The sequence below is a fragment of the Palaemon carinicauda genome, chromosome 44 (assembly GCF_036898095.1).
Source record: "Palaemon carinicauda isolate YSFRI2023 chromosome 44, ASM3689809v2, whole genome shotgun sequence".
Lineage (NCBI taxonomy): Eukaryota > Metazoa > Arthropoda > Malacostraca > Decapoda > Palaemonidae > Palaemon > Palaemon carinicauda.
The window spans coordinates 2,648,042-2,792,220 of record NC_090768.1 but is presented as its reverse complement, the minus strand read 5'-3'; the positions used below and the strand labels follow the sequence as shown (position 1 = coordinate 2,792,220).

Below are 144,179 nucleotides of genomic sequence, written 5' to 3'. Positions count from 1 at the left end.
GAAGAATCGCTGGAAGGTTGGGGGTGGTTGCGCCCAGCTCCAGCCCAGACCTTTCTTGATGATGCTGTGTGCCCAGGAGTCGAAGGTCCAGCGATCCTGGAAGTGGCGGAGTCTTCCTCCCACCGGAAGCACTTCATTGCTTCTGGGGTCCCGAGGACTTGCTGCCTCGGCCGCTAGCTCCCTGTCCTCCTCTGCCTCTGGAGGGCCGGCAAGAGGAATCTCTGCCGGAACCCCTGCCTGAGCTTCTACCCTTGGGACGAAAGGTAGTGGAGTGCTGCTCGAAGGCGGGGTTGAAGGCCGGTGATGAGGACAAAACCGGCTGTGGGACCAACTGAAAGGTCTGTGGCGGCTGAGCGGCCACTTGGGGAGTAGCGGGTGCCGGAAACTGACGTCTGTGCTGACGTTGCTGGGGTCTATGCTTCGACTGCTTCCTCTTAGGCTGAGGACCGTCATCCTGAGAGGGCTTTCTCTTCCTAGACATGCCCCATTTGTTGAGAAGGTTCCTGTTCTCAGATGCGGCCTTGTCTGTGATCTCTTTCACTAGATCAGACGGGAAGAGGTACTTGCCCCAGATGTTGGAGGAGATCAGTTTCCGGGGTTCGTGTCTGACAGTGGCACTGGAGAACACGAATTCTCTGCAGGCTCTACGAGCTCGCATGAAGTGGTACAGATCCTTGACTAAGGTTGCCATATGAGATTTGGCAAGGACCATGTAATGGTCAGGGACTCTGGTGTCACCAGCCATTACGTCCATCTGGACCTGGAGAGTGAGAGATGCTGCCAGCCTCTCCTTCGTTTCCTGTTCCCTACGAAGGAGGTGATCGTTTAGCTTGGGGAGGTCCTCATTAAACTGACGTCCAGCAACGTCAGGATCTAGTTTGCCCACCACGAAGGTGTGTTGCACATCCTTCCAGTGTTTGGTGTCGGGCGGGGTGACTGCGGAGAAAGGTCTGCATTCCTCCAATGCAGGGCAGGATTTCCCTTCTTCTACAGCCTTAAGGCAGGTAGCGAAAGCCTTTTCCGTGAAGGGTATCACCACTTCATCGGGCGCAACGTAGGTGGGGTACTTCTTGCTCAGAGCCGGAAGTCCAGAGCAGGTAAAGCCTCTGCTCTTAAGCGCTTTGGCAAGCATAGCCTGGGCCTTCGAGAGATCGAACACTATTTTCTCCTTCGGTTCGGTCTCTTCCTTTGAGGATGGTTCTGAACGTAGACGAACGTAACAGTCCGGATACGCCTCAAAGCGGGGGAAGAACTCCACTTCTTCCAGGGGTATGGAACCGATCTTATCGCTGACGAAGATCTTGTCGTCAGCGATGACCATATGCTCGGCGAATCGCCACGGATTGTCGCTCGAGCATGCGGGGAGGTCCTTGATGGAGATTTTGCGAGATTCCTTGGAACCTCCCATCGACCGAATGATCTTGTGAGTTTCTTGGAGCTTCTGCTCCATCACGGATTCAATGAGCCGAATCATATCCTGTGCCGTAGGTAGAGGAGTCGTGGTGGAGGACGTAGACGGGAGAGACACTTCCGTCGGTGTAGGAGTAGAAGGGGGGATGGAGGGAGGGGCATCCTCCTTATCGGACTCGGTATATACTACCCGGTCCTCTTCTTCATCATCCTCCCCTTCACCCTGGGCCATAAGGGTTTTCTCGGTGTCCTCCGAGATCTCTGACATGTGTTCATCATGTTCTGAATCCAGGTGACAATCATTCATGGACTGAGCCATGACAACATCAGGTTCCACTGTAATCTGGACTACGGGGATCTGTTCGACTGGGACCACTGAGTCTGGTGAGGCCTTTGGGAACAGCAAAGACCTCATTTCTTCTGTGGCTAGGTATGGTCCAGTGGCGTTCTTTTGAAAGCCACGTACCCACTTGCGTAGGTTGTCCCGAGCAGTGTCCCGAATCTCCGCTGAGGGAGGATCATAGAATGCTTTCTGTAAGCATTCTTGGCAGACCGAACAGGTGGTGGGGCCCCAGTACTTGAGATCCCCTCTCTTGTGAGCACAAGGGGCGTGTGTCCTACACGCCGTGTGTCCATAGAAGTGTGGCCGACGGACCGCGCAGAAGTCGTGGTCACACGTGACGTACTCCTCCTGTAAAAGAAAGAGACGATGAGTATTGTAGTCATAATATGGCTCGTATATAAAGTTAATTATTAACAAGTTAATATTAACATAAATTAATTGTGATGCACAGAAGGGTGGGTGAAAGGAGACAGACGCATGCCTCGTGTAACCCGCCCGGCTGGTTGCCGTAGCATCGGACAGTCCCAGGTGGCCGTAGGCCTCCATGGAAGGTGTCTTGATAATGGGAATTCCATCTAGAATAACCATATTATAGACTAGGCTTGAAATCTTATCAAGAAAGTCTGGGGATCATGAGATCCTAGTAAGGTTCCGGCAACCAGACGTGCCAATTACACGTAGCGTGCTGGAAAGATGAAACACGCAAGAAGACAGAGTGAAAACTGAACAAAGTGTACGATTCCGTACCAGTTTGTCTGCGTTAACAAGCCGTCTAGGTGCGGTTTTTAGGAGCTATCGCTAGTAAAGATAGCTGAGAGAAGGGGTGCAAGGCATCTTGCCGCCTCCGGACGGGTCCGGCATACCCCCGGCACGCCGGAAGCCGCTCGAGCAGAGTTTCTGGCATTCAAGAATGATCATTCTATGGTCAAAAGAAGCCAGGGTGGCGGCAACCGGTAGCGGCGGCCGCCGGCAAGGAGCGGCGGTTCCGGCAGCCGGAGGCAGTCAGAGGGTGACAGGGGTAAGGATAAGGGAGCATAGCCGGGGCCGGGGGCCGGCTGCTAGTGCCGGCACTCCGGGAGGGGTCGGCAGTGTGCCGAGGCTATGAGGGAATGGAGAGGCCACGGCGGTAAGCCAGCGGCGATCCCCCGGCACTCGGGGGAAGGCGGCAAGGATAAGGAAGTCACCCGTAGCGGCGGTAATGCCGGGGTAGAGGCGGCAAGGGACAAGCACCAAAGATGGAGGTGGGATGGCAAGGCTGTATTAGCCTAGTCAAGACACCTCTGGAAAAGGTACCACCATGATAGAGGTGAATCTATCATCCTAAGCAGGGGCCGCAAAGGCCGGGGGCTAAGGCAGTCCAAGAGAGGACAGGGTGTACCCAAAGAAGGGGTGGAGACTCTTCATGTCGACCAAATGATAACTGACTCCATAGCACTATTGAGGGTCTATGTATCAGAGCGGACAACACTGGGAGCACCACGGGGTCCAGCACTCCAGCCTAGGGTGGAGTGTAGGACAGGGGACATATGAAGCCTAACCTACTGGTAGGTTAGGCTAGGCAAGAGATAGGTTGGGGGGGAAAAGGGTCTTCTTATAAGAAAGGATGGGTTATGCACCAGAGCGGCCACCTAGGAAGGGAGATGCTCACCCTAACCTATAGTAGGTGGACCAACTGAAAAACGGTGCACGCGTATATTTCAGCAAGGTACATAAACCAGCCCTCCCAACCTAACCTGGATTAGGGTTGTTAGACCCTAATCAAGGAAGGGAGAAGACGTATCGCAAGGAAAAGGTCAAGGACCGATTCAGCTTAAAGGAGGTGATCCTACCTTTAAGGCCCGCAACACTAAGGGAGGGGTCATTCCCTTAGGTGGGGAGGCGATACAGTACTCTGAGGAGTCTTGTCCTATCACATGTAATAGGGTACAAGATTACCAGAGGGAAGCCCTAGGGCTAGGGATGAAGAGAGCATATAGGGGTCCTATCATAAGGTTAGGTTAGCAAGGCACTCAAGCTAACCTACCCCCTATATGGTCCCTGAAGGCGAAAAACACTTGCATCACTGTCAATGGTATTGTAAAATAATGCCAAAATCTTCATAACTAACACTAGGATCACTGAAATATCATGCATTAACACTGGTATAGGCTCACTGGCCTAGGGGCTAATCAAAGCCTACTGGTATGGGGTCAGCGAAGACCCTAACTAATGCGTCAAAAACACGATAAAAGTTCCTAGCTATGAAGACTAAATAACTAATAGCGCTGATTAGTAATTTATATACCGGTAAGGCTGTTGCGGCTAACTAAATAAGGCATGCAAGCAACAGCAGCGTCATAAAATGGCGCTGACCGGTCTGGCAAAGCTCTGCCACAATTATGCAAATATCTCGAAAAGTAAGATTTACTTTACGGTCAGAGCTTATTTAAACAATACTTAAACCTTTGTACTCAACTTTCCAGAAGAAGGTGAAGCTGAAGGTTGAGACATGGCGAGGATGCAAGCAGATAAAGTCGCACAAAGGGAAAAATACGTCCAATCGAGCGAGCTACTAGCAAAAGGAATGAGGACGGACGTGACGTCATCAAAAGCAATGGCGTCCGTCTGTTTACATCGCGAGTACCGATATCGCCACATCTAGATTGGCTGCGGCTCAGCTCCCAGCCGCTCTCTGTCCGCCATATTGAAGCGTTAACTCTATATGGGGTGTAGATAGCTATGTGGCACGTTAATACATGCGTGTCCCCTGTTGATACACGATGTCTTAAGGGGAAACCCTTAGGATACTCGCTCCAGAAGTTAGAATTCTGTGATAACCTGTGGTTTAATTCTCTGGGAAAATCCTAGTAGTGATTACCCAAGGAAGCTACCAAAAAGGATCCTTCCATCAGGACGCCATGGCTTGAGCCCAAAAAAATAGCATAACACTTACCGACGAGAGGGAAAGTCTGGTTGCCTAAAAGCCCAGGAGTGAAGCAAGGAGACGAACTTACAAGTACTCGAATTCGACTGAAGTCTCAGTAATTCACTGCTAAGACCACAAGTGACAAAACACAAGTAAACCAGTCACCAAAAACTTCAAAAAGTGATTAATCACTTTAATTAAGTGAGACATGGGTAACGAGGAACACAGCTAGGACCCCGTCAATGAGGTTTTGAAATTTTATATGAATATTAGTTTAAGTGCCGGTAATCTTAAAAAGATCTTTTTTTTTTATTATGATTTATTTATGGTTTGGACCTCTTCCTAGAAAGCACCTGTGTGTGAATAGATAAAACTCTGATGTTTAGTTTAGCCATACAAAGTAGATACTCCCAGATACATGATGAAATGGAGGCAAGTAAAAAAGAAAAGAACAGTAATTTAACAAAATATGTACAGTATTGGAATCGGCACGGGAGATAAGGGGAAAGGTTACTAAACAAAATCGAGGAAAAAAGACCAGAAAAGACCAAAAAACCTAATAAAGCTAAGATTATCAATAGTGATTGAATACAAGAGATGAAATAGAATTAGCAGAACTATATCCAAAATATTAAACAAAGAAAAAAAACAGAAGGCAACGGGAATGTCTATATAAAACCGCTTTTAAAATTAGAACAAATCTTTTCCCAACATAAACTATAGTAATACCCCCCCCCCCAAAAAAAAAAGGTATGGGTACAGTTTGTGATACATGGGATAGTTGCTTATTGTAAGTTGCTACTCAAATAAAGATATTAATATGAAATTATTCTATAACCTATACGCTACAGCGAGGCTCTTCTCTTGATTATGTAGCGACCTTTTTTCTTTTCTTTTTTATTAAATAACCCATAGTTGGTCACACAAACCCTGGTTCTTTCTGGTCCCTTAAGAAGTTGCCTGGGCTATATTCATATTCCTTCTGTGAGATGTGTTTCATAATAAACGGATTTTGAGCGAAGCGAAAAATCTATTTTTGGGTGAGATAGCCATGGCGTCCTGATGGAAGGTTCCTTTTTGGTAGCTTCCTTGGGTATATAACTACTAAGATATTCCCAGAGAATTTAACCACAGGTTATCACAGAATTCTAACTTCTGGAGCGAGTATCCTAAAGGTTTCCCTTTAAGACATCGTATTTCAACAGGGGACGCATGTATTAACGCGCCACATAGCTATCTGCACCCCATACAGAGTTAACACTTCGATATGGAGGGACAGAGAATAGCTGGGGAGCTGTTCCACAGCTAATCCCGTCCGTGGCTACTTTTGGTACTCGAGACGTAAACAAACGGGCGCCACCGCTAGATGACGCCACGTCCGTCCTCATCCTGAAGCCAGTTGCTTGCCGATCACCATGATACAGCAGCGCAGGGTGGGACCTGACAAACTGAATGAAGTAGCAGGGAGGGTCCATCAGGACGCCATGGCTATCTCACCCAAAAATAGATTTTTCGCTTCGCTCAAAATCCGTTTTTTGGGCTCAAGCCATGGCGTCCTGATGGAAGAGTACCAGAGAATCAATGTATCGTGGTAGATTTTCCCCTTGTAGTGGAAGTGCCTAGGGCTTTGACAGGATAAGCATAGTAACCTCAATAAGAGAACCGATGGGAAGAAACTTCCTGCCCCCCCTGGCAGCGAAGTCCCAACGGACCATGCCGAAGATCAAAGTGGTCATCGAAGGGCTACTCACCTTGCTGGGAGACCATGAAGAACTCGGAGACAAGACTGAATGGTTGGCATTCATATAGGAACATTCACAAAGGCAGACAAGTGGTGGTTAGGCACTGTATGTGAATAGAGTTGTCTGGTCTCTAAGGTATGATGTAAGTAAGTATTCGAGTAGGAATATTACATTGCAGAAGTGAGTATATGATAAGGGTTGAACCCTTAGTCATCTTCATCGACATAAGAGGAAGGGGATAATAAAACTATGACAGTCATGTATTTCATAGTATAAGTAGGAGCGGATTGAGACGCACAAGTAATAAAATAGAAATTTTATTTCACCATTGCAGAACATGTTAAGGAAATGCAATAAAATTGTAAAAGTTATTTACAATAAATTATAATGTACATAGTCATGAAAGACTTGCTCTTGAATCTGAAAAGGAATTTCAAATTATTAGTAGGCACTCATTCCAGAGGAACGTCAGTCTATTAAAATAAAACACATCATGCTCTAGGCATGCGGCACTCATGTGACGACTATGACATTTCACCTGGGAGAAGAACAGTCTATGAAAAAGCACTAAGTGTTTTTGAAATCACTACGTATCACGCGAGGGTCAACATAGGCACCCGAGGAGTTAGAGTCCCAAGTAACTCACTGTTCTATGCAGAGTTAGGTGCAGGTTTCATAACACTACCTGCGGCTACCACAAATGTTTGACTTCGTGCACTTGTTTCGCATAATGTTTGAAGAAAACACGCGAGGATTTCCAGCCTGTGAAACTCTTAAGACTTTCGAAATCCATACTCTGAAAGAAATTCAGAGACGATGCAACTTTTCTAGGATCGTGACCGGCGGGTGAACTGTTAGGATCCGCTCTGCGAATGAAGTAGGTGATTTTCGCTCTTAGTTGTTACAGTGACAGGTCGCTGTCCGAAGTTTCTCCTTTAAAGAGTTGGCCTCCACCAAAGTCCGAAGTTCTATGAAGATAGACCTTGAGGCTCTCTACTAGACATAGAGAGGCATCTTCTTTCAGGGGGCATATTCTCCAAGGGCCCCATCTTTTGGTGGGTAATTCGTTTTTGGCGAGAAACGTCGGATCCGGGAAGAGGGTAAGGTCACCTGAATCTGTAAACAGGATGTGGCCCTCGTCCCTTGATAATGCCACTATTTCGCTGACTCGGGCTCCTGAAGCAAGAGCAAAAAGAAAGATAACTTTCTGAGTCAGATCCTTGAGAGGGCACGAATCATTATCCAAGTTGGAGGCAAAATGGAGTTTATTGAAGATGTCGTTGGACAGATCAATCTGGAAGGCATACATTAGTGGTCTAGTCAAGGCCGATTTTCAAGTATAAATCGTGTTGGCTGCCAAGCCCTCTCCGTGAAGGTGAATAAAGAAGGACATGCAAAAATCAATGGTGATTTCCGTAGGATTTTTGCCTTGACGAATGAGACCCATTTTCTCCAGGATGATTCGTATTGCCGTCGTGTGGATTCGGTCTTGTATTCCTCGAGGAAGTCTAGACTTTTCTTCAAGATCCCAAACCTTTTCTTCGCGGCTAGGGAGAGAAAATCATGAGATGAAGGTCCTTGATTTTCGATGATGAAGCGAAGACAGTCGACTTCTGTACTTGCTGGGAGAGTACTGGGCCCGGGAGAGGGATCAGCGTGGGCTGCAGCTCTAGGACCAGGGGGTACCAATTGCCCCGGGGCCACTTGGGAGCCACTAGGGCCGCTGTCCCTTTGAAGGTTCTCCGCTTGGAGAGGACTTTCAGCAGAAGGTTGGTGGGAGGGAACAGGTAGATCTTGGACCATCTGTTCCAGTCCAGTGACATGGCGTCCACTGCTTCTGCCTTGGGGTCCTCGGACGGGGCTACATATCGAGGAAGTTGATTATTGTCGCTCGTTGCGAAGAGATCGGTCTGAAGTTCTGGGACTTGGTGAGAGATGAAGGAGAATGATCTTGCGTCTAGAGACCATTCCGACTCTATCGGACTTGTCCGGGGTAGAGCGTCCGCCGTCACGTTGCGGGATCCTTGTAGGTGAACTGCAGACAGATGCCATTTCTTCTTCTCTGCCAGACAGAAGATTGTCAGAAGCACCTGATTATCTGGGGCGATCTTGAGCCTTGGCGATTGAGACATCGAACTACCACCAAGTTGTCTAGGGATTGACGAATATGGATCGAGGGAGGCGGGGAGAGTTTCTTCAGCGTTAGAAGGACCGCCATGGCCTCCAAGATGTTGATGTGAAATGTCTTGAATAGGGGAGACCATGTGCCTTGAGCCTATTTTTGGTGGGAGTGACCTCCCCAACCCTCCAGCGAAGCATCCGTGTGGATGTTGAGTGATGGAGGTGGGTGTTAAAGAGGAATGGACCTTTTCAGGGCCTTTGCTTCCGACCACGGCTTGAGGAGCAGCCGAAGTCTGTATGGGAGCCGTCTCTTGAGGTCTCTTCGAGCGATGGATGCGGAACGTCTCCAGACTCCCGCGGCATCCTTTAGCTGTGCACGTAGCACTGGGTTTGTCACTGAGGCGAACTGTAGAGAGCCTAGAACTCGTTCCTGCTGACGTCTTGAGATCCGTTTGGATTTTAGCAGTCGCTTGACAGACCCTGCTATTTCCTTCCTTTTCTTCTGGGGGATGGAAAGGCGGTGTGACTGAAGGTTCCACTGGGTTCTTAGCCATTGGAACCTTTGAGCTGGAGAGAGGCGAGATTTCTTCGCGTTTATCTTGAATCCCAGGTGTTCTAGGAACTGGGTGACTTTGTTGCAGGATTTTAAACAATCCTGGGCGATGGAGCCCAGGCTAGCCAGTCGTTGAGGTAGGCCATCACCTGGACGTCTCGGAGGCGCAGCTGTTGAACGATGGCATCTGCTAGCTTTGTGAAGATCCGAGGGGCCACGTTGAGGCCGAAGGGCATGGCCCTGAAGGCGTAGCTTTTCCTTTTGGAGTCAAAATCCTAGGTAGGAGGAAGCGTGGTGGTTCAGTGGAATGTACCAATAGGCATCCGCCAGGTCTATAGAGACCGTGTAGGAACCTTGAGGCAGAGGGGTCCTTATCTGATGAAGAGTCAGCATCTTGAACTTGTTGTTCGCTATGAACTTGTTGAGGGGGGATAAGTCTAGAATGACTCTGAGCTTGTCGGAGTCCTTCTTGGGGATGCAAAACAGTCTCCCTTGGAACCTGGTTGACTTTACCCTCCTAATCACCTTCTTGTTCAAGAGATCTAGGACATATTCTTCCAGAAGGGGGGGGAGATTGTTGGAAGAATTGCTGGAAGGTTGGGGGTGGTTGAGTCCAACTCCAGCCTAGACCCTTGTCGACGATGCTGTGTGCCCAGGGATCGAAGGTCCGACGATCCTGGAATTGGCGGAGTCTTCCTCCCACCGGAAGCACTTCATTGCTTCTAGTGTCCCGAGGGTGTACCACCTCGGCCGCTAGCTCCCTTTCCTCCTCTGCCTCTGGAGGGACGGCGAGATGCGTCTCTTGCCTGCACCTCTGCTTGAGCCTCAACCTTTGGGACGAAAGGTAGTCGTCTGTTGCTCAAAGGCAGGGGTGAAAACCGGTGATTGGGGCAAGACCGGTTGGGTGACCAGCTGAAAGGTCTGTTGTGGCTGAGCAGCCACTTGGGGAGTAGCGGGTCCCGGAAACTGCCGTCTCTGTCGACGTTGTTGGGGTTTCGGCTTGGAGGATCTCCTCTTAGGTTGAGGGCCGTCGTCCTGAGAGGATTTCCTTTTCTTCGACATGCCCCACTTGTGAAGAAGGTTCCTGTTCTCCGTGGCGGCCTTGTCGGTAATCTCTTTCACCAGATCAGAGGGAAAGAGGTGCTTACCCCAGATGTTGGAGGAAATCAGCCTCCGGGGTTCGTGTCTCACTGTGGCACTTGAGAACACGAATTCACGACAGGCTCTCCGAGCCTTCATGAAGCTGTGTAAGTCCTTGACTACAGTCGCCAGATGCGTCTCGGCGAGCACCATGTAGTGGTTGGGGACTCTAGTGTCACCGGCCATGACGTCAAGCTGGACCTGGAGGGACATGGATGCAGCAAGCCTTTCTTTCGTATCTTGTTCCCGACGAAGGAGGTGGTCATTAAGTTTCGGGAGGTCTCCGTTAAACTGACGTCCAGCAACGTCAGGATCTAGTTTTCCCACCACGAAGGTATGTTGGACATCCTTCCAGTGTCGAGCATCGGGGGGAGTGACCAGGGAGAAGGGTCTGCACTCCTCCAGTGCAGGGCAAGGTTTCCCTTCTTCCACTGCCCTGTGTACCGCTGCGAAGGCCTTTTCCATGAAGGGGAGGATCGCATCATCAGGTGCGACGTAGGTAGGGTGCTTCTTGCTCAACGCCGGAAGCTTTGAGCAGGTAAAACCCCTACTTTTAAGGGTGTTGGCCATCATAGCCTGGGCCTTCGGGAGATCGAACACTATCACCTCCTTAGGTTCGGTCTCTTCTTTAGAGGCAGGTTCGGATCGAAGCCGGACGTAACAGTCCGGGTAAGCCTCAAAACTTGGGAAGAATTCCACTTCTTCCAGGAAAACCGAGCCGACCTTCTCACTGATGAAGATCCTGCCCGTTGCGATCGGCATATGCTCGGCATACCTCCAGGGGTTGGCGTGCGAGCATGCAGGGAGGTCCTTAACCGAATTCCTTTTCGGCTCCTTGGAACTTCCCATGGTCCTGATGTATTCGTGTGTCTCACGGAGTTTCTTGTCCATGATGGCTTCGAGCGTCCGAAACATCTCCTGGGCGCTGGTTGGGATGGGGTCCGGGGTGGCGGAGGTAGACGGGAGTGATACTTCCGTCGGTGTAGGAGTTAGGGTGGTGGTGGAAGGCGGAGCGACCTCTTGCTCCGACCCAGCGTATTCCACTTGGTCCTACTCATAGTCCAATTCTTCGGCCATGAGGTTCCTCTCCGTTGTCTCCGACACTTCCGACATACATTCCGCGTTGTCGGTATCCAGGCGACACTCGTGCATGGACTGAGCCATGACAACATCGGGTTCCACCGTGATCTGGACGGTGGGGATCTGATCCTTGGGGACCACAGAGTCTGGGGATGCCTTTGGGAACAGTAAGGCCCTCAAGTCTTCGGTGGCAAGGTACGGTCCAGTGGCGTTCTTCTGGAAGCCACGCACCCATTTGCGTAGCTTCTCTCGAGAAGCGTCCCTAACCTCCGCTGAGGGAGGGTTATTGAATGCCTCGACCAGGCGTTCCTGGTAGACCGTACAGTTCAGTGGGTCCCAGAACTTCAGATCACCTTTTTTGTTTGCACAAGGGGCGTGAGTCCTACACGCCGTGTGCCCATAAAAGTGCGGGCGCTTCACTCCACAGAAGCCATGGTCGCACTTCACGTACTCCTCCTGTAAGAGAAAGAGGACATGAGTATGGGGGAGTCATAAGGATGACTTCTATTTTAAGGTTAAGTATTAAGTGATTAATCTTTAACCTAATATTCAGTGGTAGAAATACTGTGACATTCAGAGAGTGGGCGGAAAAGAAGGAGATAGACACATCCTCCGTGTAACCCGCCCGGCCGGTTACCGTAACCTTATCCGTAGGCAATTTGTTGTGACCGAGGACACAGGGCAGAATTCAGCATAGCATGCCGTGAAGGCAGTGGGAATTCTAGTGGGGATTGCCAAGGATATAGAACTGGGACTGAGGCCACTCAGACCCAAGGATTGGGAATGTAGAAGATCCCAAAGGGTAACGGTTTCCGGTAATCGGCCGTGCTAAGATACACGTAGCATGCTGGAAATCTGTGATATGCAAGAAGACAGCATGGTTACTAATGGAACGGTAAGGCAATACCTATCCATTATGTAATCAAGTCATCTGGTTACGATGTAGGGCTATCAACATCAGATGAAAGCTAGTAGAAGGGGGTGCAAGTCGCCTTAACGCCTCCGGAAGGCTCCGGCAGACCGCCGGCACGCCGGAGGCCGCTCCAGCAGAGTTTCTGGCATTAGGGAAGACAATATAGAAGTCAAGAGTAATACCAAGGTGGCGGCCGCTGGCACAGCGGCGGGGAGCGGCGGCTCCGGCAGCCGGAGGTTGCCGGATTGGTGACAGGAACAAGGATGGCTATAGCAGAACCGGACTGCCGGCAGCGGATGCCGGCACTCTGGGGGCCGGCCGGTGGACGGACGACTGAAGCTATGAGGAAAGAGGGAAGGCCATCGGCTAGGCGCCGGCGGCACTCCCCCGGCACACGGAGGACTGACGGCCCAGAGGGCAAGGGGTAAGTCACCAAGGTAGGAGGTGGGTATCACCGACAATAGAGGCGGCAAGGGACCGGCACCAGGATAGTGAAAGAGACAGAGGGGGGGGGGATGTAGTGGTCCGGCCACGGACCCCAAGGCATCCCACCTGAGAGGGTGTACCCATGATAGAGGCTAGCCCTATCACCCAGAAGCAGGGGCCGCAGAGGACCGGGAGCTAAGGGGGCCCAAGGGAGGGCAGGGAACACCCAAGAGGGGGGAGAACCACTGTAGACAGAATGCATCCAGTGGTTAACCCCATAGGACACTATGAAGGGTATATGTACCAGAGCGGACTGCACACAGGAGCTCAAGGTAGCCCTATCACTCCACCCTAAGGAGGAGTTGTAGGACAGGGGACAGATGGGTATAGACTAACCTAAGTATAGGCTAGGCCATACAAGAGATAGGTGGGGAGGGGAGAAGAGAAGGGTCTTCTGTGGAGGAGGTTCTGTACCAGAGCGGCCACCAAGGAAGGGAGGACACTCCCTAGCCTAAGGTAAGGCAGCCTGTCTGAAAACGGTGCATGGGTATCGTTTCAGCAAGGTACAGAACTAACCCCTCCAAAACCTAACCTAGAGCAGGGATGTTACACCCTGAACTAGGAAGGATGGAAGACGTATCGCTATTGCAGGGAAGGTCGGAGACCTAGCCCCAGCAATAGAGGAAGGACTAGCCGTTCCTCATTCTCGGACGCAACCCTAAGGGGGGATCATTCCCTTAGGGAGGACAGAGAAGCGATAAAATACTCTGGTATGAGCTTGATCCCCTTACGTGGTAGGGGGAGCAAGGCTACACAGAGGGGATGCCCTAAGGCAGGGGATGAAGGAAGCATATAGGGGTCCTACTTGTAGGTTAGGTTAGAAAGACACACTATCTAACCTGTCCCTTATATGGTCCCTGAAGGCGAAAACACTTGCATCACAGTCAATAGTATTGTAAAATAATGCCACTATCTTCATAAATAAACCTAGGATCACTGATAAATATCATGCATGAACACTGATATAGGCGCTCTGGCCTAGGGCTATACTAGCCAACTGGTATGGGGTCAGATGATGACCGATAATAAAGCGTCAAAACACGATATAAAAGTTCCTAGCTATGAAGACTAAATAACTAATAGTATTGATTAGTTAATGAGGCCGGAAAACGCTGTTGAGGCTATCTAAATAAGGCATGAAAAACAACAGCGACGCCATAAAATGCCCGGTCCGGTCGCGGCACAGCTCTGCCACAAAACATCAAATATCTCGAAAAGTAAAAGTTACTTTACGGTCAGAGCTTATATAAACAATACTGGAACCTTGTACTCAACTTTCCAGAAGAAGGCGAGGCCGAGGGTAGAGACATGGCTAAGATGCAAGTCGATAAAGATCACACAGGGAAAAATCCGACTAGTAAGGCGAGCTACTAAATGAAGGATGGTGACGGACGTGGCGTTATCTAGCAGTGGCGCCCGTTTGTTTACGTCTCGAGTACCAAAAGTAGCCACGGACGGGATTAGCTGTGGAACAGCTCCCCAGCTATTCTCTGTCCCTCCATATCGAAGTGTTAACTCTGTATGGGGTGTAGATAGCTATGTGGCGCGTTAATACATGCGTCCCCTGTTGAAATACGATGTCTTAAAGGGAAACCTTTAGGATACTCGCTCCAGAAGTTAGAATTCTGTGATAACCTGTGGTTAAATTCTCTGGGAATATCTTAGTAGTTATATACCCAAGGAAGCTACCAAAAAGGAACCTTCCATCAGGACGCCATGGCTTGAGCCCAAAAATGAACTCTAGTTTTGACATAGAATTTTATTTCTTAACTGTGCATATGTCACGCCTGTCAATTGAAGTAAATTTAGAATTATCTTAGCTTTGGCAGGATGCCGTAATCCTATTGCTCACTGTTCATCAGGGTTATATATTGCTTGATATGGTGGTTACACAACTTGGTGTAATGATAAAATATTTGATTAGAGAAGATGACGGAGCTTGCTGGATTTTAATTACCCTCAACAGCATACATCTTTATTAGAAATACTCTGGCACTGTCTTTGACTATCAAGCCCTAAAGAACATTGCAGGTACAGCTGCCATTATTTCATTTTATAAACCAAGTCCGCAAGCATCCAGTATCACAGAGATAGCTGCCATTCAGTGAACTTCTGAAGCCAGAGACAATTCTAGTCGGGTGGATCAGAAACATAATAAAAGAAACTGAAGACGTGTATCTTTGACCTTAGAAAATCATCATGCTGGCCAACGATTGGTTCATGAACCGTCTAAGCCTGTAAGGACACTGATCCCTTCGTCGTCCAGAAAATCGACAAACTACTTATTTATTTGAATTCTCTGTTCGCCACACTGTGGTTTCCCATGTATATATATTCCGCTCTACCAGAGCTACATTTTGACATGTGTATCATTTCATTACATGTTTCTGTTAACTCATAATTCGTATATTTGTAAGTGTAAGAAAACACATGTATTTTGGCGGGCACTTCAATCTGATTTGGCGCCAGCGCCATCCTACCTTTCCGTCCGCACCTTGTAATATACTCCCGTGCACATTCGAATAAAGTATCAGTTGATCTTGGTGATGCTTGTCTCACTGTCCTTACAACTGGTGACCCCGGAGTTGAAAGTAGCATCAGCGGTTTTGGCTTTGCCATTAACGGACTTATTACGGCCGTGCTACCTTCTCTATACTCCGTTACCTTAGGCACGAGCCTGCCTTTGGTTCTCCCACACTTCGGTGAACCTAAGGCAGTAGGATGAGCTTAACCGACATATCAACTTCTCACCTCTTCGCCGACTCGTCGTCTGGCCACGATGCAGGAAGCAACACGCCCATCGCACCCAACGGCCTCGCCTCCACGCCCAAAGTCAAACTGCCGCCCTTTTCTCAACACAACACCGCTTCCTGGTTCCTGAGAGCAGACGTACTCTTCCGCGTCGCTAGACTCAGCGACTCCTGCGCCAAGGCTGACATCGTTCTCACCTCCATACCTGAAGAGGTATTCGACAAGATTTCCCCATGGCTCGACGCCCAGGCCGGCCAAGTTTCATACGACGACCTGAGAACGAAACTCATCGGTATCTACTCCCTCTCCGTCTCAGCAAGGGCACAGAAAGTACTGGACCTCGCCGGCAAGCCCATGGGTGACACCTCTCCTGTCGAGGCGTGGGACGAGCTAACCGGCCTGCTTATACTCCCCGAAACAGACAACAACGGCCGACGACGTGAGATTAGCTTATCTCGCGAAATCTTTCTTTGACGCCTACCACAGGACGTACGGGCCCAATTGACAGACGCCGACACGCTCCCGATGAACGAACTCCTGTCGAAGGCTCAGAAGCTCCACGAGGCCTCCAAAGCATCTCGCCTCGGAGCATCATCGTCAACACCGCCTCCGTTCTCCTCCTTCAGCAGCTGTTCTTCCATATACTCCTTGGCAATGGCCCTTGAGGACGACGAGATCAACATTCTATCAAGAAAGAAACCGCCGCAACCGACGCGACCGAAACCTAGGACTAACCCAGCATGGTGCTTCTACCACCAGCAGTTCGGCAGTGACGCCAAGAAATGTAGAGCACCATGCAGTTTCCCTAGAAGATGACGCCAGAAGCATCCACCTGCCACCATCGCAGCCGCAGTTAACCAAAACAAGAATGGTTTCTATATCCTCGATACCATTTCCAACCGTAGACTCATGGTGGACACCGGCGCAATGCAGTCAACGTTCCCACCTTCCAAGTCCGACCTAGACCGTGGTCCCAACGAAAACGCTCCCTCACTCATCGCCGCCAACGGATCTCCCATACGGTGCTATGGGATCAAGACCCTCAAGATATCTATCATGGGCCGTTCGTATTCTTGGCCCTTCGCTATCGCTGACGTCAATCGCCCCCTCCTCGGTGCGGATTTCCTCGCCCACCATGGACTTCTCGTCGATGTCGCTAACAGACATCTCATCGACACGGGAACCTGCCAGTCCCGCGCCCTAGAACACGGCCCTGCAACAATGTCCGTATCCGCCGTAACGACGCACCCCTACGCCGACCTCCTACGAGAATTTCCCGAGGTTTTCAAGCCCGAGCTCCGACACTCGCCAGGTTCCCCGTCCAAGCATGGAATCTACCACCACATCACAACGACAGGACCTCCCACTCACGCCAAATTCCGCCGCCTCCCGGCCCAGAAACTGAAGGATGCCAAACGCGCCTTCGAGGACATGGAACGCATGGGTATCTGTAAGAAAGCATCGAGCCCCTGGGCATCACCCCTGCACATGGTTAAAAAGCCGGACGGGTCCTGGAGACCTTGCGGCGACTACAGGCGCCTCAACCTCATCACAACGCCCGATCATTACCCGCTGCCCAACATGCAGGACCTAACGAACGCGTTGCACGGCGCGAAGTATTTTACCAAGATGGACCTCTTCAAGTCTTATTTCCAGGTCCCCGTATTCCCGGAAGACATCCCGAAAACTGCCATTGTAACGCCGTTTGGATCCTACACCTTCGCATACTCAACCTTCGGTCTACGCAACGCCGGGACGACCTTCCAACGACTAATGGATAGCATTCTGGGTGACCTACCTTTCTGCGTCTGCTACGTCGACGACATCCTGATATTCTCGAAAACCAAGGAGGAACACCGGGGGCACGTCCACACCGTCCTCAAACGCCTACAGGAGAACGGCCTGGTCGTACGCTTCGACAAATGCACGTTCGGTGTGAAGGGAGTGGATTTCCTTGGTCACCGCGTATTCTCATGCGGGGTAAAACCCATGACAACCAAGGTCGACGCCATCAGGAAGTTCCCGATGCCTACGACCATCCGCCAACTTCAGGAGTTCCTGGGAATGGTCAATTACTACAGGCGCTTCATCCCCAACATCGCACAAACCCTGTCACCCCTCGACGACGTCCTGAAAGGAAAAGCAAAAAAACTCGAGTGGGGTTTACCCCAGCAACAGGCATTCGCTCGGTCGAATGATGCCCTTGCGAATGCCACCACCCTGGCTCATTTCGACGACAACGCGCCCCTGCGACTAACGACCGACGCCAGCAACGTCGCCTGTGGGGCTATGCTGGAGCAACTCGTCGATGGTTCTCCTCGACCGCTGGCATTCTTCAGCAAGAAATTAAAACCCTCCGAAACAAGATACAGCACCTTCGATAGGGAACTCCTCGCCGTCCGCCACTTCAGGCACATCTTGGAGGGTACCCCCTTCACAATCGCGACGGACCATCAACCCCTCGTACACGCCTTCACGAAATCGACGGACGCATGGTCCTCCCGACAACAACGTCATCTCGCATCAATCGCCGAATTCGGGTGCACCATATGTTACGTCCCAGGAAAGAAAAACCCAGTCGCGGACGCCCTTTCAAGGATTGAAATTGACGCGATCCACCTGGGAATCGACTACGCCAATCTCGCAACCGAACAACGCATCGACCGAGAAGCACAGGATCACCTGACGGGGCCATCCGCGCTCAAGATAAGTGCGATTCCCCTCGGACCAGCAGGAGTAACTATTCTTTGCGACACCAGCACGGGCCGCCCATGTCCCTGGATACCAGCCTCCTGCAGAAGGAAAATATTCGATATCATCCATGGACTTTCACACCCCTCAGGACGCACCACCGCTCGCCTTCTGTCTGAAAAGTTTGTCTGGCCAGGGATAAAAAAGGACGCCCGGGAATGGGCGAAGTCATGCATCAACTGCCAGTCAAGCAAGGTCAGCCGTCACACCGAATCGGGGGTAGGCGATTTTCCCCAGCCAAAAAGACGTTTCGGCCATATACACATCGACGTCGTGGGACCATTGCCCCCTTCTGGATCTGCTCGCTACCTGCTTACGATCATCGATCGCTCCACGAGGTGGTTGGAGGCATCGCCGATGACCGAAGCTACGACTCAAGCATGCGCCGAACCCCTCCTGTCAAGCTGGGTGAGCAGGTTCGGCGTTCCTGACGACATCACGACAGACAGAGGCCCCGCTTTCCTCTCAGAAATATGGCTCGCTTTGGCGAACCTGATGGGGACGACGCTCCACAGCACCACGGCATACAACCCCGCGGCAAACGGCATGGTCGAAAGAACTCACCGCGCCCTCAAGGCGTCCCTGATGGCGAGCTGCACCGACGGGGACTGGAAATCACGACTTCCTTGGGTACTCCTCGGCCTTCGCACCGCAACTCGCGCAGACGGCGAACCTTCACCCGCCAAAAAGGTTTACGGAGAAGCGCTCGCAGTGCCTGGCGAATTCTTTCCCTCATCAACCGACGACACGAAGCTGGATCACCTAAGGGACATCGCCAGGAAGTTCAGGCCGTGTCTCAAAACTTACCAGGACAGAACCAAGCACTTCAAGCCAAAAAGCCTGGATGAGTGCGGGTACGTTTTCGTCCGTGTCGACGCTCATCGACAACCACTAACTAGACCTTATCGAGGCCCCTACCAGGTAATTAAAAAGACAACGAAAGCCTTCCTTCTCAACGTCCATGGCCAAGAGGACTGGGTCTCAATAGACCGCGTGAAACCAGCGTTTCTCGAAGGAGGCGACACCGCCTCTGCCGGACCTAGCAGATCCAGAGTTCCACCTCAAAACAAGCCTCCCAACGAAAGAAAAATCATCAAACGACGACAAGAGGAAGAGATCCTTACACCGACCACCAGCGCGCCCCTCCGTTCAAAAACAAGAGGAACCCTCCGACGCCCGAAAAGATACGAAGATTGATCATCAGCCCTCTACGCCGCCCGATGTCTTGGGGGGGGGAGTACTTGTAAGGACACCGATCCCTTCGTCGTCCAGAAAATCGACAAACTACTTATTTATTTGAATTCTCTGTTCGCCACACTGTGGTTTCCCATGTATATATATTCCGCTCTACCAGTGCTACATTTTGACATATGTATCATTTCATTACATGTTTCTGTTAACTCATAATTCGTATATTTGTAAGTGTAAGAAAACACATATTTTGGCGGGCACTTCAATCTGATTTGGTGCCAGCGCCATCCTACCTTTCCGTCCGCACCTTGTAATATACTCCCGGGCACATTCGAATAAAGTATCAGTTGATCTTGGTGACGCTTGTCTCACTGTCCCTACAAGCCTTATACCATTCAAGAACCAATTAAATATGTTGATTCGGAGATATGTTTTAGTACTACATTAGTTATAAAAATGTAACACTAGTTGGCAACTGTTTCACATGTACATTAGTTGCAATATGCCCCAATTGATTGTATGACACTCTGTGGTGGTCTTAGACAGGTCTTGGAACTATGAAGGCTACGGGCCTGTGCAGACCTTATCATTGCACATCATCACCAATTCCGCTTGAAAGTACTGTTGGCAGATAATAGATATATAAAATATTATCGTAAACAGCTTTAGAAATACTTTTGGTTATTGATTTTGGAATGTCCATGAACTTTAACACCTCATTGATATTGCTATTATAGGTTCCTTATTTCCAGCTATTGATGTCCTATGTATAGACAACATGAAATACCTGGTAAAATTGTACAAGCACCTGTCTCCTCTCTACTGATGCTTGAATATTGAACATTCTCATGGGACATAAGAAAAGCTACATGCAGGTACAAAGATATATGCAAGACCTAGTCGACATCAGCTTAGTTAGCTGACCTCATAAAGAACAACTATCAATACCATAATCTTTAACATAGTGTAGAGTTCACAAAGATTGTGCTATTATATCACCAGCACTCGGGGACAAAACTCCTATGTACCATATGCAACACGAGCAAGCCAGCAGTGTTTCTGAGTAGCGTAAAGGAGCATAGAAAGCACAAATGAACGTAAAGGAGGTTAATATTTGTAGTTTTCATATTAAGATGTTTTCTAAGCTGTACTCAGAGCTATTATTGCTCATGTGAAAGTAAAAAATATCCCCGAAATAATGACCCACGAAGTTTGCGACCGCAGCTCATTTAAGCCTACCGCTTGCAAGAACACAGAAGCAGTGGTGGAATTCTAATTTTGTGAGTGCAGCAAAAGCCATTAGAACTGTAGCTAAGATTGAGGCCCAATAATGTTTGGTATAGTTCACTCACATTATCACCCACGATTGAAAAAGTCTTTGGCCATCGCAGGTGAATTACCAATCACTATCTGACGAGGCTATTGACAAGTAATATGCTAATTTCATATCTTTACGTTTTTCAATGGCACCCGCAAGCCAGTACCATGGTTTCGGGGGCCAAAACACGACTTCTAGCTTTGAAATAATTCTGAGATCAAAGCACTTTGAGAAAATTGTATTAAAATTAATACAGTAAAATAAAATAATTTGACACAGTTACTCCTGACTATATTTTATGGATGTGTGGTGATATTTATTGAAAATTGCCATTGTCAGGATTTTGTGATCAATCTATTCTGAAGTTTTAATTCTTTCAATTTACCTTGTTTCAAGTCTAGTTCTACCGTCTGGTTTTCAGCTACATACTCACGTCTTAATCTCTTGGACAAAGATATTATGGTCTATTGAATTTCTTATTCCTGATCTTTATATTAATCATCTGTGGCACCCTTGTACAGTTATTTTAGAAATCACTACAACTCGTACCACATTATCTCTAACATAAAAATTGGCCCTCACATCCCAAATGCTGGAGGGGTATTGTTTATACAACTACCAAGTTTAAAGTTTCCTCACAGGACCAATAAGCCAAGTAGCATATGTTTAAACTTTTTAGTAGTGGATACAGGAATAGTATATCCTTGGCATTTGTGAAAAACACTAGTATGCCATGCAACTACTTATCCCCAATCTTTAACCACCACTGAACAGCTCTCCTCACTCAAAGTGTCATGTGGAGGAGGAGAAAAAAAAAAAAAAAAAAAAAAAAAAAAACACAGAACTTTGATCATTGCATCTACGCTTGATGTCACAAATAAGTCTTCAAAAGTTTATGTTCATGGAGGCTAACATGTGGTCAACAGAAATTTTACATGGGATTGCCTTAGGTTGTGCACCTTTGTGTCACAAGTAACTGGGACACTGTCTCACAGGCCATAACAATTGACCACAGGCTGTGGTCACCTGGGTGTCATCAAGACCCCTTTTCTTGCACCTCCTAACTGGCACTACAGCACTTCATGTCAGTATTAGCGGAATCAATAACCAGAAAAAATTCTGCTTACCAACCTGCTCCTTGGGCCTTTCAAGTTGGCCAGTCTAGGTCCGTACGCCAATGACCAAGAAACTGCAAGTGGAGAAAATACATTGGTTGCCTTTCTAAACATGGGATAACAGTACCCAATTTAGAGAGGAGAGCCATGTCTGTAATGACAGGTGAAGAGCACACGAGCAACTCCAACACAGCTGATGGGAGGTATAAATGGCCCTGTATACAGCCAGAGCGCTACTGGGTAAACTAGGGCACTTGGATAATCCCCAAGGGACCGTAGAATAGGGATGCAGTTCTGGCAGATTGAAAATCAGTCCCACAAGGCCATTCATGAGATCTAGAGCGGCATGGACCACATTGAGGACAGTATCATCTGTCTGCCAAGATGCCTGGTGTCGTCAGCCTCCCACCACAAGTAGTAGTTTCAGTATCTTAGTGGAATGAGTGGCTTCAGTTTTCCAAATTACCCATCAGATTCTGCAAAGTTGATGTCTAAGCAAGCACTGACAGGTACCAACTCAAAAAGACACTGCAGCACCCAGAGTTGAGCAGTGTCCAAGTAAGTATGGAGAAGTTAAACATCTTTCATGACAGGCAAAGGGATGGCGGAAATGGGTCAGCTTGGGCTGTACACCTCTGTCCAACCTGACTACTGGGTGGGAAAGTGAACCAGAGCTATGACCCTGTAGGGGCCATGAGACACGGCTGCAGTGATGCCCCGTGGGTTGGCCCAGGCCAGGAATCACCATTGTTGTTGTCCACTCCCTGGGGAAAGGTGGTATTGTTGAGAACCCTATCCTAAGAGTACAGCTAGCGTTCCTGGACTGCTATTAAAACTCCGAAGCAGCATCAGAATCAATCTTAGGAGGAAGGGAAAGGAGTAGAGAGAAATTGGTAGAACAGATCACTAATGCTTTTTAACTTTAAAAATTTGCAATTGAACAAGTTTCTAATATGTCCAAAATACCATTGCCAACAAATATCTCCCAAGGGAAGAAACCACATGGTCACAGAAAAGCTTATAAAACATTGACGGGGTGAAGTCACAAAAACGGAGGGGCAGGCAGTCCCTGGTACCTGACACGGGCAACACCAAGGATCACAGTTAATTACTTGCCATCAGGGTTAAAAGCCTTTGCAACATAACCCCTTTAAAAGACTAAAGGAGCTAGTCAATCTGCAAGTAAAGTTTCCCCGCACAGTGCAGGGATCACCTCATACAGAATACCCCTCAATAAATCCCCGACATAGATCTCTTCTGTTTGGTCCTGAAGACTACTCCTTGGAACCAAGCCCGGGGTGTCACACACATTTACTTAAGTGAACAGCAGACTCAAATAGCACAGAGATTGTAAAGAATTATGCCACAAAGATGTCGTCACTTAAGACCCAAACCAAATTTTTCAAATTAGGTGTAAAGAATAATCAGCCTCAGATAGGATACTACAGTAGGTCACTTCTCATGGGCGAAAAAAAATTTGGAATCCAAGAGATGGCACAGGGGATACCACAGCACATCACCTCATCGTCCTTTGCCGCAGATTTCAACAGCCACTCCAGCTCTGCTGTTGACATAATTCAAGATGAAAGGTTTGTATGCATACTGGAACAATTATTTCAGTCTAAGGTAAAATCATGATTTTAGTAATACCTTCACAATGAAGCCAAAGAAAAATTGCATAAAACAAGTACTGCACCTTTAAACAAGTGTCTGGCATAAAACACGTTCTAACGTGGATCTAACCACTACACAGTATTATTCATAAATTTTCAAAGTAACCATAACTTACAATAGACCTACTTCTAGTATTATAAATCATCTCCTCGTCCGACGCAAAGGGACTCTGATTTCACCAGTCTACCAATACTTGACCGTTCATCATCTACTACACTTAACATTCCTCAGTCATGTAGGACTGGGTCTTCAATCTAGGCCCTTTAGCTCAATTGAATGATTGATGAACTCACGAGTGCGAAGAGGATATCAACTATTTCTGTACATAAAATATATTTTACCAAATTTAGTCATATGCAGTAATCTTGTCTAAATAACTATAATAAATGGCAGAAAGTATAAAAACTTGATAAAACTATAGGGCAGTCTTAGTTAAATGGTAAATCCAACTAGCGGTATGATCACCTTATTGGCCCTCAACTCAAGAGCTTTCAATATGTTCATTACCTTGAAGAGCATGTAGTAAATGGAAACAATCACTTAAAATAGTATATTATGAATAATTTTATAGTAAAAAATCTAATTCTATAGACATTCAGGACTAAGAAAAAAAACCTTGCCATAGAAACAATTTTTATTATAAACCACACATCCTTTCATTCTTGCTTGGAATGGACTTGTGCTTAACACCAAATAAAACTTTGGCAATGTGGTAACCCCTCAGTCATGCTTGATGAAATGGAACAAATGGAAGGAATGAAGATGAATGAATCTCTACCCTTATAACATGAATTATTATTATAAGTTATATTACAATATCGCCTAACAAATACCCTACAATTCATCCTTGTAAGCGTCTTCTTCGTCTTCAGAGCCAGGAGGAGCACCACCTGCACCCTGGTATAACTTAGCAATAATAGGTTGAACAACATCCTCCAATTCCTTCTTTTGTGCCTTGAAGTCTTCGGATTCCGCTTCAGAATTATCTTCAAGCCATTTAATCTTTTCGTCAATAATTTCCTCTATTTTCTCCTTATCTTCGTCGGTGAGTTTAGCACCCAATTTCTCCTTATCATTAATCTGATTCTTAAGACTGTAAGCATATGACTCAAGCTCATTTCTGGATTCTACTCTTTCCTTCAGCTTCTTATCTTCATCTGCAAACATTTCAGCATCTTTGATCATCCTCTCAATATCTTCAGGGGTTAGCCTATTCTGATCATTTGTAATAGTAATCTTTTCCTTATTGCCAGTACCCTTATCTTCAGCAGATACTTGAAGAATACCATTAGCATCAATCTCAAATGTTACTTCAATCTGAGGTACACCTCGAGGTGCAGGAGGAATACCTGTCAAATCAAACTTTCCAAGGATGTGGTTGTCTTTTGTCATGGGACGTTCACCTTCAAAGACCTGGATAGTCACTGTGTGCTGATTATCAGAGGCTGTGGAGAAGATCTGAGATTTCTTAGTAGGAATTACAGTGTTACGGGAAATGAGTTTTGTCATGACTCCTCCAACTGTCTCAATACCCAAGGTAAGAGGGTTGACATCCAATAGCACTAAATCGTTTGTGTCATCTTCACCAGACAACACACCAGCCTGAACAGCAGCACCATAAGCTACAGCTTCATCTGGGTTAATGCCTCGAGATGGCTCCTTTCCATTAAAGAATTCCTTTACCAACTGCTGAATCTTAGGAATACGAGTGGAGCCTCCTACTAGTACAATTTCATCAATTTCTTTCTTCTGGAGGTCTGAATCTTCAAGTACCTTTTGAACTGGTTTCATGGTAGATCTGAAAAGGTCCATATTCAACTCTTCAAACTTGGCACGTGTCAAAGTCTCCGAGAAATCTTCACCCTCAAAGAAGGACTCAATTTCGATCCTAACTTGATGGCTTGCAGACAATGACCTCTTTGCCTTCTCGACTTCACGACGAAGCTTCTGAACAGCGCGGTTGTCTTTCCTGATATCCTTGCCCTTCTTCTTCTTGTACAGCTTGATAAAATGATCCATAACACGCTGATCAAAATCTTCACCTCCCAAGTGAGTATCACCATTTGTGGCAACCACCTCAAATACTCCAGAGTCGATGGTAAGTAGAGAAACATCAAAAGTGCCACCACCAAGATCGAAGACCAAGATATTTTTCTCTCCATCCTTCTTGTCAATACCATAAGCAATAGCAGCAGCTGTAGGTTCATTAATAATCCTCATTACAGTCATGCCTGCGATGATTCCAGCATCCTTTGTAGCCTGACGCTGAGCATCATTGAAGTAAGCAGGAACAGTAACTACAGCGTGAGTAACAGTCTTTCCCAAGTAAGCTTCAGCAACTTCCCTCATCTTACCAAGTACCATGGCAGATACTTCCTCTGCAGCAAATACTTTCTCACCCTGAGCAGTGCTCACCTTTATGTGTGGTTTGTCATTCTTGTTGATCACCTTGAATGGGAAGAACTGAATGTCATGCTGGACAGATTTGTCCCCCCATTCCCTTCCAATCAAACGCTTGGCATCAAAGATGGTATTCTCCGGGTTGGTTGTTAGCTGGTTCTTAGCAGAATCGCCAATCAATCGCTCGCCATCAGCAGTAAAGGCAACGTATGATGGAGTGATGCGATTACCTTGGTCATTGGCAATGATTTCAACTCTGCCATTCTTGAAGACACCAACACTGGAAAAAAAGAAGCATTTTATTACAACCAAAGTGAAAATCTTAAAATGAAATTACTACATAATCTGGTACATAAAGGCATTTACATTCAAGAGATTTCTTACTAACTTCTAAATATCTTAAATTTTGCTGAAGTGTTAGCACCTACATATGCCTGTGCTCAACACAGCAGTTTGGACAATGTTAGAGACCTTCAAGAAATAGTATTTCTCGACTAAAGTCTGAATCAATCTAACTTTTTCAGACCATGATGGTTAACCTAGAAATAAGCCACCTTTACGGGTTAGGAAAGTAATTGCTAAATAGGTTTATAAAACTTCAGCAAAACCTATCTTTAACCATGTAGAGTTTACAGATAACTTACTACTTGCCAATCACTAAATACCAGAAACCAAGGACACACGAACTACCAGTGTAGTTGCATCAATGTAAATGCCACTTAAAAATGGTATATTGAAAACCATTCACTCATTACTTTACCACTGTAATGAACTAGCAGGTACAAGTATAGTTCAATATCTTAGTACAGTTGGGTAGTATTTAATAGTATCTTCCTCATAACAAGACCTTTCAACATTCACAGTATGACAATGTACCAGGTTATTTTTTAGCATTTTTAAAACTAGGAGTCGGCAAAGTCACTAACCAGAGCAAATCAAATACTAGTCTCAAAAATTTTCAAGGGCTAGAGCACCTGCAAAGTGTTTATAGCAGGATAACCAGATAGTTGGGAGAGATTCCACACTAATACACTAACCTAACAAAAAAATCATATGCTTTCAACACAAGAATGATGGTTAGTCGTACAAGATTTTCCTAAATCTCATCCTCACACTTAACTATGGACGAAGATTATGATCTCCGAACACACAACTTTGTTCCACAAATGCCTGTCTTTCCCACCTAAAACATTTGTTTACACTCAAATATAAATTTGTTAACCCTGTACAACCCAGGATGACACTCCACAAAAAAATTACCACCTTACCATCACATGGACACCCACAAAGACAAAAAAACTAATCCTTTGCTACATAGCACATGCTAACTAGACTTTACACAGTACTTACAAAAATTAAACTCTGCAATTTATTCAATATACCAAATCAAATCCTGGATTCTAAAATTCTAATATCTAGCTGTACTATTAAAGTATACAGGTCAGCATCTAAATATCTAACACTTAAAGACCCTTACCATGAGTAAGTAGTGCCCAAATCTATACCGATGACCGTTCCAACTTCGTCTTTCTTGTCTTTGCCATCCTTGGCATATGCTAGGACAGCTACAAAGCCCAACAGGGCTAATGCCTTTGAACACCACATGGTACCCAACACCTAAAATAAAAAATTCAAAATTAGAAGGATCTTCAACATTTATAGTATGCCAATAAGTAAGCCAAAGGGTTTGAATTTTCCCTTTGCACTTTTTTCTTTTTTAAACAAAACCAGAGTAAATACTGTATGTTAACTTTAATAATTTTTATTCTACTCTTTACTTGCTAAGATAGTGTTAGTAGACAAAATTAAAAAAGCATTTTTCAACACCAAAAGCTTACAACTGAAAATTGTATGGAGATTAGATAGAAATCATCTTTTGCTGAAAATTATACAGACAAACAATACAATACTAAAACTAAATAGAAAGTCTACAATACTCTGCTCATGAAGATGATATTCATCCCCTTGGTGCATTTTGGGTAGAGTTTCATTCCTATAAATCTTATGATCCTATAAAATTTCACAAGAATTATTGGACAAATATTGTGCTTCAGCACAGTAATTGTGTGTTCTGAATTCCCTCAAACCTCCAGTTATAACACCAGGAACTACCATAACTAGAGAAGCTACACTTTTAAATTAAGGTTTTTCAGAGTGATGTAAAATCACAGGTTATGCAAAGGAACAAGGGATAGAAGAGTGATACCCTTCCTAGCAAGGACCCACAACCCCAGGTAGTGGCATGTCTATGTTTCAATGCATCACAAACTGTTACTAATCTCTGGCACAGTTTTATTAGTTCTATGAAAGTTGCATAATATATACCATAATTTGGACACTGCTTGAATTTAGATCTTCCCAGTGTACCATCCTGTACACTGCACTAGATATGTAATTACTTTGAACAACCTTTCCTTCATAAGGCTGATATTCCTAAACAGGCAGTTGAATCTGGGGAAATTCAGAACTTCAACCTTGCAATCATGTTATGTTGAACAAGCTAAAGCTTATCACTTCATAGTTAACATGACAGATCTAATATAAGAATCAGTAATCAAAGACATTTCCTATGCTTTATTCTTCACTTCTCAAATTATTTCCTTACTTCCTCTCCGGGCAATTTTTCACTTTTGGCCCCCTTGGGCTTATAGCACCCTGCAATTCCAATTAGGTTGTAGCTTAGCTAGTAGGAATATTATTAATAGCTGTGGTGATAGTAGTAATAATACTGAACAAGGAGAGTTTAGAATGAAGTGGTGACAGTGAGTTATCAGCTAATAGAAGTAGTATAGTGCTTTGGTTAGGACATTCCTCACACTGACCTAATGATGCAAATACACTATGAATTTATTGTCCATGCATTAATAAATTTTAGGAATTATAAATGATTAATGCACTTCAAAGGTCCAAAGAGCTTTTTCAATTTGATAAGCAGTTGCCTAACAAAAACTACTTGAAGAGCAGGGACTTTCCTTAACCCCATTCTGGTGATCTGGGGCAGGGGTCATATGTTGCTAATTGTATTTAGGCAGTAACAATAAGTCTCCTTAATTTGATCAATATCAATTTCAAGGTTTAAATGCGCAACCATTTACTTAAACCTCTGTAGACCAGACTAGAATTAGAATAAGACAACCTGCATCACCAGCAATTAATACTGCATCAGAATAACCACAGCAAATGAGAGATCTCTACAACATACTTCATAACAATGGTTGCTTTTCCTCGGGGGAGGGGGGTTTAGTGAATAACAGTATTTAAACTAGAAATTCCAAGAGTGCCATACTGCATACAGCACTTTTCACTATTCTCAAGTTGATAGGGAAATTACGCATATGCAATGGTAAAGCACTTATAAGGTTTAAAGGCCGCTCATGAATGGCAGAGGCAAGGGACAGTGACACTGCCCCATCAAGCAGGACATGTCCTAGAGACTGACCATATTACATATAAGCGCCCAAGCCCCCTCTCCACCCAAGCTAGGACCAAGTAGGGTCAGGCAATGAGTGCTGATGTTTCAGCCGATAGACCTAAAGGCTCCCACAAACCCCCCCCCCCCTTTTAGCTCACCAGGATGGTGAGGTTACAGAGACCACTATCGAGTTTGAATGGGACTAACCCGAGTCTGGCGTTTACGAGTCAGGGACGTTACCACATCGGCTACCACAATCCCAATTTATCTCCTCTGGTTAACTTGCTACAAAACAATCTAAGGTTCCTATTTTTATTTACCTAAAGCAATACAAAATTTCAGTTATTGACTACTGTAAGTTTGAAGTGCACAAGATTTTATATAAGGAAATTATAATTATAATCAACCACATTTACCAAGTTGCGAGGCATCTGTTTGGAGAAGAGTCCCAAGGTCAACGACCAGGCAACCTAGGTTAGGTGGTTAGGTTGACAAATTTCTGCTTTTACACACCCAATAATCACAGTTCCCAGGGTTACTAAAAGCTATATATTTTTATTATTTTTATATGATTTAAAAGTAGAATTTGCCAGTGCATAGTATGAAGATATACTGTACATCACTAATATTTTGGGTTACCCCTAAACCACCACACCGACTTAACCACTAACATCTCCCATTTGTTTTAACACTAGGGGAAAATGAGAAGTGGATTTCAATATTGGTTAAGAAAACATATGCCTCAGGCATTTGGCAATATATTCCAAGAGTGCATTGTACAGTAGTGTCCACTTCATTAACACATTTGGGAGGTATTACAGGTTTAAGAACAATCCAGAATTTAAGGAATGCCGATAGTAAAATTAAAAGGTCAAACCTTTCGAGGGCCCTTCCCGTTTAAATCCCAGTAACCACCAAACTAAGGTCCAATACGATTCATCTTCCCCCCCAATTGACTCTACGGACACACAAATTAAATCCAATAGATTTACCATTACACTTTCACAATATGACCAGACATTTAGTAATACCATACTACACCAATCTTGTGAAATTCTATGGCCTACCCTTGATTAAACCTAATGGTGCAATTTCTGCACCGTAAAAGAACATTAGTTCTTTGAGTGTATATTTTCAATGTTAACTTAAGTGGCCAATCTTAAAATTACGAGATGGGTCTACCTCAGTCCCTTGGCTAATTGCCAATAATTACATTAAGAAAAGATCACTTAAGCAGTTTATCTTGGTAAAAATCTTACGAATTGATCACTTCATTCAATAAGGTTTCAGCTTTAAAAAAAGGTTCCAACTGATTAACCAACTTAATAAGGAGGGGCTTTACCCTCAACTGCAAAATAGACTCTCATGCATAATCAGTTTCTAGTTAACGGCCAGAGAATAACCAAATTAAAAGACTAACTATTCAAGAGCAGTTTAACTACACAATGTGTATAGCCTAATACCTTTCATTAACATTCTAGTACAATTAACCAATAACCCTAAAAAGAATTAAGCTTTCCATATATTTAAATGCAATCTGAACAGTGCTGAACACTATGGCCGAGCCAATCTACAGAACTTGCCGTAATTTTAACCCAATAACTAATAGTATACCATGGTTCTGATCAAGGAAATATTTCCTTTAAAATAATGTATCCTACATTAAAAGTTTGTCAAAATTAGCATTTATATTTGGGGCTAATAAATAATTTTATCGCTTGTTCACTTGAATAGACACCAAGAAATATGCCAAGGCATTCTCTTTGTTGGCTTGTGCAGCAGATTAAAAATTTAGTTAAAACACTTCGACCTTGAGCTAATTCATCCTTACTAAATCCCCGCCTGTTATACAGTAGGATTTTGCCCAGGTAAAGGCAGAATACATAACATTAACAGTAGCTAGCTCTGGGGGGGGAAGTCAAACCTTATGCAGTTCAGCTTACATTACTCCTAAGCTGCAGTAGCTCGACTATTAGCGGGTGAGTGGAACAAAATATGCACAAACTCTGTTGCTTTCAAACTTATAGCTATTAATACAATGATCTTTCAGTAAAACTTTAAACGATCTTCAACCGTAAGTGTTGTCATCTAGCTTTTAAATTTACCTCGTTACCGGATAGACATTCGTTCTTTAACCCTTCTTAATGCCTTAACCGTGAGCATAATGCATACTTAAAGTTTACTCCTATAACTAAACTTAGTGTTATACGGTCAGATGATCCGCAAAAGGTATGACATAAGCTACGATAGTAATCACATGGATACTTGCAAGACTTATCTGCAAGCAATATGCACCCACCCTCTTCCGGTACGATGCTTCAAGAACGCTCTAGAACTTCGTACATAATGAATGGGTTATTCCCTCCAACATGAAATGACCCCAAATTCCAATCTTTGCATAGAATTTACACTCAACATGAAGTCCTGGCCTCAAATTAGAATTAGTTTAGGAAACTATCTCCACTAAATGACATGAAATACACCCTATAGAAACAGCCCAAAAGCAATGGCGGCTTGTTTTAGATAAAATATTAACTTAATTCAAACCAAGTAAAAATACGACCTATTTAAAATACAGAAATGAATACCGATGCTGTGGATATACTCACTTGAATAATTAATGACACTTCCTATTAGACAACGATAGTTAACACACGAACTTAGAAATGTGTACTTCACTGGAGACTGTCAGTAGGTGAATGACATTAGCCTACCCGGCACGGCAGCAATATGTATCGTCTGCAACGTCTCGTGGATATTTGTGATTGGCTGAACTAAACCACGTGGTACACGTTTCTCTTTCGTGATTGGGGAACGTCACACGACCGGGCTGTTTCCGATTGGTCCACGTCGTTTTACACTCAGTACTGACAATATAGCTTTTTGCTACTTATTGCCTTATAACACCGTGCAAGATCACATGAATAAAACTAAACTATAATATTTATCGAGATGTAACAATTTATATTCATTAGGATGTTACGCACAAAGTCATCTGCCATTCCTGGTACTGTATCGGACCGTATTAGTTTAGCTGTAGTCGTTAGTCACTATAATATGAGAGGCGTAACGTACGTTCGTTTATATTTTATAGATTTAATAAAAGAAAACTAATTTTTGGCTAGGTCAGATCATATAAATTCTTATTAGATATAAAATAGATATTACAAAAACATATCATCAAGTAAACTCATACAACTGTGGTGAAATAAATGTCGATAAATTTGCCCTTAGTGAATGAAGAAAACGTTCCCTGGCTTTCATCCATAAGTATTAGCTAGGAATTTATTTATAACGTTTGATCGAACGACATTTGCTTTCATTTTATAATTAAATTTTATAAATGAAGCAAAAATAACAATAAATTATGTTATATTCTGTTAAACATGGTTTTATTACACAATAAGAGATAAAAAAATAACATTAAATTAACGAATAGACAGTTTTAGGATATTTGACAGGGCAAAAAAACTACATTTTTACTTCATACTATATAAAAAGCAATAAATAAATATTCTGGCTTAGTTATTATAATTTGATAACCCAATAGATTTGTTTTGAAATAAATGAAAACATAATAGCATATATTCCTCTGGAATTTGTATTGACCTTGCATTATTAATTTGTGAAATGTCACCAGTTTAAACCATTGCCGGTAATTTATAATAATGAAAAACACAACGAAAATATCGCAGCATAAAAGGTAAGTAAGAGCACACCCTTTCACCTCATAATCATGTAGGAAGAAACGTCTAGAATGTTCTTGGTTTCTCGATTCATTCATAGATTAAAAGTCAGTATAAAAAATCGGTTAACGTAATACAACCCAAACTTATTCTCCACAGTCCACAAGGAACACAATTTTTTTAATATATTTGATGCGGACAGCCTGAAATAAAAGTATTTGGATGTCAGTATTTTTTTCTTTTCGGTGTAAGTGGCGACAAAGCAACTTCTGGGAAGATGACAAATACAAATGGAATTCTGACTAGAGATCTAGATATACTACTTCCAACTTATATTGATAGAAAATACAACAGATTGGTCGTTTATTGTCTTATTCAAAGAATTACTGTCGACATAAGACCTCCAATTCATCTCAAATTAGTTTAAAGGGAATATACAACTATGTAGCTGTAGATGGGATACAAATCCTTATAATAGACAGTATCCGGCTGTGATAGGAACTTTTGATACTAGTTGATTTAAATACCTCAATGTACCGTTATAGAGGAATTTCACTTTATTTCTAAGATTATTTGAGTACAGTGGGTTTCGTCATGCATTAGCTGTTTATGCATATGACATTACATCTCCTAGATGAGCAGAATTGAATAAAACATAAGAAAAAAAATCGTTTTTCAAGTTAATGGCCCATGGGAGTATCCCAATTATACAAACGAGAAGAAATTTGCTAATGTAGGTGTACATGTGAATTCGTGTGTATGAAAAGATTTGTTTAGGTATATCTGACCACTAATCAACGATGAAAAAGAAACTTGCCGATATACAGGGCATAGAAAAGGTGAAGAACTAATGTAGGTCAAACTTGTCCGAGTATGACGTCACGATCACTCTATAACGGTGTAGTTGTTGCCGACTATAGAATCCTGAATTTCCTGTGATGGCATTTACAAAGTTGCTAAACTTTTTTGTCACTCGACTTTTTGTTGAATTACATGTGTGATTATTAGTAAAATCATCAGCCTGTTCATTCATCTGTACGATTTTGTTCCCTATATCACACAATTTTTATCATTCTATCTATTTGAATAATAAATTCCTGAACATTCGAGTCTACTGTTCATTATAGAATTAGACATTGATTAAAAGGCAGAGAAGCTAAAGTAACATTTTATATTCGGATTTGATATGAAATGGTAGGCTATTATTTCTATTTTGTCTGTTTTTATAGACTCCCTTTCCTAGAGAAACTTTTTTTTTTTGGAAACAAATAGAGGATAGTATGATTTTTTACAATCTAAAACTAACAGAACACTTCATGTAAAATCATGACGATTATTCAATGCAAAATGCACCAGTATAGTAAAATAACCACAGTTTGCGTTGTTCCTATACATACTCTATTTTTATTTTAAATGTGGTTTTGAAGTGATTTTATCAAAGATATTTTTTTTCCGAAATAGGGATTGTATTTGTAAGGAAAAGCTTGAAAATATTTATGATGTAATGTGTTCGTAAATCGTTTTTGAAACATCGATTCAACAATTACCCCCTCCTTCGCATAATGGGTAGGCTACACTTTCTCCAAAAGTTATATTCATATATCTAAAATATCTTTATTTGACTCCTTAACTTTTTTTTTGCGAATTCGCCAACAAATGAATGACACGTCAGACTTAACAGGAGAGGTAATCTGGTCGTTCATGTTCGCCGGACTATGCTTACGTTTCATTAGACCCCAGAAACATAGACTCATAGATGTGACGTCATCGTAGACAGTGAGAGGCAAATGTGTTGATTACCTCGGAAAAGTTAATAGAATGTCAATCTTGTATAGCACTGTAAACTTTGGTAACTTATTCATGTGGGCCAAATCAATTAGACTACATTCAAGAGAGAGAGAGAGAGAGAGAGAGAGAGAGAGAGAGAGAGAGAGAGAGAGAGAGAGAGAGAGAGAGAGAGAGAGAGAGAGAGAATTTAATCATTGGCTGAAATTAGGCAGATCTGTCAAATGAATAAGGGGAAGATAAATGTGATCATCAATTGTCAGTTTCCTTAGGCAGCAGCCGGTAGCCAATCAGCAGCGATAACAAAGATCTTGAGGTCATTAACCCAACGTACTTCAAGTCAATGGCCAACGCAATGCTATTAGGAAACATGAACAAAAACTGTGAAACATTTGTTGATAATATCAATGTTTGGGAAAATTGGTAGTCATAGTCTAGGACAGAGAATTAAATCGGCTGTTTAACCAAGTGTTCTCGTTAACAGGTTAAAAATAATACACCTGCAGATTTAAGTCATGTTCTTGTGCATGCTGACGATATTAAAATTATTTTCTTTGACCTTTGAGACTCAAAAGTATTAGCGAAACCAGTAACATGTGGGTAAAGTTAAAAAACGTTAAGGTAAAACGCACACTTTGGTCTCTCTCTCTCTCTCTCTCTCTCTCTCTCTCTCTCTCTCTCTCTCTCTCTCTCTCTCTCTCTCTCTCTCTCTCTCTCTACACATACACATACACTCACACATGTATATATATATATATATATATATATATATATATATATATATATATATATATATATATATATATATATATATATATATATATATATATATATATATATATATATATATATATATTGTTACTGGTTTTAAGAGAAATATGGAGACTTTTAGCTCAATAAAGAACAGATGTCAAACAGAAAAGAAGCAATAAAATAGATGGAAATTACTGAAGATGTTAGTCAACATTTGATTACCTATTAATTGATTTACAATTCATATATTCATTTCTTAATTGATTAATACATTACTAGCCAGTTTTATTAATTTGTTCATCTATTCCCAACGACATTGTGTATTTTTTTATTTATAAATTCCAAGTAGCTTTATAATACTTGTTCTTGTTATATAAGTATTTAGGGTTTTAGGAACATTGGCACTGGTATAGTAAGAATGAGCCACCTCATAATTTTTATCACGTTTCTAGCAAATTAGAGCCAGTCACTATACCATTTCACCATGGTTAACACTATCATCAATTGAATATAAGTTGAGAATGGAGACATGGCTGTCTTACATACACACCTTATCATAATCTTTTGTATAAATAGCTTTCAACAAAACGTGATTATATAATGAGAAATTCTGTTTTCACAATATTTTCCTTATTGTTTTATAAACCTCTCTATCAACTAGACCCAATTTACTTGTCGCTTACTACTTATGATTTTCTTGAATTCCTTATTATTCAGTACTATAACTTTTTCTTAAGTGTATTTACTCTTCTTTAGGGAGGATAAACTTCCAAATATTTTAGCTTTGGGAATAACTAACAATAAACATATAGCCACTCCAATTATTAATTCACCAATAATTGTCAGAATAAAATGGTATATTTATTCTTCGTTAGAATGAAGCTGATGTAATGTATTTACTATAAGTTAAATTTCACACGTAATTTTTTAGAGAATACTTAACATACATTGCTTCTGGTTTCAACTGTTTAAAGCGGAACTTAATGGATTGACTACACAATGTTACTCTACTAGTGAGCCGTTATATCCTGTTATATCTTGAATTGCTACTACTAGTTTTCTCCTCCCAATAAATCTGACACTTCGATCAATATCTCGGTGCCAAATACCTTATTTTGCGAGGCTGTGGTGTATTAAAATTGAAGAAAACTAATTCAGTCCTTCCATACTTACACTGGTGAGTGTTTTTTATGTTAATCACTTTTACAAGTGTATGGAAATACATCGATACCTAAACGGCTAATACCAGCTTCTAGGTACTGCCATTAAGTCTCCTCCAATTATATATGTATGACAGATTTATTTTTTTTTATTTAAAAAAAATTATCTTAACCAGCACATTTAATTGGAACTTTACTAGTAAATTAGGTATTATTGTACAGTACAGGGCAATGTAACCTAGGGAAAAAACTATTTTTTCCTATAGAAAACAATTTCGCTCTTCGAAAATGACACTCGCTCCCGTCGCAAATGAATAGTTTCAGAAATATATATATATATATATATATATATATATATATATATATATATATATATATATATATATATATATATATATATATCTCAACGATAATGGGGAACCCCTAGTGGGAACTTGGGGTTTTTGGTGGGGAAAACATACTGGGGAATCGGTATATAATGATAAAACAAGCCTTTTCTTCTCTATACAGTACCTTCTTGGATGCATAATAAACTGATGAAAAAATACGGTAATATTAAGCTGCCATTAGCAATGTTAGCGTAACAAGCTAATATTAGCAGTGTTTTTCATTTATTTGTTGACATTCTACGGGTCGGTTGTAGTCGCTCTCGTTCGTTCGTATGTACATAGCAACATTTTACCTTCTGCGCATAAACTCCCCCTCCACCAATAGGATTACTTCTCTTATAACCCCTCCTCATTTTCCCCTGTCATTTTAACCTCATCATTCAACTATTCGACTTCACCCGCTTTATTCAAGTATTTTACTTGATTCTGTACTGCTATAACATTCCTTTTATGTAATACCCTCGTATACATATTACGTTTGACCCAAGAATTACTCTTTTTTATTATCCAATATCTTATAAGATCACTTCATTTTATATTCCCATGAAATATTATTTATCATACACTCCATTTTATCTTGCTATTTTACTTTTATACATTTTGTTATTACCTTGTTATGCCCAGATTTCACATAAATACTTGCTCTGGACAAGTTTCCCATTCTGTTTCATTCATTTTTACTCTCTAGACTCCGTTGCTTTTCTGTTAACCAATCACAAACACATATGTATGGAAAGTTTGCACAAGGGGTGTTTAATATTTCCCAACCCCCTCCTTCCAACAAATCCTTTTCTGTGGAAACATTTGTCCAAGTCAGGTCTTTGATAGTTCAAGTGACGTCTTTTTGTGTATTTTACGGTGGAAGTTTTAGAAACTTGCAACGACTGAAGTAATCCATACTTGAAAGTATTTCGGTGAATTCTAATGTTGATAATTTTCTTGAATCTTGTAATGTAATAGCCCAACGTTTACAGTGTTCAAGTGCAGTACTAAACTAAGACAAAGAAGTTAAGATGCTACAGACTCACAGTCACAACACCCCGGTGACCCACAAGTTTCCTCGTCGCAGTCATAAAAGTAAGTCATTAATTTCTTTAATTTTAATGTGTTAGTTTTACTATTTTGTTGGCGTGCGAAGCTCAACATTACCGCTTGCCAGTGCATACGAGCTTGATGTTTTATCTTCCTGTGAGCATAAGCGAGCCAGTGGCAGAACAAGAACCATTATATTTAGCATTGCTAATGTTATCATAACATTGCATATGTTAGCGTGCGCTGCTCAACATTACCGCTTGCCAGTACATACGAGCTTGTTTTATTTTGCTGCGAGCGTAAGCGAGCCAGTGGCGGAACAAGAACCATTATATATAGTGTTGCTAATGATATGAACTTCTAGGTTAGGTTAGGTGGGTTTGTTAGGTTCTGTACCCTTTTTGTAAATTTTTATATATTGTGTAAATGGTATATGGAAAAATGCTTTAAAATACACATGCTAATATTACCGTAGCATTGCTAACGTTAGCAATGACATCGTAACATTGGTAACACTGTGTAACATTGGTAACGTTGCTAATGTTAGCGTTCGCAGTACATACGTGAGTGAAGTGACACGGAATTTGAACAAGTGTTTATTTTTAAACATTAGACTTAGCCGGTGGATATATATACAGTATAGCTAACGACTCTGACGTACGGCGGAAAATTCAAAACTCGCGGGCAATCGTAGATTGGGGAGCTAGGTGTACTACTAGCGCCACCACTCGCCAGGATACTGGAACCATTCCACAAGTCCTCAGTTCTTCTCTGCCGCTGTGGCGACAACATTGGAACTTTCATGCTCGCGCATAGCCTCCTGTTTTCTACAGCTTTGGTGAAGTACAGTGAACCCTCGTTTATCGCGGTAGATAGGTTCCAGACGCGGGCGCGATAGGTGAAAATCCGCGAAGTAGTGACAGCATATTTACCTATTTATTTAACATGTATATTCGGACTTTTAAAACCTTCCCTTGTACGTAGTACTGTTAACAAACCACCCTTTAATGTACAGAACACTTAATGCATGTACTACAGCACCCTAAACTAAAACAGGCACAAATATTAAAGGCGATTTTATATCATGTGTTTCCTAAACACCTAAAAAGCACGATAAAAAATGGCAACCAATGTTTTGTTTACGTTCATCTCTGATCATAATGAAGAAACAAACTCATTTAGTGTACACATATATGTACGTATGGTTAGTTTTTGCATCGATTATATTGATTATACAGTACTGTATGTTGATTTTTTTATTACCAATGTTTTAGTTTACGTATTTTTCTTAGGACTTCCAAATGAAATCTTTTTCTTTATGACGCCGCCTGAAACGACGGCGTGTACGCTCAGTAAACAACCACGCTCAGAACAAACAAGGCATTTAACACGCATGATGATAGTGATAAATAATGATACAGTACATACAGTATTTACAGTAAAAGCATTTACAAAATATTTTTATGAATAGAACTTACCTGGCAGTTATATATACATAGCTAATTATCTCTATTTCGGCAGAATTTTTCTAAAACTAGGCAACCGCCTTGTGGTGGTTGGGTGGTAACACCCGTTAAAGGGTGGTAGGAGGAATCATTCCCGTTTTCTGTTCTTCAGTTCATCTCTGCCGGCCGGATCGATAACACGTTGGTCCGTCATTAAGAGTTTTTTTTCTTCGCTTTCCCTGCTCGGTGTACCAGTCTGCTTTTTTGGTGAAGTACTCTGATTTGGGGTTTTGGCGATCGTTGTATTTTGTTTTCTCTTAGCTTTTTTTTGCTGTTTTTCATTATGAGTGAAAAGAGTCATTACCGTATCTGTGCGAATGAGGAATGTAAGGTGAGACTACCCAAAATGGCGGTTGATCCTCACACTGTTTGTTCTCATTGTAGGGGTTTTGTTTGTGCCCTTGATAATAGGTGCGGGGAATGTAAGGTTTTGGATGAGAAAGATTGGTTAATTATGAAGCGCTATGTGCGTAAGCTAGAGCTCGATAGAGTTAGGAGAGCTTCTAGGTCTAAGTCTAAGTCTGTTAGTGGTAAGGAAGACGAACTTAGCGTAGATTTATCTATTGATCCTATTATTGATTCCTCTTTGGAAGTTGATCCTTCCCTTGAGGTAGTAACTCCTGCACCTCCTACAGGTTCCGTATCTACGGATGACCCTCGGTACGCTAGCCTGGCGGCCGAGTTGAAGGCCATTAAAGAACAGCTGGAGGCCTTTAAAGGTAAGGAAAGTGAAAGTGCTTGTGTTAGTGCAGTGGAGGTGGCGACCGACCGAATCTGTCATACCCCTAGGCCTAGACCTCTACCAAGCTCCCAGGACCAAGGGAGAAGGTACGTCGATGACCGAAAGGGGGTGAGAGGTACGTACCCTCGGTCAGCCGTCGCCTCAGACAGTCCTGTTGTCTATTCCCAGGCTGCTCTTGACCGTCACGGGAAAGACGAGTCGGATGTGTTGTTTTCTTCTCCGAATTCGTCCAGACGTAAATGGAAGTATGAAGCTTCAAGACCTACTAAGAGGAGATGGAACCGCGACGAACGGTCTCGTTCTTTCTCTCCCGGTTCTAGCAGTTATGAACCTTGTCCGTCGGAGGATGATTTCGACTCCGTGCCTGTGAAAAGGACGAAGCCTGCTGCCGAAGATACGAGTGTTATTCGTCAGCCCCCCCCTTCGGATCCGCAAGACCCAGCTGATGTTGCTAAATCCTTTATGTCTGTCATGCAGGAACAACTTTTGACTTTAGTACAAGCCTTTAGCCGCCCTCACGCCCAGTCTGACAGACGTAAAGACGACTCGTTGCCGATTAAGAAGTCTGCTTCTAAGAGAGAACGGAGTTCTTCTTTAAAGAGAACTTCTCCCTCTCTACGCCAGGATGAGGAATGTGTGCTTGCGCCAGGCGATACTTCTTCGCGATACCAGGGCGATACGTTTTCTCGTTCTCGATACCGGGACGATACCTTATCGAACGAAGCTGCTTCTCGTTCTCGATACCAAGACGATACCGCCTCCCGTTCGCTTCGACACGACGATACCTCCTCTCGTTCGCTTCGCCACGACGATACCTCCTCTCGTTCGCTTCGCCACGACGATACCTCCTCTCGTTCACGACGCCACGACGATACCGACCCTAGTTCTCGACGCCACGACGATACCGCCTCTCGTTCACGACGCCACGACGATACCGCCTCTCATTCTCGCCGCCACGACGATACCGCCTCTCATTCTCGCCGCCATGACGATACCGCCTCTCGCTCTCGACGACAGAACGACTCTGCCTCTCGTTCTCGGTCCCAGGGCGATACCACCCTGCCTCTTCGGGACGATACTGCCTCTCGTTCCAAGGATTCTTCTAGCGCGGGACTCCAGGATGCAACCCGTCTTTTGCAGGATGATGCCTTTGATTTGCCCTTGTCGGGTTCTAAGGATTCTTCTCTTTCGAAGGATATTGCAGATGTGGATCAGGCCCTCGAGGATGTTTCTGATGACGATGATAATCCTGCCGATGCTGTGGGAGATTACAAAGTTCTCTCTCGCTCCCTTCTTGAACTTTTTGGAGAGGAATTCCAACCTGCTGCCCCTCAATCTCCTCAGTCCCAATTTAACAGAAAGAAGGCCAAGAAACAGTCGGCCTTCATCAAGATGAAGCTGTCTATCTCCGCAAAGAAGGCTCTCACGAAGATTGATGACTGGATGATGGAGCGGAGACAAACAGTTAAGACTTCCTTCTCGTTTCCACCAGCTCGTCTTGCTTCAAGAGCGGGTATGTGGTATGCAACTGGAGAACCTTTGGGTCTGGGAGTGCCTTCCTCCTCCAAGGGTGACTTCTCTGGTTTAGTGGACTCTGCTAGAAGGCATGCTCTCAACTCAGCCAAGGTCATGTGGTCAATGTCGGAGCTGGATCATCTCGTCAAAGGTATTTTTAGAGCCTTTGAGGTTTTTAGTTTCCTAGACTGGTCGCTTGGGACTCTCGCAAGGAAAACTGAACAGATGGATGGATCTAGGGACCTTACGAGCATTATGTCCTGTATGGATAAGGCCCTCAGAGATGGGGCGAATGAGTTGGCTGCTCTGTTCTCAGCTGGGGTCCTAAAGAAGAGAGCTCTGCTTTGCTCTTTTGCTTCTAGGTCTGTTACCAATGCTCAAAAGTCTGAGCTTCTTTACGCCCCCCTCTCTCAACATCTTTTTCCCGAGTCTCTGGTTAATGACATTACGCGTTCTCTGGCCCAAAAAGCCACCCAAGACCTTTTATCTCGTTCTGCTCGTAAGCCCTTTGCAGCCCCTCCTTCTTCTTTGAAACGGGAGGAAAGGAGATTCCAGCAGCCCTTTCGGGGCAGGACTACTTCAAGATCAGATTTTAGAGGGAGAAGGCAAGATTCAGGACCAAGATCTACCAGGGGTTCTTTCAGACCTCGCTCCAGGAAATGAAGTTCGTCTCCTCCAGACGGTAGGCGCAAGACTGTCAGGTTTTTGGCAGTCCTGGAAGAGGAGAGGGGCGGACACCTGGTCCCTCTCAGTCATCAAGGAAGGATACAAGATCCCCTTTCTGAAAAAACCTCCTCTCGCAGATGCTCCGCTGGCCTTAGTAGCCCGGTACTCAGATCCTGGGAAACAGAAGGCTCTAGTAGACCTTGTCAACCAAATGCTAGACAAGGGGGCGATAGAACCGGTTCGGGATCTAGTCTCCCCAGGCTTTTACAATCGCCTGTTTCTGGTCCCCAAGAACTCGGGCGGATGGAGACCCGTCCTGGATGTCAGCGCGCTCAACGTATTTGTGGAGAAGACAAAGTTCTCCATGGAGACGACTCAGTCGGTGCTGGCGTCAGTACGTCCAGGGGACTGGATGGTGTCCCTCGACTTGCAGGACGCATATTTCCATGTCCCCATCCATCCGACTTCGAGGAAGTACCTGAGGTTTGTAATGGAGGGCAAGTGCTTCCAATTCAGAGCTCTTTGCTTCGGTCTCAGCACGGCTCCTCAAGTCTTCACCAGGGTAATGGCGAATGTGTCAGGTTGGCTGCATCAGGAAGGGATAAGGATATCCTTCTATCTGGACGATTGGCTGATTCGTTCACGATCGAGGGAGAAATGTCTGGAGGATTTACGGAAGACTTTTATGATGGCTCAGGATCTAGGCCTGGTCATCAACAGGGAGAAGTCTCAGATCAGACCGAATCAGACTATTCTCTATTTGGGGATAGTTCTGAATTCAGTTCTTTTTCGGGCTTCTCCCTCTCAGGAAAGACAGGCCAAGTGTCTCGTAAAAGTCAGAACTTTCCTGGACAAGAAGAGATGCACAGCGAAGGAGTGGATGAGTTTGCTGGGGACTCTGTCCTCCCTCGAACTGTTTGTCTCTCTGGGGAGACTCCACCTAAGGCCTCTTCAGCACTTTCTTTCGAAGACATGGAACAGAAAGATGCAGGAAGACTCCTTTTCCTTCCCCATTCCAATAGAAGTCAAGACTCTTCTGAAGTGGTGGCTGGACCCAACCTTGTTAGGGGAAGGGATCTCCTTACACAAGAAGAACCCAGACCTAGTGTTGTTTTCAGACGCATCAGAGTCAGGCTGGGGGGCAACACTAGGAAGCAAGGAGGTCTCAGGCTATTGGGAAGGAATTCAGCTGGGATGGCACATCAACAACAAGGAGCTGATGGCCATTTTTCTGGGGCTAAAGGCCTTCAAGGACTTGGTGTCTGGGAAGATTGTGGAGGTCAACTCAGACAACACCACAGCTCTTGCTTACATCAGGAAGCAAGGAGGGACTCACTCTCTGTCTCTCTTCGAGACAGCAAGAGAGCTCCTTCTTTGGGCGAAGGAGAACAGGATAAGCCTGCTGACGAGGTTTGTTCAGGGACAGAAGAATGTGAGGGCGGACATGCTCAGCAGGAAAGGGCAGGTCCTTCCCACAGAATGGACCCTCAACCAACAGGTCTGTCAGAGTCTCTGGAGGCTGTGGGGGAGACCCCTCATCGATCTTTTCGCCTCCAATTTATCCAAGAGGATCCCCATCTATTGCTCCCTAGTTCCGGACAGAGAGGCAATAGCAGTAGACGCCTTTTTGATGGATTGGACGGGGATGGACACTTATGCTTTTCCCCCGTTCAAGATCATCAATCTGGTAGTCAGGAAATTCGCCCTCCTCGATTCGGGACGGATGATCCTGATAGCTCCGTTCTGGCCGATGAGGGAATGGTTCACGGAGGTGGTGGACTTGTTGATGGACTTTCCAAGAAGCCTCCCTGCAAGTCCAAATCTGCTCAGACAACCCCACTTCGAGAGATATCATCAAAACCCCCTCGCTCTCAATCTGACTGCCTTCAGACTATCGAGAAGCTCGTCAGATCGAGAGGCTTTTCAGCGCAAGCTGCAAAAGCTATCGCCAGAGCGAGGAGGGTCTCTTCGCAGAGGGTCTACCAGTCCAAGTGGGAGACTTTTAGGGCTTGGTGTAGGAAGCACAAGATTTCCTCATCCACTACCTCTGTGAGCCAGATTGCGGATTTCTTGTTGTACCTCAGACAGGACGCTAAGCTAGCTGTGTCCACTATCAAAGGGTACAAAAGTATGCTCTCTTCCGTCTGTCGGCATAGAGGCTTGGACTTGTCTCGCGACAAGGACTTACATGACCTCTTGAAGTCTTTTGAGACGACCAAGCAGACCCAGTTAAAGCCCCCTTCTTGGAACCTTGATGTAGTTCTTAAATTTCTGTGCACCAAGAGATTTGAGCCCATCTCACAGGCTCCCCTTAGGGAGGTTACCAAGAAGACCCTCTTTCTTTTGGCCTTAGCAACAGCTAAAAGAGTTAGTGAAGTCCATGCAATTGAAAAACAGGTAGGCTTCAATCTGAATGGGGCAGTTTGTGCCTTGAGATTAGACTTTCTCGCTAAGAACGAGAACCCTTCTAAGCCCTGGCCGAGGACCTTTGAGGTTCCTAACTTGACCAACCTAGTGGGTCAAGAGCAAGAGAGGCTGCTCTGTCCAGTACGAGCCCTCAAGACCTACTTGTCTCGCACAAAAAGTGTGAGAGGCTCTTCTAGCTCCCTGTGGTGTTCTGTGAAAGATCCTCAAAAGCCCCTTTCCAAGAACGCTTTATCCTTTTTCCTGAGGGAAGTGATAAGAGAAGCGCATCTCTTGTGTGAGGAGGAACACTTCGGACTTTTAAAAGTGCAAGCCCACGAAGTGAGGGCCATTGCGACCTCGCTTGCTTACCGCAAGAACATGTCGCTCCGTCAAATTATGGATGCGACATTCTGGAGGAGCAACTCTGTGTTCGCCTCTCATTACCTCAGAGAGGTGAGGGTGGATTATGAGAAATGTTATACCTTGGGACCATACGTAGCTACGGCTTCTGTATTAGGCAAAGGAGTTACTACCTCCCCTCAACCTTAGTTTTGTTTACTTGTACATAGGTTGGTGTATTTTTTATTGGTTGTCTGAGGGCTTCGACTTGTGTACAGTCACCTCAGTCTAGTTAGATTATTTTTATCTACTTTGCAAATGTTAGGTGGTGGGTTTGGTAAAGTTGTGGTTTTTTATTTTGGGCAATAGGTAGTCCTGAAGTCTAGTCAGATTGTTGGTCTCACCCCGTTGACAGACTCGATTGAGTGTTTTTCAGCACTGCAGGTCACATCCTGGCTGACACTCCTAAGGGAAAGCGACTCAAGAGGCAGGAACCTTTGAAGTCAGCTACCTTAGCAGGTAAGGAATCAAGGTGTTTATTTATCCTACAACTTTTTTGGTTTTTTCCCCAACGATGTTACTGTCTATCACCCTCCTCCAAGTGTGTTAATCAGCTATGTATATATAACTGCCAGGTAAGTTCTATTCATAAAAATGGAGTTTTTATGATAAAACAAAGTTTTGTGAATACTTACCTGGCAGTTATATATACATTCGAAGGCCCACCCACCTCCCCTCAGGAGACAGGTCGGGCATAGATGAACTGAAGAACAGAAAACGGGAATGATTCCTCCTACCACCCTTTAACGGGTGTTACCACCCAACCACCACAAGGCGGTTGCCTAGTTTTAGAAAAATTCTGCCGAAATAGAGATAATTAGCTATGTATATATAACTGCCAGGTAAGTATTCACAAAACTTTGTTTTATCATAAAAACTCCATGTTACCTTACAAATATAAATTATACAGTACTTGTACGTAGCAAAGCAGGAAAACAATTTGAGAGAGAGAGAGAGAGAGAGAGAGAGAGAGAGAGAGAGAGAGAGAGAGAGAGAGAGAGAGAGAGAGAGAGAGATTGTTTTACGTACGTAAATGTAAATTTTAAACAAAAAAAATATGATAGGTTACAACATGTAGACTTTTAAAACCTTCCCTTTAACTTAATGCATACAGTACGTACATTACTAAACTATAAAACAGGTTAAAGTAAAAAATAAAGATTGTTACTGTACTCACCACGAAAGAATTTCAAGAAAAACTTGAATGACGATGGCGATGAATTTGCTGCACAGTAGAAATGATGATGATGAAGCTGATGATGTGTTCTACTGTGCAGTCAATGATAGTATTTTACGTCTCTTCAGACGGAGGTGTCTTTTCCTGGGACACCTCTTCAACTTCTTCAATTTCTTCCGAAGGCGTACTAGCAGGAGGAACTGGCTCTTTTTTGCGAGGCTGAAAAAACATTGTGATCGGAAGTTGTTGCCGCTGCTTCTTTTTTCGATCCAAGAGCATCCTGTAGGGAGTCGTGATGTCATCAACCTTGTTGCAGAATTCCATCGAGCGAACCATATCCTCGTCCCACTCTTGCAACATTTCTTTCGCCTCCTTCATATGGTTGCAGAACTTGGCGAGCCGTTCTAATGTTAAGCCCGTTTCTTCTACATTTTCTTGGGTCTCTTCCTGGGTACCCTCACTCTCTTCCTCACTTGCCGATTTCGTCAGGTCTTCGAGGTCTGCGTCAGTTAGGGGCTGGGAATGGCAGTCCAACAACTCGTCGACGTCTTCAGTCGTCATGTCGCCAAACCCGTCACCCCCAATTATGGCAGCCAACTGCACAGATTTCCGTATTGCAGAGTGTTGGATTTCCGACGGAGTAAATCCCTTGTCGTCGTAAACAATATCGGGCCACAGCTTCTTCCAGCTCGCATTTACGGTTGCAGGTTTCATCTCTTGAAGTGCCTTTTGAATATTCTGCAGGCACGTGGCTATGGTGTACTGCCGCCAGTACGCCTTCAAGTTGAAGTCTTCATCCTCGTCATCTTGGGCAGCATCCACACACGCAACGAGGTCCGCCAAGGTATTCTTCGTGTAGAGGGCCTTGAACGCCCTGATAACCCCCTGGTCCATTGGTTGAATTAATGACGTGGTGTTGGGTGGCAGGAACTCAACCTGAACGCCCTCACGCGACAGGTCAGTTGCGTGTCCACCAGCGTTATCCATAAGGAGAAGGATCTTGAATGGCAAGCCCTTCTCTAAGAGATATTCATGGACTTGCGGGATGAAACACTGGTGGAACCAGTTGGAGGTCAGCATCTTCGTAATCCATGCTTTTTGATTATGCATCCAGTACACGGGAAGGAGATTCTTATTTTTGTTTTTCAAAGCGCGAGGATTTTTCGACTTATAAATAAGCCCCGGCTTTAACAAAAATCCAGCAGCATTGCCACACATCACGAGGGTAACGCGATCCTTGAATGCCTTAAAGCCAGAGGCTTTGGCTTCCTCTTTGAACAGGAAAGTTCGCGACGGCATTCTCTTCCAAAACAAGCCGGTTTCATCCATATTAAAGACTTGTTCCGGCTTGTATCCACCTTCAGCGATAATGTTCTTGAAAGTCTGGTTCACGTAAGTTTCAGCAGCGGCAGTGTCAGCGGAAGCAGACTCCCCATGCAGGGAAACGCTTTTCAGGGCGAAGCGTTTCTGAAACTTCGCGAACCATCCTTTGCTGGCGGAAAAACGTTGTTTCTGACGCTGGGAATCAGTGGAGGTCCCTGGTTGAGGATCATCTACATCATCATCTTCTTCAGCATGGTCGCCATCGTCGTCATGAGGTTCCTTTGCCGCAAAATTCTCATACAAGCTCAAAGCCTTTGTTCGGATGGTGTTCGTATCCAACGCTATGTTCTTCTTCCGACAGTCGGCAATCCACACAGCTAAAGCACCTTCCATGCGTACGATCGTTTTATTACGCGTTGTAACGACTCGCTTCGCTGATCTGCTAAAGGTGATTGTAGCAGTCTTTCTAATGTTCGCCTCGTCCTTCTTGATGTAGCGAACGGTGGATTCGTTGATGCCAAAATGGCGGCCGGCGGCCGCGTAACTTCTACCATCTTTTAACATGTCGAGAAGCGTAACCTTCTCAGCTATCGTCATCATTCTTCGGTGGCGTTTAGGCTCACTACCAGCCTTACTAGAAGCAGAACGCTTGGGAGCCATTGTAACAGAAAGTTCAACAAAAAGTTCAACTTAAAACAGTCGCACACAGCACAGATTAAACTTCACAAAGTTAAGAACGTCTACTCAGCAATACGCGGAAAGAGAAAGTGAACGATGCAGCCCCGCGAGAACTGTGATGCTGCGGGTAGAAGATGCGGGCAAAACACCAATCACAGGCTAGATAACAAAACTTGAGTTTTGATTCGTCATCTATCAGCGCTTGAACCAATCACAACCCGTCTTACAGTACATGGTGCGTTGGTTACTCATAGAAGATGCCCCGCGCATACTGAACGTACGTAGATTAAGTACAATACCGTAATAATAATAAATAATGATAATAATACTGTACAGTAATAATAATAATAATAATGATTAATAATAATAACAATAATAATTTTATTAACAACAACAACAATAATAATAATAATAACAATAATAATAAAAATTTACGTACGTACGCTATTTTACGCCTCTCTCTCTCTCTCTCTCTCTCTTTCTCTCTCTCTCTCTCTCGTACGCTTACAGTACTTATTCGAAATGTGATTTTTGCAACAAAGAATATTATTGGATGCAGTACTGTACTACGTACGTATACATACAAAAGATTCATGGAAAAGAAGCACATCCATTACAGTACACACCATTCTAATATGGTATGACTGCATCTGATTTGCGTTTCATGTTCGATTTAATTTTACTACGTACTGAATTATCGTATGATCACATTCTCTTTTCGTGTTTTATTTCTTTCTGTGCTGAATTATATATCATATGTAATGCAATGAACAATCAGTAAGAGCAGATATTACTAATTACAGTATTAATGGAATTACAGGTAACAAAATATCGTATTTGGTTATCTTCAGATTTCGCGGTATTTTCGAATTTTCCGGAAAATCCGCGATATGTATATATATATGGGTTATGGGAAAACCCCGCGAAGTGGTGAATCCGCGATTGTCGAACCGCGAAGTAGCGAGGGTTCACTGTACTTGTTTTTTGGTTAATGGCATTCGCTTGGTTGGATTTTCTTACGACTTTTCTTGAAACTCTTTTTGATTTGACTATTTTTGACCCTTGCTTGTTTGATCTCTCTCTGGATATTCCAAAATGGCCGACCCTTCCCCTGTGTATAGGAAATGTGTGAAAGGCTGTAAGACCCGCCTTCCTAAGGCCTCGATTGATCCCCACTCTATTTGTAACAATTGTAGAGGTAAAATATGTCAGTTAGGGGATCGATGTGATGACTGTGTTATTTTATTTGGTACCGAGTGGCTTGAATATGAGAAGTACACTCGTAAGTTAGAGAGAGATACGGTTAGAAGAAGCTCTTCTCACTCTAGAGAATTTTCGTCTCCCCATGTACCTGTACCTATTCCTTCCCTTGTAGTGGTAGTCCATGAACCCCCTACTAGCACTAACGAGCCTTCACTGATGGACAAGATGAAGGCGATTCATGCCCTTGGTGCCAAGGTCAAGTCGCTTGCTACGGACAGGAACCAGCTAATGGGCTCCAAGTATTCAGAAGGATATAGATAGACTGGAAGCAGTACAAGCTAGGGCCACCAAACTAGTTTCATCACTAAGGCAATTTGGATATAAACGAAGGATTGAACGATTGAATTTATTTGATCTACAAACTCGACGACTAAGGGGACAGTCAGTAGAGGCATTCAAAATTTCTAAAAGAATAACAAATGTTGATTACAACAATCTATTCATGCTTAGCACAAATCAGTCCAGATGTAACGGATACAAGCTGGTATTGAAAAGATACAACACCAGAGAGAGAGAGAGAGAGAGAGAGAGAGAGAGAGAGAGAGAGAGAGAGAGAGAGAGAGAGAGAGAGAGAGAGAGTCTCTCTCTCTCTCTCTCTCTCTCTCTCTCTCTCTCTCTCTCTCTCTCTCTGTAAGGGATACCTTTCACATCGTGAAGAAAGTATTAGAAATTTCATAAAATTGCATTTTAGCCATTGTGGCTTGTTTCCATGTAACTATGTATACTTCTTTATCTTTTTTTCTAGTTTTCACATCTCTCAAAAAAGTTCTTTGGGTGTGTTCTTTGGGTTTCAGAGTATACCACTTATTGGTCTGATTAAAAACATTTATAATAATAATATTGATGACAATAATTCATAGGTCTACATTACTTTAAAGTTAAATCACCATCAACAATGAAATTTGCTTAAAGAAAAGCCAAGTGGGTTTTACTTAGAAATACTATTGATAACAATTTTTTGTTTTTAACAGAAAATATGGAAAGCCTTGATACAAGTTTGAAAGAGGAAACATCAACAGAGGGGAATCATTTTCGAACATTAACACCAGCTGAACGGGAAAAACTTGAACTTCAAAGTTCCCGTGGTCTATTGCCTCAGTTCCAGCAAGATAAATTAGAAAGAGAAGCAGCCAAAAACTGGGACAAGTTTTACAAACGAAATGAAACAAGGTAACGTTTAGTTTAGCACTGAAAATCTTTGGAAATGTTAGTCATCCTTTGTTTTGACACTCAATACAAACCTTATGTTATTTATAGGGATTATCTTACGGCAAAGCTGGAAGAATAGTCATAAAGACTTTCAAGCTAGGTGACAACTACCAAATCCACTAGTTAGTGGGGTTATTGAGGAGTAGTGGGGGATGCCAGCTACCCCATTTAATCAATCACACACCAGTGTGTCTAACCACTTTTTCTTTTGGCTTTTCTGAGATCGGACATCTCAGCTCTCTGCCTTCCAATAGACTCTGCCATATTATCAATTCTCAACTTCGTTCTCTTTTCAGGTGTGCGTGTCTTCTTCCAGCCGTCCTAATGCGAGCCTGCCCAGGACCTGAAGGAGTACCTTGCAGTACCTTCATGTCCTCTACCGAGACTGACCCTCATTCCTTGTGTCCGGTATGCCGAGGATGGCGATGTGACTATGGTAACACCTGTGGTGAGTGGTGGGAGGGGTCATCCTCCCAGTGAGAGAGATTTGGGCGATGGTGTAAGAAGAGGTCTAAGAGAGATACCTCTCCTTTGGGGTGTTCTTCGAGGGTGAAGAATCCTCAGACCTCTTCCTTGACCCCCAAGTCTCTTCCCAAAGCTCCTGCTCGCTTGGTCTCTTACATGGATAGGTCAAGTTGACCAAGCGATTGCAGGTGCAGTTCCAGAACCTGCCAAGCAGACAGCAGTTGCATCAACTTCGAGGATTCCATTGGAGAAATCGGTCCCCTTTTCTGCTTCCTCTTGTCCATCGACCCTAGGAGGTGACCTATCTCTTCTTGAGGCCTGGACCCTGCCATAATAGTCTCCCTTTAAGAGACCTCGGGTAGCCAAGAGAATGCCTTCTAACGTCCAACGAGACTTCTCAGCTTCTGCTCACCTCGGTCCTGACAACAAAGCAGAAAAGGAGACAGAAGAATCTTACTTCTCCTCTGATCTCGTCTACCCTTGTACAAGCCGAGGCTTAGACTCCCAGCGGAAAAATTTCCGTGATGCCGAGGTTCAGGCCTTCTTCAATTGAGCTGGTCCCGCTGGAGCTTTGGCTAGTTTCAAGACCACGGGAAGAAGATAAGGAGCCTTCTGCAAGTGAGGCTCAGACCTCTATGGGATGGCAGGAACTCCCCAGACCTCCTCTGCTGGGGGAATTCCTGCTGCCTCACAGAGAGTCTAAGGACGCAAAGACCTTACCTAAGAACTCTATGGTAAGGGTGGCTCTTCTCCAAGAGAGGGCTCACAGGTCTTCCTCTACAACAAGTATGCCGGCAAGTGACACTCCCTCCGTTGATGATTTTGACCCACCCCAGGCTCCTATGAATGCAAGCTTGGAGGTGGATGATGACCTGCATATGGAAGAAGCTAGGGCTGTTATCCCTAAGTTCAACTCTGATGTAGAAAAGAGAGAGTCCGAGTACGCCTTCTGGAATGTCCTAGCTTGCATGAGTTCCATCAAAGGATTGGCTGACCCAAGAAAGGTTCCTCAGGAGAGCAAGGACATGGTTCTAGACCATGTCTATGGCACCCAGAGATCTCCTAAGGCCAGTGCTGCTTTCCTCTGGTCAAAAGGGTTGACAGCAGATTATCTCCTTCACTGATGGTCGTCCTTAGACTTAGCTATCTGTTTTTTTCAGCTAGTTGAGAATTAGGCTCTGATTCCAAGCTTCTGCTTGGAAGAAATTTTCAGCTCTGCCGTTGTTTGTTGACTTTGAGATGAGCACTTATAGTAGAACCTTCATTGTTGGTTCTGCTATGAAAGAAGACACCAGCACTGCCAGAACTTGTGTCACTCTGACCAGAAGGAATACAAGGAATGCAGGCCTACTTTTACCACTGGGAGACCTACTTCATCTCTGCTAGGGCTTTTGCCCTAGCAATGGATATAGAGAACCTATTCTCCATGGGAACAGTACACCCTGGTTTTTTTATAGATGTGACCACTATAACATCTACCACGACCTCCTGTACCGAATTGTCACTGATAGGAACAGGGATCCCCCAATGTACAAAAAAAGCTCTACCGAGGTACAACCTCCCAATTGGTAAACCACTGCCACTCCATTCTCCAGGCACTTTGGAGAAGCTACTGAAGAACCTGAACATCCCTGCCACCTCACAACTTCTACCAGTTGTCCCCTGTTCCTGCACCTTCCAATCCTGCATTGAATCCCGACTATTTTCGTGCTCGTCTACCTAGAGCTTATGACGTTACGGGCATCAGCACATCCCTAGCGTTCAAGAGAAACTACTCTCTGACACAGGTACTGCAAGCTGGTGTATGGTAGCGTCAGATGACCTTCACCGCCCACTACCTGCAAGAATATTATTATTATTATTACTAGCCAAGCTGCAACCCTAGTTGGAAAAGCAATTTGCTATAAGCCCAAGGGCTCCAATAAGGAAAAATAGCCCAGTGAGGAAAGGAAATAAGGAAATAAATAAATGATGAGAACAAGTTAACAATAAATTATTCTAAAACAGTAAAAACATCAAAACAGACATGTCCTCTATAAACTATTTACAATGTCAAAAACAGATATGTCATATATAAACTATAAAAAGACTCATGTCGGCCTGGTCCACATAAAAACATTTGCTCCAACTTTGAACTTTTGAAGTTCTACTGATTCAACTACCCGATTAGGAAGATCATTCCACAACTTGGTAACAGCTGGAATAAAACTTCTAGAATACTGTGTAGTATTGAGCCTCATGATGGAGAAGGCCTGGCTATTAGAATTAACTGCCTTCCTAGTATTACGAACAGGATAAAATTGTCCAGGGAGTTCTGAATGTAAAGGATGGTCAGAGTTATGAAAAATCTTATGCAACATGCATAATGAACTAATTGAATGACAGTGCCAAAGATTAATATCTAGATCAGGAATAAGAAATTGAATAGACCGTAAGTTTCTGTCCAACAAATTAAGATGAGAATCAGCAGCTGCACACCAGACAGGAGAACAATACTCAAAACAAGGTAGAATGAAATAATTAAAACACTTCTTCAGAATAGATTGATCACTGAAAATCTTAAAAGACTTTCTCAATAAGCCAATTTTTTGTGCAATTGAAGAAGACACAGACCTAATGTGTTTCTCAAAAGTAAATTTGCTATCGAGAATCACACCTAAAATTTTAAAAGTCATAAAAATTCAAAGAAACTTTATTAATACTGAGATCCGGATGTTGAGGAGCCACCGTCCTTGACCTACTACAGTCATACTTTGAGTTTTGTTATGATTCAACTTCATACCCCATAATTTGCACCATGCACTAATTTTAGCTAAATCTGTATTAAGGGATTCACCAACCCCAGATCTACATACAGGGGATGGAATTGATGAAAAGAGAGTAGCATCATCTGCATATGCAATAAGCTTGTTTTCTAGGCCAAACCACATGTCATGTGTATATAGTATGAAAAGTAATGGGCCAAGAACACTACCCTGTGGAACACCAGATATCACATTCCTATACTCACTATAGTGCCCATCAACAACAACTCTTTGAGATCTATTACTTAAAAAATCAATAATAATGCTAAGAAACGACCCACCCACTCCCAACTGTTTCAGTTTGAAAATAAGGGCCTCGTGATTAACACGGTCAAAGGCAGCACTAAAATCAAGGCCAATCATACGAACTTCCTGACCACAATCAAGGGATTTCTGTTCACCATTGGAGATTGTAAGAAGGGCATCACATGCTCCAAGGCCTTTACGAAAACTAAATTGCAAACTAAGGAATAGATGATTACCTTCAGCAAACCTATTAAGACGTTTTGTCAGAAGACGCTCAAAAACTTTAGATAATATGGGAGTTATGGAAATTGGGCGGTAATCAGTGGGACTTGAGCTACCACAAACACATTTACATAGAGGAGTAACATTACCAATCCTCCAACAAGTGCTAAAAGCTCCTCTTCTTTCTAACTTGCGCAAAATAACAGATAATAACTTTGGAGCTAAGAAATCTGCTGTCTTTATAAAAAACAAAGGAAAAATACCATTTGGGTCTACACCTCCATAAGCATCAATGTCCATCAACAGAGCTTTAATTTCACGAGATCGAAAGGCTAAACTAGTTATTTTAGCCTCAGGAAAACAGGAATGAGGAAGTTCAAGTTTTTCATTACTCTGTTTACTGTCAAAAACATCAGCCAAAAGGGTTGCCTTTTCCTTTGGACCGTGAGTGACTGAGCCATCTGGTTTAAGTAAAGGAGGAACTGTTGCATCTACACCAAAGAGTGCAGATTTAAGGGTAGACCACCATTTATGTTCCTGAGTTGTACCAGCAAGGGTTTCTTTTATGGTTAAATTGTACTCCTTTTCATTTGAGGCATAAACTCTCTGAGCAAAAGCTCGAAGCTGAGTATAGTTATTCCAGGTCAAATCTGATCTGTTACCCTTCCAAAGATGATAGGCCTCCGGCATCTCCAAATAAGCACGTCTACAGTCATCGTTGAACCACGGTTTGTCCTTCACTCAGTACCTTAGCACACTAGAAGGGATACGCCTATCAATTATGTTGACTATATTCTCATTCAAAGGGACAACAGGATTTACACTACTATATAATTGTGACCAATTCAAGCACAAAAGATCATGCAAAATCCCATTCCAGTGTATGATATATCAGGGACAGGCTGCTCAGTCTTCACTACTAATGAAGTCAAGGCATGATCAGATGTCCCGACTGGAGAACCAACATTACTAGTTATAACGCCAGGGGAGTCAGTGTATACGAGGTCCAAGCAATTACCAGACCTGTGGGTAGGTTCATTTATGGTTTGCTCACAGCCTGATTCAGAGGCAAAGTCTAAAGCTCTTAAGCCATGGCGATCGGTAGGAGAGATAGAACTTAACCACTCCCTATGGCGAGCATTAAAATCACCAACAAAGACAAAAGAAGCCTTTCTATCATCTTCTTGTATGTTAGCCATAATGGTAAGAAGACAATCGAAAATAGAATCATCCATGTCTGGATTCCGTTAGATGGAACACAAATAAAAGTTGTTATGCCTGCCACAAACTTTTATTACCTGAATCTCATGACATCCACATTGATAGCAGGACTTATGAGAAGCAGGGTACTCAATCCTAATATACACAGCCATTCCCTTGGCCCTAGGGATGGCATGACGTTTCAACATTATTGGCTTCTTAAAACCAGTTATAAGGAGCTCAGATGAGTGCCTCAGATTAGAAACCAGAGTTTCTGAGCACAAAAGAATATCATACTGTCTGGACGCAACTGTAAGGTCTTGAATATTTGCATGAAGACCACGAATATTGCAATACAGAAGACGACATTGACAAAATCTAGGATATACTGGTCCCGGATTTCGCTCAATGTCTCCAGACAGCTTAAGAATTAATAGAAATAAAAAAAAGAGACATCATACTTAAAAACTAGTTGTTCCAACACGAATACTTACCTCGAACTACTTTCTTAGGAGGTCACTGGTGATCTCTCTCTGCCGACCAGAGTTTTGAGTAAGTTACCCCCCCACTCCGCGCTCTAAGTAGCCTTACCCCCGGCATCAAGGAATGTGCCCCGAGGGTAGGATTAAGGTAGGTCGCTAGCTTGCTGGGTCAGCATCTTCATTAAGTTCTCTGGTCGCGAGGCGTTAACAACCCTCGCTCTCGTATCTCTGTTTATCCTTTGTGTGCGTTCTGTGTCCCACGTGTTCCCAGCGTGGCAACTTGCGTTTTTCCAGTGTGCTTTCCCAAGTGTTCCTGTGCGTTCACTTTTCAACCGTGTGCTTACCCAGTGTTTTAATTGATTTCCTTAAGTGCTTGTGTCGTGCGTTGTGTGCGTTATGGAGCAGATTCGCTGTTGTCCTGGGCCTAGCGCTGGGAAATCGTGTGGAGCGTTCCTCTCCAAGCCCGAAGTAGATCCTCACTCCCTTTGTTCCTTCTGTAGGGGTAAAGTTTGCTCGTCAGCAGACACGTGCCCCGAGTGCGTAGACTGGAGCGATATACAGTGGGTACGTTACGGTACCAAGAAGAGGAAATCAGCGAAATGTTCCCCCAGGAAAATCAGTGTTTCCTCGCCGATACCGTCACCCAGTGAGCGGTCCGACGGGGTCTCGGTTTCGCCATCCCCTACACAAAGTAGGGGACGAGGTAAGTCTAGTGTGGTGGATGAGCAAGGCGTCCTATACCAGGAGCCCAGTGTTAGTGCAGTGCCAATAGCGGGCCCCTCTAGGGCTAGTGAAGGACCCAGTAGTGCGTCCGGAGAGTCGGCCCTTGTGCTCGGGGGGCACGCTTCCTCCGATGACCCCTTGTGGGGTAGTAACGCAGTCTCAGTGTCACCGCCGCCCTCGTGGGCCTGTGCTTCTGGCTCCTCTTTAGGGGGAGATAACCAGAGTAAAGTTCGACCAGGTAACGATGCCTGCGGTTGGAGGCTCCCGAAGACGCCGGGTAGGTCACCCCTGAGGATGGATGTAGCCCTGGATCCCTGGCTCCCGGGCATGGAACGGTTTGAGTCGTTCCCAACCCTCCCCACGGAAGTTCCCGATGACTTCCTCCAGCCCTCGACCTCTGGCATTCAACGCCCGAAGAAGTCCCCCGCAGTCCCCGCTACCAGCCGAGACGTGGTGAACACAGTGTCGTCTGGCTCATCGGACATCTATTCCTCGTCAGAGGAAGAGGTCAGGGTGAAACGCCGCCGTCGAAGGGAGCGGTCCAGGAGCGAGCGTTCCCGGTCGAGGTCGCGCTCTCGTTATAGCAGGAAGCGCTCCCGCTCCCCGAGCCGTAAGTATAGGAGAAGTGTATCTCCCGGGGGCGCCTGGATCTACGTATCGTCGCGGGAATCGAAGGTGCTTCGTTCCCCGGACCACCAGTCCAGTGAGCGGTCCCCAAGGCGGCCGCCCTCCAAGCACGGCCTTGACCCTCGCGACCTGGCTCGCAGGAAAGACCTCTCAATTAAGCATAAGTCCTCGAGGCCTCCGGTTCACCCCGCCCAGCGGGGGGAAACGCGCTTCTTACCAGGCAGCCAGGCTGAACCAGCCCAGCTGGTGCGGCCTTCAGGTCGGAAGGAACGGTTCCTGCTGTCGGGTCAGCCCCCGGGAACCGCGCCCTCAGCACCCAGAGCCTTCGGGCGTACGAGAGTCCCCGCTGAACCAGCGGTGCCTACACTATCCCGAGCCCCTGGTGCGGTCTTACCCGCAGATGAGGTAAATAAAGTGATTGACGAAACCCATAGACTATAGTAAAGTGTCAGAAAAACTGGTCAACATTGAGGAGCCAATACACCATGCAAGGCTAAATACCCTCCAGGATAGCCACTTCAACTGAAGGGAGGACAGTAATCAGAAAAGGAAAAGACAACCTCTTGATAAACCACCAGGCATCCATGGCCCTTCTATTAAGCCTGCCCAACACACCACTCCAAAAAAACAAGAGGAAGAAAAAAAAATAATAAGATAGAATAGTGTGCCCGAGTGTACCCTCAAGCAAGAGAACTCTAACCCAAGACAGTGGAAGACCATGGTACAGAGGCTATGGCACTACCCAAGACTAGAGAACAATGGTTTAATTTTAGAGTGTCCTTCTCCTAGAAGAGCTGCTTACCATAGCTAAAGAGTCTCTTCTACCCTTACCAAGAGGAAAGTATACTGAACAATTGCAGTACAGTAATTAACCCTGTGGGTGAAGAAGTGTTTAGTATCTCATTGTTGTCAGGTGTATGAGGAAAGGCAAGAATATATAAAGAATAGGCCAGACTATTCTATGTAAGTGTAGGCAAAGAAAAAATAAGCCGTAACCAGAGAGAGGGATCCAATGCATTACTGTCTGGCCAGTCAAAGGATCCAATACCTCTCTAGTGGTAGTATCTCAACGGGCGGCCGTTGGATCTGTGTTGGCTGCACAACAAGTGGTTTGAAATGGCTCAGGCTCCTTGATGGACTAGTAGCAGATGGTTGAGGGCGTAGGTTACCTGAATTAGATTGACTTGTTTTTTCATTTCATCTTCCCCTCTCTTGGGGAACAGCACCTACAAGTCCTCTGCAAGCTGGCCTCACCTATCTGCAGGTAATAACCATTTCCCTTGTGTAAACTGGTATAAAAATAATACTCGTTACATCCCCCATACTCCTCACGAGGTTGGTATGTGGTAATGTTTATGATTGATAACTTATCTTGGATAAATCTTACCTAGAGAGTCACATTGCAGGTATCATAAGCACACAGGTTGCTCAGGCCGCTATCCATGTGTTGCACGAAGTTTTAGCGAGGGGACAGGGTTCTCCTCAGGTACATGCCAAGCCCATACAGGGAAGACAGTTGGTCTGGACTTCCACCCTCTTAATGGGCAAGTCATCCCTATAAATAGCATAAGGTTTGTATTGAGTATCAGAACAAATGACAAAGTTGAAAGTAATTTATGTTTTTCCTAACAATACAAAAATGTAGCTATTTATACAAATTGTCCCGCCATCACCTGTGGCCCTAGAAAGTCCTGCCAGCAATTAAAAGTGGTTAGACACACTGATGTGAGAATAAATGGGGTAGGTGGTAACCCCCACTACCCCTAACTACCCCCGTTAAGTAGCAGGTTCGGTAGTTGTCACCTCTTGAAAATCTATATGGCTAGTTTTCCAGCTTTGCCGAAAGATAATCCCTATAAATATCTACAGGTTTGTATCATTAGGAAATTACAAATTACTTTCAAATTTGTCACTTAAATACAATTCATGGTCTTAATATGCTGTTTTAATGCAAAGTTGAATAAATTTTCATTACATGGTGTATTAGACAACAAAGCTTGCTAGTTTATCATTGTAATAAGAATGTGTTCATGAAAAATACAAACCAGTACTATATTTATAAACACAAATTTTCAATATTAAACTTACCCGATAATCATGTAGCTGTCAACTCCGTTGCCCGACAGAATTCTACGGGAGGGATACGCCAGCTATCACAATACTAGAAGGGGGTGTACTCACCAGCGCCACCTGTGGCCAGGTACTACAGTACTTCTTGTTGACACCTCCTCAATTTTTCCTCTGTCGTGCTTCCGGCAAGACGTTCTGGGATACGCTTATGATCTTGGAGTATTTTCACGGCTTTTGGTGAAGTATTTCTCTCAGATTTCGGCTGTCGCATTACTGGAAAACTTCTATATTAGCTTAGATAGCTATTATTTAGTTCTGATTAATGGTTAACGATCTTTTTGCTTGATTTGGAATCCCCACTTGGCTAACTCTTTGATTCAAGATGTCTGACATTTCACAAGCCCCACCCCATAGACGATGTAGGTCTTGTAATAGGCGTATTCCGAAGGCCTCGGTAGATCCTCACACCGCTTGTTCTGACTGTAGGGAAACTCCCTGTCAGTTGGAAGATCGATGTGAGGAATGCGCCGGACTTTCGGAACTTGATTTTGTCCGATTTCTTAAGTATTCAACCAAGTTAGAGAGAGAGAGAGTTAGGAGAAGTTCTTCTCGCTCTTCACTTTTTTCCTCACCTCATGATCCCCTACCTTTTCCTCCCCCTGTAGTGGCTACCCCCGAACCTACTATTTGCCCTCAACCTGATATGTCTGTTGTTTTGCGTGCCATTCAGGCTTTAGGTGACAAAGTGGAGTCGGTGGTTAGTGATCATAAGTCTCTTATGGCCGAAGTCAAGGAACTTAAGGTCAAGAGTGCAGTGGGTGGTGATAATGCCAGTGCTGTGACGAGTGCTAGTGTCAGTGCAGTGCTAAGTGCTAGTGTCAGTGTCAGTGTGGTGCGTGAGGGTACTTCTGTGCGTGCCAGTCGTCCTCCCAGTCCGGGACCTCTTGCAAGCTCCCAAGCCCAGGGGAGAAGCAATGTCGAAGGGCAAAAGGGTTCGGCAGGCCTTGATCGGCGCACAGAAGTATCCTCGGTGGTTGCGGGCGTGTCTTCCAGAGACCGTCACTCCCACCCGCAGACGATTGAGCCCGTCTTTTGCTCGTCTGCTGAAGAATTGTCAGGGAGGAAACGTTGGACTCAGGTCTCAAGACCTCTCAAACGCAGAGTCCAAACCTCAAGAGCTCTACAACCTGGCTGCAGTCATTGGATCAGCTCTGACTCGCCGCAGTCATCAGTTGAAGGCACTCCTCCTAAGAGGAGTAAGGTGCTGCCGCAACAGATCTCTTCTGTTAAGGCTTTGCCTCAGCAGACCTTAGTGTCTGCCGACCCCAAGTTGACTCTACTGCAGTCCATGCAGTCACAACTTGCGGTCTTGATGCGTGAGTGTCAGGCTGAGAAGGTTACACCTCCTCCTGCGATCGCTCCGCCTAACCGCAGTCCTGCCTGCCAGGCGTACGATGTTGAGGCTCCTCAGGATACTTTACCACGTTCTGAGTTTCCAGTTTCCGGTGGTGTGCAGCTTCCTCCGCCTTCCTTAAGGCAACCTCAGCAATGGGAACAGGAAGCTTATACCTTACTTCCTCCGCTTCCACTTGCGGTTCCTCCAGTGAGGCAACACTCTCTTGAGGTACAACAACCTCTCCCATCCATGAGGCAGACACCTCAGCTCTCGCTGCAGCGACCTCAACACCTTAGCCTTGCGCCTCAGGAACCTCAACTCGCGAGACAAGTTATGTGTTCTGCGCAGCCTCTACCCCAACTCTTGCAGCTCACACCTCAGGAACCTCAACTCGTTCCTCAGGAACTTGCTACTGCGCATCCGCTCACCTTACAGCAAGCGCAACCCTTGAGGCAAGCCACTCATGCTAGGACTCAGCCTCCTCCACCCATGCGCCTACCTTCTGCTACTGCTTTTGACCAGCCTTTGCAACCTGAACCTCAGGTGTTCCCTCAACAGAGACTTGAGGAGGAAACCACAAGCATTTTTGCTCCAGCCTGTGCTGATTCTGCTGTTCAGCATACCTTACCTCTCACTTCGCTACACTCTGGTGATGAGGTTTCTGATGATGAGGCTGCACACCTGGACCCCTCATCAGACGTGGATGAATCCAAGTCTTCTCCGCCTCCTATTGACTTTCGCAAGGTCTTGGCTCTTTTCAGAGAGGTATACCCAGACCATTTTGTCTCTGCTACCCCCCGCTCTCCGCCATCTGAGTTTTCGCTGGGCATGCAGCCAGCCAAGTCATCTTATACCAAGCTTGTCTTTGCAAGGTCCTCTAAGAGAGCGTTAAGAATTTTAGGGGAGTGGTTGCAGTCTAAGCAACAACTAGGAAAGACTTCCTTTATGTTTCCTCCGACTAAGCTCACTTCCAAAGCGGGCGTTTGGTATGCCACAGGAGAGGAACCAGGCTTGGGAGTACCTGCCTCTGCCCAGGCCGACTTCTCAAGCTTGGTAGACTCTCCTCGCAGAACAGCAATGAGGCGCTCTAAGGTTTGCTGGACCTTCTCCGATCTTGATCACTTCCTAAAGGGTGTCTTTAGAGCATTTGAGATGTTCAATTTCCTAGACTGGTGCCTGGGGGCCCTTAGCAAGAAGACCTCCCCTGCGGACAAGGACTCAGCCATGCTCTTAATGTCCTGCATGGATAAGGCTATTAGGGATGGATCTGGCGAGCTTGCTTCGATGTTTGTGTCAGGAGTGCTTAAGAAAAGGGAGCAGCTTTGTTCATTCCTTTCCTCCAGCATCACACCTTGTCAAAGGTCTCAACTCCTTTTCGCTCCGCTCTCTAAGTTCCTGTTTCCCGAAGAGCTTGTTAAGGACTTGTCTGCGGCCCTGATACAAAAGGACACCCATGATCTTGTGGCTTCATCGGCTCGTAAGACTAAGGTTGCTACCTCAGTCCCCAGGACTTATCGCACCCCAGTGGCTGATACTCCTGCTACGAGGTTTATTCCGCCCTTTCGTGGTAGAGCCCCCAGCCGTGGAAGCTCCCGTCCAGACTCTTCCAGGAGCAAGTCTAGGAAAGGTTCCAAGGCTTCTAAAGGCAAAAACTGACTCTCCTCCTCTCCAGACAGCAGTAGGCGCCAGACTCAAGATCTTCTGGCAAGCCTGGGAAAAGAGAGGTGCAGACGCACAGTCTGTCAGTTGGCTGAGGGAGGGTTACAGGATACCATTCTGCCGCAAACCCCCTCTGACCACATCTCCCATCAACCTCTCTCCCAACTACAAAGAAAAGGACAAGAGGCTAGCGTTGCACCAGGAGGTGTCGCTCCTGTTACAGAAGAAGGCAGTGGTTATAGTCCGGGACCATCAATCCCCGGGCTTCTACAACCGTCTCTTTCTGGTGGCCAAAAAGACAGGAGGTTGGAGACCGGTGCTGGACGTCAGCGCGCTCAATGCTTATGTCACCAAGCAGACGTTCACGATGGAGACGACGAAGTCGGTCCTAGCAGCGGTCAGGCAGGAGGACTGGATGGTCTCGTTGGACCTGAAAGATGCTTACTTTCACGTTCCTATTCATCCAGACTCCCAACCTTTCCTGAGATTCGTTTTTGGAAAGGTTGTCTACCAATTCCAAGCCCTGTGTTTTGGCCTAAGCACAGCTCCTATGGTGTTTACGCATCTGATGAGGAATATAGCAAAATTCCTCCACTTATCGGACATCAGAGCCTCCCTTTACTTAGACGACTGGCTGTTGAGAGCCTCCACGAGTCGTCGCTGTCTGGAGAGTCTCAACTGGACTTTAGACTTGACCAAAGAACTGGGTCTGTTAGTCAATCTAGAAAAGTCCCAACTCATTCCCTCCCAATCCATTGTGTACCTGGGAATGGAGATTCGGAGTCAGGATTTTCGGGCTTTTCCATCGGCCCCAAGGATAAGCCAAGCCCTAGATTGCATCCTGAGCATGCTGAAGAGGAGCAGTTGCTCGGTGAGACAGTGGATGAGTCTCACAGGGACCCTTTCATCGTTGGCCCTGTTCGTCGAGCTAGGGAGACTCCACCTCCGCCCTCTTCAATTCCATCTTGCAGCTCATTGGGACAAGGGTTTGACTCTCGAAGCAGTCTCTATCCCAGTCACCGAAGAGATGAGGACCACTCTCTTGTGGTGGAAGACCAATCTCCTTCTCAGGGAGGGCCTATCGTTGGCGATTCAGACCCCCAATCTTCATCTCTTCTCGGATGCATCGGACTCGGGCTGGGGCGCGACCTTGAACGGACGGGAGTGCTCGGGAACGTGGAACGAGGAACAGGAAACGCTCCACATCAACTGCAAGGAGCTACTAGCAGTTCATTTAGCCCTATTGAACTTCAAGTCCCTCCTGCTAGGCAAGGTGGTGGAGGTGAACTCCGACAACACCACAGCCTTGGCTTACATCTCCAAGCAAGGAGGGACCCATTCGAGGAGCCTATACGAGATAGCAAGGGACCTCCTCATTTGGTCAAGAGGTCTAAACATCACCCTAGTTACGAGGTTCATTCAGGGCAACATGAACGTCTCAGCAGATCGCCTAAGCAGAAGGGATCAGGTCATCCCCACGGAATGGACCCTCCACAAGAGCGTGTGCAACAGACTTTGGACCTTGTGGGGTCAGCCGACAATAGATCTGTTTGCCACCTCCATGACCAAGAGACTTCCTTTGTACTGTTCCCCAGTTCCAGACCCAGCAGCAGTTCATGTGGATGCTTTTCTGCTGAACTGGTCCCATCTCGACCTTTACGCATTCCCACCGTTCAAGATCATAAACAAAGTCCTTCAGAAGTTCATCTCGCACGAAGGGACACGGCTGACGCTGGTTGCTCCCCTTTGGCCTGCAAGAGAATGGTTCACAGAGGTACTACAATGGCTGGTCGACGTCCCCAGGACTCTCCCTCTAAGAGTGGACCTTCTACGTCAACCTCACGTAGACAGGTTGCACCCAAACCTCCACGCTCTTCGGCTGACTGCCTTCAGACTGTCGAAAGATTCGCTAGAGCTAGAGGCTTTTCGAAGGAGGCAGCCAGTGCGATTGCCAGAGCAAGAAGGGTATCCACTCGTAGAGTCTACCAATCCAAGTGGGAAGTCTTCCGGAGCTGGTGTAGAGCTAATGCAGTTTCCTCTACCAATACCTCTGTGACCCAAATAGCTGACTTCCTATTACATCTTAGGAATGAGAGATCCCTTTCAGCTCCTACGATTAAAGGGTACAGGAGTATGTTGGCTTCAGTTCTCCGCCACAGAGGTTTGGACCTTTCTTCCAACAAGGACCTTCAAGACATCCTTAAGTCTTTTGAGACTACTAAAGAACGTCGTCTACCCACTCCAGGCTGGAATCTAGACGTAGTCTTAAGGTTCCTTATGTCACCTAGGTTCGAACCTCTCCAGTCAGCTTCCTTCAAGGACCTTACCCTCAAGACTCTTTTTCTCGTCTGCCTTGCAACAGCTAAGAGAGTCAGTGAGGTTCATGCCTTCAGCAAGAACATTGGGTTCACATCCGAATCTGCAACATGTTCTTTACAGCTTGGATTCTTAGCTAAGAATGAACTTCCTTCACGTCCTTGGCCTAGATCGTTTGAGATACCTAGCCTCTCCAACATGGTAGGTAACGAGCTAGAAAGAGTTCTTTGCCCTGTCAGAGCTCTGAGATTTTATCTTAATAGGTCAAAACCTATTCGAGGACAATCAGAAGCCTTATGGTGTGCAATCAAGAACCCTTCGAGACCCATGTCCAAGAATGGGGTTTCGTATTATATAAGGCTTCTGATTAGAGAAGCCCATTCTCACTTAAAGGAGGAAGACCTTGCTTTGCTGAAGGTAAGGACCCACGAAGTGAGAGCCGTAGCTACTTCGATGGCCTTTAATAAAAACCGTTCTCTGCAGAGCATAATGGATGCAACCTATTGGAGGAGCAAGTCAGTGTTTGCATCATTTTATCTTAAAGATGTCCAGTCTCTTTACGAGAACTGCTACACCCTGGGACCATTCGTAGCAGCGAGTGCAGTAGTAGGTGAGGGCTCAGCCACTACATTCCCTTAATCCCATAACCTTTTTTAACCTTTCTCTTGAATGCTTTTATTGTTGTTTTTATGGTTGTTACGGTAGGCTAAGAAGCCTTCCGCATCCTTTTGATTTGGCGGGTGGTCAATTCATTCTTGAGAAGCGCCTGGGTTAGAGGTTGTGTAGAGGTCCTTTAGTAGGGGTTGCAGCCCTATATACTTTAGCACCTTTGAGTTGATTCAGCCTCCTAAGAGGAACGCTGCGCTCAGTAAGGAAGACGAACTTTAAAAAAGGCAGAGTAACGGTTCAAGTCGACTTCCTTACCAGGTACTTATTATTTCATTGTTATTTTGAGATAACTGATTATATGAAATATGGGATACTTAGCTATCCTTTAATCTTGTACACTGGTTTTCACCCACCCCCCTGGGTGTGAATCAGCTACATGATTATCGGGTAAGTTTAATATTGAAAAATGTTATTTTTATTAGTAAAATAAATTTTTGAATATACTTACCCGATAATCATGATTTAATTGACCCTCCCTTCCTCCCCATAGAGAACCAGTGGACCGAGGAAAAATTGAGGAGGTGTCAACAAGAAGTACTGTAGTACCTGGCCACAGGTGGCGCTGGTGAGTACACCCCCTTCTAGTATTGTGATAGCTGGCGTATCCCTCCCGTAGAATTCTGTCGGGCAACGGAGTTGACAGCTACATGATTATCGGGTAAGTATATTCAAAAATTTATTTTACTAATAAAAATAACATATTTCACTAGTGGTAGATGATGAATCTATTTAAGTTTAAACTGCCCCATATTCCATTGAAACAAAGAAATAAGTTCCACACAAGTGAAGAAAGTTCCTCTGATCTCTCCCTAGAACCATCATTCTATAACTCTGCATGGTACAGTATACAGTACATGGTCATGTTACTGCTGACCATATCAGAGAATTATCCATTTTTCACTCATTCACACTTTTTCTCGCTATGATCATCTAGCCTTATGCTTTTTCTGTTATTTATTCATCTTGATGGTCTTGCAGTTCTGTGAAGATTGAGATTTATTGCCATTGTTTTAAAGCTAATAATATATCTGATATATTCAAGACTTTTGATGATATTTTTAATTTTCTATTATCAGGATTACTGTATATTTTCTTTTATATAATTACCATGTTATTCCAGATCGATTTGCTTGGTCTATTGCTTGCTATTACATCTCACAATTGGACATTCTATCAGGTGTAAGCAATCTTTTTACAGTTTCTTTTTCTGTGGGGAAAGAGCAGCCGTCTTTCTCCTTATCAGTCAAAACAGATCATGTGAGATTTTACACAATACAACAGAGGCTAGGGAGATGGTATACTGATCCTACTTGGTAGTATACTCTACTATGACATTTATATTAGCTTCACAAAAATATTGCAAAACAAATTTCTAGTGGGCTAATGTAAATAAAAGATATTATTTGACTTCTATATCTTTAGCCAAAATCACCTTGAAAAATGTTGGCGTATTTTGCATTTCCCTTTCTTTTCATTTAACTTAATGGGACTTGGACATACTGACACAAACTTTCTCAAGTACTGTTTATGTCAGGAAAACTTCTTTATTGATTTTCAAAATATTTCCTGGCTGCATGGATGCAAACCATTGTTTTATGAAAAAATTGATTTCTTCATCTAAGTTAAGAGAATACTTACAATTATAAAGATAGAAACTAACCAAAAAGTCAAACCTACATTAATTTTGTGAAGAAGTGTTATAAACTCTGTAATTAATCCAAAGTAAAAAATTTGAACAGCTGCAAGCACTGATACAACAATGGTTTTGTCTCTGAAACCTTAAAATTGGTTTGAATATGTATTTTGGTATATTACTATACTGTAAATTTGATTAATTTTGGTATATTGCTATAATGAAAATTTGTTTGATTTTTATTGGGATACAGAAAGCCTGTTTGTTGACATTTGCATGTAATTTTTGAAGCAAAAATATTCAAGTGATTGAATGTGACGTAAGTTTGGCGAATTCTATTTCTTAGGTTCTTCAAAGATCGTCACTGGACGACAAGAGAATTTGAGGAAATTGCTGGTGATGGCACAAGAAAAAGAACCCTTTTAGAGGTAATGTAGCCAAAATAATAGTTTGCATACAAAGTTCAAGTCATTGCTGTACAAATGCTGTGTTTTCTTTTCTTTTGAGATCCAGTCTTAGGTTATAATTGTTCCTGCACATACACACACCTTTCTTCCTTTGAAATAGGGAATTTTGCTGTTTTATGCTTTTGTGACATTATTAAGTTTATTATAAGTGGCTATATATGATGGCCTCATTCTAGTATTATTTGATGAGAATTATGTACTGATTTCCAGGTTGGCTGTGGTGTTGGAAATTTTCTTTACCCTTTGATAGAAGACCAGCTGAATTTGTTTGTTTATGCATGTGATTTTTCTGATCGTGCTGTCCAGTTTGTTAAAGAACATCCATTATACTGCGAAGATAAAGTGAAAGCATTCACATCAGATATTACAAAGGTGAGTATCTACTAAATTTATAATGTCACTTGCTATTGCAGTAAAAAGTTTTCCTTACAATGTGTTATTCATGTCTGGGTTTACAAATGCTGGCAAACCAGGCATATTTGCAATATTGTTGTAAATCTTATAAAGTAGTTTATCCAATCCAAATAGACATATGTCTAGGATATCAAAGAGCTTGCAGAAAGGATAACACCTAGGTTAAATGAGATAAAGGGAACTCATTCTGTTATTATTCTCGCCTATCTATTATCTGTCATTCTCATTATAAGTACTGCCCACATCCAATTTTTTTCTTACATGCTGTTAGATTATCCTCTACTTTAGTTTGCTCTCATATCTACGTTGCCCTTTTTCTGTGTCTTAGTGTTATTCCCATTTTATTCTTTTCATAGCTGAGTTGTAACTAGCTTATGTTCTAAGGCTTTAGTAAGGCTCCAAGTTTCTGATGCATAAGTTAACACTGGTAAGATCATATGATTAGATACTTTTCTTTTTAGAATAAGTGTCATTTTACTTTTCATAATCTCATTTTGTTTAACAAAAGCTCTCCACCCCATGCTTATCTTTCTTTTAATTTTGGTCTTACTGTATATCCTTGGGGAAACACTTACTGTCTGTCGTAAGCACATGTATGTATAGTCATTAACAATCTCTAGAGGTTCGTCCACAACCCTTATTTGTTGTCTCTACATTTTCATTGAATATTATCTTAGTTTTATGAAAATAAATATCAGTATCCAATGATGTAAGACATGACCGTCATAACCCGAGAACCTACTCTACCGTACATCAAAGGCTTCAGTTACTGTAATCAAAGATTTAGAAGAATGGGGCTGGAGCTCAGATCATTTATCCACTCCTTGACTATTATCTAATTAATTTTGAAAAACATAATTAAATAAATCTTGTTTAGTTCTTGAGATTTTTAGACTTCAGGCCTGTAGTAATGTGTGTGTTATTTGAGAAATTCATGTCTGAGGTATTTTTGTGTCTTGTATACAGTTTTCTCTCATATTCTTTTTGAAAACTACATGGTGGTCTGGTTGGGTAACCCTTATGCTATAATAAAGGAAGATTTTTAGCTCTATGGAAGATCTAACAAAGAAAATTTCTAACCATTCCATAATCAAAGCAAATATGGAATACTGGTAATGTTTATAAGGTGAAATGTATGATGTTGGTTTAGGTGAAATTTAATTTTGAAATTGGTTTATATTAAGCCTATCCATCACACATTTACCTCCAAAGAAGTGTGTAGTCAGCATGATGACTAATAGATGAAATTCATTGAAATATCAATACATACATTGTATTCACCTCTGTCCCCTCTTTCTCTTTACTTTTAGTGATGTAAGAGTTATGAGGGTATGAACAGATCTACAACAACTCCAATTATAGGAAGTTCTTGGTATAGGTATGCATGTGATTGATGTTCATTTCATGGGGTCATCCATTGGGATGACAAAACAGTACATCACTGGGGACAAGGAGATATGAGAGGGAGAGAGAGAGAATTTTTATTTATTTATTTAGAAGTCGGGAAACCAACAGCTTCAATTATGTTAGCATGATGACTATAAGGTGAATTTTTAAATATTTAACTTAGCCGGTGAATATATAATAGCTGCTGCTCCAGCGGCTCGACAGAAAAACACACAAAAACTCGCGAGCGATCGCTATGAAGGTTGCGGGTGTGCCCACCAGCGCCAACTATCGGCCAGATACCGCATATGCATGTAAACAAGCCTCAATTCTTCTCTGTCGGTCTGAACGACAAGACGTACCATTACTCGCTGTATAACCTGGAGTTTTTCAACAGACTTGGTGAAGTACTTCATTTTGGTTTGAGCTTTCGCAGTGCAGGTGTTTTATCCTCAACTTAAACTCTTGAACTCTTTTTTGGACAGATTTAATTGTTGATGACTTTGGATTGTTTTTTGGACTTTCTTTGACTTTTTCAAAATGGCTGACCCTTCTCAAATTCCTAGATTTCGTAAGTGTAATGCTAGGGATTGCAATAGGCGTCTTCCAAAGGCCTCTCTCGACCCACATACTGTGTGTTCTAATTGTCGGGGTAAAACCTGTCAATTAGGAGATCGGTGTGAGGAGTGCGTGGGCCTTTCGTAATTCGATTGGCTTGAATATGACAAGTATTCTCGTAAGCTAGAGAGAGATAGGGTGAGGAGAAGTTCCTCTAGATCGGTAGATTTTTCCTCTCCCCATGCCCCTGAACCTAATCCTTCCCCTGTAGTAGTTGTGCCTGAACCCTCTACTAGCACTCAGGAACCATCAATGCGGGATATGTTACGTGCCATTCATGCTTTGGGCGAAAGAGTTGAGTCGTTAGCTACAGATCGTAATCAACTCATGGCTGACGTTAAAGAGTTAAAGTGTCAGAGTGCCACAGTGGAAAATCGTGGGAAAGTGATTAGTGCGCAAAGTGTTATCAGTGTTGCGACCGAGGGTTCGTCTGTTCGTGCCTGTCGTTCGCCTAGTCCGGGACCTCTTGCAAGCTCCCAAGCCCAGGGGAGAAGTAATGTCGTACGACTTATGGGTTCGAGAGGCCTTGATCAGCGAACAGACGTTCCCTCTATGGTTTCAGGCGTGTCTCATCAAGACCGCCCCTACCATAAGACGAGAGAGACCATTTTCTCCTCGTCATCCGAAGGCTTTTCGCATAAGAAACCGTGGAGCAAGGTTTCAAGGCCCTTAAAGCGAAAGTCGGTCCCTTCAGGACAGGTCCAGCGTCCTGGTTGTAGCCATTGGGACAGCTCTGACCCTTTGCAGTCATCGGAAGACTGCTCGCCGCCTAAGCAGAAACGTTACACAGGCTCCGAGAGTCTTGGTGTAGGCAAGGTTTTGCAGTCACAGACGTTACCCTCGTCTTTTACCGCACCCATTCCCGTTGATCCTAAATGGGTTGTACTGCAAGACATGCAGATCAAGCTCGCCTCCCTTATGGAAGACTATTCTGCTGAAAAGGTTCACGATGATCCTCGCCGCTTAGCTAATCGAGATCCTGGCCTTCAGCCGCCAAAACGAGCCTTTGCTCGTCCTGTTGACGTTGGCGTTACTAAGTCACGTCAGTCACGCTTTGTAGAGCCTCACTCGATGCAGTCCCGTGTTGACTTTCAGCCGCATATGGACGTTCAGCCGCTTCCTAATGCTCTTGTTGACGTTCAGGACGTTCGCCAACCAGCGGAGTTGACTTGTTTTGACGCTGAGCGTCAAGCACCGCAGTCAAGAGTTGTTTTGACTGCTCAGTCTAGGCAGTCAAGGCAGTCTCGAGTTGACGTCGAGCGTCCTCCCGCTCCTGTTGTTGTTGACAGTCAGGCTGTTAAGCAGTTACATGACGTAGCGTCCTGGTCTGCTACTGATGCACCAGTGCGTGTGGACTCTGCGTGTCAAGCATTGCCACCAAGGCAGGTCTCCCCTTTGCTTGTTACTCAGCAGTTGTCGGACGAAGATCCTTCAGATGAGGACGTTGCTGATCCTCATCATGATGATCATCCTTCAGATGTAGACGAACCTAAGACGGTTCCCCCTTCGATGGACTTTAAGAAAATCATGTTGATTTTCAAGGATCTTTTTCCCGATCACTTTGTTACCGTTGCTCCTCGTTCGCCACCGTCTGAGTTTGCTCTAGGCTTACCTGCTAACATGCCAGCCCTTACTAAGCTAGTGCTTTCTCGCTCTTCCAAGAGGGCTTTACGACTTTTAGGCGACTGGTTGGATACCAGGAGGAGTTTGGGGAAGACGGCCTTTGCCTTCCCTCCTTCAAAGCTCTCTTCTAGATCGAGCGTCTGGTATGCCACGGGAGAAGTTCTCGGCTTGGGAGTCCCTGCCTCTGCCCAGGGTGACTTCTCAAGCCTCGTAGACTCTCCCCGCCGCCTAGCCATGAGACGCTCGAAGATTAGTTGGTCCTCCTCGGACCTTGACCATCTGCTTAAAGGCGTATACAGGGCCTTTGAAGTATTCAACTTTCTTGACTGGTCATTAGGAGCTTTAAGTAGGAAAATCTCGTCTGCTGACAGAGATGTTTCCTTACTTATCATGTCATGTATGGATAAAGCCATCCGCGATGGTTCCAATGAGCTCGCCTCCACATTTACGTCGGGAGTCTTAAAGAAGCGAGATTCCCTTTGCTCTTTTCTCTCGCCAGGAGTTACTCCCTGTCAGAGATCAGAACTGCTCTTTGCTCCCTTATCAGCGTCCTTGTTTCCGCAACAACTGGTTAAGGTTATAGCTTCTTCGCTTGTGCAGAAGAACACCCATGACTTGATGGCGTCCTCTGCTTGCAAAGGGACTCCTTCTACATCCTTTGCTGTAAGACCCAGGATCGAGACACCGGCATCCAGATTTATCCCGCCCTTTCGTGGCAGAGCTCCCAGCAGGGGAAGCACTCGTGCCGAGGGAAAGAGAGGTAAGAAGAGAGGAGCCAAGTCCTCACGTGGCAGAGTCTGACTGCCCACAGCCTCAGACAGCGGTAGGAGCCAGATTGAAGAGCTTCTGGCAGGCCTGGGAGAAGAGGGGCGCAGACCAAGAGTCTGTTCGGTTGCTCAGAGAGGGGTACAAAATTCCGTTTGTACGCAAACCTCCTCTAGTGACAACTCCCATAGACCTCTCTCCCAGGTACCGAGAGGTGTCAAAGAGACAAGCCCTAAATCAAGAAGTGTCTCTGTTGCTAGAGAAGGGAGCGGTGGTGAAAGTCTCGGACCTTCAATCACCGGGGTTTTACAACCGTCTCTTCCTAGTCCCAAAGAAGACAGGAGGTTGGAGACCGGTGCTAGACGTCAGTGCGCTCAACGTTTTTGTTACGAAAACAAAGTTCACTATGGAGACCACGAAGTCCGCCTTAGCAGCGGTCAGAAAGGGAGACTGGATGGTCTCTCTCGACCTACGAGATGCGTACTTCCACATTCCTATACACCCGGATTCCCAACCGTTTCTGAGGTTTGTTTTCAGGAATGTGGTATACCAGTTTCGGGCCCTGTGCTTTGGCCTCAGTCCTGCTCCTCTCGTATTTACGAGGCTCATGAGGAATGTGGCAAAATTCCTCCATTTATCGGGTATCCGAGCCTCCCTGTACTTGGACGACTGGCTTCTCAGGGCATCGTCCAGTCATCGCTGTCTGCAGGATCTTCATTGGACGTTGGGTCTGACCAAGGAATTCGGACTTTTGGTCAACCTAGAAAAGTCCCAACTGATCCCATCCCAGACTATTCTATATTTAGGGATAGAGATTCGCAGTCCACTTTTTCGGGCTTTTCCGTCTGCCACCCGAATAGATCAAGCCCTGCTCAAAGTCCAACTAATGCTGAAGAGAGAACGGTGCTCAGTCAGGAATTGGATGAGTCTCGTATGAAAACTATCATCCCTGGACCAGTTTGTCTCGCTAGGAAGACTACACCTTCGGCCTCTCCAGTTCCATCTAGCCTTTCACTGGAACAAGGACAAGACGTTAGAGACGGTATCAATCCCGGTCTCTGAACCAGTAAAGGCATGCCTGAAATGGTGGAACAGCAATATCAGTCTGAGAGAGGGACTATCCCTAGCAGTCAAGAACCCAAACCACGTGTTGTTCTCAGACGCGTCGGATTTGGGTTGGGGTGCGACCCTGGACGGTCGGGAATGCTCAGGTCTGTGGACCTCAAGTCAGAGGAGCATGCACATCAACGGCAAGGAGCTATTGGCAGTCCACTTGGCCTTGATGAAATTCGAAAGTCTCCTTCGAAACAAAGTGGTAGAGGTCAACTCCGACAATACCACAGCTTTGGCGTACATCTCCAAGCAAGGAGGCACACACTCCCTCACGCTGTACGAGATCGCAAGGGACCTCATTTGGTCAAGAAATCGAGGCATCTCCCTGTTAACGAGATTTATCCAGGGGGACTTGAACGTCTTGGCAGACTGTCTCAGTCGGCGGGGTCAGGTGATTCCCACGGAATGGACCCTCCACAAGGACGTGTGCAAGAGTCTTTGGGCGACTTGGGGTCAACCCACCATAGACCTCTTTGCCACCTCGATGACCAAGAGGCTTCCAATCTATTGCTCTCCAGTCCCAGATCCAGAAGCAATACACATAGACGCATTTCTACTAGATTGGTCTCATCTGGACTTATATGCATTCCCTCCATTCAAGATTGTCAACAAGGTACTGCAGAAGTTCGCCTCTCACGAAGGGACAAGGTTGACGTTGGTTGCTCCCCTCTGGCCCGCGAGAGAGTGGTTCACCGAGGTACTTCGATGGCTGGTAGACTTTCCAAGAAGTCTTCCTCTAAGGGTAGATCTATTACGTCAGCCCCACGTAAAGAATGTTCATCAAAGCCTCCCCGCTCTTCGTCTGACTGCCTTCAGACTATCGAGAGACTCTCAAGAGCTCGAGGCTTTTCGAAGGAGGCAGCCAGTGCGATTGCAAGAGCGAGGAGAGCTTCTACCATTAGAGTATACCAGTCGAAGTGGGAAGTCTTTCGAGACTGGTGCAAGTCAGCATCTGTGTCCTCGTCCAGTACCTCTGTAGCCCAAATCGCAGATTTTCTTTTACATCTGAGAAATGTTCGCTCCCTCTCAGCTCCCACGATTAAGGGCTACAGGAGCATGTTGGCTTCGGTCTTTCGTCATAGAGGCTTAGATCTTTCCAACAATAAAGATCTCCAAGATCTCCTTAAGTCTTTCGAGACCTCTAAGGAACGTCGTTTGGCAACTCCTGGATGGAACTTAGACGTGGTCCTAAGGTTCCTCATGTCAGATAGGTTTGAGCCATTACATTCAGCCTCCCTGAAGGATCTCACCCTCAAGACACTTTTCCTAGTGTGCTTGGCTTCGGCTAAAAGGGTCAGTGAACTTCATGCCTTCAGTAAGAACATCAGCTTTTCTACAGAAAAAGCCACTTGTTCACTTCAACTTGGTTTCCTGGCCAAAAATTAACTGCCTTCTCGTCCTTGGCCTAAATCTTTTGATATTCCTTGCTTATCAGAGATCGTAGGCAACGAACTGGAAAGAGTGCTATGTCCTGTTAGAGCTCTTAAGTTCTACTTAGCCCGTACTAAGTCCTTACGAGGTAGATCTGAGGCATTATGGTGCTCAGTTAAGAAACCATCATTGCCTATGTCAAAGAATGCTTTGTCATATTTTATCAGATTTTTAATACGAGAGGCTCATTCTCACTTGAATGAGAAAGACCGATGTTTGCTTAAGGTTAAGACGCACGAAGTAAGAGCTATAGCATCCTCCGTGGCCTTCAAGCAAAATAGATCTCTGCAAAGTATTATGGACGCGACCTTTTGGAGAAGCAAGTCGGTATTCGCGTCATTTTACTTAAAAGATGTCCAGACTCTTTACGAGGACTGCTACACACTGGGTCCATTCGTTGCAGCGAGTGCAGTAGTGGGTGAGGGTTCTACCACTACATTACCCTAATTCCAATATCCTTTTTAATCTGTCTCTTGAAATGTTTTTAATCTTGTATTTGGGTTGTACGGAAGGCTAAGAAGCCTTTCGCATCCTGGTTGATTTGGCGGGTGGTCAAAGTCATTTCTTGAGAGCGCCCAGATTAGGGGTTTGATGAGGTCCTGTTGTATGGGTTGCAGCCCTTGATACTTCGGCTCCTGGGAGTCTTTCAGCATCCTAAGAGGATCGCTGGGCTTCGTGAGGAAGACAGACTAACAAGGCAGAGTAATCGTCTAAGTCAACTTCCTTACCAGGTACCTATATATTTGGGTTTTGTTATGTTATAACTGTCAATAACTCTAAGCATATACGCTGTAAACTTTATCAACTCTGGTCTCTACCCACCACCATGGGTGTGAATCAGCTATTATATATTCACTGGCTAAGTTAAATATTTAAAAATGATATTTTAATTATAAAATAAATTTTTGAATATACTTACCCGGTGAATATATAAATTAAAGGCCCTCCCTTCCTCCCCAATAGAGACGCAGCGGGACGAGAAGAATTGAGGCTTGTTTACATGCATATGCGGTATCTGGCCGATAGTTGGCGCTGGTGGGCACACCCGCAACCTTCATAGCGATCGCTCGCGAGTTTTTGTGTGTTTTTCTGTCGAGCCGCTGGAGCAGCAGCTATTATATATTCACCGGGTAAGTATATTCAAAAATTTATTTTATAATTAAAATATCATTTTTCAATATTAATCTTACCCGATAATCATGTAGCTGTCAACTCTGTTGCCGACAGAAATCTACGGTCGGGATACGCCAGCGATCGCTATACAGGTGGGGGTGAACACCACAGCGCCATCTGTGGTCAGGTACTCCAGTACTTCTTGTCAACACCACCTCAATTTTTCCTCTGTCGTGCCTCCGGCTAGACCTACATGGATACGCTGTTGATTCTGGAGTTATTGCTCACGATTTGGTGATGTATTTGCTCTAGAGTTTAGCTTTCGCTATTCAGGAAGTTTTATCATTAGCTTAGCTAGCTTTTGGAATTAATTTGATTAATTATGGTGACGAAGAGAGTATGAACTCTGTTTCACTTTTAAATGGCCGACCCTTCCCTTAGACGGAAGTGTTGGTGTCGAAGAGAGTATAGACTCTCTTTCTTAATTTGCTTAACAAAAGTTATAGATTTATTTTATATCTCTCCGCCTTTTATAGGCCTCTTCGATTAACTTCCTTTTATTATAAACTTATTAAAATTAATTTTTATATTTGTTTATATTCGACCTTTCCTAATAGTAGGCGGTCTTTTCTTGGAACCGAAGTTAATTAACATTGAGCCCGTCATTTCGTTTTTTCCTGTTAACATATTATGCTATTTTAATGTTTTTGAAAGAATTTCTTTGATAGTCTCGTACTGTTTTCAAAGTTGAACTAACGTTTTGTTTTGTCTCTGCAGTTGTTGACGTTCAGAACGTTCAACTTGCGCTCTATCGTTACGATAGAGAGAGAATATTCACGGTGTCACGTTGCAGTAAGAGTACTGTAAACCGATTCTAGCGTTTTGTTCATTCTTTCTTAGCTTAATGGTTTTAATTCTAATAAAGGAACTTTTTATTTGGGAAATCTTTCAGTTTTTTTCCTTTAACAATAATATGTTTTAACGATATATATGATTGGGCTCATCTCTCAGGTTCTAAGTCAAGAGAGAGAGAGAGAGAGATAGAGACGGAGGGAGAGAGAGGAGGATAAACGTTTCGTTCAAGCGAGTAACGTTGTTATCGTTTTTGCTCTTCTCCCTAGTCTCTTTAGGGGAAGAAGGTAAACGTTTCTAGAGTTTTATTCTTGTTCTCAAGCTTTATGCGGTGAGAGATTTTAAACGTAGTTTATTTGATCTAGTGTTTAGTCTCTTTTCCAGCCACTGAATTATTTATCTTTCATTATATTTTTCTGTTACATTGTAATTCTGTTTTCGCAATTACTAACTTTTAATGAAGGATAGAATTGCGTGTTTCAGGTACAAACCACTTAAAGTTTCGAGTTCAGTGAAATAAGTGCAAACAGAAAATCAAAAGTGATAAAGTGATAAGCGCAAAGTGTTACAGTGTTGCGTTCGAGGGTTCGTCTGTTCGTGCCAGTTGTTCGCCTAGTCTGGGACCTCTTACAAGCTCCCAAGCCCAGGGGAGAAGTAATGTCGAAGGACTTATGGGTTCAGCAGGCCTTGATCGACGAACAGACGTTTCCCTCCGTGGTTTCGGGTGTATCTACACACGTTGCCGACGTGATCACCCCACCCACATAAAGACGGGAGAGCCCTTTTATTCCTCGTCTGCGGAAGAGGTTTCTCGCAGAAACCATGGACCAAATCTTGCAGCTTTTAAGTGCAAGTCGGTCCCTTCCGCGCAAGTCCAACTCCTAGGTGGTGCCATTAGCACTGGGTCAGTTCGGACTTGCTGCAGTACGACAACTGCACACCTCCCAGAGAGGCAAGGTGGTATCGCAACAGGCAGTAACTCCGTCTGTTGCCGCACCAGCTGTTTTAGACCCTCAGTCTCAACGGACAGTAGCTCCGTTTGTTGTTGTCTTTCTTAAACTCTAGTGGTCTATGCTGCAGACAATGCAGTCTCAGCTTGCGGTGTTGATGCAGGAGTTTCAGGCAGAGAAGGTTAGCACACCTCCTCCTGCGAGCGCTCCTCCACCTCTGCGCAGTCCACCATCCTCGAGGCAGCAACCTCTTGCGTTGCGGCTACCTCCACCATCCTTGAGGCAGCAACCTCCCTGCCAGACGTATGATGTTGAGGTTCCTCAACCTGCCTCCATGCGTGAGCTGCCGCTTTGGGAGTTGCCAGATACCAGCGCTGTGCAGCAACCTCCACTTTCCTTGAGGCAGGAGCCTCTTGCTATGCGGCAACCTCCTCAACACTTGAGGCAGGAGCCTTATGCTTTACAGCAACCTCCTCTACCCTTGAGGCAGGAGCCTCATGCGTTGCGAGAACCTCAACTCTTGAGGCGAGAACCTCAACTCTCGAGGCAAGCACCTCAACTCTTGAGGCAAGAACCTCAACTCTTGAGGCAAGAGCCTCAACTCTTGAGGCAAGAACCTCAACTCTTGAGGCAAGAACCTCAACTCTTGAGGCAAGAGCCTCAACTCTTGAGGCAGACGCAACTCTTGAGGCAGGAACCTCATGCTATGAGGCAGCCGCCTCAACGCATGCAGCAACCGCATTCTTCACAGCATGAGCCTCTCTCTGCGCAGCTACCTCCTCAACCCTTGAGACAGACGCAACTCTTGAGGCAGGAACCTCACAGGAGCCTCATGCTATGCGGTATCCTCCTCAAACCATAAGGCAGGAGCCTCATGCTATGCGGCATCCTCCTCAACCCATGAGGCAGGAGCCTCATACTATGCGGCATCCTCCTCAACCCATGAGGCAGGAGTCTCATGCTATGAGGAGCCTCATGCTATGCGGCATCCTCCTCAAACCATGAGGCAGGAGCCTCATGCTATGCGGCAACCGCCTCAACCCATGAGGCAGGAGCCTCATACTATGCGGCATCCTCCTCAACGCATGCGGCATGAGCCTCATCCCTTGCAGCATGAGCCTCATCCCTTGCAGCATGAGCCTCATCCCATGCAGCATGAGCCTCATACCATGCAGCATGAGCCTCATCCCATGCAGCATGAGCCTCATCCCATGCAGCATGAGCCTCATCCCATGCAGCATAAGCCGCACGCCATGCAACATGCTCTGCTTACCTTACAGCATGCTCTACATACAGCATGCTCTGCATACAGCATGCTCTGCATACCTTACCGCATGCTCCTCAGTCACACATCTTTGGTTGTTGCCAACTCACTAGACTGTCAAGCAGTTTCATAACGTTGCCTTCTAGTCTGCTGCTTTTGCACCAGTGAAACCCTCACTGAGAGAACTTAGCTTTTCTCGGATATGGTTCCTGTAGATGAGAAAGTACTATTCTCCCTCCTTCTGATATTCCCTTGAGGACTCTGTCATTTGGAGAGGAGCCTTTAGCTGCTTAGCCTCCTATGGACTTTAATTTAAGCCTAACATGCTTCCAGGGAGGGTAATGGTTCCACTTCAGTCGCTAACCCCGTCTGTTACCACACCTGCTCCCATAGACCTTGAGCTTTGTTGCAAGACATGCAGTCCAAGCTTAGTCCTTGTTAGAGGATTTTTTGTTTACGGAGTCAGTGTTTCACTGGGAAGACGTTCAACAACCAGCAGAAGTGACTTGTTGTGACGCAGTGCGGCAACCTCAGCAACCCGATAAGGAGTTGTCTGTACGACCCAGACAGTCTAGACAGCTTCGGGTTGTCGCGGTACTTCCTCGCTTCCCCATGGTTGACAGTTCACAGACTGTGCAGCAGTACCATGATCTTGTGTCCGGCTCCGTCAGACGACTAGCTTTTAAGAGCTCCCACAAGTCGTCGCTGTCTGGAGATTCTCAGATGGACTATGGATCTGACCAAGGAACTGGGCCTCCTGGTCAATTTTGAGGAGTCCCAGCTCGTCCCATCCCAGACCATTGTCTACCTGGGTATGGATCTTCAGAGTCGAGCTTTTCGGGCTTTTCCGTCGGCCCCAAGGATCTATTAAGCCCTAGATTGCATCCAGAGCATGCTGAGAAGGAACCGATGCTCACTCAGGTAGTGGATGAGTCTAACAGGGACACTTTCATCGCTGGCCCTGTTCATCGAGTTAGGGAGACGCCACCTCCGCCCCCTTCAGTATCATCTAGCGGCTCACTGAATAAAGGACATGACGCTAGAGACGATCTCAGTTCCTGTTTCCGAAGAGAGGAGGTCTACTCTCACGTGGTGAAAGAACAGCTTTCTTCTCAAGGAAGTCTACCTTTGGCTGTTCAGAAACCCGACCGCCGTCTCTTCTCTGACGCTTCAGACACGGGCTGGGGTGCGACTTTGGACGGACAGGAATGCTCGGGAACATGGAATCAGGAGCTAAGGACACTTCACATCTATTGCAAGGAGCTGTTGGCGGTTCATCTGGCCTTGATAAACTTCAAGTCCCTCCAGCTTAACAAGGTGGTGGAGGTGGACTCTGACAACACCACAGCCTTGGCTTACATCTCCAAGCAGGGAGGGACTCATTCGTGGAAGTTGTTCTAGATCGCAAGGGACCTCCTCATCTGGTTAAAAGATCGAAAGCTCACGCTGATAACGAGGTTCATTCAGGGCGATATGAATGTCATGGCAGATCGCCTTAGCCGGAAGGGTCAGGTCATCCCCACAGAGTGGACCCTTCACAAGAATGTTTGCAGCAGACTTTGGGCCCTGTGGGGTCAGCCAACCATAGATCTGTTCGCTACCTCGATAACCTAGAGGCTCCCGTTGTATTGTTCTCCGATTCCAGACCCAGCAGCAGTCCACGTGGATGCTTTTCTGCTGGATGGGTCCCATCTCGACCTGTATGCATTCCCGCCGTTCAAGATTGTCAACAGGGTACTTCAGAAGTTCGCCTCTCGCAAAGGGACACGGCTGACGTTGGTTGGCTCCGCTCTGGCCCGCGAGAGAATGGTTCATAGAGGTACTGCAATGGCTGGTCGACATTCCCAGGACTCTTCCTCTAGGAGTGGACCTTCTACGTCTACCTCATGTAAAGAAGGTACATCCAAACCTCCACGCTCTTCGTCTGACTGCCTTCAGACTTTCGAAAGACTCTCAAGAGCTAGGGGCTTTTCGAAGGAGGCAGCCAGAGCGATTGCCAGAGCAAGGAGGACATCCACTCTCAGAGTCTATCAGTCTAAAGGGGAAGTCTTCCGAAGCTGGTACAAGGCCAATGCAGTTTCCTCATCCAGTACCACTGTAACCCAGATTGCTGACTTCCTGTTACATCTAAGGAACGTAAGATCCCTTTCAGCTCCTACGATTAAGGGTTACAGAAGTATGTTGGCAGCGGTTTTCCGCCACAGAGGCTTGGATCTTTCCACCAACAAAGATCTACAGGACCTCCTTAGGTCTTTTGAGACCTCAAAGGAACGTCGGTTGTCCACTCCAGGCTGGAATCTAGACGTGGTCCTAAGGTTCCTTATGTCATCGAGATTTGAACCTCTCCAATCAGCCTCTTTTAAGGACCTCACATTAAAAACTCTTTTCCTCGTGTGCTTGACAACAGCTAAAAGAGTAAGTGAGATCCACGCCTTCAGCAGGAACATAGTTTTCACATTTGAAACGGCTACATGTTCCTTGCAGCTCGGTTTTTTGCTAAAACGAGCTTCCTTCACGTCCTTGGCCTAAGTCGTTCGAGATCCCAAGCCTGTCCAACTTGGTGGGGGACGAACTGGAGAGAGTACTTTGCCCAGTTAGAGCTCTTAGGTACTATCTAAAAAGGTCATAACCTTTACGAGGACAATCAGAAGCCTTATGGTGTGCTATCAAGAAGCCTTCTCTTCCAAGGTCTAAGAACTCAGTTTCTTACCTATTCAGGCTCCTGATTAGGGAAGCACATTCTCATCTGAAGGAAGAAGACCTTGCTTTGCTGAAGGTAAGGACACATGAAGTGAGAGCTGTGGCTACTTCAGTGGCCCTCAAACAGAACTGTTCTCTGCAGAGTGTTATGGATGCAACCTATTGGAGAAGCAAGTCAGTGTTCGCATCATTCTATCTCAAAGATGTCCAGTCTCTTTACGAGAACTGCTACACCCTGGGACCATTCGTAGCAACGAATGCAGTAGTAGGCGGGGGCTCAGCCACTACATTCCCATAATCCCATAACCTTTTTAACCTTTCTCTTGAATACTTTTTATGGGTTGTACGGTCGGCTAAGAAGCCTTCCACATCCTTGTTGATTTGGCGGGTGGTCAATTCTTTCTTGAGAAGCGCCGAGGTTAAAGGTTGTGATGAGGTCCTTTAGTATGGGTTGCAGCCCTTTATACTTCAGCACCTAAGAGTCGTTCAGCATCCTTAGAGGACCGCTACGCTCAGTAAGGAAGACGTACTTAATAAAGGCAGAGTAATGGTTCAAGTCGTCTTCCTTACCAGGTACTTATTTATTTTATGTTATTTTTGAATAACTAATAAAATAAAATACGGGATACTTAGCTTCTTAGTTAACATGTATGCTGGTCTCCACCCACCACCCTGGGTGTGAATCAGCTACATGATTATCGGGTAAGATTAATATTGAAAAATGTTATTTTCATTAGTAAAATAAATTTTTGAATATACTTACCCGATAATCATGATTTAATTGACCCACCCTTCCTCCCCATAGAGAACCAGTGGACCGAGGAAAAAATTGAGGTGGTGTTGACAAGAAGTACTGGAGTACCTGACCACAGATGGCGCTGTGGTGTTCACCCCCACCTGTATAGCGATCGCTGGCGTATCCCGACCGTAGATTTCTGTCGGCAACAGAGTTGACAGCTACATGATTATCGGGTAAGTATATTCAAAAATTTATTTTACTAATGAAAATAACATATTAAAATGATAAATTATATTTTAAAGATTCTGTTTATTCAACCTACATTGGAGAACACCATATCTCACTGATATACCAACTTTATCAATATGAAGATATTTTATAATTAACAAATACAATTTCATAACAATTTATAGCATAGCTTGGAGATTATTTATATTGATTTACAAGTGTATATGGTGTAGATGTATGTCTGACTTGATGAACTGTTCATAAATCATAGTGAAGCTTTGTAGTAAAATCTTTGTTGTTATGCAGGTCCTAAATAACTAAAAGCTTTATTCTGGATAGAGCACTAAATAGTGTTCTCTGCATTTCACACTTTACTTGGTCCCTTTGGCCTCATCTCTCCTAGCTGATTCATTTCTTTATTTCAACTTATTCTAATTTTTGCATCTCATATCAGAACAAATCTTTTGGGCTATAAAAGATGCTGAAAATGTTACACATTTTTTTTTTTAATTTCATGCAATTATGATAACAAACATATGAGTACTGTATTTTATAAAGGATTTCAACATATTTGTCAACTTAGTTTGATAGTTAAATCCCTTCAGAGAAATAACTTTATTTTCTTTTTTTGGCAGGATGATCTACTCTCTCAGGTTGGAGAAGCTGTGGATATTGTAAGCATGATATTTGTCCTCTCTGCCATACATCCCAGCAAGTTTAGCAATACTATACAGAATATTTATAAGTGTTTGCTGCCTGGTGGTATGGTACTGATACGGGATTATGCCATTTATGACATGGCTATGTTAAGGTTTGGACCTGGGAGCAAATTGGCAGATAGATTTTATGTTCGTCAAGATGGTACAAGGTAAAGTATAATAGTTTTTATATTGATTACCATATTAATGATACATTTTTTTAGTCTACTTAGGAAAACCTTTTTTTCCTTTCCCCAATTGTGAATGCACTCAGAACTTCCCAAAAACAGATACTACGGGTTATCATTGGTATAAAGAATAACTTACATTGAATCTAATAAGGAAGAGTTCTTAATAGTCAAGATGTGAGAGATGCCATGAAGTAAGGTACATTGTGATCCTCAGGCATTCACTCATTTTATTAAGCATAACACTTTTAGTTTTCATTTATATCACATTGTCTATCTTTTGCTGTGTTAGGTCTATCTTTTGCTGTGTTAGTTTTCGTCCTTATTTTTGCAAATTTGTTATCTTTTTGGGAAATGTCCAGTCGTTCTTCCATCATCACATATCTGAATAGTGTCCACATTATCATGAGTTTTATATCCTCCTAGAAGTTTGCTTTATTCAAAAAAATTATTCACAGCATACCTAGAAGTTTTTAAGAATTTACATTGGGAAAATGTAGGAATTAATATTGATGGGGAATACCCTAACAACTCAAGATTTGCAGATGACATAGTTGTGTTTAGTGAATCTTGGAAGGAATTATAAAAGATGGTAGAAGATTTGAATAGAGAAATCAGAAATGTAGGACAAAATAATATGAGTAAAACTAAGACAATGTTCAATGAAAATGCAGAGATACAACAAATAAGAGTTATGGATGAATTTCTAGAGATCGTTAATGAATATACGTACTTAGGACTGACAGTAAGTGTTTCCCCAGGACCCGAGACCAAAATTAAAAGAGTAAGCATGGAGTGGAGAGCATTTGGTAAACAAAACGAGATTTTCAAAAGTAAAATGGGAATTTCTCTAAAAAGAAAAGTATTTAATTAGAGTCCTACCGGTATTAATTTATGCATCAGAAACTTGGAACCCTACTACAGTAGTACTAAAGCCTTAAAACATAAACTACTTATAACTCAAAAAGCTATGGAAAGAATAATGATGGGAATAAAACTAAGAGACAGAAAAAGAGCAATTTGAATACAAGAACAACTAAAGTAGAGGATATTCTAACAACTTTTAAGCAAGAAAAATTAATATGGGCAGAACATATAGTGAGAATGGCAGACAATAGATGGATATTAAGAATAACAGAATGGGTTCCTAGAGATTGCAAAAGAAGCAGAGGAAGGGCAAGAAGACGACGGATTGACGGACTAAGAAAGTATCCGGGTAAATGTGTTTTTGAAAGGTTCCTTTAAGTAGCTTCCTAGGGTATATTTGACTATAGTGATATTCCCAGAGAATTTACCTTTAGGTCTCCTGAATTCTAACTCCTGGCGCGAATATCCTTAAAATTTCTCTCAAGGATATCGCATAATATCAGGGAACGTATATCTTGATACGACACATAGCAATCTTCACCCCAAATAGCATTTTCGCTTCGAGGGGGAAAGTGGTAAAAATAGAAGGGGAGCCGTTATCAAGGTACCCTTCCTCCGTTACTCCCTTGAGTATCTAGATGACGCCATCATCGCCGCCATGTTTTATTCCTTGTAGCGTTGAGCAAGGTGCTACATATATTGTAGTTTCGGGAGGCATCCTGCCAAGACCTTTTCTATAAAAGGAGGGCGGATCCATCAGGACGACATGGCTATCTCACCCAAAAATAGATTTTTCAATATTAAACTTACCCGATAATCATGTAGCTGTCAACTCCGTTGCCCGACAGAATTCTACGGAAGGGGTACGCCAGCGATCGCTATACAAGAGGGGGGTGTACTCACAAGCGCCACCTGTGGCCAGGTACTGCAGTACTTCTTGTTGACACCACCTCAATTTTTCCTCTGTCGTGCTTCCGGCAAGACGTTCATGGATACGCTTATAATTTTGGAGTCTTGTTCACGGTTTTTGGTGAAGTATTGCTCTAAGATTTCAGCTTTCGCTATTCAGGAAGTTTTATTATTAGCTTAGCTAGCTTTTGGAATTAATTTGATTAATTATGGTGACGAAGAGAGTATGAACTCTCTTTCACCTTTAAATGGCCGACCCTTCCCTTAGACGGAAGTGTTGGTGTCGAAGAGAGTATAGACTCTCTTTCTTAATTTTGCTTAACAAAAGTTATAGATTTTTTTTTTATCTCTCCGCCTTTTATAGGCCTCTTCGATTAACTTCCTTTTATTATTAACTTATTAAAATTAATTTTTATATTTGTTTATATTCAACCTTTCCTAATAGTAGGCGGTCTTTTCTTGGTACCGAAGTTAATTAACATTGAGCCCGTCATTTCGGTTTTACCTGTTAACATATTATGCTATTTTAATGTTTTTGAAAGAATTTCTTTGATAGTCTCGTACTGTTTTCAAAGTTGAACTAACGTTTTGTTTTGTCTCTGCAGTTGTTGACGTTCAGAACGTTCAACTTGCGCTCTATCGTTACGATAGAGAGAGAATTTTCACGGTGTCACGTTGCAGTAAGAGTAACCGTTTCTAGCGTTTTGTTCATTCTTTCTTAGCTTAATGGTTTTAATTCTAATAAAGGAACTTTTTATTTGGGAACTATTTCAGTTTTTTTCCTTTAACAATAATATGTTTTAACGATATATATGATTGGGCTCTTCTCTCAGGTTCTAAGTCAAGAGAGAGAGAGAGAGAGAGATAGAGACGGAGGGAGAGAGAGCTGGATAAACGTTTCGTTCAAGCGAGTAACGTTGTTATCGTTTTTGCTCTTCTCCCTAGTCTCTTTAGGGGAAGAAGGTAAACGTTTCTAGAGTTTTATTCTTGTTCTCAAGATTTATGCGGTGAGAGATTTTAAACGTAGTTTATTTGATCTAGTGTTTAGTCTCTTTCCAGCCACTGAATTATTTATCTTTCATTAGATTTTTCTGTTACATTGTAATTCTGTTTTCGCAATTACTAACTTTTAAGGAAGGATAGAATTGCGTGTTTCAGGTACAAACCACTTAAAGTTTCGAGTTCAGTGAAATAAGTGCAAACAGAAAATCAAAAGTGATAAGTGATTAGCGCAAAGTGTGTCAGTGTTGTGCGTGAGGGTACTTCTGTGCGTGCCAGTCGTCCTCCCAGTCCGGGACCTCTTGCAAGCTCCCAAGCCCAGGGGAGAAGCAATGTCGAAGGGCAAAAGGGTTCGGCAGGCCTTGATCGGCGCACAGAAGTATCCTCGGTGGTTGCAGGCGTGTCTTACAGAGACCGTCACTCCCACCCGCAGACGATTGAGCCCTTATTTTGCTCGTCTGCAGAAGAAATTTCGGGGAGAAAACGCTGGACTCAGGTCTCAAGACCTCTTAAACGTAAAGTCCAGACCTCTAGAGTTCAACAACCCGGATGCAGTCATTGGGTTAGCTCTGACTCTCCGCAGTCATCAGGTGACTGCACACCTCCTAAGAGAGGTAAGGCGATGCCTCAACAGACCTCATCTTCTGTTAAGGCTTTGCCTCAACAGACCTTATCGTCTGTTGATCCCAAGATGACTTTGCTGCAGTCCATGCAGTCGCAGCTTGCGGTCTTAATGCGTGAGTTTCAGGCTGAGAAGGTTACACCTCCTCCTGCGAGCGCTCCGCCTCACCGCAGTCCAGTCTGCCAGGCGTACGAAGTTGAGGTTCCTCAAGCTACCTTACCGCGTTCGGAGTTGCCAGTTACCAGCGTTGTGCAGCAACCTTAACCTTCCTTAAGGCAACCTCAACAATGGGAGCAGGAGTCTTATGCCTTGAGGCAAGATTTTCTTGCAGTTAGACCATCTTTGAGGCTACAACCTTTTGAGGTACGACAACCTCTACCATCCTTGAGGCAGCCACCTCAGCTCTCGCAGCTGCTACCTCAACTTTCCTCAAGGCGAGAGCCTCAACTCTTGAGGCTAGCTCCTCAGGAACCTCAACTCGTGAGACAGGAACTGCGTTCTGCGCAGCCGCTACCTCAACTCTCGCAGCTCACACCTCAAGAACCTCAACTCGTGAGTCAAGAGCCTCTCTCTGCGCAGCCACCTCAACCCTTGAGGCAAGCGCAACTCTTGAGGCAGGAACCTCATGCTATGAGTCAGCCACCTCAACGCATGCATCTGCCACTTTCTCCTCAACTTGAGCCTCTTCCCATTCAACTTTAAAATAACAAATGACAATAATAACACCTCATTACTTTCATAACTTGCATTTGTAATCATATACATGTATGCCTACACAAACATTATGATAATGGAGGTTATTCGTATTACTTAAATAAAAAAATATATATGTATTCCTTGCAATATATTTTTAACAAATCGCAAATATGGCAAAATATCTTCAAAACAAAAATGAATCATGAGTTATGAATGTAATGTAAATATTATGTTGATATTAAAACCCCATGCAAGCATGCATGAAGTAATGCAGTGTTGCCAACAGGGCGAGTTTCCCTGTCCTGAGGTGAAGTAGATTATAGATCGTATATTTAGTGCAGCTTAATTCTACGATTATCATGCCGGCTATCAAATTCATCAACAAAACAGTCTAAATCAATTCCCTCGGCACGTGCACTTTCAATGGACAGTAATGCGATATTACTCAATCTAGCACTGGTCATGGAATTTCTGAGAAATGTTACACGCCATGCAACATGCTCTGCTTCTCTTACAGCATGCTCTACATACAGCATGCTCTGCATACAGCATGCTCTACATTCAGCATGCTCTGCATACCTTACCGCATGCTTCTCAGTCACACATCTTTGGTTGTTGCCAACTCACTAGTCTGTCAAGCAGTTTCATAACGTTGCCTTCTAGTCTGCTGCTTTTGCACCAATGAAACCCTCACTGAGAGAACTTAGCTTTTCTCGGATATGGTCCCTGTAGATGAGAAAGTGCTTTTCTCCCTCCTTCTGATATTCCCTTGAGGACTCTGTCATTTGGAGAGGAGCCTTTAGCTGCGTAGCCTCCTATGGACTTTTATTTAAGCATAACATGCTTCCAGGGAAGGTAATGGTTCCACTTCAGTCGCTAACCCCGTCTGTTACCACACCTGCTCCCATAGACCTTGAGCTGTGTTGCAAGACATGCAGTCCAAGCTTAGTCCTTGTTAGAGGATTTTTTGTTTACGGAGTCAGTGTGTCACTGGGAAGACGTTCAACAACCAGCAGAAGTGACTTGTTGTGACGCAGTGCGGCAACCTCAGCAACCCGATAAGGAGTTGTCTATACGACCCAGACAGTCTAGACAGCTTCGGGTTGTCACTGTACTTCCTCGCTTCCCCATGGTTGACAGTTCACAGACTGTGCAGCAGTACCATGATCTTGTGTCCGGCTCCGTCAGACGACTGGCTTTTAAGAGCTCCCACAAGTCGTCGCTGTCTGGAGATTCTCAGATGGACTATGGATCTGACCAAGGAACTGGGCCTCCTGGTCAATTTTGAGGAGTCTCAGCTCGTCCCATCCCAGACCATTGTCTACCTGGGTATGGATCTTCTGAGTCGAGCTTTTCGGGCTTTTCCGTCGGCCCCAAGGATCTTCCAAGCCCTAGAATGCATCCAGAGCATGCTGAGAAGGAACCGATGCTCAGTCAGGTAGTGGATGAGTCTAACAGGGACACTTTCATCGCTGGCCCTGTTCATCGTGTTAGGGAGACTCCACCTCCCCCCCCTTCAGTATCATCTAGCTGCTCACTGGATAAAGGACATGACGCTAGAGACGGTCTCAGTTCCTGTTTCTGAAGAGAGGAGGTCTTCTCTCGCGTGGTGTAAGAACAGCTTTCTTCTCAAGGAAGTCTACATTTGGCTGTTCAGAAACCCGACCGCCGTCTCCTCTCGGACGCATCAGACACGGGCTGGGGTGCGACTTTGGACGGACAGGAATGCTCGGGAACATGGAATCAGGAGCAAAGGACACTTCACATCAATTGCAAGGAGTTGTTGAATTCTTCTGGCCTTGATAAACTTCAAGTCCCTCCAGCTTAACAAGGTGGTGGAGGTGGACTCTGACAACACCACAGCCCTGGCTTACATCTTCAAGCAGGGAGGGACTCTTTCGTGGAAGTTGTTCTAGATCGCAAGGGACCTCCTCATCTGGTCAAAAGATCGAAAGCTCACGCTGGTAACGAGGTTCATTCAGGGCGGTATGAATGTCATGGCAGATCGCCTCAGCCGGAAGGGTCAGGTCATCCCCACAGAGTGGACCCTTCACAAGAGTGTTTGCAGCAGACTTTGGGCCCTGTGGGGTCAGCCAACCATAGATCTGTTCGCTACCTCGATAACCTAGAGACTCCTGTTGTATTGTTCTCCGATTCCAGACCCAGCAGCAGTTCACGTGGATGCTTTTCTGCTGGATTGGTCCCATCTCGACCTGTATGCATTCCCGCCGTTCAAGAGTGTCAACAGGGTACTTCAGAAGTTCTCCTCTCGCAAAGGGACACGGCTGACGTGGATTGGCTCCGCTCTGGCCCGCGAGAGAATGGTTCATAGAGGTACTGCAATGGCTGGTCGACATTCCCAGGACTCTTCCTCTAGGAGTGAACCTTCTACGTCAACCTCACGTAAAGAAGGTACACCCAAACCTCCACGCTCTTCGTCTGACTGCCTTCAGACTTTCGAAAGACTCTCAAGAGCTAGGGGCTTTTCGAAGGAGGCAGCCAGAGCGTTTGCCAGAGCAAGGAGAACATCCACTCTCAGAATCTATCAGTCTCAAGGGGAAGTCTTCCGTAGCTGGTACAAGACCAATGCAGTTTCCTCAACCAGTACCACTGTAACCCAGATTGCTGACTTCCTGTTACATCTAAGGAAAGTAAGATCCCTTTCAGCTCCTACGATCAAGGGTTACAGAAGTATGTTGGCAGCGGTTTTCCGCCACAGAGGCTTGGATCTTTCCACCAACAAAGATCTACAGGACCTCCCTAGGTCTTTTGAGACCTCAAAGGAACGTCGGTTGTCCACTCCAGGCTGGAATCTAGACGTGGTCCTAAGGTTCCTTATGTCATCAAGATTTGAACCTCTCCAATCAGCCTCTTTTTAGGACCTCACATTAAAAACTCTTTTCCTCGTGTGCTTGACAACAGCTAAAAGAGTAAGTGAGATCCACGCCTTCAGCAGGATCATTGTTTTCACATCTGAAACGGCTACATGTTCCTTGCAGCTCGGTTTTTGCTAAACGAGCTTCCTTCACGTCCTTGGCCTAAGTCGTTCGAGATCCCAAGCCTGTCCAACTTGGTGGGGAATGAACTGGAGAGAGTACTTTGCCCAGTTAGAGCTCTTAGGTACTATCTAAAAAGGTCTTAACCTTTACGAGGACAATCAGAAGCCTTATGGTGTGCTATCAAGAAACCTTCTTTCCCAAGTTCTAAGAACTCAGTTTCTTACTATTCAGGCTTCTGATTAGGGAAGCACATTCTCATCTGAAGGAAGAAGACCTTGCTTTGCTGAAGGTAAGGACACATGAAGTGGGAGCTGTGGCTACTTCAGTGGCCTTCAAACAGAACCATTCTCTGCAGAGTGTTATGGATGCAACCTATTGGAGAAGCAAGTCAGTGTTCGCATCATTCTATCTCAAAGATGTCCAGTCTCTTTACGAGTACTGCTACACCCTGGGACCATTCGTAGCAACGAATGCAGTAGTAGGCGAGGGCTCAGCCACTACATTCCCATAATCCCATAACCTTTTAACCTTTCTCTTGAATACTTTTTATGGGTTGTACGGTCGGCTAAGAAGCCTTCCACATCCTTGTTGATTTGGCGGGTGGTCAATTCTTTCTTGAGAAGCGCCGAGGTTAAAGGTTGTGATGAGGTCCTTTAGTATGGGTTGCAACCCTTGATACTTCAGCACCTTAGAGTTGTTCAGCCTCCTAAGAGGAACGCTGCGCTCAGTAAGGAAGACGAACTTATTTAAGGCAGAGTAATGGCTCAAGTCGACTTCCTTACCAGGTACTTGTAATTTCATTGTTATTTTGAATAACTGATAATATGAAATACGGGATACTTAGCTTCTTGATATACATGTACACTGGTTTTCACCCACCTCCCTGGGTGTGAATCAGCTACATGATTATCGGGTAAGTTTAATATTGAAAAATGTTATTTTCATTAGTAAAATAAATTTTTGAATATACTTACCCGATAATCATGATTTAATTGACCCACCCTTCCTCCCCATAGAACCAGTGGACCGAGGAAAAATTGAAGTGGTGTCAACAAGAAGTACTGCAGTACCTGGCCACAGGTGGCGCTTGTGAGTACACCCCCCTCTTGTATAGCGATCGCTGGCGTATCCCTTCCGTAGAATTCTGTCGGGCAACGGAGTTGACAGCTACATGATTATCGGGTAAGTATATTCAAAAATTTATTTTACTAATGAAAATAACATTTTTCACTTCGTTCAAAATCCATTTTTTGGGCTCAAGCCATGTCGTCCTGATGGAAGGTTACCAGAGCATTATTTAGAAAGTACTGTATCTGTTGATTTTCCGAATGCGCCTTAACCTCAGGACAATATTTCCTTTGTTCATTTAGACCATAGAGACATATGGCGTTACCGTTATACGTCATTACTTCTAATCATGAACTATGTTAGTGCTTCCTGCTCCCTGCAGGGAAGAGTCATAGTAGACTTAGGAAAAAGTCTCGAGGTTTGCATATACCATATGAACAAACATAGCAACAAGAGCATACAGGTATCACTGTATGGCAAGCCAGTCAAATTTTGTACTCTGATACAAATAAAATTTTTTATGAGCCAACATAGCCTTCAGAGCATGCAGGATTTGCTGTATGCAAAATCAGACAAGTTTGTACCCTTGTAGGAACAAAGTATACGTAGGCAGAGAAAGGTTGTACTCATGTTAGAACAAAGTTACCCATTTTGTTCACATGTCCATATGCAGATTATTAAGGGTTGAATAATATTCTCGCATATCTTTATTAATTCAAATTTGGGGCGAAATAAGACGCAAATACCAATCAATCATTTATTGGTAATGAATAAATAGCAATTCAACATACATAACATAGCGTTAATATAATGCTAAAGAATGCAAAAGAAACATATCTAAAGCAGACAAGACCAGAAATGATTATTTTCACCTGAAAGGGAACATAATTATTGCCACAAAACTGAAAATTTAATAATTGTCTAATATGTATTTCTATGAATGACTATCTCTTCACACTGTGTAAAAACACACGGCACAAGTGTTATCTCTATGTTTCTTCACCTTTGATAACTGGAACAGTCCATAGTACCACCTTGGTGACCTTTATCTTTTCATGTTGCACACTAAGTGTCAACACTTTCACCCGATTCTCAACAGTCCCAATCAATTCACTGTTCCTCGCAGCACTAAGCGACAGGCTTTAGAACACTACCTGCCACCACCATATACCATTTCAACTCTTGCACTTGCTTCGTGTAGTGCTTAAGAAATACTCTGGATGACTCTATCCAGTATATGAGCGAAGACGCTCAAAGTCCATGTATTGGAAAAAGTTCAATGACGAAGCAATTTTTCTGGGATCATGACCTGCAGGTGTATTGTCAGGATCCGCTCTGCAAATGAAATAGGTGACCTTTGTCCTTAGTTGTTTTAGGGATAAGTTTGACCCCGAGGTCTTTCCTTTAAAGAGCTGTCCTCCCCTGAAGTCTGAAGTTCTACGAAGATAGACCTTTAGACACTCCACTGGACACAGCGAGACACCTTCCTTCAGAGGGCAGATTCTCCAGGGACCCCACCTTTTGGTAGGTAGCTCGTTCTTGGTGAGAAACGTTGGGTCAGGAAAGAGATTCAGTTCTCCTGCTTCTGTGAACTGAATATGGCCCTCATCTCTAGAAAGGGCCACTATTTCACTAACTCTGGCCCCCGAGGCTAGAGCAATCAAGAATATAACTTTCTGGGTTAAGTCTTTCAGAGAGCAATCCTCATTGTTCACTGTTGAGGCAAACTGTAGGACCTTATCCAAGAACCATGAAATGGGCTTCGGAGGTACTGCAGGCCTAAGTCTAGCACAAGTCTTAGGTCTCTTGCTAAAGATTTCATTGGATAAGTCTACTTGAAAGGCGTAAAGCAGAGGTCTAGTCAAGGCTGATTTACATGTTGTTATTGTATTGGCTGCTAAACCTTGTCCATGAAGGTGAATAAAGAAGGATAAACAGAAATCTGTTGATCTCTTTTTGTCTTCTTGCCTTGACGAAAGCAACCTACTTCTTCCAAAACGACTCATATTGTCTTCTGGTAGATTTAGACTTATATTCTTCTAAGAAGTCTATACTGTCTCTCGAGATCCCAAACATTTTCTTAACTGCTAAGGAGAGAAAATCATGAGATGAAGGTTTTGGGTTTTCTGTGATGAAGCGAAGACAGTCGACTTCTGTACTTGTTGAGTCATTACTGGGTCTGGCAGAGGGACTAGCCTCAGCTTCAGTTCCAATACTAGAGGGAACCAATTGCTCATCGGCCATTTGATTTGGGAGCCACTAGAGCTGTCGTTCCCTGAAAGGATCTCAGCTTGTTGAGGACCTTCAACAGGAGGTTTGTTGGAGGGAACACGTAAATGCAGGTCCATCTGTTCCAGTCGAGGGACATGGCATCCACCGCCTCCGCTAGCGGGTCCTTGTATGGGGCCACATAACGAGGTAGTTTCTTGTTGTTGCTCGTCGCGAAGAGGTCGATCTGCAGTCCTGGGACTTGACGTAAGATGAAGGATAATGATCCTGCGTCTAGGGACTATTCTGACTCTATCGGCGAGAGCCTGGATAGAGCGTCCGCCGTCACATTGCATAACCCTTGGAGGTGAACTGCTGATAAGTGCCATCTCTTCTCCGTCAAGCGGAAGATGGCCAGCATCACTTAGTTGATTTGGGGTGATCTCGAACCTTGACGATTCAAACATCCCACTATCACCTTGCTGTCCAAAATCAGTCTTATGTGGACTGAATGGCGAGGAGACAATTTCTTCAGCGTGAGAAAGACTGCCATGGCTTCCAAAACGTTGATGTGGAAGGTCTTGAATAGAGAGGACCAAGTCCCTTGGACTTTCTTTTGGTGAGAGTGACCTCCCCATTCTTCCTTTGATGTGTCCGTGCGGATGATGACTGAAGGTAGAGGTGGTTGTAAAGGCACAGACCTCTTCAGGTTCTTGGCCTTCGACCATGGGTTGAGAAGTGATCGTAGTCGAGTTGGTATCGGTCTTCTTAGATCTCTTCGAGCGTTTGATGCATATCTTCTCTAGACTCCTGACGCATCTTTTAGCTGTACTCTTAGCACTATGTCTGTCACTGATGCAAACTGAAGGGAGCCCAGCACTCTCTCTTGTTGGCGTCTTGATATCCTGTTGGATTTCAGTAGTATCCCGCTATCTCTCTCCTCTTCTTTGGTGGAATAGAGAGGCGGTGTGACTGTAAGTTCCAATGCATTCCAAGCCATTGAAACTCCTGAGCTGGAGATAGTCGAGACTTTTTGACGTTGATTTTGAATCCCAGATGTTCCAGGAACTGGATCATTTTCTTGGATGCTTGCATGCGTTCCGTCTCAGATGCTGCCCACACCAGCCAATCATCCAGGTAGGCTACCACCTGGACACCTTCTAGGCGTAGTTGTTGAACGACTGCATCTGCAAGCTTTGTAAAGATCCTTGGGGCTATGTTTAGTCCGAAGGGCATGGCTCTGAAGACGTATATCTTCTTCTGTAGCCTGAATCCTAGGTAGGAGGAGAGTGGGCGATTGATTGGAATATCCCAATAGGCATCTGCCATGTCTATGGAGACTGTGTACGCCCGTTTTGGCAGCAGGGTCCTTATGTGTTGAAGTGTTAATATCCTGAACTTGTAGTTTTCTTTGAACTTGTTGAGTGGTGACAAGTCCAGAATGACTCTGAGTCCTTCTTGGGAACACAAAACAGCCTTCCTAGGAATTTGATGGACTTTGCCCTCCTTATTACCCGTTTGCTCAAGAGTTCTCGGGTATATTCTTCCAGGACGGGGGTAGAGTGTTGGAAGAATTGAGGGAATGATGGTGGAGCTGTCCTCCAGCTCCAACCTAGTCCGTTTTTTATTAGGCTGTGGGCCCAGGGATCGAAGGTTCAGCAATCCCGAAAGCTTTGGAGTCTTCCTCCTACCAGAAGCATCTCATCGCTTCGGTTGTCCGGAGGACTTGCCTCCTTGACCGCGTCCTTCCCTACCCCCTCTTCCTCTTGAGGGGCGTCTAGAGGAGCCTCTATTTGACGCTCTACCTTTAGGGCGAAAGGTAGTGGTCTGCCTCTCATAGGCAGGAGTAAAGGCTGGTGACTGGGTCACCATCTGCTGGGGTACCATCTGGTAGGTGGGTTGGGGTTGTGCCACCATCTGGGGTACTGCGGTCATTGGAACTGCGGGAAGTTGTTGTTGTTGTCTGACAGGCGAGAGGGCCACCTTGGTCTCTTCATCTTCCTCTTTGGTTGGGGACCCTCATCCGGGGAAGACTTCCTCTTAGCCGACATGCCCCACTTTTGGAGAAGATTCCCGTTCTCCGTGGCAGCCTTGTTGTCTACTTCCTTGACCACTTCACTCGGGAAGTGGTCTTTTCCCCAGATATTGGAAAATATCAGCTTCCTGGGTTTGTGCTTCACCGCAGCCAAAGCAAACACGAACTCCCTACATGCTCTTCTGGCCCTAACATAGCCATATGGGTCCTTGACCAGTGTTGCCAAATGTGATTTGGCCACAACCATGAACATGTCTGGGGATCTATTATCACTTGCCATTGCCTTCAAGGTAATTTGGAGGGACAGAGATGCGGCAAGCTTTTCCTTTGTCTCTTGCTCCCTACGCAAGAGAAAGTCCGACAACTTAGGCAGGTTTTCGCTGAACTGGCGTCCAGCAATATCCGCCTCCAACTTCCCAACTGAGAAGGTAAGATGTATTTCCTTCCAATATTTGTCATCCGTAGGCAGAGCTAGGGATAAAGGTCTACACTCCTCAAGTGTAGGGCAAGGTTTCCCAGCTGCTTCTGCCTTCATAACTGCCTTAAACCCTTTTTCCACAAAGGGAAAGGCCAGTTTAGCTGGAGCAAGAAAAGAAGGGTGTTTTTTACTCAGAGTTGGCACTTTAGAATTAGTGAAGCCCCTGTCTTTCAGACTGCTTGCCATCAAGGCTTGAGCTTTCCCATGGTCAAGAACTATGACCTCTTTCAGCTCTGTCTCCTCCTTGGGCACAGGTTCCGCCTTCAGACGGACGAAGCAGTCTTGGTAAGACTCAAAGCTGGGCCAAAAGTCAACATCCTCAATGAGGACGGCTTCCAGCTTCTCTGAAATGAAGATCTTCCCGTTTGTAATTGGCATGTACTCTGCATTCCTCTAAGGGTTTACTTCGGAACACGAAGGAAGATCCTTCACATTGAGTCTCTTGTGAAACCCACGGGATGCTGCAAGATGGTGCATCTCTTTCCTCAGTGCAGCGTCCCTTTCTTCGTTTTGCTTACGAAGACTCTCCATCATCGTCATGAGACTAGCCAGGGCTTTTCCCATTTCGTCAGACGGAGGAGCAGCAGACGTAGAGGGCATTGGTTCTGGGGCTGGAACCGACGAAACGAACTCCGATTCGACGTCATCCTCTTCAGTCTCAAGAGCCAAGGGAGACTCCTCTTCTTGACCCTCCGCAAGAAGGTCCTTCTCGGTCTCTTCCGACACCTCTGACATCCTCTCATCTAGATGGATGTCCTTCATCGTGTCCGAAACATCTGTATCTACGAAAATCTGGACGCAAGGGATCTCAGAGTGAGGCTTTGGTATAACGGCATCCGCAGTTGTCTTAGGGAACAGATAGGCCCGCATCCATTCATTCGGAAGGTAAGGGCCCGTGGCATACTTCTGGAAGCCACGAACCCATCTGCGCAGCTTACTCCGTGCTGCATCCCTTGACTCCTCTGTCTTGGGGTCATCAAAAGCCTCAGTAACCAAGGCTTTGCATACATTGCAGTCCTGGGGGTCCCAGTACTCTAGAGTTCCCTTGGTGATGGAACAGAGAGAGTGCGCCCTGCACTCTACATGGCCACAGAAGTCCTTGCTCCTGACGTTGCAGAAGACTCACAGGCACTCAGGGTGGTCCTCCTGTGAAGAGAGGAAAACTAAATGAGTATATGGTAGTTCATCTCACCTGATAAACTATATAAATATTATTATTAATATTTTGCATTTTGATTGCATATAGCTTAGGATAGACAAGCTAGAAGAGAATTAGGAAAGACGCATACTTGTGTTTCCTGTCCAGCCAATTGCTGTGACCTCCCTCAAAATTAAAGCCTAGGGTTTTCCTATTCAGGAAGCCCATTGGAAGAGTTCTAACCTGTAAGGATAGATAAGTGTAACTTAACACTGACTTCCCAAAGGTTTAATAATGAGGGTCATTTGTAACTGATCATCTATCAGTATATGGAAAGAAATCTTCCTTTCATAATATAATATTGTCTCAACAATAGACTGTGCATGGACACACAGGGTATGTTGGAAAATTAACTACCGTATACTTTATACTATAGTATTCTGTTTGCAGTATGATCTATACTGCAAATATACTGGCTACTGTATAGTCATATACTGTAGTTCTAGCTGACATGTTGCCGGCAAGACTAGCACCTGGGGCACAGTCCGGCGGGTGCATTGGCGGGCGGGGTGGTAGCCAGCAGCTCGCCGGCTGCTGGCGCACTAATCCAAGTTGCTGGCTAGAGTAGTGGCCGGCAGCATCAACCCGGCCGGCAGCTGCCAGCTAGGTTAGTACCCGGCGGCACTAGCCGATAGAGAGAGAGAAAGCAAGGAGTGAAGGGTGCCTTATTGAAAGTGTATCAACAGTAAATAAGGATGTAAGAGCTCAGTCTTACTACCTTCCTCCAGAATGAGGGTTCAAATGGAAGGGGAGAATGTATCATTCAGGCTTCCACCCCCACACAAACCATTGCCGGTCTCTGCCGGCCACAGGTCTGTGAATGGCAGTCCAAGAGAAGACTGAAGAACACTCTACAGTAAAGGGATCTCCTGCCGGCAATCGGCCCAGCTGGCACAGCTTTCCCGGAGACTTGCGTCCATAAGGGAAAGCTGAGCGACTAAGCCACTACAAGCAGAATCCCCGGCCGGCCCCACAACCTGCCGGCAAGCGGGGAGATTGTAGGACAACGGCCAAAGGGTTGCGATGGCTGGGGGGGGGTCCTGTATGAGGTGTGGAAGGAGCCGGCAGGGTTGCCGGTCCATCCACACCTTTAAGAAACTCTGTTTCAGTATCGGCGCCATCCTAGGCGGCAGGAGAATATCTATTCTACAGCCTAGGGTCTACCAATACAGTTAAGAGGCTGGCAGCAAGCCTGCCGCCTCCTCTCAACAAGAGAGAAACAGAGTTCCAGCGCCGGCGCCATCCTAGGCGGCAGAAGAATATCTATTCTTCAGCCTAAGGTCTACGAGCACAGGATTAGTCTACTAGACCGCAGGGAGAAGGTGGCAAAATCATACAACCCCTTCAGGTGCGGCCTAGGGAGGTCTAGCCTCCTATGCCGGCAGCCTAGTCCGACAGGGGAATGACTATTCACCCTGCCGGCACAAGACTATATACTCTGAGGTTCTGACCGAAACTCAAAACCTGCTATCTGCGGCTAAGGGAAGCGACAGAAAACCTTAGCCTAGTCCTGCCTGAATGACAACTCGAGGCACGACCAACTAGGGTTGTAGCCTAAGGCTACTGTGACAGCGCCGAGTAAGGATGTGAACTCAAAGGCAGGATGCAATAGACTGAGTTGTTTATTAAGGAACACGCTTCTCTATATACAAAACCTCAAGGCAACAGGACATGACCTGTTTGAGAGACAGACAATGTTACAGAGCAAAACGGAGACATGATCATTCAGGTTCTTTTTAGTGCGAGGGAAGAGCGCAGATACAAGCATAATAAATACAAAAGTAATTATGTAGAATTGTGTGACATACGGTTGGTACATGGCTCCCCCCCTAAAAATGACATACTGTACATGTTAAATAGGGCGCCCTGATCTAGAGAGGCGAACTGTAGCCGGGTCATCTGGCAGAAGATAAGCAGGTTTTAGACGATCAATGGAGACCCAGTCTTCTTTGCCCCGAATGTTTAGGAGAAAGGGCCCGTGTAAGGGGGCGTTAGTGGTGGCTTGCTGGTGTTGTTGCGCAGGAAGACGTGCGTTGCAGAGTGCAAGTCCGTTGGTATGTGATGCTTCGCTGGGGGCTTGTAAGTCTGGCGGCACGGAGTAAATTTTCCCACGACATGACGTATGCGCTGGAGATCGTCGGAGGAGGTTGTAGAAGGAAAAAATTCGGCAGGGACGACCAACGGGTCGCCATACACCATTTCAGCTGCCGAGACGTCGAGGGCGTCTTTAGGAGTGGTCCTTAGTCCAAGGTGGACCCAGGGAAGCTGAGTAAACCAGTTGCAATCCTTGCAGCGGGACATCAAAGCTGCTTTGAGGGTGCGATGAAAACGTTCAACCATTCCATTGGCAGCGGGGTTGTAGGCCGTTGTCTGATGTAGGGTGATGCCCAGGAGATTCGCTAATGACGTCCACAATTGAGAGGTGAAAGTGGTTCCCCTGTCAGAAGTAATATGCTCAGGGATACCGAATCTTGAAATCCATCCAGAGAGTAAGGCAGATGTACACGAGGCGGACGTTGCAGTTTCCATGGGAATGGCTTCAGGCCAACGAGTGGAGCGGTCGATGACGGTAAACAGGTAACGATGTCCTTGTGATGTGGGTAGGGGGCCTACAACGTCGACGTGAATGTGTGCGAAACGACGCTGAGGTTGAGGAAAGGTGCCCACTCCTGAATCCGTGTGTCGATGTACTTTGGAAGTTTGGCAAGAAGTACAGGCGCAGACCCAATCCTTAGCATCCTTAGAAATGCCGTGCCAAATGAACTTTGCTTTCAGCAGCTGTGCAGTAGAACGGCACGAGGGATGTGAAAGGCCGTGAATGAAATCAAACACCTGTTGGCGCATGGGAGCAGGAATCCAAGGTCGCGGTCTACCAGTACTGACGTCACAGAGGAGGGTGGTGTTGGAGTCTTCAAGGGGAAAGTCTTCCCAACGGAGGGACGTGCAGGATGTCCTACAAGCTTGATACTCTGGATCCTGTCGTTGGGCTTCAGCCAGGGCGTTGTAATCCAATCCCAGTTGAACGGTAGCCAACGTGTTTCTTGACAGGGCATCGGCAACGGGATTCATTTTCCCAGGGACGTATTGGAGGGTGCAATTGTATTCAGCCACGGCGGAGAGATGTCGGCGTTGACGGGCGGACCAGGCGTCAGACTGTCGAGTGAAGGCGTGCACCAGAGGCATGTGGTCTGTGCGAATGACGAAGGGCGTACCTTCTAAGAAATGGCGAAAGTGACGGACAGCCAAGTGCACCGCCAGCAATTCTCGATCGAAGGTAGAATAACCCGATTCTGCCTTGGACAGTTTTCTGCTGAAGAAGGCCAATGGGCGGGGCGAGCCTTTGACCACCTGCTCGAGTACTGCACCAATAGCGACGTCGCTGGCATCGGTGGAGAGAAGGAGAGGGGCATGCGGGATAGGAAAAGTGAGAGCCGCAGCAGTTGATAGGGCCTTCTTTGCATTGCAGAAGGCTGCTTCTTGAAGGGGACCCCACTTCAGGTCCTTCGGCTTGCCCTTAAGGGAGGCGTAGAGGGGAGCAAGAGTGGCGGCAATGGCTGGCAGAAAACGGTGATAATAGTTGATCATGCCCAAGAATTCCTGCAGAGCTTTGACGGTCGAGGGCACGGGGAAGTTCTGAACAGCTGTTACCTTCTCAGGGAGGGGGTGGATACCTTCAGGAGTGATGCGGTGCCCTAAGAACGATACTTCGTTGGCGCCAAAGGTACACTTGTCGTACCGGACTACAAGGCCGTTTTGTTGCAGGTGGTCGAGCACGATGCGCAGATGACGGAGGTGTTCCTCTTTTGAGGAGGAGAACACAAGTATGTCGTCCACATAACATACACAGAAAGGGAGGTCCCCTAAGATGCCATCCATGAGACGTTGAAACGTTGCCCCAGCATTACGAAGGCCAAAACAGGAGTAATTGAAGGTGTATGTACCAAACGGAGTGGTGATGGTGGTCTTGGGGATGTCTTCTGGGTTCATAGGCACCTGATAATACCCCTTCAGGAGGTCGAGCGTAGAGAAAACCTTTGCATTGTGCAGGTAGGAGGTCACGTCGGCAATGTTTGGGAGGGGGTAGTGATCCGGTTCTGTTTGCATGTTCAGGCGCCTGTAATCCCCGCACGGACGGAGGGAGCCGTCTTTCTTCAGACGATGTGTAAGGGCGACGACCATGGGCTGGAGGCCTTTTGGCAAAGGCCCATTTTCTCCATTTCGGCGAACGTCTGTTTGGCGGCTGCCAATCGTTCCGGTGCCAGACGTCTGAATTTTGCGAAGACTGGGGGTCCCGTCGTCTTGATATGGTGATAAATACCGTGCTTGGCAGGAACCGTGGGCGTTTGGCGAAGTTCTGGACGGAAAACTTCCGGGTACGACATGAGGAGGTGGGCGTAGGCATCCGTGGGTGCGCTGATGTGGAGAGCGAGGTTAGAGGGGGCGGGTTGAAGAGGTGTCGACAAGTACGAGTCTGCGTTGACCAATCGTCGGTGGGCGACATCGACCAGAAGGTGGAAATGAGAGAGGAAATCCGCACCGAGGATTGGCATTGTGACGTCAGCAACGAGAAACTTCCAATTGAATTTACCGTTTCCGAACGATAATGTGAGGTTCTCGTAACCGTAGGTGGGTATCGCAGATCCGTTGGCAGCTACCAAGCGGACGTCGGCAGATGTAGACAGACTACGTTGTGCCTTGAAGAGTTTCCTTGGCAAAAGAGAACGACAAGCACCCGTGTCTACCAAAAATCGCATGCCCGTTCCTGCATCCTGTAAAAAGAAAAGATTAGAAACATGGGAGGCCACCGCCACAAGCGATGGCCTACTTACACGTTTTTTGGCCACTGACAATCTTTGGCACATTTCTTCGCGGTTGCCCCGAATCTGAAGTGGTAGTAGCAAAACTGCGGTGGATGGGAGGTAGTAAGTGGTTGTAGAAGTCGTTCGTTGGGGCGCGAGCGATTGGTGGGTGGTGGGCGGCTTTGTCGCCGCTTCGGCACGTCACGGGGTAGGCGTGTATGTCCTACGGCATTCATGTCAGCTTCGGTCGACGTTGAATAGGCATCCTCGTCGTCAGGGGTGGAGGCGTTGATGGAGGTCTTAAAGTGGCTGTCCATAAGGGCGTCGGCTTTGGTCATCAAGTCCTTTATGGGTAAACTATGGACATCGGGTATGGCAGCGCGTACAGGTTCAGGTAAACGGCGTATCCAAAGGGCACGGAGTAGGTTCACCTCACGAGGAGAGCCGTCTGCGGCAGGTTGAAGGCGAGCGATACTAGTCATTTCCCTGAGGGCAAGCGAAGCCCTTTGGTCCCCCAACGGTTGTTGCGAGAGCTGAAAAAGCTTTGCTATACGGGCGGCTGGCGACGGTGAGTACTGCTGCAGAAGGTATGTTTTGAGGGCGTCATACGCTATTGGGGTGTCTCCTTATTCACAAAGCCAGTCGGATATTTCTGGGAAGGTGTCCTCGGGTATCGCCGCGAGAACATAATCCGCTTTGGTGGTTGAGCGAGTCACGCCCCTGATACGAAAGTGGACTTCAGCGCGTTGAAACCAAGCAAACGCTTCTCTACTGGCGAACGGTGAAAGTTTCAATGGGGCGGTTGCGGCGCCAACTGCTGTAGGAGAGTCCGTCTCCGTCATAGTACCAACGATGGAAGGGCGAGGGAGGTGGGGGTGGAAGGCAGTGGGAGCGAGTCGACTTCCGGGGTCACCAATGTGACAGCGCCGAGTAAGGATGTGAACTCAAAGGCAGGATGCAATAGACTGAGTTGTTTATTAAGGAACACGCTTCTTTATATACAAAACCTCAAGGCAACAGGACATGACCTGTTCGAGAGACAGACAATGTTACAGAGCAAAACGGAGACATGATCATTCAGGTTCTTTTTAGTGCGAGGGAAGAGCGCAGATACAAGCATAATATATACAAAAGGAATTATGTACAATTGTGTGACATACGGTTGGTACACTACACTCAGAGGGAAGGAGGGATTACCCTTAAATCTCCACTGGAGAGGAGTATCGGTTTATATAATAATTCTAGGAGATATCTATCTCCGCCTGAATTGATAAAACGATACACGAGGGTAACCGGGGAACATGTATGAAAGTATACTAAAGCCACTAGGCTAGTAGCCTAGTGGCGGGCGAGAATCGACTACCTTAATCACCGAAACTCTCTCGTATACGATCTCAGAAGAGGAAAATTTATATGCAATCAATGTATCTTACATGCATAAATTGCCTAAATAGCTTCATTTAAATTTAATAACACTAAGAATGTCTATTATATCATGCATGAAAGTAAACTAAAACGCCTAGGCTAGGAAGCCTAGCGTAAAGAAGGTTCGGTTACCTAAGTCGCCGAAACTATTACGAATACAATTGGCATAATATAATTAACTCCTAGCAATGAAGACTGAATAGCTATAGTTATTCATGCTATTTATACCGGGAAAGTCGTTCTGGCTAACTAAATAACTCATTCGTTACGAACAACAGCGTCCATGACGCCTCCGGTTCAGGCAACAGCTCTTCCACTTAATTTAACCTAATTTCACTGTGAGGCAAGAGCTAAAATTTATACAATGTAAAGATCAATTACTCAACTTTCCAGAGGCAGAAGTGGCTGGAGATTGCATGATAAATCCAACAAGATAAGCGTAAACACAAGAGCGAACAGGAAAATCACCGAGCTAGTAGCGCTACACTTAAAGGAATGAAACATGGCGGCGACGATGGTGCCATCTAGATACTCAAGGTAGTAACGGAGGAAGGGTACCTTGATAACGGCTTCCCTTCTATTTTTGCCACTTTCCCTTCGAAGCGAAAACGCTATTCGGGGTGAAGATTGCTATGTGTCGTATCAAGATATACGTCCCCTGATATTATGCGACATCCTTGAGAGAAATTTTAGGATATTCGCGCCAGGAGTTAGAATTCTGGAGACCTAAAGGTAAATTCTCTGGGAATATTACTGTAGTCAAATATACCCTAGGAAGCTACTTAAAGGAACCTTCCATCAGGACGACATGGCCTGAGCCCAAAAATGTGTATACAGTGTAGCCATTTTCCTTCTGATCTTCTTTGTCAATGGAATGGTTCCTTTATAAGCATTTGAACATCTCAGACTTTCACAATTACTAAAGGACAGTTAAAATGAAATTTGTTGTTCGCTCTGTTCAAGGTAAATTAATTAATAAATAAAAACGGGACGACAGAAGTGCTAACTGATTAGCTCATAACACTTGTGAAATCCGTAGAATGATGCGATATGAGTATGCTTTATGGCTCATGCCACCTCGAAACCCCATTGCTTGCCTGCTGTGCAAACCATTTCACTGTTATTTGTAATAGTACCTATCTCTAGTAAAATTAACAAAAATAAAATCTCGCTTGATATTTCACTATAAAAAAAGTATAGGACTATGATTTCTCACAGTATGTCTAATGAAGAAAAATAATATGTCAATAAAAAGATAGTTAAAACATAAATTCTCATGTAACCCCTATCAATAGTTCACGGAACCCTAAGGTTCTCTGGAACCTGTTTGGAATGGCTGATGTAGATCTTCTATAAAAGCTTAAGCTTAATTCATAGATTGAGCATTTCCATCATTTCAAGAAGAGTTCTTCATGGGCTTAAGAATGCTACCCTTGGATTTATGATTTAAAATCAAGTTAGTTAATCCTGAAGAATAAGTCAAGCTAAATTCTGATGATCGTGAAGAATCGTGATTACTGGAAGTGATACTAGGATCTCATATTATATCACCATGGATGATGCATGATTTGTACTCTTTGAGATAGAAGAGCCTCATGAGCCAAAGTAGAAAAGAATATTCTCTGTAAAAATATTAGGTGATTTGGCATGTGTGCCCTGCACATTAACATCAATATGGGGCATACTGTCATGAGGTCCATGAGCATATGTACCAGAATAAAGGGAAGAGCGAGTGCTATGCATGCTGGAAGCGCTACCAATAGGCAACAGATGCAAGACTGAATCAATTATTAAGAGAAAATACTAGATGTAGATATCATCTCTGGCTATACATTGGTCATATGAACTTGGCACTGCAAGTACCTCAGTGTTTGTAGAAAAACTTGATAAAGCTCTTGAAAAATAAGATTTGCAATACAGTAATTAGATGGGACACAGCAAGCCCTTCCAAGTGGAGGTGTCAAATCATGTGGGTAAATTATCTGATAGCTTGTAGATTCTCTTCCTTATGTTTTTACAGAGAACGGAAGATGTAACTTTTCAAGTATTGCAACCTGCAGCAGTAGGCTTTAATTGGGTAGAAGAGGCAGTCTCAGGATACTTGAAGTGCTTCTTACTATGAGACCAGTCTGTATGACCAGTCTTCACTCATTACCTGAGATTTATGCCTTTTCCTATGGTTCATTTAAGGGAAGTAAGGTAATAGCTAAATGCATCTGCAATATTAACAATCTTACTGTCTTAAAGCTTCAACAAAGCTATAAGTCAAAAATATTATTTACTCTGATTAGCTAATGTTAATTGGTTCCAGTATTACATTTCCTTGCTCGTTGCTGCTTACAGCTAATTTGCCATACCACATAAAAGATGAGGGAGATAGATTCTTAGGACTTGTGGATCCATAGGTGAATTATCAGAGCCACCACAACTTTTTTTCTCTCTTAAACAAGACTACAGTGCCTTGGCATTCAAAGATCACAAGTTTGGCTTATTTATAAGCTTTTAATTTGTATGAAAAGTCATAATTTTTCAGGTTAGATGTTTACTCATAAATAAGATGCATTGTGATCTAATTAAGTGCGCTACTATTATAAGAAAAATATAGGCCTTAATATATGTTGATTTTAGATTTTATAAAGTGGAAAAGTTTTTGTAATGCAAATTCTAGAAAGAGTTTTTGATGATTTTTATCTCAAATGGGTGTGAAAAGGGCTGACAAAAGTTTTACAATAGGAATCAATAATCTTTTTAAATTACATTGCAATAATTTTGATGTTTAGAATTGAGAAGACCCGTATATGATAACTTTTGTTAGTCGTGTTTTTCACATTTGCAAATCAAGTTGCAGTAAAATTAATATTTATCTTTTAAACCTGATAACTATAGATATCGTAGATATCTTTATTTGTTATAAGTGCAAACCTATGTACAGTACAATATTTCCCCATCTTTAACAAAGATATTTTTCAGGTCGTATTATTTTACTGAAGAAGAAGTCAAAGATCTTTTTGAAGGTGCAGGATTCCAGCTTGCAAGCAATTCCTATGTGACACGTCAAACCATTAACAAAAAGGAAGGTATCGATGCTCAAAGAATATTCATCCAGGCCAAGTTTGTTAAACCTAGATAGTATAAGGTATACCCATAGAAATTTATTTATGCAAGAAAATTTTATAAAGAATAAATTTGATAAAAAAATCTAGGTTTTTACTTGCATTCCTTTACCTAATTATTTTTAAGCATTAAGCAGTAACATTTTTTTCTTAAATGGGGAAATATTTGATGACTGTTCCTTCTCAGCTCTTTCCATTTCAGGTAAAGGTGTTACTAGCCAACAGTGTCAGTAACTAAAACTCTTCTACCAATTAAACATACAGTAGAGCAGTGTTTATGAATTGTGCATGACCCTAGTTCTCAGTGTATACAGCTTCTCAACAGATAATTTAAGATATTCCTTAGGTAATTTCAATTAATATTTGTTCATAGTTTCTTGAAAATATGTAGAACTTACATCAGACATGTCAGAATTTTATATTATTGGCTTTGTGTTGTAAATATAATTGTGATGATGATAACAGTATTGTTCTTTATTGTTCTATAAAGAATAAATGTTATAATTTTTAATTGGATATGACTACAGTAATGAGATGCAATTAATTCCCTCCATGGTTGAATTTCAGGTTATAGATTTAAGGTGAAATCATCTGTTGAGGCAGAGCAAGTTACAAGCAACTGATAAGAAATTTATTCATTATCATACATATCCTGTGCATGTCAGAAGGTCAGTACTGTATTCTTCTTTGTTGTAATAAGTAAGTATTTTTAAACATCTGACTTACCCGGTGGTTATATATACAGTGGTACCTCTACATACGAATTTAATCCGTTCCACAACTGACTTCGGATGTAGAAAATGTTCGGATGTAGAAACGAATTTTCCCATAAGAATACATTGAAATAGGATTAATCCGTGGTTGAGCCCAAAAACCTATGATATCTCTTTAATAAATTACTACACATAATTACACATGACAATATGCACTCTAAATTAGATAATAGACATGTAAACAAGAATAATTATCAAGAAATAATAAATAAGAAACGGGTTTTTAGCGTCACTTTACTTTAGAAAGTCCAGAGCAGGTGTTGGTCTTGCTACGCAGAGAGGAGACGGACGGGCGGCGAGGAGGTAGAGAGGTTGACTACGATAAACGTACACTACCGTAACTTATTCTAACTTACACTAAGTGAACTTTAACCTAACTTAGCTTATTTATTTTTTTTATTTTTATATTTTATATTTTTTTTTACATTTTCTTTTTTTTTGATGATTAATTTTAATCACTTTCACTCTACACTTAAAATTGATTGAATTTTTTTCTCTTCAATCTTTGCTGTTTTCTTTGTTTCACTTTCTTTCGCTTCACTCTTTGCCGTTTTCTTTGAACCACTTCCTTCCTTTTCATCACGAGTTCGCTTCGTAGTTTTTTTAAAGAAGCTATCGATAGAAAATTGCTTGGTACAGCTTTTCAGAATGTTTCGAAAATAAGTTAGGGAAACATCATCAAACTGCGCAACTACACGACAAACCTGCAATTTCTTTGGATGGTATTTGTCGATGAAGTCGACCACGTCTTGATATTTTCCTAACACCTCTTTTATTTGCGCCGAACCTATTGCAAGTTCACTCACACTCATGCTTTTCAATAATTCCTTGCTTTAATTCTAAAGAAAGCATTTCCTTATTCCTTTTCTCACCACTACCACTACCACTTGCGAAACTAATCCTTTTAGGACCCATGATTTACGTACAATACCGTAAAAGGATGACCGTAAAAAAACATGATTAAAACACAGTTAATAGCTGAACGCACAGGGCACAACCACACGAAGCCGACGAGAACAGAGGAATGTCCCAAGCCACGCTAATTGAGGGTCCCTCTGAGGTAGAAATGCTGCCTTCTATCGGCGGAAATAAAAAAATACATCCGGCGCTATGAGTCTCATCTACGTGCACTGGTATTGTTTACTTTGGGTGTCGAAAAAAAATTCGGGTGTAGAGTAGGAACGTGTTCGAATTGTACTTCGCGTGTCGAAAAATTTGGATACAACCGGTAAGACGAAAATTGCTTACTTCGTGTGTCGAAATAAAATTCGGGTGTAGAGTCGAAAAATTGCTCGAATTTTACTTCGGATGTTGGAAAATTCGGATGTAGATACGTTCGTGTGTAGAGGTTCCACTGTATAGCTTAAGTCCCTGACGTCACGGCAGAAATTCAAAACTCGCGGCAATCGCAGATTGAGTAGCCAGGTGTACCACCAGTGAGCCCTCACGCGACGGTACTTAGAACCACTCCCTGTATCTTCAGATTTTCTCTGCCGCTCACGCAGGCAACATCGTCGGATATTCACTCGTTATTAACCTGAATTTTGGCAGTTATCTTGGTGATGTATTCCCAAATTGGTTATTGGCATTTGCTTAATTTGGTTTTATTTGGTATTTGATCGCTATGTTTATAGCTTAAAAGGTAGGATTAGAAGTTTTTTCAACCTACTGTAAACTAACGAAAAACATAATGGCGGTAGGTAAACACCCCGCCTACTCTATGACGTCACAGTCATATGACGTAAGCTATAGTATGACTTGCAATTTCTTTCTTTTTCTACAAAGAATGATAAGTGAATACTATCTTATAAGATAAAAGGATTATGTTATTTTAAGGAAATTTTTGTCCTTTTAGTATACTTTCTTTAGATAATCTTCGATCTGTTTTCAAAGATTAACTAAACTAGCGTTCAGTTTAATTTACGCTACGCAGTTCTCAGTCGATCGTTACAGTATTACAAATTTCTTTGTATCGTTATTTATGAAAAGTAAATTCTTCTTAAAAACCAAAGTATTTAAGTTTTATAAGATAAAAAGGAATATGTTATTTTACAAAAATATTTGTCCTTTTAGTATTTTTTCTTTTGATAATCTTTTTGCAGAGGATAAAGAAACTTAGGTACAGTTAATTTTACACTGTATTATTCATGACAATCGATATAGTCTCACGATTCTTTGTATCGTTGTTTACTTGTTCGTTTTTGGGAATACTAATTTTTTTCGTATAATATATATAGATGTTCCAATTGTAAAATGTGGCTAATCATCTTTTATTGGAAACCCTTAAGTAATAAGGGTTGTTTACTTCTATATATATATACTTCATTCCTATATCTGTTCATTTAATATTTTATATAAAATATTTTGTTACATTTTATATAGGATTCAGAGAATACCTATTGCTTACTCATTCAAGCCCTTGACAGAATAGTAATATCTCTCACAACGGGCTTGTCTACTTTTGGTCTTATGTGAAAGAGTTCAAAAGTGCAAGTTTTAGTGCTAAATTAGTGCAGTGAATTTTTGCAATACAGTGGAGGGTGCTTCTGCTCGGACTTGTCATTATCCTAGCCTTAGACCTCTTCCAAGCTCCCCAACCCCTGGGAGAAGGAATGTCGATCAGCGAAAGGAAACGAAAAGCGTTAGCTTGGCGCCGAGCGTCTTGTAATCTTAGGTTATTTTTTGTCAATGAATATGGTAGAACTTCTCTGCTACTCTTTGTGATATACAGTGCTGTATTTACAATTTTTGTTATGATTATGCTGAAATATGCATATAAAGTGTCAGACAGTAACTATTATTATTATTTTATTATTATTATTATTATTATTATTAAATGCTAAGCTACAACCCTAGTTGGAAAAGCAGAATGCTATAAGCCCAGGGGCCCCAACAGTGAAAGTAGCCCAGTGAGGAAACGAAATAAGGAAAAATAAAATATTTTAAGATTAGTAACATTAAAATCAATATTTCCTATATAAACCATAAGAACTTTAATAAAACAAGAGGAAGAGAAACTAGATAGAACAGTCCCTGAGTGTACCCTCAAGCAAGAGAACTCTAACCCAAGACAGTGGAAGACCATGGTGCAGAGCCTATGGCACGACCCAAGACTAGAGAACAATGGTTTGATTTTGGAGAAGAGCTGCTTATCATAGCTGAAGAGTCTCTTCTACCCTTACCAAGAGGAAAGTAGCCACTGAACAATAACAGTGCAGTAGTTAACCCTTTGTGTGAAGAAGAATTGTTTGGCAATCTCAGTGTTGTCAGGTGTATGAGGACAGAAAAGAATTTGTAAAGAATAGGTCAGACTATTCAGTGTCTGTGTAGGCAAAGGGAAAGAACCGTAACTAGAGAGAAGGGTCCTATGTAGTACTGTCTGGCCAGTCGAAGGACTCCATAACTCTCTAGCAGTAGTATCTCAATGGGCAGCTGGTGTCCTGGCCAACTTACTACCTAAATAGGGCAAAAGTGTATAATTTGCCCAGAAAAATACACAAACAAGAATATATTATGTTAATCAATCTTGTTCATGTGAGCACATTTGTTATATATTGCATATATTATGTGTGTGTGGGGAGAGATATTTTTGGGATTTGAAGGAAGGGGCATGCCATTGCTTAGTAAATTGCCTATTATATGAGGATTATATTCATATGATCCCCAGTGGTAAGAACTATTACCCCTAAAAGTCCATACTTATACATTCTAAAGTCTATTTAATCAATCTCTACAAAAAACATTGAAGACCAATTTATCAAAATATGAAATATTCGTAGGAAAATTTCTAGTATTGTTCAGAATATTGATAAATGTTTGTCATTCTAAAATGAAAAGATAGAGAGTTTTATAGCTTATAATCTGTATGTTCACTTTAAAAAAAATTATTTATGAAAAATAGTTTGTTTGAAAGTAACTTCTATACATTGATAAAATGATAAAATTAAATTCTAAGGAAATTTCCAGCATACAACTTTTATTGGACAAAATTCTCTTTCAAATGGTTTTTAAATTAAACAAATTGGTTGAGAAACAAAAAAGTAGTAGGAGTTTGAAGTAACCCCTAAATAACTTTGTTTAAATGGGACTGAGTTACTCTCCATAAGCCAGCAGACAAAGCCATTTGAAAAATGTGCAATGACAGCCCTTCGAATGAGCACATGGTCAGATGGGATTATTGCATTTGCAATTTGCATTCCAAAGAGCAATAATCTCATTTTAGTATGCCAGGATGGCTTCAATCCACCCATCCATCACCACTTTCACAACAGCACATAAGTGTATCATCATGCGCTTGTGAGAAATAACATGAACGCCCTTCACGGCTTCACATAAGACCAGGATGGAGTGTTGCCTTGTAACAACTTTTTCATCTAATTTTTTTGCTAGGTAAGGTGATTTTACAGTACAAGGTGTTGCATATTCCTGTTTTTTACTAAGAATTATTATTCTTTATTAATTTCTCATGGGTAATAATTTATTCACTAAATAACATCACAAACCTTTAAAATTGAGTGTATATGTGTATTTATGAACATGTGGAATGCATCAAGTGAATTTCTTCTATTTCTTATGTTAAAAATTGTTTTGCTTTACTAGCATTTTGGGTAGCAAGCTTGCTTCCGGAATGAATTAAACTTGTAAAACGAGGTACTACTATAATTTAAAAGAGAGGATAGGCAGTAGAATATATGGACACTGTGAAAATTATCTGTAAAATAGACTAACCCAATGAATCATTCAGTAAGCTATGGAATGCCAAATTCTGTTAGAACAAGGTGAATGGTGAAATACCAGTGTGAAAGGTCCCTCATAATAAGAGAATACTGTGATGTGTAAACACCTTGAGATAGACAAAAGGGATCTAGAACTGAGGGGATGCACCTTTTTCCCCAGTTTAACTCCAAATATCTTTCTATACTCTTTATATTTCTCTTAACTTCAATCTCCTCTATATTCTAGCAGCTTTTTCCCATCTTGCTATCCAACATCAGTGATTCCAGGTTTGTCTTGGATACAATTTGATATAAATGGTGTGAATATTTTGTTAAAGTTCACTGTTTGTATGAATGGGTCAAGAGGTCGTGGTTGACAAGATAATTGTATATGAAGCTATTTGTGATCCAGCTGCCCCAAAGATGGTTTGGACTTCTTTGACAGATATATCCACAAGGTTAAGGTCATTGGAATCCAGGAGATGATGGAGAAGGCCTGACTATTATAATTAACTGCAAGCCTAGTAGTACAAACAAGATGGAACTGTCCGGGAAGATCTGAATGTGAAGGAGGGTCAGAATTATAAAAAAATCTTATGCAACGTGCGTAACTGAACGACGGTGCCAGAGATTAATATGTAGATCAAGAATAAGATATCTAATAGCCTGTAAGTTCCTGTCCAACAAATTAAGATGAGAATCAGCAGCTGAAGACCAGACAGGAGAACAATACTCGAAAGAAGGTAGAATAAAAGAATTAAAAACTTCTTCAGAATAGATTGATCACCAAAAATCGTAAAAGACTTTCTCAATATGCCAAATATTTGTGCAATTGAAGACACAGACCTAATGTGTTTCTCAAAAGTAAACTTGCTGTCGAGAATCACACCTAAAATTTTAAGAGCCATACAGAGTTAAAGAAACATTATCAATGATGCGATCTGGGTGTTGAGGAGCAACTGTTCTTGATCTTACAATCATACTTTGAGTTTTGTTAGGATTAAACTTCATGCCCCATAATTTTCACTATGCACTAATTTTAGCTAGATCTCTACTAAGGGATTCAACAACCTCATATCTACATTCTGGAGATGGAATTAATGCAAAGAGAGTAGTATCATCTGCATATCCAAAGCGCTTGTTTTCTAGGCCAAACCACATGTCATGTGTATATGGTATGAAAAGTAATGAGCCAAGAACACTATCCTGTGGTGCCCATCAACAACCATTCTTAGCGCTCTATTACGTAAAAATTCAATAATGATGCTGAGAAAAGACCTTCCCACTCCCAACTGTTTGAGTTTAGAAATAAGGGTGTCATGATTAACACGGTCAAAGGCAGCACTAAAATCAAGGCCATTCATATGAACTTCGTGACCACAATCAAGGGATTTCTGTATAGCATTGGAGATTATAAGAAGGGCATCACATGCTCCAAGGCCTTTATGGCCTTTATGAAAGCCAATTTGCATATTAGGAAACAGATGATTACCTTCAGCAAACTTATTTAGACCTTTTGCCGAAAGATATTCAAAAACTTTAGATAATATGGGGGTTATGGAAATTGGGCGATTATCAGTTGGACTTGAGCTACCACAAACACATTCACATAGCAGAGTTACATTACCCATTCTCCAACAAGTGCTTAAAACTCCTCTTCTTGTTAACTTGCACAAAATAACATATCTTTGGAACTAAATAATCTGCAGTCTTTATAAAAAACAAAGGAAAAATACCATTTGGGTCCACACCTCCATAAGTATTAAGGTCCATCAAGAGAACTTTAATTTCATAAGATTGAAAAGCTAAACTAGTACGTTTAACCTTAGCAAAACAGGAATTTGTAATGTCACTAATGATAGTAAAAACGAGAATTTGTTTATCACTAATTATGGTAAAACTAAAATTTGTAGATGTCACTAATGATGGTAAAGTGGAATTTGTATGTCACTAATGAAGGTAAAACGAGAATTTGTATGTCACTAATGATGGTAAAATGAAAATTTGTAAATGTCACTAATATTAGTAAAACAAGAATTTGTATATTTCACTAATTATGGTAAAGCGAGAATTTGTATGTCACTAATGATGGTAAAAATAAGAATTTGTTTGTTTGTCACTAATGATAGTAAAAGTAAAATTTGTATATGTCACTAATGATGGTAAAAACAAGAATTTGTTTGTTTGTCACTAATGATGGTAAATCTAAAATTTGTATGTTACTAATGATGGAAAAACAAGAATTTGTTTGTTTGTCACTAATGATAGTAAAACTAAAATTTGTATGTCACTAGTGATGGTAAAAACAAGAATTTGATTGTTTGTCACTATTGATAGTAAAACTAAAATTTGTATATGTCACTAATAATGTTAAATGATGGTAAAACAAGAATGGGTATGTCACTAATGACGGTGAAAACAAGAATTTGTTTGTTTGTCACTAATGATAGTAAAACTAAATTGTTCCAACACGGAGTACTTACCTTGAACTACTTTCTTAGGAGTATCTGGGATATCCTCCCATCCGACCAGAGTTTTGTGTAGTTTACCCTACTCCCGTTTTCTGTGAGGGTTAACCTCAGGCGGAGTGATACGCGCCCTGAGGCTAACCCCGGGTCAGGGAGCATGCTTGCTCAGGTCTCGACCTCCAGTAAGTTCTCTGGTCGTGGCGCGATAACATCTCGACGCTCTCCTTAATCCCAGTGCGACTCTTTGTGTCCCCGACCCCCTTTGTGTCTCGCGTGGTCCCCACATGGTATACTTGTGCCTTTCCCTTTGTGTCTCCGCGGTCCCACGTGGTACCTTTGTGCTTCCCTTGTTCCTTCCCTTTGCGTTCCTGTGTCTTGCGGAGTGTTACTAGTGCGACATGGAGCATCCCCACTTTTGTCCTGGGCATATGGTCGGAAAGTCGTGTGGTGCTTTCCTGTAGAAACCGGAATTGGACCCGCATTCCTTGTGTTCGTCGTTGTAGGGGCAGAGTGTGTTCCCCTACGGCCACATGCCTGGAGTGCGAATCGTGGAACGAAGTGCAGTGGGTGCCCTTCGGCACTAAGAAGAAGAAGGCGTCCAAGAGGTCGCCTAAGAAGGCAAGCATCTCTTCTCCCCTTGCGTCTCCAGGAGTGTTGTCAGATTGAGCCTTCCTACCACCTTCCCCTACCCAGAGTAGGGGACGAGGTAAGTCCGTTGCGGGAAAGAAGCCGGCGGCCCTTCCCCAGAAGTCTGTATTGCAGGATAGTGGGGTAGTGGCATCATTCCAGGCAAGTGAGGGGCCTGAGGGAGGGACGGTTGTGTGTTCAGAAAACGGAGCCCTGGTGCTTGCGGGGCACGTCTCATCAGATGACCCTATGTGGGGTAAAAATGTTCCTGCCTCTTCTCCCGCCTCTTGGGCGTGCTTTTCAGGTACCTCTGCAGCCGAGGGCGCCATCGGGAAAGACGACTCACCGCCATCAGACTCCCTCGGGTGGGTACCTCCGAGGACGCCCTGCAGGTTCCCGTTGAGAATGGAGGAAGGCTTCGGAACCTGGTTCCCCAATGAAGAACGCCCACGCTCCCCTCCAGCGCCGTCGACTACCTTACCAGACATCTTCTTGCAGCCCCCGTCTTCCGCCGATCGTCGAGTTATACCTCCAGCGGCTCTTCGCGCGCGCGCCCCGCCGACGAGTTACGACGCGTCGTCAGACTCTTCAGCCGTAGCGGCTTCCTGTTCCTCGGAGGGCGAGACCCGAAAGAAGTCCCGAAGACGTCGTGAGAGGTCCCGGAGGAGACACTCTTGTTCCCGCTCACGCTCCAGGTCTCGCCACGGGGGTAGATGCTCCAGGTCCCCCAGAAGGAAGTTTAGAAGAAGTAGATCTCCTGGAGAAGAATGGGTAGTTATCCGGCGTAGCAAGCTCGTCGAGCTCTCAGCAGTTCCGAGTTCTTCAGGTTGGCGCCCCTGATCCAGAACTCCAGAGAGATTCACATAAAGCGGCAGATTTGACCGACGGAGGGATACGTCGTTTCCGGCCCCATCGAACAGGCGTAAGGCCGCGAAGGTTCCGGCTCAATCCGCCCAGCAGAGAGAGTCGCCCCTTTGGTTTGGCAGCCACGTCCCGTCCTCAAAGGTGTCTCTTCAACGTCAGGAGAAGGAGAGACAGCTCCCCCCGTCGGGCAAGCCCACGGAAGCCAGGTCCTCCATGACGAAGGATAGACCTAGGACGGAGGTGCCCGTCGCTACGGCAATACCCGTCCTTCGTCCAGAGCCATATACGGAGGCCCCCGTCGGAGGGGCTCCGTCCCGAGCAGCAGATCGCCCTACGTAGGACATGGAGGATAACATGTAGGGCTCAACAGCGGAGGTCTCGGCATACAGGAGAGTGATAGGGCTCATCAGGAGCCATCACAGGATAGAAGAGCCCGAACCCTCCTCCGAGGAAGCCTGGCGCTCTAGCCTAAACAGACTGGTAGAGGCCCCTGTCCAGCAAAGACCGTCTCTAGCACTCCCGGTGGCCAGGGATGTTAGGCTGGGTAGAACCCACGTGAACAAAATCGTGGCCAACCATGCTGAGGCTCCCAAGACCCAGAGTTCCTCCAAGCTGCTCCAAGGCCTGAGGTCGCAGAGCAAATTCTACCTTCCAGAGAGACAGCGGCCAGGTGCCTGTAAGGTAGAACCAGCGCTCGAGGTTTTAGGTCAAGGAGGACCTGAAGATAGAGCCTCGACGGACCCGGTCTGTTTCTCGCAGCCGGAGGCAACAATGATGGAGGAGATAGCCAAAGATCTGGTCAACGTGTCTTCCTGGCTGGACTGGTGGGCCTCCGCCCTTGTAGGCGTCCAGTCCTCCTATGACCTCACGGTCCCGGAAAATCAGGCCTTACCGAAGGAGCTGATTAGCTCTGGAGGTAAGGCCTTAAAATTTCTTTCCTACCAGTCTCTAGCACAAGCTGCCAACTGGGTCCTGCGGAGGAGGGACACAGTCCTTAACAAGATAACCAGGCGTATCCCAGACAGGGAAGCGAGAGCCTTGAGAAGTCTTCCCCTGTGGGACGATTCCCTTTTCCCCCTGAAGGCAGCGGAAGAAATAATGGAAAGGGTCAGAAAACGAAAAGAAGTGGGTGATCCCAGACCCCAGTCGGTGAGAAGACCTATCCACAGAAGGACCACTTCCGATGTTCCTCCCCCTCCTCGGGCCACGCCTAGCCAGCCCAGGAGAGACGCCCCAGCGACGGCTTGGTCACAACCATCGCAGCCCTCCCGTAGGGGAACAACGTCGGCTCAGTCCTCCTTTAGACCTTCCTACATGGCAGCCAGGAGAGGGCGTGCAGGCCGCTCCTTCAGAATAAGATAGGGAGAGAGGCCCCCTACTCCTGCCCAAGCCTCAGGTGGGGGGATGCCTCAGACATTTTTGGCAAGCATGGAAAGACCACGGTGCGGACCCGTGGACCGTAACAGTTCTGAAAGAAGGGTACAGGTTACCCTTCCTAGCAGAACCCCCGCCTCTAATACCAGACCTACGAGCAAAATGGTTGGCTCCCAAGGACCCCATGAGAAGGACAGCTCTGCAAGAGGAAGTCTCGGCGATGCTGGCGAAGGGAGCGATAGAACCAGTCCAGGACCCGGGCCCGGGGTACTACAGCAGACTCTTCCTGGTGGAGAAGGCAACTGGAGGTTGGAGGCCGGTCATAGACCTCTCAACCCTCAACAAGTTTGTGTGCAAGACCGACTTCAAGATGGACACCCCAAAGTCGGTCCTGGCGTTCTTGAGGGAAGGGGACTTCATGATGTCCATAGACCTCAAGGACGCATACTTCCAAATCCCAGTCCACCCCTCCAGCAGGAAGTACCTAAGGGTGAAATGGGGTGCCCAAGCTTTGCAGTTCAAGACCCTCTGCTTCGGGCTGTCCACAGCTCCTCAAGTCTTCACGAGGGTCTTCACAACAGTCGCAGTATGGGCACACGAACAGGGCATCCGCCTGATTCGGTACCTGGACGACTGGTTGTTACTTTCAGCCTCAGGGGAAGTACTGAGGGAGCAAGGCGTGAAGCTACTGCGGTTCTGCAATGTCCTGGGCATCATCATCAACCTGGAGAAGTCTCAATTGATACCCTCCACCAGGATGACCTACCTCGGAATGGTCCTGGACTCCCGGTTGGCGAGAGCCTTCCCTTCCGCGGAGAGACGAGACAACTTGGACCAGATCCTCCGCCCATTCCTGTCGGGCCAGCCCAGGAGACCGAAGGACTGGCAAAGATTGATAGGCCATCTCGTATCATTGGAGAAACTGGTTCCCCAGGGGAGGCTCAAGCTCAGGGGGGCCCAGTGGAATCTGAAGGAGCTCTGGAACCAGAGGGACTCCCCCCACAAGGTGATTCCTGTTCTCCCGGAAACGAAGGAAGTCCTGGAGTGGTGGCACAGCAGATCGAACACACTCAAGGGTATGCCCTTCGCAGCCGACCCTCCCGAGATGCTCCTGTTCACGGACGCATCCAAGGGGCGGTGTGGTGCCCACCTCCTCGGAAGGTCAGCAAGAGGCAGCTGGACGGACGAGGAGAAAGCTCAGCACATAAACGTCTTAGAAATGAGGGCAGTTCGAAGGGCGTGCCTAGAGTTCGTTAATCTACTCCGAGGGAACACCGTGGCACTGATGTGTGACAACGCCACAGTGGTGGCCTACATAAAAAAGCAGGGAGGACTAAAATCGTAGGAGTTCATTCCGGGAAAAAGGGACGTCCTGGCCGACGGCCTCAGCAGGATGGGACAAGTAGTAGGAGCCGAGTGGTCCCTACACCCAGAAGTGGCCAAAGTCATCATCCAAAAAGGGGGGTCGCCAGTGATGGACCTCTTTGCAACAAGACTGAATGCACAGCTCCCCGTGTTTGGTTCTCCTCTGCCAGACCCAAGAGCGGCATTAGAGGACACCTTCCAGCACCCTTGGGACAATCTCGATGTTTACGCCTTCCCTCCTTTCGCGATGCTCAGGCAGGTGCTCAACAGAGTAAGGAGGGCCCACAACCTGAAGATGTCTTTGGTAGCGCCCTGGTGGCCGGAGAGAGAATGACTCGTGGATCTAAAGATACTAGCGTGTCTTCCACCTTGGCCCCTCCCGGACAGGCCAGACCTTCTCCGGCAGCCCCACTTTCAAAGGTTCCACGAGAATCCTCGGTCCCTCCTCCTTCACGCGTGGAGGTTATCGAGCGTCTCCTGAGGAAGGAAGGCTATTCGTCGGGAACAGCAGCAAGGATGTCAGGGTATCTGAGACGTTCATCGGCAGCAGTCTACCAAGCAAAGAGGGCCACTTTCACTAAGTGGTGCTCCGCCAGGAACATTAAGCCACTGAAGGCCTCCATTCCGGAGGTTGCGGACTTCTTGGTCTATCTCAGGGACGTGGTCAGCATGTCTATTCCGGCCATCAAGGGAGTCCGTGCAGCGTTAGGCCAAGTTTTCCTCCTGAAGGGCATCAACCTGGGAGCCTCTAGGCATATTTCGATGCTCATCAAGAGTTTCGAGCAGGCATGCCCCCCTCAAGCTGTTATGGTGCCACGCTGGGATGTGGCCAGGGTCCTGAAGATGTTATCAGATCCCCTGTTTGAGCCCCTAAAAGACATTGTAGACAAGGATCTCACCCTCAAGACTGTTTTTCTGCTGGCGTTGGCCTCAGCAAAAAGGGTAGGGGAGATTCATGGACTGTCTTACGAAGTCTCGCACTCGAAGGGTTGGCGAGAGGCTTCCTTCAAGTTTGTACCATCCTTTGTAGCTAAGACCCAGAATCCAGCCGTGTGGGATCCCAGGTTTGAGGGCTTCTCAGTACCAGCAATTCCTCGCTCGGACAACCCGAAGGACTTAAGGCTATGCCCTGTCAGGGCAATAAGGAAATACCTAGAGAGGATGGCTAGACTTCGGCCTGGTATCAAAAGTCTTTTTGTCTCCACAGGCTCAGTGAAGAAGCCAGTCTCAAAGAACACTATCTCCTTCTGGCTGCGGCATTTGATTATCAGAGTCTACAGTAGTGCGGGAATTCCCCTGCCGGGCAAGCCCAGGCCCCACGACATTAGGGGTCTAAGTACCTCGTTAGCATTCGAGAAGAATATGGTAGTGGGCCAGATCCTGAGAGCAGGCACCTGGGCTAACCAGTCGACCTTCATGGCTCATTACCTGAAGGACTATTCGAGGAAGTCCCTGGACGGGTTCTCAATAGGAACCGTCATCTCCACGCTCCAAACGATTTAATGGCGTAGCCCCAGAAACAACCGCGAATGGTAAGACCAAGAGAGACAGGTTCGTTCCTTAACCCCCCTTGTTCTTCCTTCCACTATTTCCGCTCGAAGATGGACTCGGGTAGTCCCCCTGAGCCTGTTTCAAGACACGCGATCATCGGAAGGACATGTCTCACAGGAATTCTTGCAGAGGTGAGTTACTTAGACACTAAGATGAGCTTTTTGTGTAGTTTTCCCTATTTTCCGTGTTTCCTGAATGGCAACAGAACCTAGCCTCCTATCTAGGTTCCCCTGATTATGCTTAGCTCGGTCTCTAGGTCTAGAAGGCCACTCCCACCTCCTAAAGTGTAAGTCTCCTAAGAAAGTAGTTCGAGGTAAGTACTCCGTGTTGGAACAAATCACAAATTTTAAGTACTGTAATTTGTATTTTTCCTAACAGTACTTACCTCGAACTACTTTTGGGTAATGGCCCACCCTTCCTTCCCCGAGTGCCTTACTGGACCTCCTAAAAACCTAAGATACCAAGAACTTACTGGAGGTCGAGACCTGAGCAAGCATGCTCCCTGACCCGGGGTTAGCCTCAGGGCGCGTATCACTCCGCCTGAGGTTAACCCTCACAGAAAACGGGAGTAGGGTAAACTACACAAAACTCTGGTCGGATGGGAGGAGATCCCAGATACTCCTAAGAAAGTAGTTCGAGGTAAGTACTGTTAGGAAAAATACAAATTACTTAAGATTTGTGATATTTGTATATGTCACTAATGATGGTAAAATGAGAATTTGTATGTCATTAATGATGGTAAAAACAAGAATTTGTTTGTTTGTCACTAATGATAGTAAAACTAAAATTTGTATATGTCACTAATGATGGTAAAATGAGAATTTGTATGTCATTAATGATGGTGAAAACAAGAATTTCTTTGTCACTAATGATAGTAAAAGTAAAATTTGTATATGTCACTAATGATGGTAAAAACGGATTTTGAGCAAAGCGAAAAATCTATTTTTGGGTGATATCGCCATGTCGTCCTGATGTAAGGTTCCTAATAGTAGCTTCTTAAGGGATATATGTACTACAGTGATATTCCCAGAGAATTTACCTTTAGGTCTCCAGAATTCTAACTCCTGGCGCGAATATCCTTAAAATTTCTCTCAAGGATATCGCATAATATCAGGGGATGTATTCTTGACACGCCACCTAGCAATCTTCACCTCGAATAGCGTTTAGGCTTCAAGGGGGAAAGTGGCAAAATTAGAAGGGGGAGCCGTATCAAGGTACCCTACTTCCCATACTATTGAGTATCAAGATAGCGCCATATCCAAGATGGCGGATATTCCTTGTAGCATTGAGCATGGTGCTACAGATACAGTAGTTTCGGGAGGGATTCTGTGAAGACCTTTTCTATAGAAAAGGAGGGTGGGTCCATCAGGAAGACATGGCGATATCACCCAAAAATAGATTTTTCGCTTCGCTCAAAATCCGTTTTTTGGGCTCAAGCCATGTCGTCCCGATGGAAGTTTACCAGAGTATTACTGTATCTGTGGATTTTCATCAGTGCCTTAACCTTGGGACAATATTTCTATGGTCATCTGGACCACTTGAGACAAATGACGTTTGCGTTATCCGTCATTATCACTAATCATAAACAATGTTAGTGCTTCCTGCCCCCTACAGGGAAGAGTCATTCTAGACGGTAGAAAAGGGGCCTCAAGGTTAGCATATATTGTATGAACAAACATAAGTATTCACTGGGTATACAAACGGTCTCACGGTTTGTATATGTTGTCGGAACAATATCAGTGTCCATTATATCCATTGTTTGTAAGCATACAATGATATGAGGTTTATTTACATGAGTAAATCAAAGAACTCTGGCATCTTAAATATGCAAATTGCCGGGCGAATTAGGACGCAATTACATTCTAATAGACATTTATTTCTAATAAATGACTAGATGAAATAACAAGTGAAACAAATGTAGCATGATAAAGGAATTATACATGTGACATATACAGAAATTATTTTCCTTTTTAAAGGGAAGAAATGATGAGTGCCACTCTCAGACTGAAGAAAATATTTTTAATAAATTTTTCCTTTATAATTTCTGTAAATTTTGTATCCTATCGACACTGTACTACGTATACACGGCACGACTGTTATCTGTATAATTCCACACCTGAGATTTTGAACAGATTTAGTGTCACCATGGTAACACTCATTTAAAGGGTGTCACACTGAAAGTGCTGACACCTTCTCCCTTTAATTGACAGTCCCAATCAATTAACTGATCATCGCAGAATTAGACGACAGGTTTTAATACACTACCTGCCGCCACCACATAATGCTTCAGTTCATGGACCTGCTTAGCATAGTGTTTGTAGAACACTCTGGATGATTTCCATCCAGTATATGAGCGAAAACGCTCAAAGTCCATATACTGAAAAATGTTCAGTAATGAAGCAATTTTCCTCGGATCATGACCTGCGGGAGTACTGTCAGGATCTGCTCTGCGAATAAAGTAGGTGAGCTTCGCCCTCAGTTGTTTTAAGGATAAGTTTGATCCAGAGGTTTCTCCTTTAAAGAGCTGTCCTCCCCTGAAGTCTGAAGTTCTACGAAGATAGACCTTTAGACACTCTACAGGACATGAAGAGACATCTTCCTTCAGAGGGCAGATTCTCCAGGGACCCCACCTCTTAGTGGGTAGCTTGTTCTTAGCGAGAAAGGTTGGATCAGGAAAGAGATTCAGTTCTCCCGCTTTTGTGAACTGAATGTGGCCCTCATCTCTAGATAGGGCCACTATTTCACTAACTCTAGCCCCAGAGGCTATAGCGAACAGAAAAATAACCTTTTGGGTTAGATCCTTGAGGGAACAATCTTCATTGTTCACAGATGAGGCATAATGTAGGACCTTGTCCAAAGACCATGAGATGGGCTTTGACAGTGCTGCAGGCCTAAGCCTTGCGCATGCCTTCGGAATCTTATTAAAGATTTCATTCGCTAGATCCACTTGAAAGGCATATAGAAGAGGTCTAGTCAAGGCTGACTTGCACGTAGTTATTGTGTTGGCCGCCAGACCTTGATTATGAAGGGCGACAAAGAAGGACATAGAAGTTCATTGAAATTTCTTTCAGTCCTTTTGCTTTTACAAAAGCAACCCACTTTTTCCAAGATGACTCATATTGTCTTCTAGTTGACATAGACTTGTATTCTATTAAAAATTCTATATTGCCTTCTGAGATCCCAAATCTTTTCCTAACCGCTAGGGCAAGAAAGTCATGAAATGAAGGGTTTGGGCTCTCTGTGATAAATCGAAGGCAATTAACTTCTGAACCTTCTGAGTACCAGGGCCAGCCTCAGCCTCAGTTCCTTCACTAAAGGGATCTGGTTGCTCTTGGGCTACTTGGGAGCTAACAGAGCCACTCCTCCCTGGAAGGATCTCAGCATGTTGAGGACCTTCAGCAGGAGATTGGATGGGACGAACAGGAATTCCTGAGTCCATCCCTTCCATACTAGAGACATGGTGTCTGTTATCTCCACTAGAGGATCCTCGTTTGGGGCTACATATCGAGGTAGTTTCTTGATGACGCTCATGACGAAGAGATCGATCTGCAGCTCGGGGACTTGTTCCCATCTGGGAGAGAATAGGTCTGCGTCTGTGGACCATTCTAACTCTGTCGGCTTGAGCCCGAGTAGAGCACCCGCTGTCACATTGCGGATCGATTGTACGTGAACTGCTGATAGGTGCCATTCTTTTAGGCAAGGGATGGCTAACATCACCTAAACTACATGAGACGCTCTCTAGCCTTGTTGGTTCCGACGTCTCATTAATGCTTCGATGTCCCACATCAGCCTGAGGAGGTCTGATCTGCATGGAGAGAGTTTCCCCAACCACGACAGGACTAACATGGCCTTGGATAGAAATGACCGAATCCCTTGGATTTTCTTCTGATGGGAGTGAACACCCCATTCTTCCGACTAGGCATCCATGCGGATGATCTTCAATGGTCAGGGTAGTAGCAAGGGCACGGTCTTCAATAGGCTTTTGGCCTTTGACCATTGTTACGGAAGCGATTAAGGAAAGACTGATATCGGTCCTTTTAGATCTCTTCGACCGTTTGATGCGTATCTTCTCCAGACTTAACGCATCTTTCAGCAGTGCTCTTAGCACTGGGTCTGTCACTATTGTGAACTGGAGAGAGTTCAGAACTCCTCTCTGTTAGCGTCTTGGAATCCTAACTGATTACCATAGTCTCTTGACCGACCCTGCGATCTCCTTTTACATCCCCAAGGGAAAGGAGAGCGGGTGTGACCACAGGTCTCAATGGTTTTTTAACCATTGAAGCCTTTGAGCTGGAGAGAATCGAGACTTCTTGAAGCTGATCTTGCATCCCCGATGTTTCAGGAACCGGATCACTTCCTTGGATGCTCATAGACCAGCCACTTCGGATGCTGCCAACCCCAGCCTTTCGTCCAGGTACTTTGTTACCTGAACCATTTCTAGGCTTTGTTTTTGCGTGACTGTGTCCGCCAATCCCGTGAAGATACTTAGGACTGTGTTTAGTGCGACAAGTATCTTTCCTAGGACATACGTTATCTTCTGTAACTTGAATCCTAGGTATGAAGAGAGGGGGCGACTGACTGGAAGCTGCCAATAGGCATCTTTCAGGTCTGACAAGACTGTGAACACCCCTTTTTGAAATAGGGTCCTTATGTTCAGAAGGATTAACATTCTGAACTCGCTGTTTTATTTGAACTTGTTGAGTGGCGACAAGTCCAGAATGACTGAGTTTTCTTGAGTCGTCCTTCTTGTGAACACCAAATAGCCTTCCCTGGAATTCGATGAACTAAACTTTCCTTACCACCTGTATGCTTTAGAGTTCTAAGGTATACTCTTCCAGGACGGGGTTGGAGTGTAGGAAGAGTTGAGGAAATGATGGTGGAGGCATGTCTATTTTCCATCCTAGTCCCATCTTGATTAGGCCTTGGATCCAAGGATCGAAGGTCCAGCGATCCTGAAGGAGCCTCCTTCCTACCAGAAGTGTCTCTTTGCTTCGCCTGATCAGAAGGTTTACATCTTCAACCGCCTGCCTGTGGCACCACGGTCATCGAAACTGTCGGATGTTGTTGAACAGCCCGTGGAAAATTTCTAGACTTTTCCGTCTTCCTTTTAGGTTGGGGACCCACATCCGTGGAAGACTTTCTCTTTGAAAAGATGCCCCACTTCTGGAGAAGTCCTATGTTCTCCGTGGTGGCTTTCTTAATCACCTCTTTAACTACCTCATTTGGAAAGAGGTCTCTATCCCAGATGTTGGAAGATATTAGCTTTCTGGTTTCGTGTTTCACTGTTGCGGCAGCGAACACAAACTCCCTACAGGCTCTCCTAGTCTTTATAAAGGCATAAAGGTTTTTTACTAAGGTGGCCATATGCATTTTGGCCAAGACCATGAGCATGTCTGGGGTACTTTGATGGGCTGAACACAACTCTATGCAGTTCTTTAGGGATAGGGAGGCTGCAAGTCTCTCATTTGTCTCTTGTTCCTTGCACAAAAGAAACTCAGAAAGTTTAGGTAGATTCTCGCTAAACTGTCGTCTAGCGACATCCGCGTCTAGTTTTCCTACTGAAAAGGTAGAGTGGACTTCCTTCCAATCCTTCTCCTGCATGGGAAAGGCTGGTGACAGAGGCTTGCACTCCTTGAGTGCAGGACATGGTTTACCTGCCTCCACTGCCTTGGCAACAGATTTAAATGCCTTCCACGTAAAGGGGAATGATATTGAAGCAGGAGAAAGAAAGGTAGGGTGTCTGTTACTTAGTGTGAACACTTTCGAGACTGAGTAACCCGCCTTTCTCAGGCTACTTGACAAGATAGCCTGTGCCTTATCATGGTTGGGAATCATGACCTCCTTCAGTTCCATTTCTTTTCTTGACGTTGGTTCATGCTTCAGTCAAATGAAGCAATTAGGGAAAGCATCAAAGCTTGGCCAAAACTGGATTTCGTCTAAAGGAACAGCACCTATCTTCTCCGAGATGTAGAGTTTGCCGTCTAAAATCAGCATGAGCTCCGCATACCTCCAGGGATTGGTTTTGGAGCATGTCGTAAGGTCTTGGTCTCTGGGTCGTTTGTATGACCCTTGGGGAGTGACAAGTGGAGCTTCACCGAGCTCTATCTTGAATTTCGCTTCCTCCTTTTCACCTTGTGTGCGAAAGTTTTCTATTAGACCCTGCATATGGGCCAGTAATTGGTCCATTTTGTCTAATAGAGGGGTAGAAGGTGAAGAGGTCGATGTTAACGGCTCTAGAGCCGGCACTGACGGAAGCAATTCCGACACAACATTGTCCACCTCTTGCTCTCCGTACCAAAGGCTATGTGGACGCAGTGAGGTGCGAATCCTGCCTGGGGCACCACTATTTCCCTACTTGCTTTAGGGAATAGTAAGCTACGCATCCTATCATTAGGTAGGTATGGTCCCGGAGAGATTTTCTGGAATCCTCTTACCCAGTTGCGTAGTTTCTTACGAGCTGCATCCCTAGACTCCATCGACTTGGGATTATCGAAACCCTTGGACATTAAGGTCTGACATATATTGCAAACTTTGGGGTTCCAATAGTGCAGGGATTCGGAAATAATATTGCAGTATTGCAGTATCATGACTGAAAAAGTACTTACTCTTGATATTGCAGAAGACTGCAACACATGTCATCTGGGGTTCCTCCTGTAAAGAAAGGAAGGCAGAATGAGTATGCAATTGATTATCTCACTGATAAGCAATATGTAAAAGTCATCTTTTAACTAAAATAGCTTAGGATAGTAAGCTAGAAAGGGATAGTAGGAGACACATACTTGTGTATCCCTTGCAAGCAAATACTGTTACCTCCCCTCAGTATTAACTATAAGGAGATTCCTTTATCAAGGCAAGTCTAACAAAAAGGTTTTAACCCCTGGGGATAGAAAAGTGTACAATGCCACTGCCCCTTTTTATTATTTAACACTGTGGGGTAAGGATGACTGATTTCTAATCAGAGTATTGAAGGAATTCTATTCTTTCAATATAGGAACGGTCTCAGCAGAAGCCCGCACAAGGGTACCCAAGATATGTTAGAAATTAACTACTGTATAATCATACTATAGTTTTCTGTTTGCAGTATATGCTATTTTGCAAAATACCGACTAATGTATAATTATATATATTGTAGTTCAGTCAGTATGCTGCCATTTAGGGCTAGCATGATGCTGACTGGACTAGGAAATATAAAAGACATATATTTGTGTATCCTACCCAGCCCATTTGCTGTGACCTCTTCCAATATTAAAATCATAGATTTTCCTGATCAGGGAAACTCAAGGATAAGGGTTCTAACCTTTTAAGGATAGAAGTGTACTACCACCACCCCTTTAATTTATTCAATATTATAGGGTAAAACGTAAACTGATTTCTAATCAGAATATTGAAGAAATTCTATTCTTTCAATATAGGATTGGTCTCGGCAAACACCTGGGCAAGGATACCCAAGATATATTGTAAAATAAATACTAGTATAATATATACAATAGTTTTCTATCTGCAGTATATCCTATACTGCAAATATACTGACTACCTGTATAAACATATACTGTAATTCAGCCGGTATAGCTAGTCCCTGCTGGCGCAGCCAGCATGCTAGCTAAAAGAGAGAGAGAGACATCATGGAGTGAAGGCTGCCTTATTACTGTGTATGTATACACCAATTAAGGATGTAAAAGTTTAATTTACTGCCTTTCTCCAGAAAGAAGGTTCAAATGGAAGGGGAGAATGTAACATTCAGGCTTCCATCCAGCCAACAGTACCATCGCCGGCAATGTCCGGCTGGCACATGGCTAGCAGGCTAGCACTCGGCAGCACTGGTACAGTCGGCATCCTGTCGGCTGAGTCAGCATTTATCTGTGCTGGTCTGGCCGGCATACCGCCGGCCAGGCTAATACCCAGGCTAATACCCCGGCAGTCCAAGGGAGGACTGAAGAACCTTGGTGACAGAAGAGACTTCCCACCAACAGCCATCATGGCTGCCAGCAGCCGGCATAGCCGCAGGCAGTCAGACAACAGCTGTTGAGTAGGAGTCTGGCCGGCCCCACAATCCACCGGCAAACAGTGAGATTGCACGACGATGGCCCAAAGAGATATGATGGCTAGGCCATCACAAAAGGAGAGGGAAAAGGGTCCTGTATGAGGTGTGGAAGGAGCCGGCAAGGTTGCCGGTCCTACACACCCTTAAGAAACTCTGTTTCAGTATCGGCGCCATCCTAGGCGGCAGGAGAATATCTATTCTCCAACCTAGGGTCTGCCAATACAGTTAAGGGGACGGCAGCAGTGCTGCCTCCTCTCAACAAAGGAGAAACAGAGTTCCAGTGCTGGCGCCATGCTAGGCATCAGAAGAATTTCTATTCTTCAACCTAGGGTCTGCTAGCACAGTACTAGTCTTCTAGACCACAGGGAGAAGGTGGCAGCATCATACAACCACTTCAAGTGCGGCCTAGGGAGGGCTAGCCTCCTATGCCGGCAGCCTAGCCGGCAGGGGAATGACTATTCACCCTGCCGGCCGGCTGCCAGCGCAAGACTAAACACTCTGAGGTTCTGACCGAATCCCAAAACCTGCTATCTGCAGTTAAGGGAAGGGACAGAAAACCCTAGGCTAGTCATGCCTGAATGAAAACTCGAGGCATGACCCACTAGGGTTGTAGCCTAAGGCTAGACTCAGAGGGAAGGAGAGATTACCCTTAAATCTCCACTAGAGACGATTATCGGTTTATATAATAATTCTAGGAGATATCTATCTCCGTCTGAATTAATAAACCAATACACGAGGGTAACCGGGAAAAGTCAAAATTATACTATATCGCCTAGGTTAGGTTACCTAGGCAAGACAAGATCTCGGTTACCTAAATCACCGAAACTCTGACTTATACGATTGACAAGGAAAAAGGAAAAATTATGCAACTTATAAATATCTTTACAAGTATAAAATGCCTAAATGGCTTTCAGAATTAATTAATTAATGCTATTTCAACCGGGAATGTTGTTCTACTAACTAAATAACACATGCCTAACGAATGACAGCGCCCATGGTGCCTCCGGTAACAGGCCTAGCTCCTAATCACAATAAATTACAATACTCCAATTTCATTGTGAGACAGAAGCTAAAATACACACATTGTAAAGAATTAATACTCAACTTTCCAGAGGCGAAAGAAGCTGGAGATTGCATAATAATCCTTGTAAATCGATCGAAAAAGTTGGATCAACAGGGAACACCACCGTGCGAATTCGCTACAAAATTAGGATTGTCCGCCATCTTGGATATGGCGCTATCTTGATACTCAATAGTAGTATGGGAAGTAGGGTAACCTTGATACGGCTCCCCTTCTAATTTTGCCACTTTCCCCCTCGAAGCGTAAACGCTATTCGAGGTGAAGATTGCTATGTGGCGTGTCAAGAATACGTCCCCTGGTATTATGTGATATCATTGAGAGAAATTTTAAGGATATCCACGCCAGGAGTTAGAATTCTGGAGACCTAAAGGTAAAATTCTCTGGGAATATCACTGTAGTACATATATCCCTTAGGAAGCTACTACAGTATTAGGAACCTTCCATCAGGACGACATGGCTTGAGCCCAAAAATGAGAATTTGTATGTCATTAATGATGGTAAAAACAAGAATTTGTTTGTTTGTCACAAATGATAGTAAAACTAATATTTGTATGTCACTAATGATGGTAAAATGAGAATTTGTAATGTCACTAATGATGGTAAAACGAGAATTTGTTTGTCACTAATGATGGTAAAACTAAGATTTGTATATGTTGCTAATTATGTTAAAATGAGAATTTGCATGTCATCAATGATGGTAAAACAAGAATTTTTACGTCACTAATGATGGTAAACTGAGAATTTGTAAATGTCACTAATGATGGTAAAATGAGAATTTGTTTATGTCACTAATGATGGTAAAGTGAGAATTTGTATATCACTAATGATGGTAAAAAGAGAATTTGTAAATGTCGGTAATGGTGGTAAAATGAGAATTTGTATATATCATTAATTATTGTAAAGCAAGAATTTGTATGTCATTAACGATGGTAAAACGAGAACTTATATATTACACTAATGGTGATAAAATGAGAATTTGTAAATGTCAAATGTCTCTAATTATGGTAAAAGCGAGAATTTTCATATCACTGATGATAGTAAAACGAAAATTTGTAAGTATCAGTAATTATAGTTAAAACAAGAATTTGTAAATGTCACTAATTATGGTAAAAATGAGAATTTGTATGTCACTAATGATGGTAAAACGAGAATATGTATATGTCACTAATGATGGTAAAACAAGAATTTTTGTGTCACCAATTATGGTTAAGCGAGAATTTGTATGTCACTAATGATGGTAAAACGAGAATTTGTATGTCACTAATGATGGTAAAGTGAGAATTTATATATTAATGATGGTAAAACGAGAATTTGTATGTCATTAATGAAAGTAAAATGAGAAATTGTAAATGTCACTAATTATAGTAAAACGAGAATTTGTATGTCACTAATATGGTAAAACGAGAATTTGTGTATGTCACTAATGATAGTACATACATACATACATATACCAAAGCACTTCCCCCAATTTTGGGGGGTAGCCGACATCAAACAAATGAAACAAAAAAGGGGACCTCTCTTCTCTACGTTCCTCCCAGCCTGACAAGGGACTCAACCGAGTTCGGCTGGTACTGCTAGGGTGACACAGCCCACCCTCCCCCGTTATCCACCACAGATGAAGCTTCATAATGCCGAATCCCCTACTGCTGCTACTTCTGCTGTCATCTAAGGCACTGGAGGAAGCAGCAGGGCCTACCAGAACTGCGTCACAATCGCTCGCCGTTCATTTCTATTTCTAGCACGCTCTCTTGCCTCTCTCACATCTATCCTCCTATCACCCAGAGCTTTCTTCACTCCATCCATCCACCCAAACCTTGGCCTTCCTCTTGTACTTCTCCCATCAACTCTTGTATTCATCACCTTCTTTAGCAGACAGCCATTTTCCATTCTCTCAACATGGCCAAACCACCTCAACACATTCATATCCACTCTAGCTGCTAACTCATTTCTTACACCCGTTCTCACCCTCACCACTTCGTTCCTAACCCTATCTACTCAAGATACACCATCCATACTCCTTAGACACTTCATCTCAAACACATTCAATTTCTGTCTCTCTGTCACTTTCATTCCCCACAACTCCGATCCATACATCACAGTTGGTACAATCACTTTCTCATATAGAACTCTCTTTACATTCATGCCCAACCCTCTATTTTTTACTACTCCCTTAACTGCCCCCAACACTTTGCACCCTTCATTCACTCTCTGACGTACATCTGCTTCCACTCCACCATTTGCTGTAACAACAGACCCCAAGTACTTAAACTGATCCACCTCCTCAAGTAACTCTCCATTCAACATGACATTCAACCTTGCACCACCCTCCCTTCTCGTACATCTCATAACCTTACTCTTACCCACATTAACTCTCAACTTCCTTCTCTCACACACCCTTCCAAATTCTGTCACTAATCGGCCAAGCTTCTCTTCCGCATCTGCAACCAGTACAGTATCATCTGCAAACAAGAACTGATTTACCTCCCATTCATGGTCATTCTCGTCTACCAGTTTTAATCCTCGTCCAAGCACTCGAGCATTCACCTCTCTCACCATCCCATCAACATACAAGTTAAACAACCACGGCGACATCACACATCCCAGTCTCAGCCCCACTCTCACCGGAAACCAATCGCTCACTTCATTTCCTATCCTAACACATGCTTTACTACCTTTGTAGAAACTTTTCACTACTTGCAACAACCTTCAACCAACTCCATATAACCTCATCACATTCCACATAGCTTCCCTATCAACTCTATCATACGCTTTCTCCAGATCCATAAACGCAACATACACCTCCTTACCTTTTGCTAAATATTTCTTGCATATCTGCCTAACTGTAAAAAATCTGATTCATACAACCCCTACCTCTTCTAAAAACACCCTGTACTTCTAAGATTGCATTCTCTGTTTTATCCTTAATCCTATTAATCAGTACTCTACCATACACTTTTCCCACCACACTTAACAAACTAATACCTCTTGAATTACAACACTCATGCACATCTCCCTTACCCTTATATAGTGGTACAATACATGCAGAAACCCAATCTACTGGTACTATTGACAACACAAAACACATATTAAACAATCTCATCAACCATTCCAGTATAGTCACACCCCCTTCCTTCAACATCTCAGCTCTCACACCATCCATACTAGATGCTTTTCCTACTCTCGTTTCATCCAGTGCTCTCCTCACTTCCTCTCTTGTATTCTCTCTCTCATTCTCATCTCCCATCACCGGCACCTCAACACCTGCAACAGCAATTATGTCTGCCTCCCTATTATCCTCAACATTCAGTAAGCTTTCAAAATATTCCGCCCACCTTTTCCTTGCCTCCTCTCCTTTTAAAAACCTTCCATTTCCATCTTTCACTGTCTCTTCAATTCTTGAGCCAGCCTTCCTTACTCTCTTCACTTCTTTCCAAAACTTCTTCTTATTCTCTTCATATGAATGACCCAATCCCTGGCCCCACCTCAGGTCAGCTGCCCTCTTTGCCTCACTTACCTTGCGCTTTACTTCCATATTTTTCATACTTCTCTACACTATTACTCTGCAGCCATTCTTCAAAAGCCCTCTTTTTAAATATTAAACTTAGCCGGTGAATATATAATAGCTGACGTCTCGGACGGCTCGACAGAAAACACAAAAACTCGCGAGCGATCGCCATGAAGGTTGCGGGTGTGCCCACCAGCGCCAACTATCGGCCAGATACCGCATATACATGTAAACAGCTCCAGTTCTTCTCTGTCGGTCTTGTCGACAAGTTGATTCCATTACTCGCTGTTGACCTGGAGTTTTTCGTCATTCTTGGTGAAGTACTTCTTTTTGGTTTTGAGCTTTTGCAGTGCAGGTGTTTTTATCTTCAATTAAAACTCTTGAACTCTTTTTTGGATAGATTTTATTGTTGATGACTTTGGATTGTTTTTGGATTTTCTTTGACTTTTCAAAATGGCTGACCCTTCTCCAATTCCTAAATTTCGTAAATGTAATGCTAGGGATTGTAACAAACGTCTTCCAAAGGCCTCTCTCGACCCACATACCGTGTGTTCTAATTGCCGGGGTAAAACCTGTCAATTAGGAGATCGGTGTGATGAGTGCGTGGTACTTTCGGAATTCGACTGGCTAGAGTTTGATAAGTATTCTCGTAAGCTAGAGAGAGATAGGGTGAGGAGAAGTTCCTCTAGATCATTAGAATTTTCCTCCTCCCATGCCCCTGAACCTAATCCTTCCCCAGTAGTAGTTGTGCTTGAACCTTCTACTAGCACTCATGAACCATCAATGCGGGATATGTTGCGTGCCATTCAAGCGTTGGGCGAGAGAGTTGAATCTTTGGCTACGGACCGTAATCAACTCATGGCGGATGTAAAAGTGTTAAAGTGTCAGAGTGCCACATTAGAAAATCGTGGGGATAAAGTGATTAGTGCGCAAAGTGTTATCAGTGTTGCGACCGAGGGTTCGTCTGTTCGTGCTTGTCGTTCGCCTAGTCCGAGACCTCTTGCAAGCTCCCATGCACCAGGGAGAAGTAATGTCGTAGGACTTATGGGGACGAGAGGCTTTAACCAACGAACAGACGTTCCCTCTATGGTTTTGGGCGTGTCTCGTCAAGACCGCCCCTACCATAAGACGAGCGAGGCGGTTTTCTCCTCGTCATCCGAAGGCTTCTCGCGTAAGAAACCGTGGAGCAAGGTTTCTAGACCCTTAAAGCGGAAGTCAGTCCCTTCAGGACAGGTCCAGCGTCCTGGCTGTAGCCATTGGGACAGCTCTGACCCTGTGCAGTCATCGGAAGACTGCTCGCCGCCTAAACAAAAGCGTAACACGGGCTCCGAGAGTCTTAGTTTAGGCAATGTTTTGCCGTCACAGACGTTACCATCGTCTCGACCCGTACCGACTCCCGTTGATCCTAAATGGGTTGTCCTGCAGGATATGCAGAATAAGCTTGCCTCCCTTATGGAGGAGTATACTGTTGAGCAGGTTCACGATGATCCTCGCCGTTACGCTGATCGAGATCCTGGCCGTCAGCCGCCCAAACGAGCCTTTGCTCGTCCTGTTGACGTTGACGTTACAAAGTCACGTCAGTCACGTGACTTGGAGCCTCACTCGATGCAGTCCCGTGTTGACTTTCAGCCGCTTGTGGACGTTCAGCCGCTGCCGCATGCTCGTGTTGACGTTCAGGACGTTCGCCAACCAGCTAAGTTGACTTGTTTTGACGTTGAGCGTCAAGCACCGCAGTCAAGAGTTGTTTTAACTGCTCAATCTAGGCAGTCAAGGCAGTCTCGACTTGACGTCGAGCGTCCTCCCGCTCCTGTTGTTGTTGCTAGTCAGTCCGTTAAGCAGTTACATGACGTAGCGTCCTGGACTGCTACTGATGCTCCTTTGCGTGTGGACTCTGCTTGTCAAGCATTGCCACCAAGGCAGGTCTCTCCCTTGCTTGAGACTCATCAGTTGTCGGACGAGGTTCCTTCAGATGAGGACGTTGCTGATCCTCCTCCTAATGATAATCCTTTGGACGGTTTATCAGACGTAGAAGAGCCTAAGGCTGTGCAACCTTCGATGGATTTTAAGAAAATCATGATGATTTTCAAGGATCTTTTCCCAGATCATTTTGTTACTGTTGCTCCTCGTTCGCCTCCGTCTGAGTTTGCGCTAGGCTTAGCTGCTACCAAGCCTGCCTTTACTAAGCTAGTGCTCTCTCGCTCTTCTAAGAGGGCTTTACGTCTTCTAGGCGACTGGTTGGTTACCAGGAGGAGTTTGGGGAAGACGGCCTTTGCCTTCCCACCTTTTAAGCTAGCTTCTAGATCGAGCGTCTGGTATGACACGGGAGAAGTTCTCGGCTTGGGAGTCCCTGCCTCTGCCCAGGGTGACTTCTCAAGCCTCGTAGACTCTCCCCGTCGCCTGGCCATGAGACGCTCTAAAATTTGTTGGTCCTCCTCGGACCTTGACCATCTCCTTAAAGGCGTATACAGGGCCTTCGAAGTTTTTAACTTTCTAGATTGGTCTCTAGGAGCATTAAGTAGGAAGATCTCGTCTGCTGACCAAGATGTTTCCTTACTTATTATGTCTTGTATGGACAAAGCCATCCGCGATGGCTCCAATGAGCTCGCCTCCACCTTTACGTCTGGAGTCTTGAAGAAGAGAGAAACCCTTTGCTCTTTCCTTTCAGCAGGAGTTACTCCCTGTCAAAGATCGGAACTGCTCTTTGCTCCCTTATCGGCTGCCTTGTTTCCACAACAGCTGATTAAGGACATTGCTGCTTCGCTTGTGCAGAAGGACACACATGACCTGATGGCTTCTTCTGCTCGCAAGGGAGCTCCTTCTTCATCTTTTGTTGTGAGACCCAGAATCGAGACTCCTGCGTCTAGGTTTATCCCGCCCTTTCGTGGCAGAGCTCCCAGCAGGGGAGGCTCTCGTGCCGAGGGAAAGAGAGGTAAGAGGAGAGGAGCCAAGTCCTCCCGTGGCAGAGTCTGACTGCCCACGTCCTCAGACAGCGGTAGGGGCCAGACTGAACAACTTCTGGCAGGCCTGGGAGAAGAGGGGTGCAGACCAAGAGTCTGTGCTGTTGCTCAAGGAGGGGTACAAAATACCTTTTGTACGCAGACCTCCTCTAGTAACAGTTCCCATAGACCTCTCTCCCAGGTATCGAGAGGAGTCAAAGAGACAAGCTCTACATCACGAAGTGTCTCTGTTGCTAGAGAAGGGAGCGGTGGTGAAAGTCTCGGACCTTCAATCACCGGGGTTTTACAACCGTCTCTTCCTAGTCCCAAAACATACAGGAGGTTGGAGGCCAGTGCTAGACGTCAGTGCGCTCAACGTTTTTGTTACGAAAACAAAATTTACGATGGAGACCACGAAGTCCGTCTTAGCAGCGGTCAGAGAGGGAGACTGGATGGTCTCTCTCGACCTGCGAGATGCGTACTTCCACATTCCTATACACCCGGATTCCCAACCGTTTCTGAGGTTTGTTTACAGGAATGTGGTGTACCAGTTTCGAGCACTGTGCTTCGGCCTCAGTCCTGCTCCTCTCGTGTTTACGAGGCTCATGAGGAATGTGGCAAAATTCCTTCATTTATCGGGAATTCGAGCCTCCCTGTACTTGGACGACTGGCTTCTCAGAGCATCGTCCAGTCATCGCTGTCTGCAGGATCTACACTGGACGTTGGGTCTGGCAAAGGAGTTGGGACTTTTGGTCTACTTAGAAAAGTCTCAACTGATTCCATCCCAGATGATTCTCTATTTGGGGATGGAGATTCGCAGTCTAGTTTTTCGGGCTTTTCCGTCTGCCACCCGAATAGAACAAGCCCTGCTCAAAGTCCGACTCATGCTGAAAAGAGAACGTTGTTCAGTAAGAAATTGGATGAGTCTCGTAGGGACTCTGTCATCCCTGGAGCAGTTTGTCTCGCTAGGGAGACTTCACCTTCGCCCTCTCCAGTTCCATCTAGACTCTCACTGGAACAAGAGCAAGACTTTAGAAGCTGTATCAATCCCGGTCTCCGAGCCAGTAAAAGCATGCCTGAACTGGTGGGACAGCAATATAAGTCTGAGAGAGGGTCTGTCCCTAGCAGTCAAGAACCCAAACCACATGTTGTTCTCAGACGCGTCGGATTTGGGTTGGGGTGCGACTCTGGACGGTCGGGAATGCTCGGGTCTTTGGACCTCAGTTCAGAAGAGCATGCACATCAACGGCAAGGAGCTATTAGCAGTCCACTTGGCCTTGATGAGTTTCGAGAGCATTGTTCGAAACAAAGTGGTAGAGGTCAATTCAGACAACACCACAGCTTTGGCGTACATCTCCAAGCAAGGAGGCACTCACTCCCACACACTGTACGTGATCGCAAGGGACCTCCTCATATGGTCAAAAATTCGAGGCATCTCCCTGTTGACAAGATTCATCCAGGGGGACTTGAACGTCTTGGCAGACTGTCTCAGTCGGAGAGGTCAGATGATCCCCACGGAATGGACCCTCCACAAGGACGTGTGCAAGAGTGTTTGGGCGACTTGGGGTCAACCCACCATAGACCTCTTTGCCACCTCGTTGACCAAAAGGCTCCCAATCTATTGCTCGCCAGTCCCAGATCCAGAGGCGATCCACATAGACGCGTTTCTACTGGACTGGTCTCACCTGGACTTGTATGCATTCCCACCATTCAAGATAGTCAACAAGGTACTGCAGAAGTTCGCCTCTCACGAAGGGACAAGGTTGACGTTGGTTGCTCCCCTCTGGCCCGCGATAGAGTGGTTCACAGAGGTACTTCAATGGCTGGTAGACATTCCAAGGAGTCTTCCTCTAAGGATAGATCTCTTACGGCAGCCCCACGTAAAGGATCTTCATCAAAGCCTCCCCGCGCTTCGTCTGACTGCCTTCAGACTATCGAAAGACTCTCAAGAGCTCGAGGCTTTTCGAAGGAGGCAGCCAGAGCGATTGCGAGAGCTAGGAGAGCTTCTACCATCAAAGTATACCAGTTGAAGTGGGAAGTCTTTCGAGACTGGTGCAAGTCAGCATCTGTTTCCTCTTCCAGTACCTCTGTAGCCCAAATCGCAGACTTTCTCTTACATCTGAGAAATGTTCGCTCCCTCTCAGCACCCACTATTAAGGGCTACAGGAGCATGTTGGCTTTGGTCTTTAGACATAGAGGCTTAGATCTTTCCAATAATAAAGATCTCCAAGATCTCCTTAAGTCTTTCGAGACCTCTAAGGAACGTCGTATGGCAACTCCTGGATGGAACTTAGACGTGGTCCTAAGGTTCCTGATGTCAGACAGGTTTGAGCCATTACATTCAGCCTCCCTGAAGGATCTCACCCTCAAGACACTTTTCTTAGTGTGCTTGGCTTCGGCTAAAAGGGTCAGTGAGATTCATGCCTTCAGTAAGAACATCGGCTTTTCCACAGATAAAGCCACATGTTCACTTCAGCTTGGTTTCTTGGCCAAAAATGAACTGCCTTCTCGTCCTTGGCCTAAGTCATTTGATATACCTTGCCTGTCAGAGATCGTAGGCAACGAACTTGAAAGAGTACTGTGTCCAGTTAGAGCTCTTAAGTTCTACTTAGCTCGTACTAAGTCCTTACGAGGTGGATCTGAGGCCTTGTGGTGCTCAGTCAAGAAGCCATCATTATCTATGTCAAAGAATGCTTTGTCATATTTTATTAGATTTTTAATCCGAGAGGCTCATTCTCACTTGAGTGAAAAAGACCGTTGCTTGCTTAAGGTTAAGACACACGAAGTAAGAGCTATAGCAACTTCCGTGGCCTTTAAGCAAAATAGATCTCTGCGAAGTATTATGGACGCGACCTTTTGGAGAAGCAAGTCGGTATTCGCGTCATTTTACTTAAAAGATGTCCAGACTCTTTATGAGGACTGCTACACACTGGGTCCATTCGTTGCAGCGAGTGCAGTAGTGGGTGAGGGTTCTACCACTACATTCCCTTAATTCCAATATCCTTTTAATCTGTCTCTTGAAATGTTTTTAATCTTGTTTTTGGGTTGTACGGAAGGCTAAGAAGCCTTTCGCATCCTGGTTGATTTGGCGGGTGGTCAAATGTCATTTCTTGAGAGCGCCCAGATTAGGGGTTTTGATGAGGTCCTGTTGTATGGGTTGCCGCCCTTGATACTTCAGCTCCTGGGAGTCTTTCAGCATCCTAAGAGGATGGCTGGGCTTCGTGAGGAAAGCAGACTAACAAGGCAGAGTAATCGTCAGAGTCAGCTTCCTTACCAGGTACCTATATTTATTTGGGTTTTGTTATGATATAACTGTCAAAAACTCTAAGCATATACGCCGTAAACTGTATTAATACTGGTCTCTACCCACCACCATGGGTGTGAATCAGCTATTATATATTCACCGGCTAAGTTTAATATTTAAAAATGATATTTTGATTATAAAATAAATTTTTGAATATACTTACCCGGTGAATATATAAATTAAAGGCCCCCCCTTCCTCCCCGATAGAGACCCAGCGGGATGAGAAGAACTGGAGCTGTTTACATGTATATGCGGTATCTGGCCGATAGTTGGCGCTGGTGGGCACACCCGCAACCTTCATGGCGATCGCTCGCGAGTTTTTGTGTTTTCTGTCGAGCCGTCCGAGACGTCAGCTATTATATATTCACCGGGTAAGTATATTCAAAAATTTATTTTATAATCAAAATATCATTTTTTTTTCTTCCACTTTTACCTTCATTCCACCATTCATTGCCCTTCCTCATGCTGCCTCCAACAACCTTCTTGCCACACACATCGCTTGCAATCCCAACAAAATTTTCTTTTACTAACTTCCACTCCTCCTCTAAATTATCAGTTTCTCTTACTTTCACTTCGTCGAATGCCATTTTCAACCTTTCTTGATATTTACTTTTTACCTCCGGTTTTATTAGCTCTTCAACCCTCACTAGCTCCCTTTTACATCCACCTACTCTGTTCCCCCACTCTTTTGCTACAACTAATTTTCCTTCCGCTAAAAGATGATCAGACATACCGTTAGCCATACCCCTAAAAACGTGCACGTCTTTCAATCTTCCAAACATTCTTTTAGTTATCAACACATAATCCATTAATGCCCTTTCTACTACTCTTCCATTTGCCACTCTTACCCATGTATACTTGTTTTTATCTTTCTTTTTGAAAAAGCTATAACTTATTTACATCTCCTGCTCAACACACATGTCTACCAGTCTCTCACCACTCATTTTCACCTGGTACGCCATACTTCCCAATGACACCTTCTACCTCTCCAGCGCCCACTCTAGCATTTAAGTCACCCATGACAACTACATAATTCCTTCTACCTAGTCCTTCTACACACCTAGTTAATTCATTCTAGAGCTCATTCCCCTCTTCTTCACTTTTCTCACTACCTGGCCCATACGCACTGACAAAAGCCCAACATTCCCTACCCAAACTAACCCTTACCCACATTAACCTAGATGATATATCTCCTTCCATTCCACAACTTTACCTGTCATCCATTCACTCAGCAATAAAGCCACACCCTCTCTTGCTCTTCCCCTTTCAATCCCAGACACTCTACCCTTCCCTTTTATCTTTGTCTCACACAAGGCCAATACATCCATCCTTCTATTCCTAAACTTACTTCCAATCTCACATCTTTTACTCTCTATCATACTACATCCACGCACATTCAAACACCCCAAAACTAGAGTGTGGGGAGCAGTTACTCTCCCCCCAGCTCCACCTCTTTGCCCCCTTGTCCCGTCCCTTTTAGTCGCCTCTTACGACACGCAGGGATAACGTTGGCGCTATTGTAATTGTTTTATGCCCCCGCGGCCACGGGGGCCCGTGGGGTCATGACACTGATGATAGTAAAACGAGAATTTGTATGTCACTTAGGATGGTAAAGTGAGAATTTGTATGTCACTAATGATGGTAAAACAAGTATTTGTATATGTCATTAATGATGGTAAAAACGAGAATTTGTATGTCACTGATGATGGTAAAGTGAGAATTTATATGTCACTAATGATGGTAAAATGAGAATTTGTAAATGTCACTAATTATGGTAAAAAGAGAATTTGTATGTCACTAATAATGGTAAAATGAGAATTTGTGTATGTCACTAATGATGGTAAAAATTAGAATTTGTATGTCACTAAGGATGGTAAAGCGAGAGTTTGTATGTCACTATTGATGGTAATATAAGAATTTGTATGTCACTAATTTTGGTAAAGTGAGAATTGATATGTCACTAATGATGGTAAAACAAGTGTTTGTATATGTCACTAATGATAGTAAAACGAAAGTTTGTATGTATGTCACTAATGATGGTAATACGAGAATTTATATGTCACTAGTGATGGTAATACAAGAATTTGTATGTCACTAGCGATGGTAATACGAGAATTTGTATGTCACTAGCGATGGTAATACGAGAATTTGTATGTCACTAATGATGGTAAAACGAGAATTTGTATATTTCATTCATGATGGTAAAATGAGAATTTATATACAGCATGTCACTAATGATGGTAAAACAGGAATGTGTATAGGCCTATGTCACTAATGGTGGTAGAGTGAGAATTTGTATGTCACTAATGATGGTAGAGTGAGAATTTGTATGTCACTAATGATGGTAAAACGAGAATTTGTAAAAGACACTAATGGGGGTAAAACGAGAATGTGTATACCTGTATCACTAATGATGATAAAGCGAGCCTTTTTATATGACACTAATGATGGTAAAATGAGCATTTGTATGTCACTAATGATGGATAACGAAGATTTGTATATGACACTAATTGTGGTTAAACGAGAATTTGTATGTCACTAATTGTGGTTTAAAAAAAGAATTTGTATGTCACTAATGATGATAAAACGAGCCTTTTTTATGACACTAATGATGGTAAAACAAGAATTTGTATGTCACTAATGATGGTAAAATGAGAATTTGTAAATGACACTAATGATGCTAAAACGAGAATTTGTATGTCGCTAATGATGGTAAAGCAATCCTTTTTATGTGACTAATGATGGTAAAACGAGAATGTGTATGTCGCTAATGATGGTAAAGCAATCCTTTTTATGTGACTAATGATGGTAGAACGAGAATGTGTATGTCGCTAATGATGGTAAAGCAATCCTTTTTATGTGACTAATGATGGTAGAACGAGAATGTGTATGTCGCTAATGATGGTAAAGCAATCCTTTTTATGTGACTAATGATGGTAGAACGAGAGTGTGTATGTCACTAATGATGGTAAAGCAATCCTTTTTATGTGACTAATGATGGTAAAACGAGAATTTGTATATGTCACTTATTGTGGTAAAACGAGATCAGTTCAAAATAAGTGAAGCAAGAGAGGTAGAAGGGTGTGTGCTCAAGGTTAGGAAGACACTAACTTGATCTGTATGTGAGAGCCAAGGAGGAAATGTCTGAAAGTATTGTAGAATCAGCTTTCTTTTATGAATTGAAGTGTGCTTATTAAATTTAATGAAATAAAATGGTTGAATCTAAGGTAAACTCTCTGGATGATATGTGGTGAAAGAAGTTTTTTAGTGTAAGCATAATGGTATTTTAATTAGTATTATCCAATGGAAAGTACAATGACAATAGGTTTTTAAGAATGTATCAGAAGTGCAAAGAGGTGGGAGAGGATACACTAGAAAATGTTGCATATTATGAAAAAAGGGACGACTGCCTGAAATATAGGGGTGAATGGCAATGTTTGTATAATTTGGTTTCAGTGCTTTAATGGTGACCTGTGTGGTATAGATGAATGCAAGGACTAACGTTGTATTTTATTGCACCTGGTGTTCATCCATGATGCAGCAGTCAAAGGATGAATGTGACAGTGACTATTGCCTTTCTTTTCTTTGAAGTCACCCCTTGTAATGAAGAACTGCTTCCTGTTAAAGCACTGTATATACATATGCATATATACATGCACACACAGACACACACACACACACACACACATATATATATATATATATATATATATATATATATATATATATATAATATGTGTGTGTGTGTGTGAATGTGTATGTGTGTAGTAGGTTGGCCAAGGCACTAATCACCCAGTGACACTTATTTGGTCTTTTGAATGGCCAGATAGTACAGCGTTGGATCCCTCTCTGGTTACGGCTCATTTTTTATTTGCCTACATATACACAGAATAGTGTGGCCTATTCTTTACACATTCTCCTCTTTCCTCATACACGTGACAACACTAAGATAACCGAAAAATGCTTCTTCACTCAAAGGGTTAACTACTGCACTAAAGACATTAAACACTGCACTATCTGGAATTATATAGTGACTACTTTCCACTTGATAAGGGTAGAAGATACTAGCTATGGTAAGCAGCTCTCCTAGGAGAGGTACACTCCA

General features: G+C 44.3%; 2 protein-coding genes across 2 annotated transcripts; one reads left to right on the top strand and one right to left on the bottom strand.

Annotated features, from left to right (window-relative positions):
* Window positions 1–24,109: 24,109 nt before the first annotated feature.
* Window positions 24,110–32,071, bottom strand: LOC137634238 (endoplasmic reticulum chaperone BiP). The gene is made up of 3 exons (XM_068366513.1): window positions 31,915–32,071; window positions 27,371–27,510; window positions 24,110–26,173 (listed from the first exon to the last, which is right to left on the bottom strand). The coding sequence occupies exons 2-3, from the start codon at window positions 27,496–27,498 to the stop codon at window positions 24,328–24,330; spliced, it is 1,974 nt and encodes a 657-aa protein (XP_068222614.1). The 5' UTR covers window positions 27,499–27,510; window positions 31,915–32,071; the 3' UTR covers window positions 24,110–24,327.
* A 4,464-nt stretch (window positions 32,072–36,535) lies between these two features.
* LOC137634508 (tRNA N(3)-methylcytidine methyltransferase METTL6) lies at window positions 36,536–107,553 on the top strand. Its single transcript, XM_068366949.1, has 6 exons — window positions 36,536–36,706; window positions 50,756–50,954; window positions 67,852–67,933; window positions 68,183–68,344; window positions 83,804–84,036; window positions 107,328–107,553. Exons 2-6 carry the CDS (start codon window positions 50,761–50,763, stop codon window positions 107,485–107,487), a joined length of 831 nt encoding a protein of 276 aa, XP_068223050.1. The 5' UTR covers window positions 36,536–36,706; window positions 50,756–50,760; the 3' UTR covers window positions 107,488–107,553.
* Window positions 107,554–144,179: the final 36,626 nt, after the last annotated feature.

What these genes read in the sequence shown, in the direction of transcription:
- LOC137634238 (XM_068366513.1), bottom strand. Translation starts at nt 27,498, where the DNA reads ATGTGGTGTTCAAAGGCATTAGCCCTGTTGGGCTTTGTAGCTGTCCTA. An exon ending in TTGGGCACTACTTACTCATG is followed by an intron (nt 26,174 to 27,370) that starts GTAAGGGTCTTT and finishes CTTTTTTTCCAG; the next exon opens with TGTTGGTGTCTTCAAGAATG.
- LOC137634508 (XM_068366949.1), top strand. Translation starts at nt 50,761, where the DNA reads ATGGAAAGCCTTGATACAAGTTTGAAAGAGGAAACATCAACAGAGGGG. An exon ending in GAAAAAGAACCCTTTTAGAG is followed by an intron (nt 67,934 to 68,182) that starts GTAATGTAGCCA and finishes ACTGATTTCCAG; the next exon opens with GTTGGCTGTGGTGTTGGAAA. An exon ending in GTTCGTCAAGATGGTACAAG is followed by an intron (nt 84,037 to 107,327) that starts GTAAAGTATAAT and finishes GATATTTTTCAG; the next exon opens with GTCGTATTATTTTACTGAAG.